Source organism: Tamandua tetradactyla, chromosome 1, assembly GCF_023851605.1.
Source record: "Tamandua tetradactyla isolate mTamTet1 chromosome 1, mTamTet1.pri, whole genome shotgun sequence".
Taxonomy (NCBI): Eukaryota; Metazoa; Chordata; class Mammalia; order Pilosa; family Myrmecophagidae; genus Tamandua; species Tamandua tetradactyla.
Genome location: NC_135327.1, coordinates 170913731 through 171056914, shown reverse-complemented (window position 1 = coordinate 171056914; position 143184 = coordinate 170913731). Strand labels below are relative to the sequence as shown.

At 40.6% G+C, this 143184-nt stretch overlaps 3 protein-coding genes and 1 long non-coding RNA gene across 12 annotated transcripts; 1 reads left to right on the top strand and 3 right to left on the bottom strand.

Annotated features, from left to right (window-relative positions):
• Positions 1 to 41963: 41963 nt before the first annotated feature.
• Positions 41964 to 48857, bottom strand: SMKR1 (small lysine rich protein 1). The gene is made up of 2 exons (XM_077129369.1): positions 48548 to 48857; positions 41964 to 42502 (listed from the first exon to the last, which is right to left on the bottom strand). Exons 1-2 carry the CDS (start codon positions 48548 to 48550, stop codon positions 42305 to 42307), a joined length of 201 nt encoding a protein of 66 aa, XP_076985484.1. The 5' UTR covers positions 48551 to 48857; the 3' UTR covers positions 41964 to 42304.
• A 145-nt stretch (positions 48858 to 49002) lies between these two features.
• On the top strand, positions 49003 to 122873 carry LOC143657073 (uncharacterized). 5 transcript variants are annotated; one of them, XR_013162766.1, is made up of 8 exons: positions 49003 to 49204; positions 63493 to 63688; positions 72463 to 72586; positions 78420 to 78706; positions 79769 to 79914; positions 86536 to 86647; positions 119256 to 119354; positions 122330 to 122873. XR_013162766.1 is itself a non-coding variant. In XM_077129121.1 (5 exons), the coding sequence occupies exons 1-5, from the start codon at positions 49029 to 49031 to the stop codon at positions 86560 to 86562; spliced, it is 669 nt and encodes a 222-aa protein (XP_076985236.1). In that variant the 5' UTR covers positions 49003 to 49028; the 3' UTR covers positions 86563 to 89572. The 5 variants fall into 5 exon arrangements, 1 of the variants encoding a protein (XP_076985236.1); XR_013162743.1 differs by lacking the exon at positions 78420 to 78706; XR_013162759.1 differs by lacking the exons at positions 78420 to 78706; positions 119256 to 119354.
• LOC143687269 (uncharacterized) lies at positions 66509 to 68591 on the bottom strand. Its single transcript, XR_013177475.1, has 3 exons — positions 68530 to 68591; positions 67504 to 67544; positions 66509 to 66697 (listed from the first exon to the last, which is right to left on the bottom strand). It is a non-coding gene; the product is annotated as an uncharacterized LOC143687269 (long non-coding RNA).
• On the bottom strand, positions 86803 to 141859 carry STRIP2 (striatin interacting protein 2). Of its 5 annotated transcripts, none has more exons than XM_077128700.1 (21): positions 141665 to 141858; positions 137617 to 137686; positions 134749 to 134823; positions 133659 to 133793; positions 132997 to 133117; positions 132162 to 132230; positions 131825 to 131931; positions 131070 to 131197; positions 129949 to 130152; positions 128511 to 128746; positions 128194 to 128259; positions 127280 to 127352; positions 126401 to 126472; positions 122664 to 122738; positions 121871 to 121968; positions 121282 to 121408; positions 118672 to 118772; positions 115423 to 115489; positions 102685 to 102789; positions 101587 to 101791; positions 86803 to 87116 (listed from the first exon to the last, which is right to left on the bottom strand). In XM_077128700.1, the coding sequence occupies exons 1-21, from the start codon at positions 141809 to 141811 to the stop codon at positions 86866 to 86868; spliced, it is 2532 nt and encodes an 843-aa protein (XP_076984815.1). In that variant the 5' UTR covers positions 141812 to 141858; the 3' UTR covers positions 86803 to 86865. The 5 variants fall into 5 exon arrangements, 4 of the variants coding, with proteins under 4 accessions (XP_076984815.1, XP_076984899.1, XP_076984956.1 ...); XM_077128784.1 differs by having other exon boundaries at positions 127289 to 127352; XM_077128841.1 differs by having other exon boundaries at positions 133659 to 133788; positions 141665 to 141857.
• Between the last annotated feature and the right edge of the window lie 1325 nt (positions 141860 to 143184).

The following is a 143184-nucleotide window of genomic DNA, read 5'->3' as shown; positions in this document are numbered from 1 at the left end:
AAAATGAGACAAAATAAAGTGTCAGTGGCTGAGAGATTCCAAACAGTCGAGAAGTTATCCTGGAGGTTTTTCTTACACATTATCTTACCCTTTTTAGTTTATGGTGTATTACAGAGGCTAGTGGGAAATGCCTGAAATTGTAGAGCTGTGTTCCAGTAGCCATGTTTCTTGAAGATGATTGTATAATGATATAGCTTTTGTAATGTGATTGTGTGATTGTGAAAACCTTGTATCTGATGCTCTTTTTATCTACGATATTGACAGATGAGTAAAAAATACAGATTAAAAATAAATAAATAATAGGGGGAACAAATGTTAAAATAAATTGAGTAGATTAAAATGCTAGTGAACAATGAGAGGGAGTGGTAAGGGGATATAGAAAAAAATAGGGGGAACAAATGTCAAAATCTAGTGAGTAGGGCGGGCCGCGGTGGCTCAGCGGGCAAGAGTGCTTGCCTGCCGTGCCGGAGGACCCCGGTTCGATTCCCGGCCCCAGCCCATGTAATAAACAAACAAACAAACAAAATATAATAAAACAAGAAAATGTTTAAAAATGTTTCCCTTCCATCCTTCCTTCCTTCTCTGTCTTTCCTTCCTTTCCTCCCTCTCTCTTTAAAAAAAAAAAAAAAAAAAAAAAAAAAAAAAAAAAAAAATCTAGTGAGTAGATGTAAATACTAGTGGTCAATGAAAAGGAGGGGTAAGGGGTATGGTATGTGTGAGTTTTTTCTTTTTTCTTTTTATTTCTTTTCCTAGAGTGATGCAAATGTTCTAAAAAATAATCATGGTGATGATACTACTAGGTGATGAAATTGTGAGCCATTACAATGATTGTACACCATACACCTAATATTTGTATGTGTTAAGAATGTTCATGTTTATATGTTGTTCTGGTTTGATAGCACAAAATAAATTAAATAAAAAAATCAGTAGACCAAAAATAACAATAATTTCTGCAATTTGAATGTCCAATAACAGTGGAATGATTAAGTGAATTAGAGTGACAATGAATTGACATTTACTGTACTAAGTACAAAGCAAAGAACTTAGAGATCTATTTCATTTTTTAATGCTCAAAATAGCCCAAGAGAATAGGACAATTATCACTACCATTTTCATTCTATAGATGAGAAGAGTAGGGCACAGGAACTGTGCTGGTTTGAAAGGAAGCGTGCCCCCTAAGAAAAGCCATGTTTTAATATAAATCCTATTTCATAAAGGTAGAATAATCTCTATTCAATACTGTATGTTTGAAACTGTAATGAGATCATCTCCCTGGATGATGTGATTTAGTCAAGAGTGGTTGTTAAACTGGATTAAGGGACGACATGTCTCCACCCATTTGGGTCAGTATTGATTGGTTTATTGGAGTCCTATAAAACAGGGAATATTTTGGAGAATGAGAGATTCAGAGAAAGCAGAGGATGCTGCAGCACCACAAAGCAGAGAGTCCACCAGCCAGTGACCTTTGGAGATGAAGAAGGAAAACACCTCCCGGGGAGCTTCATGAAACCGGAAGCCAGGAGAGAAAGCTAGCAGATGACGCCGTGTTTGCCATGTGCCCTTCCAGCCGAGAGAGAAGCCCTGACTGTGTTTGCCATGTGCCTTCTCACTTGAGAGAGAAACCCTGAACTTCATCAGCCTTCTTGAACCAAGGTATCTTTCCCTGGATGCCTTTGATTGGACATTTCTATAGACTTGTTTTAATTGGGACATTTTCTTGGCCTTAGAAGTGTAAACTAGCAACTCATTAAATTCCCCCCTATTAAAAGCCATTCCGTTTCTGGTATATTGCATTCCAGCAGCTAGCAAACTAGAACAGGGACATTAAATGAGTCACCAAAGACCACACAGATAGTGGCAGAGCTGGGATTTGAACTCAATACTGTCTGCTTCCTATATCCAAATGTCAACCACTAGGTTACAGGCAAAACACCAGCATACAACCATGATAAGTTTTTCATAGCCACACACACTATTAGTGGGTATGTGCTGGTTAGAATCTCCTAATAGGAAGGTACTTTAGCAGCATCCATCACAGTTTTCAGATACATGCACCATCTGACATTCGATTCTCTTTCTAGGACATTATCCAAGAGAAATTCTTTTGCATGAACCTAAAGAGATATATATATATATGTATGTATATAAATGATTAGAAACATCTTAAATATCCATTAACAGAGAAATGGCAAAATAAATTATGGTACATATACAGAAAGAATATTCGACAGTTTTCTTAAAGTGCAATGGATCCCTGTGTACTGATAAGGTATAACAATAGACTGTGCAATAAAAAAGCTACTTGAAGAAACATCTTTAAAAAAACCATTTTGTATGAGTACAGAAAAAAGGTCTCCAAGGATAAAAACTAAACTGTTAAAAGAGGTTTAATTCTCAGGTATGGGGGAGGATAGAGGAAAATTTTACTTTCTCCTTCATATATTTTGGTAATATTTTAATTCAATACAGAGAATATGCATTACTTTTGTAATTAAAAACCTAATATGGAAAAATTATTTTAATGCTTTCAACCAATTTTTAATGATACAGGCAAATGTTTTAACAAGTAAAAAAAATTTGAGCATGAAATTATATATGTAGTATGATCTAAGCTACAGAAAAATGCATTTAAATCCAGGAAGGAAATACACCAAAATGTTAATAGGTACTGCCTCTGGGTGGCAGGATTATAGGTGTTCTTTCTTTTCCTTCTGCTTTTACTTTTCTGCAGTTTGTAGATCCTCACAATGTGCCTGTTTTACTTTTATAATTAAGAAAAAAAAATCAAGCAGGTCTGCCAGAGGTGCATGGCAAGTTGTGAAACCCAAGCAGCTGAGGCTGGCAAAGGTTGACACTACATACATGCTGGGTGGCACGAATGGGCCATCTAAGGAAAAGCTCTTAACTGCAAAGGGACAGAGAAGGAGAAAAGATGGCCTTTCCTCAATTTTCCTTTTCTGATTAAATTGCGAGAGGCAAAAGAAGAGGGAGACACCAAGGCAGGGAAGATTTACCTGCAAAGAGGGTGAAACTTCGGAATGGGGCCAGCACCAGGCTGTGCAGAGGAGAGGACCCGGCCCACCGAAGGAAGATTTTTGATCCTGAAGGGCCAGGGAGGAGCTTTGAGGGGAATTTGGGCAATCGCTGGTGGTGGTTATATAGTGTGTGTCTTCGTCCGCCAACCCCCACCTCCCACCACCCCCACCCGCCCACCCACCGTCCTTCAGGAGTGAGTGGGCCTGGAGGGTTGCTGCTGGGCCTTGGCAGCATTTGAGAGGGGCGGGCAGGAAGGCAGGTCCCTCTGTGGGCAGGTCCCCAGAGCCTGGCTGAGAAGCTGCCAGGACCCAGGGCAGAAGGTGGGGTCTGGGGGTGGGGTGGGGAGAGGCACATCCTTGCTTTCTGTTGATGTAACAACCAAACAGCAGCGAAGAGCAGAGAGCAATTACCTCAAAGGAGAACGCTTACTTAAGAAAAGAATTCCATGATTTTGCTAATCTATATTGGCAAAGACTTGGAGAACGCATGGAAGAATGGATTCTGAGAGTGGAGAGAAGGAGTACAGTTTTAGAAGAGGCCAATTTTAGAAATATTGGCACACTCACCAGAGATCCTGTTTTCAGTATGCTAACACTAGCACCTGTGTATAGTGACCACTGCTTGCTCATTGGTGGAAGTAAAATCTAGGTTCAGGAAATAAAGTTAGGAAACCATTCCTTGGAGAAAGACTCTGAAGACTTAGGGAAATAGGAAAGTTGGAGTGGAATTGTCATGGGCAATGTACCCATTCATTCCCTGACTATGTCCCTCGAGGGAGCCCAGCAGAACTCCCCTTTTCTTCGTGGGGAGTGTGGTAGACACTGCAGCCCGGGAATGCCGGTGGGAAATGCTGCAGCCTGATTTAACTGGCATACCAGGGTCGTGGTGGCAGAGGTGGAGTGGTGGTTTTCATTCCCCGGCTAGGTAGCAGTACTTATTAAGTGCACAGTAGGAATTGTATCCACTTAATAATGTGCCTGGCCCAAGCTGTAGGGATATTTGCTGGTGCCTAGTTTTTATCTTGCAGTCCACTGAAGTCTTTCCTGACTGACGTTTATAATGAAAAAATTGATGGCGACAAAACATTAAGCTTGGAAACAGGTTGACCTAAGCCACCATGACAAAAAATCAAAGGCCCTCACCCAATCCACAGACCCGAGTTAATTCACAGACGTTTTAAGTGGACTAAAGGCTGGATGCACTCAGGAAATAACTCTATTAATGACTTAAAAACTATATTCTGTGAGTATTCCCCTTATCCCCTTGGGGACCACTGGCCATTTACCAAGATATCTGTGACCCTGGGAAAGGTAAATATCTAACTTTCTTAGGGATTATTGGACACCACCTCTGGCTGACAGTAATTCCTGGAGACCATGATGCTTCTTTGGTCCACAAGAGTGACGGCTCGTGGGGGTTTGATAAGCACAATTGGGAGCCACCCAAAGGCCATCAGCCTTCTCCTGCTTTCTTGAGAATAGAGGCCTAACTTTGTTTAGTTATTGGGGGTAACATGTATTCATGTTACCAATCTTACAGGCTGAATCTTTTTTTTTTTAATTTCTTTTAATTTTCATTTATTTTTAAAAAATTTTTTATTAATTAAAAAAAAATTACAAGAAAGAAACACAAACATTCCCAACACATACACTCAGTAATTCACAATATCATCACATAGTTGCATATTCATCATCATGATCATTTCTCAGAACATTTGCATCAATTCAGAAAAAGAAATAAAAAGACAACAGAAAAATAAAACAAAAACAGAAAAAAAAATTTTACATAACATACCCCTTACCCCTCTCTTTCATTGATCACTAGCATTTCAAACTAAATTTATTTTAACATTTGTTCCCCCATTATTTATTTTTATTCCATATGTTGTACTCATCTGTTGACAAGGTAGACAAAAGGAGCATCAGACACAAGGTTTTCACAATCACACAGCCACATTGTGAAAGCTATATCATTATACGATCATCAAGAAACATGGCTAATACAAACAGCTCTACATTTTCAGGCAGTTCCCTCCAGCCTCTCCATTACATCTTGGTTAACAAGGTGTTATCTCCTTAATGCGTAAGAATAACCTCCAGGATAACCTCTCGACTCTGTTTGGAATCTCTCAGCCATTGACACTTTGTCTCATTTCATTCTTCCCCCTTTTGGTGGAGAAGGTTTTCTCAATCCCTTGATGCTGGGTCTCAGCTCATTCTAGAGTTTTTCTCAATCCCTTGATGCTGAACCTCAGCTCATTCTGGGATTTCTGTCCCACGTTGCCAGGAAGATCCACACCCCTGGGAGTTATGTCCCACGTAGACAGGGGGAGGGTGGTGAGTTTGCTTGCTGTGTTGGCTGGAGAGAGAGGTCACAGGCTGAATTTTGATTAGTCTAAATCTGTTGTGACAATTTCATCCCCTTTTCCAAGGATTTCTTTAGGAGAGAGGATGAGACACAGCCTGGTCAAACAGATGAAAGGAGAGTCTAAGGAGGGGCTTTTGGAAAGCTTTCCTGGCTCTGTGTAGTTCAAGTAGCAAAACTAACCACAAGTGACCCTAGGAGCTCTCTCTGGGTTATCTAAGCCGTCAGCTAGCGGGTACTGGGGGTTCCCCCTTCTCCCAGCCGGAGGAATTTCTGCACCCAAGCTCAGTGTCTCTCAGGCCCAGTGGAGTCCTTCCTCTGATAGGAGGAGCTGTAAAATTTGTGGCCCTCAATGTCTAGGTGCATTCCCGAACACCATGGAGTCCCTTAGTGATTGGGTGGTTTTCTTACTTTCTAACTCTGAGATAAGCCCAGCACAGAGTAGTCCCTTCACTGAAACTTGGACCTACAATGTGGACCCAGCAGCACCCTGGCCCAAGCTTAGCATTCTGGGGGATGAGGGGAGGAACACAGGCCTCTTTTTTTGCTGACTCTTGGCCTTGTATGCATCCCCTGTCCCTAATATAGCCTATGCCTTAAGGCAGACAATGTGCCATTAAGGACTTGATTCTGAACTGACATGATCAGTGGAAACCTAGAATAGCCCATCTTGCAAAACTCTGTTAAGAAGGGATACCAGTTAGAGACTCAACTCTTTTTTGCTTCTGGATGTAGCTCGGTGAGTTTTCTAATTTGCTAGCTGCCAGAATGCAATATACCAGAAATGGAATGCCTTTAAAAAGGAATTTAACAAGTTGCTAGTTTAAAGTTCTAAGGCCAAGAAAATGTCCCAGTTAAAGCAGGTCTATAGAAATGTCCAATCTAAGGCATCCATGAAAAGAATCTTGGTTCAAGGAGGCCAATGACATTCAGAGTTTCTCTCTCAGCTGGAAGGGCATATGGTGAACATGGCAACATCTACTGGCTTTCTCTCCAGGCCTCTTGCTTCACGAAACTCCCTGGGAGGTATTTTCCTTCAGCTCCAAAAGTTGCTGGCTGGTGGGCTCTCTGCTTTATGGTTCTGAGGTGTTCTGAAGCTTTCTCTAAAATATTTCTTTTACAGGATTCCAGTAAACCAGTCAAGACCCACGTAGAATGGGTGGAGACACATCTTCATCTAATCAAATTTAATATCCAAAATTGATTGAGTCATCTCCATAGAGATAACCTAATCAAGTTTCCAAACTATAGTACTGAATAGGGATTAGAAGAAACTGTTGCTCCCACAAGATTTATTAGGATTAAAACATGACTATTCTAGGGTACATAAATCCTTTCAAACCAGCAAATTCCACCCTCTGAACCCTAAAAAAGACATGATTTCCCCATATACAAAATACATTCACTCCATCATAATATCACAAAACCCTAAACCATTTCAGTAACACTACAAATACAATACAAGGTTAAAATCAGTACAAAGTCTCATTAAAGTCTGTTACAGACATAGATTATCCTAAAGCAACACTCTTCCCTGGCTCTGGACCTGTAAAACTCAGAACAAGTTATTTGCTGCCAACATACAAAGGATGGACAGTCATAGGATGTATATACCCATTCCATAGGGAGAAAGGAACACAGGGGTCACTGGACCCAAGCAGTTTTGAAATCCTGCTGGACAAAGTCCATTAGATTTCAAAGTCTGAGAGTCATTTATCTTCAGGGCTTTAGAAAGTGGGAGTCCCACCCTTTCCAAGGGCCTCTACGCAGTGGCCCACCTCTCTCCGAATGCAACATTGGGGGACATTGGGGAGACCACCTTTTTCTTGGCTCCACCCTCTCCACGGATTGGGGCTGCACCCAGGCTTTCTGCCATCCCTGGAGCACATGCTCAACCCCACCATGTGGTGGCAGCCAGGCTCTCCCCAAACCCCAAGGAATGTGCTTCACTCTCCCCAAGGCCTGAAGCGGCATGACTCTTCCACTGCAACAAGGTAGAAGGTCCATCCTCTGACTTTGGAGCAGACTCAGCCTCTCCATGGGCGTGGGTGCTTCATGAAACTCTCCTGGCCTAAGGCTCCTTGACTTCAGACCCCAGCCTCCATGGTTTTGCCTCTGAAGTTATTTTTCCTCCATTGTGCCCCTTCTCTGTCCCTCTCAGTCCCAACTGGCAGTGGTTCTCTTTATACAGATCCTGCAACACCCTAGGCTTTCTTTGTAGTAGTCTTGGATCATGCCCATGAGACATAAGGAGTTCCCACAAATCCTTCCTGGATAACCCCATATCTAATCCTGGTTTTCTCTGAATGGCTGACTGTTTTCGTATTTGGTTAAATCCTCATATGGGGCACTATTTTCTTGAGTCTCCCTTCCTGGAAGCCCAGAATTTTCTAAAACATCAGTTTCTGGTTTCTTTGTACCCAAGAGTTCAGTTCTCAGCTTATCTCTTTCCTGTCACATCTCACTATAAGCTGCGAGGAGAAACCAGGCTGCACTTTCCACATTTAATTTGGAAGTCTCTTCCACTAGATATTCAAGCTAATGGCTTTTTTTTTTTTTCACTCTGGGATTCATTGGGGCATCACTCTGGACAAACCAACAAAATCTCATGTCCTACCTGAGATTCCAAGTACGTATGGTGTTCAATCAAACTATCTACATAAGTTATATTAGGAAATGCACTAGTCAAAATACAAATTTTGTACCACATAAACATTTTTTGCTTTAGTCTCACACATAAGGTGACATTTTAAAATATTAACTACCACCTAAAAAAAGCTAATGGCTTTTAAAATGTGTCTTCCAGCCAAAGTCACTAGTCAATTTTGCCAGATTATCTGCCATTTTAAAACAAGGATCGCCTTCCTTCCAGTTTACAGTATCATGTGCCTCATCTCTGTCCAAGGACCTATCAGAAGTATCTTTAGAGTTCACATTTCTACCAACAGTCCCTTCAAACTTCAAAGCATTCCAGGACTTATCTATCAAGCTTCTCACAACTCCACTGAAATCTTCTCCTTATCCATTTAAAAAGCCATTCTAACATGTTTGGTATTTGTAAACCACAGTGGCACCCCACTCCTGGTACCAAGCTGTATTAGCTAAGGTTCTCTAGAGAAAAGAATCAGCAGGAGATATCCAGAGATATAAAATTTATAAAAGTGTTTCATGTAACCATGGGGATGTAGAGTCCAAGGTCCGTAGGGCAGGCTGCAAACTGGTAACTCCGTTGAAGGTCCTCAATGAACCCTCAGGAGAGGCTTGCTGGGCAGCTGTGGGAATGGAAGAGTCCAAAACCAATAGGGCAGACAGCAAGCTGGTAACTCCAATGAAGGGTCTGGATGAACTCCACAGGAGAGACTCGCTGGCTGAAGCAGGAAAAGTGACTGTCTCTTCTGAATCCTCCTTAAAAGCCTTCCAGTGACCAGGTTAAGTGTCACTCATTGCAGAAGACACTCCCCTTAGCTGATTACAAAACACACTCAGCTGTGGATGCAGCCAGCATAATCATGATTTAAGTCCATGAAATGTCCTTAGAGCAACAGACAGACCAGCACTTGCTGGACCAGACGACTGGGCACCACCGCCTGGCCAAGTTGACACATGAACCTGACCATAATAGTGAGGAAGCAATTCCTTTAGCCAGTTCAACTATCTTTCAAAAGTTAGAAGTATTTTGAGATTGGCAGAGCAGAAAGATGGAGGAAACTATGCAGGTCCTTGGTGATATTATTGTTCTGGTTTGCTAAAGATGAGGAAATGCAATATACCAGAAATGGGCTGGCTTTTACAACAGGGATTTATTAGTTTACACATTTACAGTTCTAAGGCCTCAAAAATGTCCCAATTAAGGCATCCACAGGACGACACCTTCTCTGGAGACTGGTTACACCAAGCTTGGGCACCTTTGTCAGATAACAAGGCACATGGCAATGTCTGCTGTTCCTTCCCTCCCAAGTTTCATGGCTTCAGCTTCTGGCTTCTCCAGCTGTGGCTTTTTCTCTAAACCTCTCTGAGTTTTTCTCTGTGAGCCTCTCTTAATTTCATCTCTTATAGCTGGGTGTGGCTTTTATCCTCTTATAAAGGACAGTAAAAGGATTAAGACCCTCTTTGAATGAGGTGGGTCACATCTCAATTGAAATAACCTAATCAAAAAGCCCCACTTACAATAGGTCTGCACCCACAGGAATGGATTAAGAGAACATGGCCTTGTCGGGGATACATAACAGCCTTGAATTACCAGAATTATTGTACCCTGAATTAACCAATCTTGCAACTTTTCTAATTTGGGGTTTCTTGTAATGTGTTAAGATAAATTCCTCATTCCTTCAACTATTTTTTTTTTCTTCAACTATTTTTAATGGGATCTTCTATTGCTTAGTTAAAATCATCCTAAATTATACAAGGTGTATACAGGGAGTAGATGCTTTTTTTTTTTTTTTTTTTTAAGTTTATCTCATATTCCAGTTTGACCAGGGCAGAAGACAAAAAGATACATCTTGTGGAATAAAAATGGATTAACAGAAGCCTGAGAAAGTGGTGATTTCGTTTTCAGCTGCTGTTCAGGATCGAGTCTCTTTTCTGGACCAAATACACATTATTGCTGGCATCTTTAGTCAGCTATTTATTTAGTCTTTATTCCCTTTTTCCCTAGTTGAGAAAGCAATATATCCTCAGGATCTAGTTCAGGGTTATGTCGATTGTCTAACCCTGTGCCACAATTTTCTTCTCAAGGACCTTGCTTGTCTCATTATCTCTCAAGAAATACCTTATTTTCTTCATTCATGACACAATGCTGATCACACCTGAAGAGTAGGAAGTAACAGCTACTCTAGCTGTTTTGGGAAGACACACACATGCCAAATTCCGCAAAAATACAGGGACAACTTCCTCAGTCAGATTTTGAGACGGGGCATTCAGTAGTCTGAGACATATTGAGATAACTCCTTCAAAGGAAAAGACAAGTTCCTGTATTTTTGCATTTCCTATCAACTAAGAAAGGACAAAACTTAAGTCTCTCTGGATTTTTGAGGAAATATAGAGCATATTTGGGTGTGCTACTACAATCATTTATTGAGTGACTCGTTAGTTTGCCAGAGCAAAAGAAGCTCTTTAGCTGATCCAGGCTGCAATGCAAGCAGATTGTCCCATATAGCTCAGCAGATCCAACAATTCATGACACCAACTAAACATGAGATTGACTGTGATACTTTTTAGAGTCCGTATTGATCATAATGGCAAGCTCTAGAATTGTGGAGACAAGCAATTCTCCTTTTGAGCAACAGCTGTTGGCTTACATGCCAATTCTAGGCTTCTTTGTCTTCAGATGTCTTCCTTTCTCTTCTCCTGCTCTGTGTTTCCTGGTCTGCTATGTCTGCTGAATTCTGGCTGGAATTAGCCAATGGAAAACACTGTTGGGAAATTGGAAGACAGGAAGAAGGGAGAAGATATTTCTTCTTCTCCCTCTGACTCAGGTTGTGTCTTCGGCAGCACATGAGTTTCCTCTATGGTATCAGCTTCCTTTGGGTAATCTTGTGTTCAGTTAACCCCACTTCCTCTCTTTGTCCTTCTAGTTTAGGGGCAATAGTGGCTTCCTGTAATTGCTAATCTCTGAGTTGTTTCATCCGTCCCTCTAGTTTAGGGGCAATAGTGGCTTCCTGTAATTGCTAATCTCTGAGTTGTTTCATCATCCCTTGTTTGGCTTCTCGGCTCTTGCATTACAAGTGTAAACAATTCCCTGCATTAAATTATCTCTACTGAAAATACTGTAAATGGTTTGCTTTCCTGGTTATATCCTGAACTGATAACACCTTTTGGGTAACACAGTAGTCCCAATAAACAGAACCGCAATATTGAAGAATATTTATTATGTGCAACTTATTTTCCTTCTCTCCCTTACTATGTCATCCAGAAGGACCCAGTGTTTCTCAGTCTTTAATGTGCATAAAATTACCTGGGGAGTTTGTTAAATATAGGTTCCACTCCAGTAGGTCAGAGGTAAGGATAGAAATATGTATTTCTAACAAGCTCCCAGGTGATGCCAATACTGCTGGTGCAGACCTGACTGTGAGCAGTGAATATATTAATGAGAACGCCAGCATCCTTTTATAGCTCCATGGTAGTTGTAGATGTGTATGGTGCCCAAGATGGCAGCTTAGTGATGTGTGGAATTTAGTTCATCCTCCAGAGCAGTTAGTAAATAGACAGAAACAGTACAGTACAACTGCTGGGGCCACATCAGTGAACAGACACATGGTGTACACCAGTCTGGACAAGTTAGATCAATGGCGATTCTGCATAGAACTTCAACACAGCAAGTGAACTCACTGCCCTCCCCCTCTCTATGTGGGACGTGACTCCCAGGGGTGTAAACCTCCCTGGCAATGTGGGATAGAAATCCTAGAATAAGCTGACACTCAGCATCAAGGGATTGAGAAAACCTTCTCAACTGAAAGGGGGAAGAGAGAAATGAGACAAAATAAATGCTAGTGGTTGAGAGATTTCAGTCAGGAGGTTATCCTGGAGGTTATTCTTATGCATGATATAGATATCTCCTTTTTAGTTTATGGTGTATTAGAGTGGCTAGAGGGAAGTACCTGAAACTGTAGAGCTGTGTTCCAGGAGCCATATTTCTTGAAGATGATTGTATAATGATATAGCTTTCACAATGTGGCTGTGTGATTGTGAAAACCTTGTGTCTGATGCTCCTTTTATCTATGGTATGGATAGATGAGTAAAACGTATGGCTAAAAATAAATAAATAATATGTGGAACAAAGGTTAAAACAAATGGAGTAGATTGAAATGCTAGTGGTCAATGAAAGGGTCAGGAAATATCTGGAGATGAATGAAAATAAGAATACAACATATCAGAACTTATGGGATGTGGCAAAGGCAGTGCTGAGAGGGAAAATTATTGCTCTATATGCCTATATTAAAAAAGAAGAACGAGCAAAAACTGAAGCTTTAACCGCTCAACTGGAGGAACTAGAGAAAGAACAGCAAACTGTTTCCAAAGCAAACAGGAGAGAAATAACAAAGATTCAAAGAGAAATAAATGACTCGGAGAACAACAACAAAAACCCAATAAAACCAAAAGTTGGTTTTCGATAAAATCAATAAAATCTATGGGCCCTTGGCTAGGCTAATAAAGAGAAAAAGGGAAAGGATGCAAATAAACAAAATCATAAATGAGAGGGGACCATTACCATGGACCCTGAAGAAATAAAGAACAATTACAAAAGGATACTGTGAACATCTATATGCCAAAAAACTAGACAACTTAGATGAAATGGACAAACTCCTAGAAACACATGAACTACCTAAACTAACTCAAGAAGAAATAGAAGATCTCAACAAACCAATTACAAGCAAAAAAAATTCAATCAGACAACAAAAATCTTCCCACAACAGACATGCCGAAGAGTTACTTCTGGAGGACCTCTGTTGTTGCTCAAATGTGGACTCAGTCTCTCTAAGCCCAACTCTGCAAGTGAAATCATTGCCCTCCTCCTACATGGGACATGACATTCAGGAATGAAAGTCTCCCTGGCAACATGGGAGATGACTCCCAGAGATGAATCCAGACCTGGCACCATGGGATCAACAATTCCATCCTGACCAAAAGTGGGAAATATTAGTGGCAGAGAGAGTTCAAGAGAGTCGAGAGGTTACTCTGGAGGTTGCTCTTATGCAAGCTTCAGGTAGACCTCGCTACCGATCATAACCTGCCAACCCCCAGCCAGGACCCTTCCAGCCAATTCTAAAGAACACCTAGGGCAATATATAAGATTCCACAAGAGTTCCATGCACTAGAGTAACTTACCAGAAACTTACAACCTCCAAATGGGTCCATGGTCCAGATAAGTCCTGAAACCTAACCCAGCCTCTCCAGAACATCAGATAGTTCCATCTCCCTACACCATATTAGTGACAGATCCTTCTAATAGCAAAAAGTTAGATTTGCCATAGTCCAAACAACCCTAAAGAGAGGTATGGAAAGATCAAAGGTGATGGTGAAATTATATATAGAAGATAGGATTTAACAAATGAATATGAATGCTGAATCATTAAATTGATATCTCTTTTAGTCTCCAGTATTTTAGAGCAGCTAGAAGTAAAACCTAAAATTGTGAAATTGTAACCCATGTCAAAGTCTGAAATATGTTCTACAACTAATTGTGCTGTGCTTTGAAATTTATAGCTTTTTTTGTATATATGTTATTTTTCACAAAAAAAGAAGGCAAAAAGTTGATGATAAAAAGTATTGAAACCCTCTAGCCTCCTACATTCTGGAGCAGCTAGAAGGGAAAATATGAAAGGATCATGTGGTAACCCATGACAAACTCTGGAATCTGTTCTGTAACCACTTGTTGAAGAGTGCTTTGAAAACCATTCTTTGCTTTGTACATATGTTATATTATACAATTAAAAAAGTTAAAAAAAAAAAATAAGGCAGTAAAAAAAAAATCTTCCCACAAAGAAAAGTCCAGAGCCAGATGGCTTCACAGGGGAATTTTATCAAATATTCCAAAAAGAACTAACACCAGTTTTGTTCAAACTTTTCCAAAAAATTGAGGAGAAAGGAAGACTACCTAATTCACTTTATGAAGCTAACATCACTCTAATACCAAAACTGGATAAAGATGTTACAAGAAAGGAAAACTACAGACCAATTTCCCTAATGAACATAGATGCAAAAATTCTCAACAAAATACTAGCAAATTGAATCCAACAACACATTAAAAGAATTATACATCATGACCAAATAGGGTTTATATAGGAATGCAAGGGTGGTTCAACACAAGAAAATCAATCAATGTAATACAGCACATTAACAAATCAAAAGGAAAACATCGCCTGTTATATCAATTGATGCTGAAAAAGTAACAAAATTCAGCATCCTTTCCTGATTAAAAAATACTTCAAAAGTAGGAATTAAAGGAAACTTCCTCAATATCATAAAAGGTATATATGAAAAACCCACAGCCAGCATCACATTTAATGGTGAGAGATTGAAAGCATTCTCCCTAAATTTGGGAATGAGACAAGAATGACCATTGTCACCACCATTATTCAACATTGGCTGGAGCAACTGGGCAGGAGAAAGAAATAAAAGGCATCCAAATAGGAAAGTAAGAAGTAAAACTTCCATTATTCCCAGATGACATAATTCTGCATTTGGAAAACTCTGAGAAATCTATGACAAAGCTACTTGTGCTAATAAGTAAATTCGGCAAAGTGGCAGGATACAAGATTAGTATACAAAAATCAGTAATGGAAGGGGAGCAGCAGCCTTGGGGGATGCAAGATGGCCATGATGGAGCTTTGCTTACCTACTGCTTGTCTGGTTGTGAGTGAAAATCTAAAGGAAGACAGTTGTCAGCTGAGCTATTGACAATGCAACCACAGGATGTCAGGTATGCAAATCAGATGTGCTTTTCCAGTTGGCACAAGGAGAGAAGTGTGGAGAGAAGGAATGGGATTTCTCCAAAACCAGCATCCAGGCAGAAAAAGTGCCTGTAAAAAGAAAGAAATGATATTCATGCAACTTAGCTACAGGAAGGAAATTCTGACATTATATCATTGCTGCTATCTCACATTCCAAAGAATTCCTTTCAATGTAATAATTCATAAGAAGTTTCCACTCTCAGATCCACAGTGACACAACATGCATTAACTCCCATAAGAAAGAAACCATTTTGAAGCAAACCACTTTGAAAAGTCTTCCATGAGCAGTCATCTTTTAATCAACATAAGCAGATTCATACTAGAAGTAAAACATATGAATGCCATCAAAGTGCTAAAGTCTTTATTAAAAGCTCTAGTCACAGACAATACAATGGCACTCAAACTGGAGATAAACCATATGAATGCCTTCAATGTGGCAAAACTTTCATTAGGTTTTTTAACTTTGGATGACATGAGAGGTCTCACACTAGAGAGAAGCCCTGTGAATGTAATTTATGTGGAAAAGCCATTGGTCAATTTTCACATTTCAAAAATATGAGAGAATGCACATTAGAGAATGCACATGAATGCCATACATGTGGGAAAACCTTCAGAAAATATTCTCATCTTGGACAATATGAGATACACACCCTGGTGAGAAACTCTATGAATGCCATACATGTGGGAAAGTCTTTCATCTTTATTCTACCTTCATACAACACGATAGAAGTCACATAGGAGACCCTATGTGCTGGTTTAAAAGGATGTATGGACCCTAGAAAAGTCATGTTTTAATCAAAATCCCACTTCATAAAGGTAGAATAATCCCTATTCAACACTGTATGTTTGAAACTGTAATCAGATCATCTCTCTGGAGATGTGATGTAATCAAGAGTCGTTGTTAAGCTGGATTAGGTGATGACATGTCTCTACCCATTTAGGTGGGTCTTGATTAGTTTCTGAAATCCTATGTGGTAGTTAGATTCAACTGTCAGCTTGGCCAGGTGAAGGCACCTAGTTCTGTTGCTGTGGACGTAAGCCAATGGTACGTGAACCTCATCTGTTGCTGATTACGTCTTCAGTTGGCTAGGAGGCGTGCCTGCTGCAATGAATGATGTTTGATTTAATTGGCTGGTGCTTAAATGAGAGAGCTCAACGTAGCACAGCCCAAGCAGATCGGCATTCCTCATCTCAACATTTGCATCTCAGCCCAGACCTTTGGAGGTGCAGAAAGAAGTCACCCTGGGGAAAGTTGTCGGAACCCAGAGGCCTGCAGAGGAGGCCAGCAGAGACCATCCTGTGCCTTACCACATAAGAAAGAACCTCAGTGGAAAGTTAGCTGCCTTTCCTCTGAAGAACTAACAAAATAAATCCCCTTTTATTAAAAGCCAATCCGTCTCTGGTGTGTTGCATTCCGGCAGCTAGCAAACTAGAACATCCTATAAAAGAGGAAACATTTTGGAGAGTGAGAGATTCAGAGAGAGCAGAGCAGAATGACACAATCATGAGAAGCAGAGTCCATCAGCCAGCGACCTTTGGAGATGAAGAAGGAAAAATGCCTCCCGGGGAGCTTCATGAAACAGGAAGCCAGGAGAAGAAGCTAGCAGATGACGCTGTGTTTGCCATGTGCCCTTCCAGATGAGAGAGAAACCCCGACTATGTTCACCATGTGCCCTTCTACTTGAGAGAGAAACCCTGAAGTTCATCGGCCTTCTTGAACAAAGGTATATTTCCCTGGATGGATACCTGTGATTGGACATTTCTATAGACTTGTTTTAATTGGGACATTTTCTCGGCCTTAGAACTGTAAACTAGCAACTTATTAAATTCTCCTTTTTAAAAGCCACTCTGTTTCTGGTATATTGCAGTCTGGCAGCTAGCAAACTAGAACAACCTATAAATGCCATATATGTGGGAAAGTGTCATCTATGTAGAAAAGCCTTCAGTCAGTCTTCTAGTCTTCAAAGACATGAGACAACTCTTACTATGTGGGAAAGTTTTTGCTGATAGTTCTGCCCTCAGGCAACATGGGAGAATGCAGAGTGGACAGAAACCATAAGAATGTCATCTATCTGGGACCACTTTAATGTTTCTATCTTTAGACTACATCAAATTATTAAAAGACGAGGCAAAATCTATGAATATCATCAGTGTAGGAAAGCCTTCAGTCAATATTCTAATCTTAGATGGAATGAGAGAACTCACACTACACATTTTCAATATGTAAGAGATTTCAGCAATAGCTTTAAACTTTAAACACACCAGAGAACTCACACAATGAAGAAACACTATATTTGTTATCAATATGGTGGTATTTAGTCATCAGTACTATTTCAATTAATAAAAGGAAATTTATTCAGGAGAATAGTCATATGAATATCATTTCATAGCAAAGCCCTCAGTAGTTGGTCTGATGATATACCATATGAGAGAACTTACAATATAAATCTAATGGAAGTTGGATGTCCTCATAAACCACTCTTTTACACAAGCCAGAAAAATATGTGAGAAATTCTATGTCTGAATTCAATATTACCCTAATTTGTAATTTATCCTTTAAATAAGTGGATTCCATAGAAATGACTCACTAGGTCAGTAATTACTGTGTGCTATTATTCAGTGTAACACAAGCTTTGGTGTGCTAAAGAATACTCAATTTAGGAATAACAACAAAAACATGAAATGAGAGGGAAAAGTTTTTATTAGCAGGATGAACTTCAGGGAGATCCAGAAATTTCATAATGGAGAATGTTTTCAATGTAAAATTATGGGAAATAATTTATTCAGAAATTGGGGAGATTGAGGGCATGAGTTATTTGTCTCTGTGAGGAAAAATGTTTGAGGAGATTGGGTGAAGTATTGCATATGTGGTGTCTGAGTTATAGATAATAGTGGTGGAAATGGACTATAGGTTTGGGGATAGGAGAAAATGAGGTCTGTGATTTGGGAGTTTTCTAGGGTAAATGAATATGCTTCCATGGTTGCCTCTAATGGATCAATGATGGACATTTTTTGGGTCAGTGATTAAACATCTAAAGGCTAGGAACTGATACATTTTCTTTGTTTGTAATCTTAGAGGGAACAACACTGCATCTAAGTAACAACAATATTTATCACTGGGTAAGAAGGTCCTACACACAGTAGTTTCCTGAGTAAAGCAGAAGACCAGATAGTTCCCATTTCCTCCCACCAATGGCCCTTTAGGAAGTATACTGAAATAACTATCTTAATAATCAAGTGGTAATAGATTCCAAACTCTACAGGGCCCATAGAAAATGGCATTGTGATGGTTCAAGTGTGGAAATTCAGTCCTTGACATTAATTTGTGAAAGCATGCATATATGAAAAACATTTCCTCTGCCTTTGTAATTTTAAAAGACTAGTGAATGCTTTTGTACTAAAACGCGGGACACTAGAAGTATTTCTGTTCTCAATACTACACCTCATATTTTATGAAATACTGAAAGACTTATTAGCCTAAATAGAGAGTAAGAAAAGGTTCTTTTTGCTCATAACTTCCACTATTTATAGACATGAGAGGGGACTTGTGCAGTATAGTAAGTTAAAGAGTGGAAAGACAAAGCAGAAAAGTTGGGGAGAAAAAGAAAATTATTTTTGTTTGCAGATGACATGTTTGGGTATACAGAAACCAATATTAAATTTGAAAAATAAAATTGAGGTCATTATTAATTTTAGGAACGTCACAGGGTCTGAAGTAAAAATAAAATTCAATTTCTATATACTAGAAATTTATTGAGAGGTATTCTTTGTTCCTGGGCCCATAATTTCATGGTGTCAGACCTTGCATGACAAGCCAGAATCCACCCAGAAACAGAAGCAGTTGTGGGAAATTCAGCTATTGCATGGATGTCACTGAGGAACTGAATATCAATAGCCAAAAGAATGAAAGAGGACCCCTAGCTTACACCCTAAATAAAAATTAATTCAACATGGATCAAAGACCTAAATATAAGAGCCAATACCATAAAACTCCTAGAAGAAAATGTAGGTAAACATCTTCAAGACCTAGTAATAGGAAGTAATTTACTAAATTTTACACCCAAAGCACAAGCAGTGAAAGAAAAAATAGATAAATGGGAACTCCTCAAAATCAAATGCTTCTGTGCCTGCACTTGTTTGAAACTGTTGTGTACCCCAGAAGAGCCATGTTCTTTGATCCTCATTTTGTGTTGTTGGGTGGGATCTTTTTGGTTGGGTTGTTTCCATGGAGATGTGGCCTGGCCAGTTGTGGGTGGGACCTTTTGATTAGGTGGTTCCCATGGAGATGTTTCTATGCCCAATCAAAGTGGGGTCACTTACTAGAGTCCTTTAAGAGGGAACCATTTTGGAAGAAGAGACTGAGCTGACAGAGCCAACATGAGACCCAGACATTTGGAGATGCAGAAAATAAATGCCCCCAGGGAAGCTATTTGGAACAAGAAGCCAAAGATCCCAGCAGATGCCAGCCATGTGCCTTCCCAGCTGACAGTGGTGTTCTGGACACATTGGCCTTTTATGAGTCAAGGTATCGTTTCCTGGATGCCTTAGTTTTGACATTGTTATGGTCTTAGAACTTTAAACTTGTAACTTAATACATTCCCTTTTTCAAAACCATTCCATTTCTGGTATATTGCATTCCTGCAGCCTTAACAAACCAACACAGTACCTCAAAGGGCAAAGCTTAAGAGGCAGCCAACTCAATAGAAGAAATATTTGGAAAACACAAATCAGATAAGGGTTTGATATCCAGTATATAAAAAGAAATCATACAGTTCAACAACAAAAGAACTAATAACCCTATTATAAAATGGGCAGAAGATATGAATAAACCATTTTCTGAGGAGTAAATACAAATGACTAAAATAAAAAAAAAACATGAAGAGATGTTCATCTTCATCAGTTATAAGGGAAATGCAAATCAAAACTACAATGAAATATCATCTTACACCTGCAAGAACAGCTGCTATTAAACAAACAGGAAACTACAAATGTTGGAGAGAATGTGGAGAAACTGGAACATTTATTTACTGCTGGTGGGAATGTATAATGGTGCAGTTGCTGTGGAAGGCAGTTTGCTGGTTCCTCAGAAAATTAAATATTGAGGTGCCCTATGACCCAACAATAACACCACTCAGTATATACCCAGAAGAGCTGAAAGCAGTGACATGAACTGACATTTGCACACCAATGTTCATAGTGGCAATTATTCACAATTGCCAAAAGATGGAAACCACCCAAGTACCCCGCAACAGACGAGTGGATAAAAAAAATACTGTATATACATATGATGGAATATTATGCAGCTGTAATATGAAATGAGGTCATTGAAGCACATGACAACATGGATAAATCTTGAGGACATGATGCTGAGTGAAATAAGCCAGACACAAAAGAATAGATACTGGATGATTTTGCTATTATGACCTTGGTAAAGGTAAACTCAGAGGCTTATAATGTAGAATATAGGGTACCTACAGATACACAGAAGCTAAAGATAGGTGAACAGTTACTTAATGGTTGAACTTAAATGTATGGGAATGGATAGAAGTGATGGCAGTTCATTAGTGGGTTTATAAGTAATATTGCCATTTTGGGAAGGTGAATATAATTGAAAGGGGTTGTCAGAGCCATGTATCTTGCAGATTAACACTACAAATATAAATACATTCTTGCATGAACTACTTCAAAGGTATGCATCTTGTGCAAAGTGTTAATAATAGAGGGACATAGGGGGAAAACTACTATTGTAAGCTATGGCCTATATATGGTGATGAAGACATCACCAGTACCACGGTAATACTAGGGGTAAATAATTGTGGGGTGGGGGGAGGGACAAGAGTTAAGGGGAATTTTGGATTTTCACTTTAGGGAGGGCGTGTTTATCTGTTATTTTTCTCTTTGGACCAATGAAAATTGTCTAAATTTGAGAGTGATGATGACTGTACAACTAAGTGAGGATACAGTGAGACATGGATTGTTTGTTTTGGACATTATCCATGATGCCCAATGGATAGAGGTGGATGAAGGGTAAGATGACTGAGAAGCAGAAAGGCAAACTATGGCATATATATATATGTGATGAAATATTGTGTGGCTACAGAAAGGAACAAAGTTGTGAGTCATGAAACAAGGTGAATGAACCTTGAGAACATTATGTTGTGCAAAATAAGCCAGGAGCAAAAATTGTATGGTTTCTTTTAGAAAATATTTGTAAGAAAATTGGAACCTAGTTTGTATGCTCCTAAAGGAGTCACATTTATTCCTGAGCTTTAAGTGTTATATCTAGATTCTTAGATGCCACGCGGCATATGTATAATCTGGTGTTTCACTGGAACTTTTGGTATCTGTGTGACACCTAAGACTCAGAGTAGGAGTTCTGTAGCTCTGAAAGTCAGCATTGCTACATACAACAACTGTTAAAGAAATCAAAAAAGAGATCAATCTTCAATTAGAGATACGAACAAAGTCTATCTGGTTGGGACTGAGGTAAATCAGAATACAGGGTAAAGGATGACAGTGTCTATATTTTGGAACTTCACTTACTATATGAGACCAAAGGAAGAGAGCTTTATTTTGTCCAAAACCTAAATTTTCTGTAGTACACAATCTAATTCAACCTATCTGGGTAATTTGTTTAAACAACCCAAATACATGGAACCCAGAATGGGAACAAGGGCTTGTAATTCTGTATAGCTTAATGTAATACCTGGATACATCCCAGAGTATGTTGGACAGAGAATTAAAAAGTATTGGCAAAGTCCCCCGAGGGACTGGAGGAAAAAATATGGACCTGTTAAGACTTTCCCACCTGGAAGACTGCAGATATTCTCTCAAACACTGAAAGTCAATAGGTTAAGCCCTTGATCTTGGGGCTTGCTCTTATGAAACTTATTTCTTTGGTGGAGAAGCTAAACTTACCTATAATTATGCCTAAGAGTATGTTGGGCAGAGAATTAAAAAGTATTGGCAAAGTCCCTTGAGGGACTGGAGAAAAAAATATGGACCTGTTAAAACTTTCCCACCTGGAAGACCCCAGATATTCTCTCAAACACTAGAAGCTCTGAAGTCAATAGGCCAAGCCCTTTATCTTGAGGCTTGCTCTTACGAAACTTATTTCTACAGCAGAGAATCTAAACTTACCTATAATTACTTTCAGAGAACTCTTTTGTTGCTCACATGTGACTTCTCTCCCTCTAAGCCCAAATCTGCAAATAAAATCATTACCATCCCCCCAACATGGGACTTGACAGACAATGTAGGACATGACTCCCAGGGATGAACCTAGCCCTGGCACTATGGGATCAACAGTACCTTCCTGACCAAAGGAGGAAAAGAAATATAATAAAATAAGATATCAGTGGCTAAGAGAGTTCAAAGACAATTGAGAGGCTATTCTGGAGGTTACTCTTATACAAGCTTCAGCTAGATATTGCTAATTGTCATGCTTTGCCAAATCCCAACCAACATCATTTCTGTTAACCCCAAAGGACACCCGGGGCTCTATCTGAGATCCTACAAAAGTTACGTGCACTAAGTTTACTTTTCAGAAACCTAAAACCTTCAGATAGTTCCTAGGCCAGATAAGCCTAGGCCTCTAAAACCCAGAGGTGCCAGTTTCTCTAAGAACATCAACCAGTTCCATCCCCCATCCTGTATTGTCAACACCCCTTTTCAACATTAAAAAATGTTAGAGTGGGCATAACTCAAATATCCCTAAAGATCAGGAGGAGAATCACAGGAGAAAGAGGAGTTATAATACAGAAGTTAGGATTCAAATTAATAGGACTTCTGAATCATTATATTGATATTTCTTTTTAGCTTCCAGTGTCTTGGAATGGCTAGAAGGAAAAACCTGAAATTGTGGAACTGTAATCCATTACCAAACTCTGAACTCTGTGCTATAACTACTTGTAAAATATATTTTGAAATTTCTTTCTTTCTGTATACATGTTATATGTCACAATAAAAATGTTGATACATATATATTTTTTTTCCACAAATTCTGATACTTCTTCCTTCAAATGGTGAAACTTAATTCCCTCCTGCTTGAGGATGGTCTTCTAACAAATAGAATAAGTGGACTTCACAGTGTGTGACTTTGGAAACTAGGTCACAAAATGTACTGTGGTTTCCTCTCTGCTTTCTTAGATCAGTCACTCTGGGGGAAGTCAGCCGCCACGTTGTCAGGAGAGGCTCATGTGGCTCTCTAAGGAACTAAGGCCTCCTGACAATAGCCGTGTGTGGTGGTTTGGAGCTGTATGTACCCCAGAAAAACATGTTTTTAAATTTAATCCATTCCTGTGGGTGTGAACTCATTGTAAGGATGAACTTTTAATGAGGTTGTTCAGGTAAGTTGTGGCCTACCTCAATCCAGTAACCCTATTACTGGAGTCCTTTATGAGCAGAATAAGATTCAGACAGACATTAAAAAAAATAAAAAAAACAAAAACAAAAACAAACAAACCAAATTCAGACAGATGAAGAGGAAGCCATGGAAGCAAGGAGCTGAAGTTCAATGGGACTCAGAAGAAAAGGACTGAGACCCAGGAGAGGCTGCCAAGTGCCTTGCCATGTGACAAGCTATGGACCAATTGCTGGCAGCCAGCCCCAGAATGCCAATCTTCCAGAAGAAAGCATCACGTTGATTTGGACTTTTTCCCAGCCTCAATCCATGAGCAATTAAATTCCCATTGTTTAACCCAACCTATTTCATGCCGTTTGCTTCGGCAGCCTAGGAAACTAACAGACCATGTGAGTGAGCCATCTTGGAGGGGGCTCCTCCATTCCCAGGCAAGCCCGTGGCTGATGGCAACTCTTGCCAGCACCATGACTGCAACCACAGAAGAGACTCTGGGCTGGAATGTCTCAGCCAAGCTGTTTCCAAATTTATGACCTAGAGAAACTATGGGATAGTACATGCTTAGTGTTTTAAGTAACTAAGCTTTAGGGCAATGCGTTGCACAGCAATAGGTAACTAACAGAGCAGAGATGAAGGCTGTGGATCTCCCCCACCAAAGCCATTCTAGCTACTGTGACTGCTGCATGCTTAACCTGCCCACCATACAGGCCAAGGCTGAGCCCTTGGTACACCACATTCACCGGGTAGGGGGGAGGTGGAGGCCAGCTACGTGGTGGCATGTTGATTACTTTCAGATAGTTGCAAGCATTTGACTACTTTATCATGACTTCTAAAATCATTGTAGTGGGCAGTGCAATGGTGGCTCAGTGGCAGAATTCTCGCCTGCCATACCAGAGACCTGGGTTCGATTCCCAGTGCCTGCCCGCCAGTGCAAAAGAAAAAAAAAGTTATAAAATCATTGTACCTCAGCATTTACTTATTTAAATACACTTTATATTTTCTAAATTACTTTTTAATTGCTTTTTATTAAACAGGACATGATAGCTAGATGGCTAGCTAACCTGCTAGATAGATGATGGGTAGATAGATGGATAGATGAGAGATAGACTGTGAGTGAAGATATTTTAGCTAGTTAGGTAGTATGTAAATTAAGATATTTTTATCTCTGACTTTCATTTTCAGGGTAGCAAAGGGAATGTTACAAAATATTTATTTTACAAAAGGGTTTTGAGGTCTAAGAGGGTTGCAAACGACTGGGTTAGAGGGTCCAGGATGGGATTGCGAGGTCTAGAGATGGATGGGCACCACTCAGAAAGTGAGTGTAGGAACTGCTAAGACTCTGGGTTGTTTCCCTTTAGAGGCAGGGATGCACTCATTCTTGATCACACAGGGATAGTGTCATTGTGTGGACAATAGCATTTTTGTTTCTGAAGTGTAAGAATGACAATTATTCCTGTTGTAGAGATGTGAGCTGTGGGTGCATCTGCCATTCTTCTCAGCTACCCAGCTGCTGAACACCCTTTGTCTACCTCTCACGAGCCTCAGTGGTAGCCAGGGCCTGCCTCCCATGACAGATGCTAAAAATCCAGACACGAACTTTCCCAGCCTGCCCTACAGGTCGGGTAGAGACTCGTGTCCCAGGCACACATGAAGCAGATGGACGTGCCCTGGACTTTGAATGAGGACATGATTGTTTGTTCCTGGGTTAGGAGAAAAGCTATTACTCAGGAGGTGATATTTAAGCTGAGCTTTGAAACATAAGTGGAATTTCAACAGTGGGCAGGGGTGTTGGAGGGGTGAGAAGTAGGTGGCTGCGGGGTGGGTGGGTGGACAAGTATTCCAGGTGAGACAAAGGCATGAGTGTGAGGATACTTTAAAATAGAGGAATGTTAATTTTACTCATGGATGTTGGCATCAAAGGGCACCAAAAGGGGATCAGAAGACCTAGGCTCAATTATGGATACTGCCCCTTGTGTGACCTTGGCAAGTTCCTTTCTCTGTAAAAAGGAAATTTTACTACTGATTTGCCAACCACATGGTTTTTGTGGAATCAAAATGAAACTGAATGGACATATGTTTTTAGGTGGAAAATTAAAAGCAAAAATTAATAAGTATCAATAATTGGAGGAGTGAAAAAAAAAAGAGGAGAGTGCAAGGTCAGGGCTGAGAGAGGTGGGAAGAGAATCTAGTGTCTGAGGAGGAAAGACCAACACTTCCTGCAAGGTGAGGGTCTGGGAGGTCAGGTGAGGTTGGGGGATGGGTAGGCAGAAAATTGCCAGGAAGCTTTTCATGCCTAGACAGCTGGCAGGTGTCAGAACTAGCACAGATACACAGATGATAAAGGGGAGGGTGCTGCATTTCCCTGCTTCTGGAGCAGGACTCCTTTTCCCATCCTCCTTGAAGTTCCGGTCTCGCCACTTCAACTGTTTAGTGGGTATTCCCAACCTTTCAGTCACTCTTGTACAAATGTCTTGTGTTATTTGCTTCCCCTAGGTAGCCAATGTCTTCTATCACATTTTGATTCTTAACTGTTGTAGCAGAGCGATATTACAGAGCAAAAACCCAACAAGGTATATGAATGTATATAAAAAGATTTTATCTTAGGGAATTGGCTCATGCAATTGTGGAGGCTGGTAAGTCCAAGATCAAGCAGGCTGGAAATTCAGGGAGGAGAAGGTGCAATCCTCAAGCAGAATTTCTTCTTCTCTCTAGAACCCTCAATTCTTTGTTCTTAATGCCTCCAACTGACTGAATGATCTGACCCACATACTCTAAAGTAATCTCCTTCACTTAATAGGAGTGTATGAATGTAGATTCTAATCATATCTGGGCTCAAAATCAGCAATCCTATTTGACACCAACTTCCCGTTCACACCTAAACCATCACTACATTCTGCTAATAAAGGAGGCATTGGGCATTCACAAATCAAGGCTGTGACTACTTGCAAGCACTTCCAAAGTCTGTGATCTCCAGTCCAGCCATGTGCAAAGGGGCCACTATGCACCCTGTAGGATTGTTTATAGGACTAAATAAGATGGTGCTGCAAAGCCCCATTAGGAAGCTAAACTGTAGCTTTCCAGGTTGCTGAGTAGGAAATGAATCATTTAGCTTCTGGGACCAGACAGCATGCAGCACCCACAGCCCAATGAGTGGTACCCTTAAAACCAGGGATTCTGGAAAGTCTGCAAAAGCATTCCTCACGTATGACAAGGACCCATGCCGGCCCCTGGGAAATGTCTGCAGGACCCTCTCCTTCTCACTCCCTCAGCCCCAGCTCAAATATGCCTCCACTTGGGCTCTAGCAGCACCTCCTTCCACTTCCTTCTGTCACCTTGAAGGTCCTCAGACACACACATATCTGGCCACACTCTCTTACAACTTTGGGAGTGAGCCACATGTTGCAGAATCAGGTCTGAGCCCCTCAACCTGGCCTTTCAAATCTTTGCAGCGAGGCCCATAATTCTTTCTCCAGCCTTTTCTCCCACCTGCCTGCAGCTGCCTCTCCTGCTTGAGCCAAATTCATCCACATGCTACTCACAATTGAAAAACTAGCCCCTCATATGCTCTGACAATTTGGTTGTCCTGTGGCATCATATTCCTTCCTCTTATTAACATTCCACACTACAAAGGGTTGGTTAAGAAAAGCAAGCCCATAAAATGCTGAAAACCGAGTCAATGATTCAAGTTACAAAAATTAGTGGTACATAATTTCCAGAGGGTTTCTAGGCCAGATGAATCCTAAAACCCAGAGGGACCAACCTCTCCAAGATCAATTAGTTCCATCTCCCTATCCTTTAGTGCTGACACCACTTCACAACATGAAAAAGTCAGAATGGGCAATCCCTATAGATTGGGAGAAGGATCAAAGGAGGAGGAGAAAAAACAGAGAAAATAGGATTTAACAAATGAGTATGACTGCTGAATCACTATATTGATATTTCTTCTAGCCTCCAGTGTTTTGGAGCAGCTAGAAGGAAAAGTCTGAACTACTGGAATGGAACCCCCCAACAAAGTCTGAAATCTGTTCTGTAACTACTTGTTGAAGTATGCTTTGAAAATTATTGCCTTTTCTTTATACATATGTTATATTTCACAATTTAAAAAATGTTAAAAAAAAAAAAGTTAAAAGTGGGTGGTGTACAGTGGCTCATTTGCAAAATGCTTGTCTGCCATGTCAGAGACCTGGGTTCAATTCCTGGAGCCTGCCCATGCAAAAAAAAAAAAAAAATTAATGGTACAGTGGAGGGAAATGGGTGGTGCGGGTGTAGGGACCTGGTGGTGCCCGAGTGTCCCTGGGCTGCCAGCTTATCTCTTGGGGGCCTGGAGAGCTTAGAAGATGGCAGGCAACAGAAGTGCAGCAGGTTCCCTGTCCCTCTCTCAGCCTCTTCCCCAGCCTCGTCCACACCAAGCTGGCCAAATATACAATGGGAAGAGATTCAGCATCACCCAGAGGAGTTTTCACACCCTGTAGCTGTAGTTTCACAAGCAAAATGACTCATTTCCCACAAAATACGTCCTCCCTAGAGCTTTGGTGGATTCGAGCACGCACTGGGGTCAGAGGACAAGGGGCAATGATCTAGGCCACCTCTTTGGCCTGGTCCCGGCCTAGCCTTTCCCTGAACACAGACCCAGCCTTTGGGCTGTAAGGGAAAAAGTAGAGTAGGCAGGGACTAGAGAAGAATAGAGTAGTCCCAAGACAAAAGGAGGGCAAGTCAGAGCAGGGGGCCCAGGTGAGGGCTCAGGCCCAGGAGAACGTCTTCCTGCCCAAGGGAAACGGGAGGGTTTCAATGAGGGTGGCCGGCCCTGGCTCTCCTCTTTCCGCCTTCCTGTGGGAATGTGGTAGAGCATTAGCAAGTCTTTGTGGGGCTTTGCAGGCTCTCTGCAAACCTCCCTCAATGAGGGACGGTGCAGGAGGCAAAATGGCAAAGAGATACTAGGATGGGTGTTCCCAGGTGCCACCAACAGCCCCATCACCAATGACAGCTGAAGGACATGCTGTCACCCCCTCCCAGAGGAGGCTGTCGGGGTGGACTCAGGCTTTAATTCAGGGGACAGACAGACCTGGGCCTGGATTTCGCCTTGTGGGTGAGTGCCGTGTGACCTTGGGCAGCTCACTTCATCCCCCAACCAAGCCCCCAATCCTGACCCACAAGCCTCAGAGGACGGTTGGAAGAATTAAATGGTTCCATGTACAGAAGCTTCTCTCCTTACCTTTCTCCCTCTGTGTGCCGCACAACTGCTGCCTCAGTGACCCCTCCAGAGCCCTCTAAAAACATGGGCCACCCTGGCTCCACCACCTGAATCAACCTTTCTGAACCTAAAGAGTTTTTAGGTAGAGGAGCCTCTGGGTGACCAGCAGCCTGGACCACACTCAAGAACATGAAGAATGACTCCTTCAAGGAGGTATTTCGGGCAACATTAAGGACACACAGGTGACGGCAATCATGTCAGCCGTGTAGCATCCCACACGCTGAACCGAGGCTGTTCCAACCCAGCTCTTGGAGGGCTTGGGTCAGGGTAGCCCAAAGACCAAAGGACACATCAGGCCCAGAGTTAGGCATAAATTTTACTAGGACTTAGGGGCAGGGGGAGATCTTCCACAGTGGCGACTAGCCATGGAAAATGAAGGTTAGCACTCTGCAAAGGGCGGGGAGTGCCAGGGGGCAACTTATAAGGGTTCAGGACAAGGAAATTTCATACAGTGTGACAACAGAGTTTCAGCAGGGTCCTGTGACATGGGAGTTTGGAGGTTTGTTATCAGCAGTGATCAGGGAAGGGGAATTTCAATGCTTTGTTTGCAATACCATTTTAGTACATTCTTTCCCCTCTGAGAAGGTCTAATGACCTTTAATGTCTGTCCCGGTCACGTAGGTGGCTATGTGCAATGACCTGCTCTCGATATGGAGGGGAATCCCGGTCCCTAGATCCCCAGAACTCAACTACTGACAGTGGGTCACCAGGGCCCCAAACACGGAGCTCAGCCCCAGAGGGGGTGACATTCTCTTCTGCGGTGGCCCTAAACCTGAAGTGAGGAGTGTTCAGCAAATACATGACAAAATTTTCAACTCTGTTAGGCACAGGATGAGAAATGAATTGACAACCTCAGCGGGAAAAGGATGTGTCACATATTTGCAAGTTCCTATGCTGTGCTGGCTTGAAGCTGCCATGTACCTTGGAAAAGGCCATGTTCTTTTAACCCATTCCTATGCGTGGGACCTTTTGGCTAGGTTGTTTCAATTTTAGATGTAACCCATCCCATTCAAGGTGACTCCTAATCCTTTTACTGAAGTCCTTTATGAGAGGATAAAGGGAGCTCAGAGAGAAAAGTCTCAGAGAAGCTAAGAGGGGCTGCAGATGCTCAGGAGGCCACTGGAACCAGAAGCTGAAAGCAACAAACCTGGGAGCCGAGGACCAGCAGGTGCCACCATGTGCTTCGCTATCTGACAGAGGAACTCTAGATGCCAGCAACCTTTCTTCAGGAAAGGTATCTTCCTCTTGACACCTTTTTTGGACATTTTCACAGTTTTAGAACTATAAATTTGAAAGTTAATAAATCCCCATTGTGAAAGCCCACCCATTTCTGGCCTACTGCATTCCAAAAGCTTTAGCAAACCAAAATATACACATACCTGTACATTCTAAACTGTAGTGATTGGACTATTTATTTAAGAATAGAGAAAAAATCGTTAAACCAACTTGTTTTCCCTGGTCGTCATTTATCTACAAATTTCATGAAGGCTGAAAATTTAATGTTCATCTTAAATACTCACTCCTCAATCCTGCCTACACCCAAGATAAAGTTATTTCTGTATAAATTCTGATGGGAAAGCAGCATTTCACTGATGTGATTTCACAGAACTCAGTAGCCAACACTTTCTTCTCACTCTGTCTCCCAGCTGGCACTTTGGTGGGGTAAACCAGGGCCTTGAATGTCAGGGTACCAGTTTTCTAGAATGCCTGACTCATCCCACCCAGGCTTTCTTGAAGAAAGTGAAACGAAATTCTCCCACACTCCTTTAAAAATGTATACTCTAAATCCCAGTTGTCGTAGTAACATCCTCACCCTTCCTTGGTGCCTTTTGTATATTTTGGTGCTGATGGACCATCAGTTACCATGAGAACAGAAGTGGTTTTAAACAAAACCCCCATCCACAGGGACAACATCAGCAGTGTCCAGGTAGCATGATGAAATGATGTAAAATCCTGGGCTAATGAGACCTAGAAACCACTGGAGTCTCTATTTCTTCTTTGAATATTATTTTGAAAAAAAGGTGTGCAGTGATTGTTTTTTTCTTAAGATTCAGTTATTCTATTAATTGTCATGTTAAGTGAGTAGATAGATTTTAAATAAACATTCCTACCTTCAGCCTTGAGGATAAACATGCCATTCCTGCCACAAAACCTGATCACTCCCTGAGCTCTGTTTTGCTGAACTGAGCAATACTCCCCACCCTCACCAGGCAGCTTGTTTGTGTCAGGCAACACCAGCTGACCAGGGTGTTCCCTGCTATTTTAAACCCAAGGTCTGTGCATTTATTCTTCATTTCCAAGCTGAATGTTTGCAAAATGCAAGCTCTTTTGAGTTCAAGGACATAACACCTGCTTCTTTGGAACTCTCTGTACAGTCCTATTTTTGATTGATTTGACTTTAAGCTTTCTGTTCTGATATGCAGAGTTCAGTTTCAGTTGAGAATTTTAAATAGTTACCTCCGTGGGATTTGTGTGTGGGAACAACCTTGAGGGTAGGAAGAAACCAAACCCACAGTCTGAACGGCAGGCTGGGGTAATGACACATTCTTTAGTGAGTTTTATTGATATAACTAACATTTATCGTACACCTGTGTTAGGCACTCACTAGACATGTGACGTGTATTATGTCATTTAATTCTCATAATACCCTATAAGGCAAGGTCTGTTTTTATCTTCCATTTTACAAATGAGAAGACAAAGCCACAGACAAATCAGGCAACTTGTCACAAGGTCATCCCTGCTACCCAGTGGAGCCAGGATGTGACAAGCATCGTCTTAGTCCACAACCCATGCTGTTACCTCCATGACAATTAAATCTACATTTTGCAAAGACATCGTAAATCCAAGCCCAATTTGGTGGATGGCAGACAGGAGAGCTGTACTGTTTTAATTGGTCTTTCCCTGAGCTCTTTCTACCCTACAACTTTGCCATACTTTCCCAAAGTCTTATGCTCAACTACAGTGAGAGACTTGAATCATTGCCAGTGGCCTTATAAATCAGTTCCCGGTCCTTTGGAAAATAATGCATCCCATGAAAAACCAACAAGGCCCTAAAAGGTTTTTATTTTCATTCAACACAGTAATAGCAAAAATTGGAAGCAATATAAATGTCTCATGACAAGGGATCCGCAGGCAAGTTGCAGTATGGCAACTGAATAGGAATACCATGCTGTCATTAACAGCTTAAAAGATACCGAAACCACAAGCTAAAATGTTCATAATTCCATAAACACGGTCAGTTCATCATTGGAAAACTACCCTCCACCTGAGACCATGATGATGCTTTTTTAAAATATTTATAATGTTAAGTGAAAAACAGAATGAAATTTTTTGTGCTATGATCACAATAAATATGTAAATAATAAATCAACCTTGTTTACAAATGGCCTAGACAGACTGGGAAAAAAATACAGAAAACAAAAAACAAAAAAACAGGCACCAGGTCTGATTCAGAACTGAGGATTTCAGAAGCCAGAAAGAAGGATTCTGTCCTCTACTTCAGCCAGCCAGCTTCTCCTGGGGAATTCAGTATCACCTTTATTGGAGTTTCCAACTTGTGGCTTGAACTACAGAATTCAAAGACTTGCCAATCCCTACAGTCACATGAACCAATTCCTATCACATTTAAAATCTCTTAATATTTACATATATAGCGTGTCAGTTCTATTTCTCTGGAGAACCCTAATTTAGTCTATTTCATCACATCTGTCAACCTCCCACCCACTGCCCTGTTCAAGGGATGTCTGCTACTCTGATATCCTGTCCTTCCCACCCCCATCTCTTCTGGAGGTCTAAAACAAAGAGGGAAAAGCCTTGATTTATTTGAGATGAATTTATTCAGAAAGGCTCATGTCATCTTGGCCCAGAAAGATTGTCTGATGTCCAGATTTCAGGAGGTAAGACTTCACTGAGCTGTGAAGTTACGTGGCCAACTTTTGGGGCTCTTTCTTAGCTAAAAGGGCCATGGCATACTGCTGGCATTCAGAAGAGGGCGACTAAAGGGAGTCATCAACAGTTGAAGAACTGAAGTGTTTAGCCTGCAGAAGAACAGAAGTTCTTCTCCACACACACAAAAAAACTGTCTCCAGGGTTGTGAAAGGCCATCACGTGGCAGAGCAGACAGACCTTACTGCAGCCATAGAAGAAGAATGGGGAGAGCTGGGTGGAAGCTACAGGAAACCAACTTTGGCTAAACCCTACTCTAAGGGACTCCAGAGCTGCACCTACTCTGGGCACGTTGGAGCAGTGGCAGCAGAGTTGTAGAGGGGATTCCCATGACTCTAGGAGGCAAAGTGAAGAAGTCATGATAGGGTAACGGCTCATGCTTCAGTGGGTTTCTTGTGTAATTGCTGTTGTTCTGCCTTTGAACAAATGGGAAGGTTGAGTTCATAAGATTTTGTGCAATTGAAAACAAGTTACAATTTCTTTTTTACATGGGAAAATAGGAAGTACAGCTAGCTGTCTCAATATCAATAGTGTAATTGCTGAATATGGATTTCATTTTGATGAACTCAAATACTTTATCAAAATAAAAATATTTAAGAACACTCATCTTATTTGAAAGGTTTGGACACCTCTACAGGTGGCTCAATAAATAAAACATGAGGGCACTGATGTAGACTCTTGAGGAATATAAGCAGATAATTTAGCTGCTTTCTACTTTAATCCAACTCCCACTCTCATTTAATCCTTTTTTATTGTTTTTTGAGTCTTTTTTATTTATTACAAAAGCAACCCATGCCTAAGATAGGTAGTGTTGTCTAACAAATATGTCCAGTTCTCCTCCAGGGCATGTTGTGACATCATGCCTCCCCACTTCCTTAACCTTAGGTATGGCCAGGTGACTTGCACTGACCAATAAAATTGAGAGAAGCGGCCAGTGTCGCTTCCAAGGGGGAGCTTTAAGAGATTTTGTACAATTTATATTTTTCTTTCCTTCTGTCCCAACAATCTACAACATTCCAAATGCTGGCTGCTCCATAAACCTGGTCTCTGAGGGACAGTGACATGGGGCAGATCCCCAGTGGACAGGTAGCCTAAAAAGAAATAAATCTGAGTCAGCCCCTGATGAACCATAGCTTTAATAAGAAATAAACCTTTATTGTTTGAAGCCACTGAGATCTTGATTTTTTTTTTGTTATTGTAGCATAAGTAGCTTGTTAAAAATCCTTCAATAAATATTTACTTATGTGCCAAGGAGTTGGCAGTATAGCTGGAAACAAGAAAGCCACCAATAAGTTACAAGCCCTGCCACCAGAGAGTTATAGTCTAGCAGGGAAGAATACCCTTAAACAAGGGATAGAATTAACCATTTAATTGCAAAAGTATGACGAAATTCAGGCTAAGAGGTATCCAGCAAAGTAACCTAACCTGGCCTGAGCTCGAGGAGAACTTCTCTTGGAGGAAACAAAAGCTGTGATCTGAAGGAATAACAAAGGAAAAGAAAGCAGTGATGGAGGCAGAGGAAACATCTGCAAAATCCCTGAGGCAGAAGGGAATCCTTCTGGGCAGGAGTCAGACCGGGTAGGGCTTGTAGGCTGTGCTAGTAAGTTTGATCCTATCCCAAAAGCAATGGGATGCCCTGGGGGTAATATGATCATCTTGGTATTCGTAAGACCAATGGACAATGCAGGACTTCTATGTGGTAAGAAGTGTGAGATGAGGAGAAAATCAAACCTCAAGTCAGTTCTGATTATCAAGACATGACGGTGACACCATTCCACACATCCAGCCCATCTGCCCCATATCAAGGAGCACCCAGTCACACCAGGGACCCTGCAGCAAACTGGGAGCATCTCTGGATTCTTCAAGAAGTTCAGGGACACACTCAGCATCCTCCCATGACCAAGTGGCAATAAGGAGCCTGCTGACCACAGTCTGCTTGGGTGGGGCTCAGACTTTGATTCTAATACAGGGTGAGGTCCATGCTTTCTTTTTTATTTTTATTTTTATTTTTTTGCACCAGCTGAAGTCCTTTGTTCCTTCCTTCCACTTTACTCACATTGCCTATTTTATGGAGAAGTCTGAGACAAGGGAGACCCTTGTCCAAACAGATCTTCTCTGTTTCCATTCCCTCATCCTTTTCTTTCAGGAAGGCAAGTCCCAAGGTTTTCTTGCTCTTCTCATTCTCCTCCTCCATCTCTGAGAGCTCTTCTTCTTCCTGTGTCTCTAAATGGAGGGACATGTTCTCAAGACTCCTAACGCTGTGCTTCTTTCTTATCTCTGCACACTTGCCCATATCAGTTCGTGGTTGTCACTATGACCTATAGTTGAGGATACCTAAATTTTCACCCCAGCCAGCACCTCTCCTCTAAGCCCTAGTCCCAAATTTCCATGTGCCTACAGGACATCGCCCTGAATTGTCTTCCAGGGAGAGAGTATGATTTATCCAGCTCATGTTTACAGTCAGGTGCCCAAGCCCAGTCCAACCAACTGAGGCCAGAGGTAGGTGGGGCAGGAAGGAGGTGGTATAGAGCAAGGTAGGAGGAAGGTCATGAGGAGAACCTTGTGGACACCACGAATATATTGAGACCACAGGAAGAGGAGCAGAAAAAACAGACATTGAAGAAACAGTCAAAGATAAAGCAGTATAAGAAACAATTAAATCTAAGTGGTCTGGGAAAAAGAATTACCTGCTTTAAGAAGTAAAGCCTTAGAAAGTGTTACAACTATCTTTAAAGATAGAGCCTTAGAGGATTGAGAAAAACCCTAGAATGAGCTGAGACTAGGCATCAAGGGATTGAGAAAACCTTCTCGACCAAAACGGAGAAGAGTGAAAGGAGACAAAGTTATCAATGGCTGAGAGATTCCAAACAGAGTCGAGAGGCTATCCTGGAGGTTATTATTATGCATTAAGTAGATATCACCCTGTTATTCAAGATGTAATGGAGAGGCTGGAGGGAACTGCCTGAAAATGTAGAGCTGTGTGTAGTAGCCATGTTTCTTGATGATGATTAAATAATGATATAGCTTTCACAATGTGACTGTGTGATTGTGAAAACCTTGTGTCTGATGCTCCTCTTATCTACCTTGTCAACAGATGAGTAGAACATATGGAATTAAGTTAAATAATAAGGGGAACAAATGTTAAATTTAGTTTGAAATGCTAGTGATCAATGAAAGCTAGGGGTAAGGGGTATGGTATGTATAATTTTTTTCTGTTTTCGTTTTATTTCTTTTTCTGTTGTTTTTTATTTCTTTTTCTGAATTGATGCAAATGTTCTAAGAAATGATCATGATGAGAAATATGCAACTATGTAATGATATTGTGAATTACTGATTATATATGTAGAACAGAATTATTATATATTAAGAATTTGTTTCTTTGTTGTCATATTTTTTTATTTAAAATTTATTAAAAAATTAAAAAAAAAAAAGATAGAGCCTTAGAAAGGGCTGCCTTGCTGGGCAGGCCAGGAAAGCTCAGCTTTGGGGACCTATCGGAGAAGCTCTTGGCACCCTTCCTGATCCCCTCCAGAACTACTGGAGTTGAAGACCACAATAACTAAAATGAAGAACAGTCAGGAGGGTTTCAAGAGCAGAGTAGGGCTGGCAGAAGAAAGAAACAGTGAACACGAAGACAAGGCACTTGAAATGAGTCAGGCTGAAGAGTAGAAAGAAAAAATAATTTTTAAAAGTGAAAATAGCCTAAGACACCTCTGGGACACCATAAAATGCACCAATATATGCATTAAGGGAATGACAGAAGGTTTAATGAAAGACATAATGACAAAAAACTTACCAAACTTAGCAAAAGATATAAATATGCACATCCAAAGAAGCCCAGAGAACACCAAACAGGATAAGCATGAAGAAAAGTATCTCCTGCCATATACTGATCACACTATCAAATACAGAGCACAAGGAGAGAGTTCTAAAAGCTTCAAGAGGAAAGCAATGCATTATGTACAAGGGAATGCCAATTAGAATAAGTGTGATTTCTCATCAGAAGTCATGGAGGCAAGAAGGTAGTGGGTTGAAATATTTAACTTGCTGAAGGAAAACAACTGCCAGCCAAGAATTCTGTATCTAAAGAGACTTTCTTTCAAAATGAGGGAGAGATTAAGACATTCTCAGATAAAAACTGAGGGAGTTTATCAGACCTAGACTTGACCTAAAAGCAAGACTAAAGGGAGTTCTTCAGACCGAAAGGAGAGGATATTGGACAGTGGTTCAAAGCAGTATAAAGAATAAAATTTGGGTATTTATAAATGCCAGTATTAATGTAGTATAGTATTTGGTTTGTAACTCCACTTCTTACTTCCTACAAGTGCTAAAATGCAAATGCACAGAAAGTAATGACAAATCAATGTTTTGGGACATACATGTACAAATACATAAGTGGTAACAAACATACACAAAAAAAGATGTGGAGATAGAGGGGTACAGGAAAAGTATATGTGATTGTTTTTGAAGTTATTTTATTTGCCATCAAACCAAATATGATTGTTATATATTTAGAATGTTAATTTTTTTTTTTTACATGGGCAGGCACCGGGAATCGAACCCAGGTCTCCGACATGGCAGGTGAGAACTCTGCCACTGAGCCACTGTGGCCCACACAAGAATGCAAATATTAAATGCATGGTAACTGTAAGGAAAATAGAAGACACATATATCCAGATAGAAAAGGCACAAAACAGAAAATATGGTGCAACACAAAAAATCAAATAAATAAAAGTACGCATTACAGAATTGAGGGACAAAAAGGGTATAAGATTCACAACAGATAAATAGCAAAATGAGAGAAGAAAGTCCTTTATTATCAGAAGTGATTTTAAATGTAAATGGATTAAACTCTCCAGTCAAAGGGCAGAGACTGGCAAAATGGATAAAACACCATGACTCAACCATATGCTATCTGCAAGAGACTCACCTTAAATTCAAAGATGCAATAGGTTGAAAGTGAAAATGGAAAAAAATATATCTTGTACGTGGTAACTAAAAGAGAGCTGGGGTGGCTATACAGTTCAAAAGCAGTTATGAGGGACAAAGATAATCACTATATAGAGATAAAGGAGGCAATTCAACAAGAAGATGTAACAATTATAAATATATACACACCTAATAGCAGTGTCCCAAAATATATGACACAAATATTGACAGGTTTGAAAGAAGAAATTGGCAGTTCTACATTAGGGGTAGGAGACTTTAATATACCACTCTCAATAATAGATCTATTCATAATGATCTATTCAGAAGATCAATAAGGAAGTACAAGACTTGAATGATACACTAAACCAATTAGACCTAACGGACATATATAGAACACTGCATCGAACAAAAGAGAATTCACATTCTTCTTGAGTGTACACAGGTTATTCTCCAAGATAGACCATATGTTAAGTCACAAAGCTAGTCTCAATAAATTAAAAAATATTGAAATCATACAATGCATATTCTCCAACCCCAAAGGAATGAAGCTAGAAATCAGTAACAGAGGGAGAAATGAAAAACTCCCAAATACATGGAAATTAAACAAAGTACTCTTAAACAACTGATGGGTTAAAGTGGAAATCCAATGTCAAATTATGAAATAACTTGAGGGGAACGAAAATGAAAATATTCATTTTCACTGAAAATGCATCAAAGGCAGTGCTGAGATGGAAATTTATAGTACTAAGAATTTACATTAAAAAAGAAGAAATAGGGGGTATAAGGGTAATTCAGTGTTAAAATCCTCACCTGCTATGCAGGAGACCTGGGTTCAGGTCCCTGTCCATGTACTGCCCAAAAAACAAATAAACAAGTGAAACAAACAAACAAAAAAACAAAAAATACAAGAAATGGTGCTGTAATAATGGGATATTCACGTGGAAAAATAATGAAATGTGACTCTGCCATATAGCATACAGGAAAAGGAAAAAAAAAAGAAGAAGAAATATCAAATCAGAGACTTAACTGCACTACTGGAGGACCTAGAAAAAGGAAAGCAAACTAAACCTAAAATGAGCAGAAGAAGGAAATAATAAAGATAGAGGGATATAAAGAGAAGAGAAAAACAACAGAGAGAATGAACAAAACCAAAACTGGTTCTTTGAAAAGATAAAAAAAAAAATAGACAAACCATTAGCTAAACAATAAACCAGAAAAAGAGAAAGGACACAAATACCTAAATTCAGAAATGTAAGGAGGAACATTACTACCTATTCTCACAGAAATAAAAAGGATTAAAGGACAATTGTACACCACAAATTAGACAACCTAGATGAACTGGACAAATGTCTAGAAACACACAAATTACCTACACTGACACAAAAGAAATAACAATAATAAAGAGATTGAATCAGTAATCAAAAATCTCATTCACAAAATTTACCAAACATTCCAAGAAGAACTAACACCAATCCTGATCAAAAGCTTTCAGAATATTGAAGAAGAGATAACACTTCCTAACTCATTCTATGAAGCTAACATAACCTTAATACAAAAACCAGATAAAGATACCAAAAGAAAGTTACAGATCAATCTCTCTTATAAATACAGATGCAAAAAACCTCAACAGAATACTAGCAGACTGAACCCAACAGTACGTTAACAGAATGATACACCATGATTAAGTGGGACTTATCCCAGTAGGCAAGGGCAGGCCAATGTAAGAAAATCAGTTAATGTAAAATACCACATTAACAGAACAAATTAAAAACACACACGACCATCTCAATTGACACAGAAATGGCATTTGACAAAATCCAGCAGTCTTCCTTGATAAAAACACTTAGAAAACTAGGAATGGAAGGACTCTTCCTCAACATAAAAAATGGCATATATGAGAAACCCACATCTAACATCATACTCAATGGTAAAAGATCGAACACTTTCCTCTAAATCAGCATGAAGAAAAGGATGCCCACTGTTACCACTGTTATTCACCATTGTACTGCAACTTCTAGCCAGGGCAATTAGGTAAGAAAAAGAAATAAAAGGCATACATATTAGAAAAGAAGAAGAAAGACTTGCCCTATTTTCAGATGACATACTCCTATATTTAGAAAATCCTGAAAAATTCACAACAAAGCTAGTAGGGCTAATAAACAAATTTAGCAAAGTGGTGCGATACAAGATCAACACCCAAAATTCAACAGTGTTTCTATACACTAGTAATGAACATCTAAAGAGGACATCAAGAAAAAAAAATTCCATTTACAATACCAACTAGTATAGGAATAAATTTAGCCAAGGATTAAAGTATTTATACATGGAAAACTACTAAATATTGCTGAAACAAATCAAAGACAAAATAAATGCAAGGACATTTTGTCTTCATAGATTGGAAGACTAAATATTATTAAGAAGTCAATTCTACCTAAAGCTATTTACAGATTCAGCACAAAATCCCATCAGCCTTCTTTGCAGAAGTGGAAAAACCAATCATCAAGTTTATATGGAAGGGTAAGGGCTTTTTCACAAAGCTGTTTTGTAAAAGAAGAAAGAAGTTGGAGGACTTACACTTCCCAACCAAAACGGATTACAAAACTATAGTAATCAAAACAGCATGGGGTAGGTCACGATGGCTCAGTGGCAGAGTTCCTGCCTGCCATGCTGGAGACTCAGGTTCAATTTCTGGTGCCTGCCCATGAAAAAAAATAAAAACAACAACAACAACAACAACAAACAGCATGGTACTGGCACAAGAACAGACATATAGACCAACGGAATAGAACTGAGAGTTCATAAACAAACCCAAAGATGTGTGGACAAGGATGCCACGTCCATTCAATTGAGAAAGAATAACCTCTTCAACAAAGTGCTGGGGTGCTGGGGAAACTGGATATCCATATGTAAAAGGATGAAAGTAGACCCCTAACTCACATTTACAAAATGTATCAAAGACCTAAATAAAAGAACTAAAACTATAAAACTCCTAGAAGAAAATATATGGAAGCATCTTTAAGACCTTGTGTTAGACAATGGTTTCTTAGAGTTTACACCAAAAGCAGGAGCCACAAAGAAAAAAATAAAGGAATTTCACCAAAATGAAAAGTTTTCTGCATCAAAGGACTTCATAAAAGTAAAAGATAATCTATAGCATGGGAGAAAATATTTGGAAACCACATATCTGATAAGTGTTTAATAACCAGAATATACGAAGAAATTCTCCAAATCAACAACAAAAAGATAAACAACCCAATTAAAAAATGAGCAAAAGACTTGAATTGAAATTTCTCCAAAGAAACTATACAAGTGGCCAATAAGCATAAGATCCTCAGCATCATTTGTCATTAGGGGATTGCAAATCAAAAGCACAATGAGATACAACTTTACACCCATGAGAATGGTCACTATTAAAAAAATGGAAAATAACAAGCATTAGAGATGATGTGAAGGATGAATACTCATTCATTGTTGGTAGGAATGTAAAATGGTGCAGGCTGTGGAAAACAGTTTGGCAGTTTCTCTGAAAGATAATCTGAGGTACAATTATAAGTAAATTAGACAAATGACAATATCCCTGGAATGGTACTGCCCAGAGAGAATCAGTCTGAGCCCAGAACTGTGACTGGAGATGATGGTGTGGGTGTCAGGGTAGAGGGAAGTGGTGAGCTGTGCCAGAAAGAGCAGGAGGCAGCAATGGAATGTTAAGTGATTCAGATGTTTACACTTAAAAATGCCTTTCTTTCCAAGTTTCATATTTGGAGATTTCCTTTGGGCCAAGGAGAAAGAATTGTAATTCTTACTTACGTGCCTCCTCATAGGGTTAAAGAGACACTGGAATACTGGCTGAACAACCATGGCAAATTTCTAGCACCAATTCCATGGCTCAAGGTTAACCAAATTTAAAAGAAAGCCCGAGGAAGGTGGGAAGAAAATAAAGTATGGAGAAAGAGGGAGAAGAGTTGGATGCACTCTAAGGAAGAAAAGGATGTGCCCTGATATGTACCCATTTCCCTTCACCACAACCACTGAACACTGTCAGCTACTGTGGTTTGTTTTTTTGTATGCTGTATGGTGGGGTCACATTTCATTATTTTTCCATATGAGTATCCTGTCATTGCAGTACCATTTGTTGAATTTTTGTTTGTTTGTTTTTTTTGTTTTGGGGGAAGCACATGGACCAGGAATCTGGTCTCCTGCATGGCAGGCATGAACTTTACCACTGAACTCCCTTTGCACCTGTTGTTGTTTTTTTTTAAGATGTATTTAATTAAAAAATTTATATATTTTTAAAAAGTTGTGGGTTTACAGAAAATAGTGCAGAAAGTATTGAGTTCTCATATACCCTAGCCCTCATGCACACAGGCTGTCAGGTACTTTGCACGATTTGTTGATACACCCTGGCAAAGGTGTATTAATCATAGCATCTCCTGGAATCTTGAGGTTAATTCAGATCAGACAAAAAAGTCAAACTGCTGAGAAGAGAATTACAGAAACAAAATACTTTTCACTATTTTCCTGGAAAAGATGGGGAAAGGAAGCAGTGCCCAAGAGAGGGATATTCACAAATAAATCCTGCGCTTTTTGCCTAGTCTTCTCTAAAAAACAAAACACCCCCTTTGGCAAAAGAAAACAACTCATGCAAACCAGAACTGCCTTCTGAGAGCAAAGTTTAATTCTGACCCAGAATTATGATTATAATATATATATTTTAAAGTACTGTCATTTCATTCCATCATGCTGGGTAGGAATTACCAGCTGTGTAGGAAAAACCGAAGTGGCTAACCGTACCTGGACTCAGCTGATGAAGTACACGCATGCTTTATCATTAACTACCACAGAAAGGCACCCTTAGCTTGAGTTTCAAATTGTCTTTAGTAAAGTCTATTTTGCTTGCAATATCTGTGTTGTCCTGATTCTTCCCCCAAATTCTGTTCTCTGTAATAGAGGTGTGTTGTGAAATGCTATCGCTTAAGTCTTGTTTTTCCCTTTTTTTCCTTTGGGAGCACCTGGCCAACGGAAGCCACGCAGGTGCAGGCAGTCAGCGACGTTGTGCGCGATATAGTGGAGGTTCAGCATCGCAGCCGGGCTGAAAATGTCGACTTCTGGCTTCTTTTGCTTCTTCCCACGAGACTTGCCCCGGCCTTTTCCTCTTTTCCCTTTAGCTGGCTTTTAAAGACAAGTATAAATATAGAGGGGAAATTAGTTATTATAACCTCAATATAATTTTCAACAGTTCCTACTGAATTTAAGAAAAAAAAATCTTAAAAGGAAAAAAAAATCAAAACAGCAACAACAAAAAAAGCTTTTGCCAGGAGCGGGGTAGGTAGTCAAATGCAATTCAGCAACTGTTTACTGATGTCCCAGATTAAAAGAGACCCAGTGTGATGAAATGTGTGGACTATGTTTGCATTCTGATTTGAACAAAGAAGCTGCAAAAATACATTTTTGAGGCAATCAGGGAAAGATGATAATGTCAAGGAATTATCATTACTTCTGTTAGACCTGATAGTGGGAATTGAGTCCTGTTAGAAATTTCACACGTTTCAGAAACACAAACTGGGATCTGTAGGATGATATGACAGAAGACAGAAGATGTACTTTAAAATACTGCAGTTGCCTCCCACCTCTCAAAAAATGTAACAAACTTGCTAATTTCTGAAAGTGAGAAATATACACGTGGAGACTCATTTTACTATTCTATTTTTGTGTACGTTTGTAAATTTTCATGATAAAAATTTAAAAAACAGGTTAGATAATCAGAATGCAAAAAAAAATATATATATATGTATTTGGGCACTTATGCAGTAGCTTATACCTCGTTAAGCAGTCATGAGGATTAGACACGAACATAAGGCACTTAGCAGTGTCTGACATGGAGTAAGCACTCAATGAATGACTGTCATCATTATCTTGATCACCTCTAATCTTTAGAGTGACATTTCAAGGTAGGTACTATTATTCCTGTCCTACAAATGGCAAGATTCCAGTCAAATGATGTCCACCAGGCTCAATGCCTGTGTTCTTCCCATGACCATGCTGTGAGAAACATTCTCTGGGAAAAATGAATGGACACCATCTTCAACTGGAAAGCAGCTATTTTCTAAGCTAGAGCTACGCAAAGCTATCAGTTTAACCTCACTAAGCCCTCTGTCCCATCCATACAGAAAATAGCACTGGGCATACATTATTTAAAAAGAGTCGCTTTTCAGCAAGGAGAAGGAAAGGAATGTATAATTAACCAGGACTTCTGTAAAGGCTAAATATTTATACAAGATAGATATTCTGTCCAAGCATTTCACTTAAAAAATGTCCCAAGCTAAACAAAGGGAAACATAGTTACTGTGTTAAAAGACTAAAATACATTTTTGCCAAGTGAAACAGAGTACATGCCTATTGACAAAATCCAGGAATGAAGAGAAGTATCTCCCAATGCAGTGGCCTGGCTTCAGCGAGAAAATCCAAGTGAAACAAAACAATACGAAGCCCCATATGGCAACTGCATTCTCCTGAGAAAACAATCTACCGAATGAAAATGAAAACAAAAACAAAAACAAAAAAAACAGTGCCCAGGCAGAATGTAAACTTTGCTATAAGCTCTTAAGGATTCCAGGTCTTGGTTTCCCTTATGACTTTATACTTCCTGCATATAAACCATACTTGACTAATCTGGAAAATCAGCAACAAAATGTGGGTGGGTGCGTGCGTGCGTGTGTGTGTGTGTCTTAATCTCTAAAATGGCTTCTGAGAACCAAAATTCACATAAGATAAAAGTTTGATGCTTGCATTCAAAGTTGTCATCTCTTGTAGAAACAAACAAAACTGTTTGTAAAATCCAGGTAGAAATGTAAAGGACATAAGATAAAAGTTTGACATTTTTATTCAAAGTCCTCATCTTTTTTGTATATGTTTCTAAAGTTCATACAGAAATGCAAAGGAATTTGATAAAGAAGAACAAAGTTGGAAGATTAATGCTCCCCTATTTCAAGAATTATTATAAAACTGCAGTAATCAATACCATATGGTACTGCTGTCAAGATAGATAAATGGATCAATGGAACAGAATAAAGAGTCTAGAAACAGATTCACAGATAGATTAACAACTGATTTTCAACAAGGCTGCCAAACAATTCAGTGGAGAAAGGATAATCTTCTCAACATATAGAGCTGGAACAGTTAATACCTATATGCAAAAAAATGAACCTCAATCCATACCTTGCCAAACTGTTTACCTCAAATTGGATCATAACCTAAATATAAACCAGAAGCTATAAAACTTCTAGAGAGAAAATTTTTGTGATCTTGAGTTAGGCAAAGATTTCTGAGATATAACACCAAAAGTACAATCCACAAAAGAACAAATTGATAAATTCACCACCAAAATTAGAAACTTTTGCTCTTCAAAAGGTACTGTTTAAGAGCATGAAAAGGCAAGCCACAGATTGGGGGGAAATATTTGTGAATTATATTTAATATATCTTTATCTATTACTATATCTTTTATCTAATAAAGGTCTTGTATCCAGAATATATAAAGAACTCTCAAAACATAAGAAAACAAACAACCCAATTAAAAAATGGTCAAATGATTCAGAGGCTTCCCAAAGAAGATATACAGATGACAATTAAGCATATGAAAAGATATTCAACATCATTAGTAAGTAGGGAAGTGCAAATTAAAACTATAATGGGACGCTATAACACACCTCTTAGAATTGCTCAAGTTAGAAAGACTGACCTTACCAAGTATAGGTGAGGATGGCAAAGAACTGAAACTCTTGTACACTGCTGGTAGAAATGTAATGATACAACCACTTCGGAAAACAGTTTGGCATTTTTTAAAAAGTTAAACACGTGCCTATCATATAACCCAGTAATTCTACTAGTAGGTATTTTCCCAAGAGAAATGAAAGCATATGTCCATTTCAAAGTCTTGTCCATGAATATTCAAAACAGCTTTATTTGTAATAGCCAAAACTAGAAACAACCCAGAAGTCCATCAGCAGGTGAGTGGTTGACAAGCTGTGGTATATACATATAATGGAATACAACTGAGCACCACAAAGGAATAAACTACTGATACACGTCACAACATGGATGAATTTCAAAATAATTATGCTGAAGGAAAGAAGCCAGGACTCCAAAAATAAAACCATATGTGCTGTATAATATCATACATATAAACTCCTAGAAATTGGAAACTAATCTATAGAGACAGAAAGTAGATCAGTGGTTGCCTGGGGATGGTGAGGCCAGGGAGGCAAGAGGGAAAGACTGATTTCAAAGCAGCAGAAGGATATTTTTGGAGGTGATAGTCATGTTCATTATCTTGACTGCAGTGATGGTTTCATGTCTGTATACATATGTTAAACTTACCAAACTGTATACTTTATGTGCAATTTATATATTATATATTTATATATCAATTATGCCTCAATAAATCTGTTAATAAATTATTATAAGGGAACAACATTTTTCAGTTTCTTTGCCAGTCCATTCCTTGGGTTTAGTACAATGGTTCAGTCGGCTGCCTCTGGTCTCAGAACATATAGCTCCCAATTAAAAACCCTCCAAATTTCCCAATGAAGACCACTAGGCTCCAGCCACACTGGCCTTCCTTCTATTTCTCAAACTCACCAAGCTTCTTGCTGCTCAGCCTTGCTCTTCCAGCTGAACTTCATAGGTATATAACTCATCTCTTTGTGCTGGTCTCTGCTCAAATATCACCTCGTCAGAATAAACTCACTGATACTTTGTCTATATCTATAATGAGGGTGACCATATAACTCATTGCCCAAACCAGGACACTTCAATAAACATAAACTGTGATTGCCCCAAGCAAGGTGGGTAGTACAGATGGTCTCCCTAACTGTAACAGTCTCCCACTAACACCCCAGCAGCGTCTATATCTATCTCCTTACTCTAAGCACTCTGTGCTGTTCACTAGCATCCTTTGTGTTTACTTCCCTAACCAGGGTTTTTGTCTATGAGTTCACCACTAAACTCCTATGTTGTAGAACATCTGGCATATTATAGGGATGAATAAATATTTGCCGAATGAATGAATAAATAGATGCAACCCAGGAACAGGATTTAGATTTCTGAATTTCAAGATGCTTCCTTCCTTCACTCAATAAATATTTAACAATACTTACAGTGCCCTATATGAGAGGAGAGAAAAGCAGAACTGGGTTCCTGTCCTCAAGATGCTCACAGCCAAGTGAAGAAGAAAGAAACTAGCTAACTACTCTTCAAAACATTTAATCACCAACTACACTGTGAAGGAAGAGTCAAGGGGTACATGGTATTATGACAGCACGGGGTGAGTGATGCAGACCTAGTCTGAGGCATCAAGGAAGGGTTCCTAAAGAGTGGCCGGTAAGCTGAGAAATAAGAGGTCCCCGGGGAGAACAAACAACCTATGCAAAGGTTTTGAGGCTCAAGAGAACATGCATAGCTGGAGGAACCAAAAAAAGGGTCAGTGTGGCTGTTTCTTAGGTAACCAGAAGCGGGGGAGGGGGGGGATGCGAGAGGAGTCGAGACTGCAATCCTTGCAAGCTGGGTAAGGTGTTTGACTTTTATCCAAGAGGCAATGGGAAGCCATCTGCTTAAGTAGCTTTGTCAAACCATTCTGCTTCAATTCCCTGGGCTCTGAAAGGAAACAGCAATATAATCCACGCAGGGAAACAGAAGGATGACTCTCAATTCAAATTGAGAGGCATTTTTTTTAAGTACTTTTACATGAAATGAACTGAAAGGAAGACAGAGATTTACCTAACACATTTCTCTGCTCCAGTCTAATGGGGGTGAAGAGAAAGGCTTTCCAAGGTAAAATATGCAAACACAGTATGTGAGATATAAAGGGCTCCTGGTACTTCAGGAGCAATAGGGAGGCAAGAGACAGGTTCAGAATAAGCTTCAGGGAGATGGCTTCTGAGTGGGGTCTTGAAGAAAAGTTGTCAATAGCTGGAGACAGTGCAGGTGCAGGAGGCTTTCAGAAGAATGATCTAGTGCATGGTGTGGTGTTTTTTTGTTTGTTTGTTTTTTAAGGCAGAGAAGATGTCTTGGTGTTTGATGAAAGTTCAGAAGGTTGAGGCTCCTTAACGAAAGGCTCTGAGTGTCGAGCTCAAGCAGAGCAGTACTTAATTCAGCAGATAAGTGACTCCCTGAGGACCTGGGCAGGGGGCTACAAGGTCACAGCGGTTCTGGGAAGTTCAAACCAGCAGGGAACTGGTTTGCCAGCCAGTCCGGCAGTGAGCTGGGGCAGAATCCTGGCAGGCGGTAAGGAGGGCCTGTCTTGAACAGCAGGAGTGAGGATGGGAAGTAGGTGATAAATGACCAACGAGTGACTGCATGAAGGCTGAGGAAGTTTGAGGCCAAGAGAATGAAAGTGTTCTTGGAAAGTGAAGAGAAGGCAGTGGTTAAAGACTATTTGTATTTTGAACACAGTTTGAAATGACTCTCAGGTGGAAATATCCAACAGGAAGCTGGAAATGGAGGTCTGAAGGTTCCCAGAGACGTCTAGCTAAAGATGGAGCTCTGTAAGCCAACGACTTGGAGGTGAGATGAAAACAAGGGCACTGCAAACTTTCTGGGGCATAAAATGCAAGAATTCCCGGCATGAATGGTCTCCTCCGATAGCCTTTTCTCAAACTGGGGTTGGAAGGAACCATCACTCTACTCTCTACAGCCGGCTGTCCCTTTGCTAGCTCCAGGGCTCTTTTTCTACTTCGTTAAATCTGCGTTGAAGAATCCTACACACGGCCCGAGTGCGGCAGCCGCAGCAATGTATCGGGGCCAGTTGCTGCTGGCTTGCACTGATGCCCTGGTGTCCACACGACTCTCTTTTATTTTCCACACGTACATCATCACCCTCTGTGTGTGAAAGGTGCTCAACAGGATCAAAGATCTAAAACCAACGAACTGACAAAAAGGGGCTCAGCCTGATTCTGCCGCTTCCTAGCCCTTTCGGCCGGTGCAGCCCACCAACCAATCGCTGTCGGCTTCTTACTGAAAAAGCCCCTCCGGAAACCGGGGAAACCCCTCTCCCCACTCTTACACCAACTCAGCTCATCCGGGTGGTCACCACGCAAAAACAGAGACCAGGAACGAGCCGATCTCGCCGTGAAGAGAACTAATTTTAGTGAGAGCTAAAACGGTATTAAACTGAACGGGAGCCTGAGAATTTCTTATCTTTAAGCAAAACGTATATTACCATGGTAATTCCTTTCTTGGCTACCAGAGGAGTGTGGCATCAATTCCCAATCCTGAAATACTGAGCCTGGCCCGAGTTCTGCGCATCACCAGAGTTGCGCTTCCTCCGCACGCGCCCGCGAACGGACGCCAGGTAAGGACGACGCCAGGCTTCGCCCGAGCCCGGGCTCCGAGGCGCAGGAACCCGCTCCCCCGGCGCCCAACGACGGAGCAGGAGCCCAGAGGAACCTGCCTCTGCGGGCAGCCCAGCGGCCCCTGCGGTCCGCTGCGCCCGGCACCGGGCGGCCGCCCGACCCGAGGTTGCAGGCGGCTCAGCGCGCGAGCGCCGACGCCGCGGGGGCTGCTGGGCGCGGGGCTCGCGGGCGCCTGCCAGGTCGCGCGCACAAACGCCGCGGGCCGCGCGCCGCGCGCCGCGGGGGCGGGGCCGCGCAGTGTTTACCTGTTGCCAGGGCACCTGGGCCCGACGCGCAGCTGGTAGTAGGATGCCGACCGCCTCTGTAAGCTCGTCAGCGCCCTTCTCGGCCCTCCCTTTAGCGTCCGATGTCCGTCTGTGGCCGCGCCGCGCTGACTGGGCCATTGCACCTTGTGCTTGGCGGGGATGGCTGCGGGTGCCGGGATCCCTGGCTCGGCGCAGCGACGCCTGGTTTTGGGCGGAGAGGTGGGCGTGGGCGAGCTCAGGGACCGAGCGGGGCGGGGTAGCCGGTGAGGGGGTGGGACGAGGACCGAATAGGGCGGAAGGGGACCTTGGTCTGCTTTGGTGTGATGTACCTGCCCTAAAGTATACGACTGCAAGGTCGATCACTCAGAGGCTCATATAGGAGAAATAAACGGAGCCTCCGTGACCTCTTTTGGAAAATGGCAATAAGTACTTTGAAGGCCGAAGGGAGAGTGATATGGAAAAGTGCTGTAAAAGATCCTGCACCTGTAAGGCCCTGAGAAAAAAAGTTAATTTGTATACTCGGCGTGGGTGTTGGCAAGAAGGATATCGTAGGTGCAGTTAGATTTCAACCTTGCGAGTCCATCTGGACATCTCCCTCCCCGCAGGGGAAAGCTGCAATTTGAGGATGTGACCCCCCCCATCTTTATTTTCTGCCATTCTTTATATTCAACAGTTTTGTTTTTGTTTTTGTTTTTAAAACATGGGCAGGCACTGGGAATCAAAACCGGGTCCTCTTGGCATGGCAGGCGAGCATTCTTGCCTGCTGAGCCACCGTGGCCCACCCTATTCAGCAGTTATTGAGCGTCTGTCTTCTAGGCCCTGGGAATTCAGGTTTGAATGGGAAAAAATCCTTGTTCTTAAGCGGTTTTGAGGGGTCAGGGTGGGACTCAGATGGGAGTAGTAGCACTTTTAAAATGATAGGTCCTTCAGGGTGGGCCGTGGTGGCTCGGTGGCAGAGTTCTTGCTTGCCATGCCAGAGGACCCAGAGTTCTATTGTCGGTTGCCCGCCCATGTGAAAAAAAATAGGTGCTTCAAAGGTGATGGTGGCATTATACAAAGAAGGTAGGGCTTAACAAACCAGCGTGATTGCTGAATCACTGATTGATATTTCTCTTAGTCTCCAGTATCTTAGAGCAGCTAGAAGTAAAAACCTAAAATTGTGGAATTGTAACCCATACCAAACTCTGAAATCTGTTCTACAACTAATTGTTGCAATGTGCTTTAAAATTTATTGGGTTTTTTTTGTATATATGTTATTTTTCACAAAAATCAAAAAGTCAATTGTGATGATAAATGTACAGCTATATGGTGATATTGTGAACCATTGATTTGTACACTTGGATGATTAGATAGTATGTGAATATGTAATATATATCAATAAAAATTCTTAAAGTGATAGGTGCTGTATTACAGGTGATGTATACAGGTATCACAGTAGGTGTATTAAAATTGAACACATAGCAAAGTTACTACACTAATGCAAGGTGTTGATGATAGGGGGCATATGGGAACTGAATGGTCTGCTTGATTTTCCCATGAGCCTAAAACTTCCCTAATAAAATAAATTAATATTTGGAAAAAATTGAGCGATGTGACTGAGTGCTATTTTAGATTGGTGATTGGGAAAGTCCTCTCTGAGGTGACTTTTAAATTGACATGTGGATGACAAAGAGGAGTCAACTATCCAGACATCAGGGGGCAGGACAAAGAAGCAGCTGTGAAGGCCCTTAGGCAGGAACAGGCTGGGCATGCCTCAAGGCCAGTGGGGCTGCCGGATAGGAAGAGGAAGCTGGACCTGGAAGCAGGGCAGGGTCCTGAAAGGTTCTATGAGCAAGGAAAAGGTATTTGCCTCCTCTTGACTGATGAACTGGCTTCCAAAAGTGAGTTCATTTGTTTTTTCATATGATTCCCTTAATCCCTGATCAACAAACGTTCCAACTACTTTTGCTTTGTCTAGTATTTTTTATGAGGTCATATGCCCTTGATATGGCAGACTCATGCCCTTTGTCTGTGCCTTCCTTGCTGGCCATCTCTTAATCCTTAGATGGGATTTCTCTGGGTCATCTCAACTCTCCCAGGCTCACCCCTATCAGGATCAGTTGCAAATCTGTTCCAGATCTGCTCTTCCTGAATTCCAGATCTTTCCTGAATTCTAAATGGGAGGGCCAGTGCCCTGCTGAGAGTTGTAAAGTGCAGCTGTCTTGAAAGCAAATCAGTGGTCTGGTGATGTCATGGCTTAGGATGGAGAGGGGGTGATATTGACCAATTGCCTTTGCAAAGGATTAAGAGGAAAATTGGGGAGTGATAAAAATGTTCTATGTCTTGATTAGGGTAGTACTTATGTGGGTGTGGGGCTGGCTACATAATTTTGTGGGCTCTGCAAAATGAAAATATGGTGAAGCAGGAAAAAATGCCATTAAAGGTAGGTACTAAAATACAAAACTTTTCCCTTTTTACTGTGATCTCTCTCAACTTGTAATGATGTTTTTATTTGCTATTTAATGTTGTGTTTCCTATGGCACAGGTACACAACATTTCCAGATATCTCTCTGTATTAGCTAGAGAAACAGAATCAGCAGAAGATATCCGTAGATATAAAAGCATCTCACATTACCATGGGAATGTAGAGTCTAAAGTCTGTAGGGCAGGCTGCAAGATGGCAACTCCGATGAAGGTTCTCAACTAACTGTCAGGAGAGGCTGGCTGGACCACCGTGGGAATGTAAGGGTCCAAAATCCATAGGGCAGGCCGTGAAACTGATGAAGCCAATGAAGGGTCTGGATGAACTCCACAGGAGAGGCTTGCTGGCTGAAGCAGGAAGAGTGACAGTCTCTTCTGAATCTTCCATAAAAGCCTTCTGGTGATTAGATTAAGTGTCACTCATTGTAAAAGACACTCCTCTTAGCTAATTACAAATACAATCAACTGTGGATGCAGCCAGTGTAATCATGATTTAATTCCATGAAAAGTCCTCATAGCAACAGACAGGCCAGCACTTGCCTGACCAAACAACCGGGCACCACTACCTGGCCAAGTTGACACATGAACCTGACCATGACACTCTTCTTCCGATGGGCTGCTACCCCAACCCATGGCAGATGAGCCACACCTAAGCGATTGCAACCTCTGTGCTTGGATCTGCACCAAACCCACATTAGGGTGGGTAAGACACTCTCCAGTCATCTGCTGAATGTGCTGGAGTGGTGCCAACCACGACCATGCCTGCCTCCAGAAATCCAGGGAGTGCTTGACCCTAAGGCAGGAGAGTGGAGGGTGGGAGGGGAGTGGGAATGGAAGTGGCAGGAGTCATGAGACTCAGTGTGAGCTAAGGCTCCAAATGTCCCCCTCCCCCCAACATGCTTAATTGTCCTATCAGACTTCACTCACAAAATGTGAATTAAAAATAAAATTAAGAATTTCAAGACTGTGAACTCCAGGTACTAAACCCCAAGCACAGGTCCCTTCTGAGAGTGGGGCCCTGTGAGACTGCTTTAGTCACACATCCATGAAGCTGTCCCTGTTTGCTTCTCAAAACTCATTGAACTATACACTTTAAATGAGCACAGTTTTTTCTCTATAAATTATAATGCAATAAAGTTGATATTAAAATTTCAGCTCTTAGGAACCTCAGCTTTAGCACATCTGTGCTGGTTTGAAACCATTATGTACCCCAGAAAAGCCGTGTTTTAATCTGATCCAATCTTGTGGGGCTAGACCTATTGTTTAGGGTAGAAAACTTTGATTAGATTATTTCCACGGAGATCGACCCGCTCGATTATGGGTGTGACCTTCTGATTAGATTATTTCCATGGAAATGTGGCGTGCCAATTGTGGGTGTGGTGTTTTTGATTAGATAGAAGTGTGACCCCACCCATTTAAGGGGGTTCTTGATTAGTTTACTTGAGTCTTTTACAAAGGGAGACAATTTGGAAAAGCACATTTGCTTCACAGTTCACAGAGACGTAGATATTTAGAGATGCTTGGAGTGATGACAGAGAGCAGATGCCTAGACATGAAAGTTTAGAGATGCACAGACCAGCAGACATTGCCATGTGCCTTCCTATGAGATACTAAGCAAGCTAGAACCCAGAGTTGTGTCCCAAAGGAGCTAAGTGAAGGCCAGCAGACGCTTTAAAAGAGGGAACCATTGGCATCAGAAGCTGAAAGCAATTGTACTAATTAGGTTCTCTAGAGAAACAGAGTCAACAGGGAACACTCGCAAATATAAAATTTATAAAAGTGTCTCACGTGATCACGGGAACGCAGAGTCCAAAATCCACAGGGCGGGCTGTGAAGCCGACGACTTGGATGGAGGGTCTGGACGAACTCCATAGCAGAGGCTAGCCAGCCAAAGCAGGAATAGAACCTGTCTCTTCTGAATCCTCCTTAAAAGGCTTCCCGTGATTAGATTAAGCATCACTCATTGCAGAAGACACTCCCCTTTGGCTGATTACAAATGGAATCAGCAGTGGATGCAGCTGACATGATCATGATCTAATTCTATGAAATGTCCTCATTGCAACAGGCAGGCCAGCACTTGCCCAACCAGACAAACAGGTACCACAACTTGGCCAAGTTAACGCATGAACCTAGCAGTGGAACTAGGGACAAGGATCAGCAGACACCAGCTATGTGCCTTCCTATGTGACAGACGTAAGTTTTTCTTGCGATAAGGTATCTTTCTCTGAATGCCTTAGTCTGAACATTTTTATGGCCTTAGAACTGTAAACTTGTAACTTAAATTCCCCTTTCAAAAACTGTTCTATTTCTGGTATAGTGCATTCCAGCAGCATTTAGCAAACTAAAATGCCATCAAGACCTTGTAATAAGCAATGGGTTTTAGACTTTACACCCAAAACACAAGCAACAAAAGAAATTTGGTAAAATGGACCTCATCAAAAAAACTTTTGTGCATCTAAGGATATTCTCAAGAAAGTGAAAGGACAACCTAAAGAATGGGAGAAAATATCTGGAAACAATATATCTGTAATGATTTAGTATCTGGAATACATAAAGAACTCCTGCAACTAAAAAACAAAAAGGCACACACACCCACAAAAAAACAATTTTAAAATGTCCAAAGATTTTTAAAAAATATTTTATTGATAAATCTTCACATACATACATTCCATGCATGGTGTACAATCAGTGGTTCACAGTATCATAACATAGTTGTATTCATCACCATGATCATTTTTTAGAACATTTGGATCACTCCAGAAAAAAGAAAAAAGAAGGAAAAACCCCTCATATATACATCCCCCTTACTCTTCCCTCTCATTGACCACTAGTATTTCCATCTCCCCAATTTATTTTACACTTTGTCCCCACTATTATTTATTCATTATCATATGTTTTCTTTCATCTATCCATACCCTGTATAAAAGGAGCATCAGACACAAGATTTTCACAATCAGTCACATTGTAAAAGTTATATAGTTACACAATCATCTTCAAGAATCAAGGCTACTGGAATACAGTTTAGCAGTTACAGGTACTTCCCTCTAGCCATTCCAATATACCATAAACTAAAAAGGAATATCTATATAATGCATAAGAATAACCTCCAGGATAACCTCTCAACTTTGTCTGAAATCTTTCAGCCACTGAAATGTTATTTTGTCTCATTTCTCTCTTCCTCCTTTTGCTCAAGAAGGTTTTCTTAATTCCTTGATGCTGCATCCTGGCTCATCCCGGGAGTTCTGTCCCATGTTGCCAGGGAGATTTACACCCCTGGGAGTCATGTGCCACGTAGTGGGGAGGGCAGTGAGTTCACCTGCTGAGTTGGCTTAGAGAGAGAGAGAGGTGCTACATCTGAGAAACAAAAGAGGTTCTCTGGGGGTAACCCTTACACCTAATTTTAAGAAGGCTTAGCCTGTCCTTTGCAGGAATAAGTTTCATAGGGGTGAACCCCAAGGTTGAGGGCTCAGCCTATTGAACTGGTTGTCCCCACTGCTTGTGAAAATATCAGAAATTTTCCAAATGGAGAAGTTGCATATTTCCTCCTTTCTCCCCAGCCCCCCAAGGGAACCTTGCAAATACTTCTTTATTCACTGCCCAAATTACTTTGGGATGTATCAGGTCATCACACTAACCTGGACAAATAAAAAAGATCTCACGCCCTATTCAAGATTCCATGTACTTAAGGTGTTCAACTAAACTAACCATACAAGTTAAATTAGAAAATGCTACCACACAAAATATAAATTTTGCACCAAATAAATATATGTCTTTGGTTTCATGTAGAAGTTGAAGTTTTAAAATATAGGCCATATCATCCTTTACCCTGTATTCTGATTTACCTTAGTCCTATCCAGGTCAGCTTCATTCATATCTCTACTCAAAGTCAGATCACTTTTTCAACTTTTTAAACCATTCTTGTATGGGTACTGCTGATTTTCATAGCTTCAGAGCTCTAACTCTGAGTCTCAGGTGTCAGGTAAATACCCAAGGTTTCTGGGGAAAACCAGGTTAAAGACAATTAGTTTATAAATTCTGATATCCCAGAATTTAGAAATAACAAAACTCCTGAATATATGTGACTGCTATAAGAATTTACAATTTGGGCCCTTTACAATAGGCCCCAAATTGATAATCCATGCTCTTGACTTCAGTTTACTGAGTTTCTATATTATAGTTTGTCCATATGATTGAGGCATGATAATTATTTTTTTTATTAATAAAACCAATCAGCATACAAACATGAACATTCTTAATGTATGAACATTCCATGCTTGGTGTACAATCAGTGGCTCACAATATCATCACATAGTTGTATATTCATCATCAAGATCATTTCTCAGAACATTTACATCATTCCAGAAGAAGACATTAAAAAAAAAACCTCATATGTACCATACCTCTTACCCTCCCTTTCATTGACCATAAGTATTTCCCTCTACCCAATTTATTTTAACATTTGTTCCTCCTATTATTTATTTATTTTTAATCCATATGTTTTATTCATCTGTCCATACTGTAGATAAAAGGAGAATTTTCACTTTGCGAAAGCTATCTCATTATACAATCATCTTAAAGAAACACGGCTACTGGAACACAGCTCTAAAGTTTCAGGCACTTCCTTCTAGTCTCCTCTCTAATACACCTTAAACTATAAAGGGGATATCTATATAATGCATAAGAATAACCTCCAGAATAACCTCTTGACTCTATTTGAAGTCTCCCAGCCACTGACACTTTATTTTGTCTCATTTTTCTCTTCCCCCTTTCAGTCGAGAAGGTTTTTCAATCCCTTGATGCTGAGTCCCAGCTCATTCTAGGATTTCTGTTCCACATTGCCAGGAAGGTTTACACCCCAGGGAGTCATGTCCCGCATACAAAGGGGGATGGCAGTGAGTTTGCGTGCCTTTTTGGCTGAGAGATAGGCCATATCTGAGCAACAAAAGACATTCTCTGGGGGTGACTCTTAGGTCTAGTTTTTAGTAGGCTTAGCCTAGCCTTTAATATATATCTTTTTATAACATTTCATTCAACATACAGTCCTTACAATTCATTCAACTAGTTGCATTCCTCACAGCTTCATTCCTTCTTGCGACTCAGCAGTCCATTGTATATATACGCCATAGTTCCCCCTTCCATTCCTCAGTCCTTGTTCCCTTAGGGCACCTCCATCCACTGTGGATCACAAAGCCAGAAACACCAGTGTGCAAATGTCCATTCGTGTGCCCACACTCGGTTCCTCCAGGTATATACTGAGCAATGGGTTTCAGGATTATATGGCAACGCCACCTTTAGCCTCTAGTAGAACCAACACACTGACCTCTGAGGGTCTGGGGCCACGGATTTTAGTAGACATTTCTCCAAGAAAGATATTCAAATGGACAATAAGTGTATAAAAAGGTACTCAACAGCACTAGCTATTAGAGAAATGCAAAATAAAACTATAGTGAGATACCACTTCACATTCATGAAGATGACTATTATTTTAAAAACTGGAATTGTACAACAAAGTGAGGATACTGTAAGACATGGTTTGTTTATCTTGGACATTATCCATGATGCCCAATAGATGGAGGGAGCCAAAGGATACAATGAGTGAGAAGCACAGTGGCGATCTGTGATACATTTGTATAATGGAATATAGTGCTGCTACAAAAAGGAAGATCATTGAGAAGCACACAACGAACTGAATAAATCTTTGGGACAATACACTGTACAAAATAAGCCAGAAAAAAAAGAACAAATATGCTAAGGTCTTTTTCAGAAAATACTTATTAAAAGTCCCTTGAGGGATGGGAGAAAAAACATGAAACTATTCAACTTTACCATCAGGGAATTCCCTGATATGAGTCAAACTTCAGGGACACCCAAGTCAATAGGCCATGCCCTTGATCTTGAGGTTTAATCTTATGAAGTATATGCAGGTAGTGAAGAAGCTTAGCCTGCCCATAGGTATGCTTAAGAGTTACGTCTGGAGGACCTCTTTTGTTGCTCAGATGTGGCCTCATTCTGTCTAAGCCCAGCTCTGCAAGTGAAATCATTTTGCCCTCCCCTCTACATGGGACATGATATCCAGGGGTGAAAGTCTACCTGGTGGCCATGGGAGATGATTCCAAGGGATGAGTCCAGCCCTTGCATCGTGGGATCAACAGTTCTATCTTGGCCAAAAAGGGGAAAAGAAGTGTAACTAATAAAGTATCAGGCAGAAAGAGTTCAAATACAGTTGCGAGGCTACTCTGGAGGTTGTACTTATACAAGCTTCAATTAGACATTGCCACCTATTATAACCTGCCAACCCCCAACCAGGACCATTCCAGCCAATCCTAAAGAATACCTAGGACAATATATAAGATTCCACAAGGGTTCCAATCACTAGTGTAACTTTCCAGAAACCTACAACCTCCAAATGGGTCCCTAGTCCAGATAAGTCCTGAAACCTAGAGGGCCCAGCCTCTTCAGAACATCAGATAGCTCCATCTCCCTATCCCATATTACTGACAGCCCCTTCCAACATGAAAAAGTTAGAATTGCCATAGCCCAAACACCCCTAAAGAGAGGGATGGAAAGATCAATGGTGATGGTGGAGTTATACAGAGAAGAAAGGATTTAACAAATGAATATGATTGCTGAATCATTAAATTGCTATCTCTTTTAGTCAGCAGTATCTCCGAGCAGCTAAGAGTAAAAACCTAAAATCGTGAAATTGTAACCCATGTCAAACTCCGAAATATATTCTACAACTGATTGGGGTGCTGTGCTTTGAAATTTATTGCTTTTTTTATGTACATTAGTTTTTACAGAAAAGAAAAGTCAATTGTGATGGTAAAAAAAATATTTATGCCTTCTTGCCTCCTATATTCTGGAGCAGCTAGAAGGAAAAATCTGAGAGGATTGTATGGCAGCCTAGGACAGTCTGGGACTTCAATTAAAAGTTTAAATCAAAGCCAATCTGGCTGTGTCTAAGGTAAATTAGGATGCAGGATAAAAGATGATGGTGTGTGTACTCTAGACATTCACCTACAGTATGAGACCAAAGGCAGAGGGGTTTATTATGTCTAGGACTTAAATTTTCTATAATACATAATCTAAATCAATCTGTCTGCATAGCTCCTTTAAACAACCAAAATTCCTGAAGTTTGAAATGGTAATGAGGCCTTGTAATTCTGTATAACTTAGTATAATACCAGAATACATCTCAGACTATGGTGGACTGATAATTTGTCTTTTGGGTCTTTATTTAATCAAGGTGACAAAAGTTTGAAAGTAAATAGGGGAGTTAACATGATTTTTAAAAGGCATTTTTTTAAAGTGAGGAGGTCTTATCTAAAACAATGTGAAAGGAGGTGGGCAGCACACATATCAACAAGTATACTGGTTTGATAAGACATAGAATCTTTGTCATCTAGGCAGATTACTCAGACGGTTAAAACCTTTTATAGCTTCTCACTAAGAATAAATAATCCAAGAAAACATTGTCATTTTAACAGAGTGAAAACCAAATTCTTGTTTTGCATGAAGATAGATCTGATGAGAAAACTATTAAAAATCTTATAAAACTATACACTCTTAGCCACAATCAATAAAATTCACTTCCAACAAGACTTCTACAACTTTATATATCTTTCAATTTTGGACTGATAATTTAAAAGTACTGGTAAAGTCCATAAGAGTCTGAAGGTGGGGAGAATATATATATGGAACTATTAAAGTTTCCCATCTGGGAAAACTTGGGTGACCTCTCAACCTTTGGGAACTCACAAGAAAATAGACTAAGCCCTGGATTTTGAGATGTGCCTTTACGGAACTTATTTCTATAGGGAAGAAGTTAAGACTACCTATAATGAGGGCTAAGAGTTGCTTTCAGGAAGGCTCTTTGCTGCTCAGATGTAGCTTTCGCTCTCTCTCTCTCTCTCTCTCTCTCTCTCTCTTTCTCTAAGCCCAATTTGGCAAGGAAAATTTATTGCTCTCCCCCAGTACGTGATACAAGTTTTTCAGGGTAAAAATCTCCCTAACAACGTGGGACATGACTCGTGGGGATGAGTCTGGCCCTGGCACCATGGGATTGGCAATCCCTTCCAGACCAAAAGGGGTAAAAGTGTAATAAAAATGGGCATCAGTGGCCAAGAGAGATCAAGTGGACTCAAGAGGCTATTCTGGAGTGTATTCTCATGCAAGCTTCAGTTAGATAGTGCTAACTGACATAGTTTGCCAAACCCCAATCAACATCCCTCCTGTTGACTCTTAAGAATACCTAGGGCTCAAACTGAAACTCTATAAAGGTTTCATACACTAGGTTTCCCTTCCTGGAACATATAATTCCTGGAGGGTTCCTGTGTGAGTAAACCTGAAACTCAAAGGGTTGAGTCTCTCCAAAATTATCAATTAATTACAACGCCCCATCCTTTAGTGTTGACAACCTTTCTCAACATGAAAAAGTCAGAATGGGAATTGCCCAAAGGTTCTATAGATTAGGAGAAGGATTAAAGGAGAAGGAGGAGATATAACAGAGAAAATGGGATTTAAAAAGCCAGAATGACTGCTGAGTCACTATATTAATATTCCTTCCAGCCTCCAGTGTTTTGGGGCAACAAGAAGAAAAAGTCTGAGATGATGGAAAGGTAGTGCACGACAAACTCTGGGATCTGTTCTGTAACTATTTGTTGAAGTGTGCTTTGAAAATTATTGATTTTTTCTTTCATTGCTTTGTGTATATATATATATATATATTATAATAAAAAAACTGAAAAAAAACCCATGTATTGGCAAAGACTGGAGAAATAGGAACCTTGTACGTTGTTAGGGGGAATGTAAAATGGCGCAGCTACTGTGGAAACCATTTGGAAGTTCCTCTATAAGTTAAACATAGAATTACCACATGACCTGGCAATTCCAGTCCTAGGTGTATACCACAAAGAACTGAAAGCAGGGACGCACACAGGTGTTGGTACACCAGTGTTCATCACAGCATTATTCACAATAGCTAAAAGGTGGAAGCAACCCAAATGTACGTCAGCCGATGAATGGATAAACAAATATGGTGTATCTATGCAATGTAACGTGATTCAGTCATTAAAAAAAAATGAAATGCTGGTACTTGCTACAAAATGGATGAATCTTGAAGACAACAGGTTGAGTGAAATCAACCAGACACAAAAGAACAAATATCATAGGATTTCTCTTATAGGAAATACCTAGACAACATCAGTTTACAGTCAGAAAGCAGTATAGTGATTACTAGGGGTAGGGGGAGGGAGAAATGGGGAGTTATTACTAAATGTAAATGAGTTTTGGTCTGAGATGATGAAAATAGTCTGAAAACAGTGGTGAAACGTTACACAGTATTGTCAGTGTCCTGAATGTCAAAGAATTGTTCATTTAAAATTATTTAAATGATTTTTTAAAATAATTTTTTACTAGAGAACTATGTTTACAGAAAAATCATGCAGAGAATAAAGAGTTCCTATATACCCCTATATTATCAACACTTTTCATTTGTTACAATTGATAGGATATAATAGAATATTATTATAATTGTACTATTAATCATAGGCAGTAGTTTACATTAGGGATCCCTGTTTGTGTTATATTGTCCTGTGGCTTTTTAAAAAAATTTATTCTAGTAACATATAAACAACCAAAAATTTCCCCTTTTAACCACAGTCAAATATATAATTCAGTGGTGTTAATTACATTCACAGTGTGTGCTACCATCACTGGTTAAAATTATTTTTATGTTATGTATATTTTACCAAAAATTAAAAACAACAACAGCAATTATTCAACCTTCAAGGCCCAGCACAAGCTGTACCATCTCTGTGGCCTCATTTGTCACTACCAACGTGCTGTGCCCATTAAACTGAGTCTAGGCCTCCAGCAGTCTACTTATCTTTATTATAGTCAGATATTTGTTTTACCTGACCCCTCCACAGTGAGTTTCGTAAGAGTAGCAACATCTTTTGGCCTATCCTTATATGTCACAGCTGTAACTATAGACCTTAATGGAATAACTTCCCAGGATTCAGTAGTAAGTATTACCTCCCTTCATTCTGCCAAGCCCGGTGACTTCTTCATTTTCTTTGATGTTTTGTTTTTTTTTTCCGGGTGTGTGGGGGGGGAGTTGCATGGTCCAGGAATCAAACCTGGGTCTCCCACATGGAAGGCAAGCATTCTTTCACTGAACCACCTGGGCACCCTCTCTTTGACCACTGAGCCCAAGTTACTGTTGCTACCCTGCCTTCTTTCGTTTAAATCTCATTTGTTTCTGAGACATGCATTATGCTCCTGGCTCATCCTTGACCTCACTTAAGTCAACTTCATGTCTAACTTCCTTCTGCTGCACTCAAGTATGGGCTGATCTCAAACCCAGCTTCAGCCCTCTGCCCTTCTCTCGCAGTGTCTCCCTCTCTTGGGGTGTACAGTCTGTGAGTAAGAGCCTCCATCGGAGCTCCAGTCCTCCAGCCCCATTACTCCCTGGACTAGGGCATTTCACCCTTATGTTGGCCTCTGCTAGATTCCACTGTCAGTAGCACCACAGCTCTCCCAGGCTTGAGCCCTTGGTCATTGCTGACTCATCTTTCCCTGTCTCTAATCATGAGTGCATCACTGAGGCCTGTGTGTACCTTAAAACTCTCTTGTACTGATCCCCCTGGACATTCTCATTGTTCTAGTCCAGACTTTCCTTTATCATTTCAGTATTGCAAATAATAGTTACCTTCAGAGCCACACTGACACCAGGCTCTGCGCTGAGTGCTTTACACACACCACGTGGCATCATTGCTTCACTTCAACCACAGTGGGAGTTTCTAGTTTGCTTCATTTTGCTCAGAAAGACTAAGTAAATTGTCCAAATTAAAGCAGGGTCAAAGTCTGCTCTGTCTAGTCTGTCCAGCCTGTGCTGTTAATCACTAAATTATTCTAGAAGTTGTCCTGGACTTGAGACCAGAAGTTGTAGCTTCAATTCTGGGCCTCAGTACTTATTAGCTGTACAATTTTGGGCATATCTCAGCTTCAGTTTCTTCCTCGAGATTGAAAATATAGAATGGATGTGTGAGGACTGCGTAAATAGTTTTGTGATTCTAAATTATTTCCTGTAAGCCTTGCTTTAGAAGATGTCATGCTCAAGAAAGCATGCTTTGCCATGGAAGGGGGAAATATAATGAGAGGCCTATGGCAATCTGAACCCGTTTAATGGCAGCATCATTTCCATCGATCAAATGGATCTTCAGTGTTTGTACTGGAGGAAGCATTGACCTGCAGGGACATGAGGAGGGATACCAAGGTGTGGCCGAAAGGCAAACTTTGATTATACCCATGTTGTGAGTTACTATTAGGGCTAAAAGGAAAGATCATTTACAATAATGCAGCTTTCTTAAATGTCTGTCTACATAAGGACTCAGTGTTTGGGAATTAGGATAGATCTGTTTATTATATAAGAACAGAATAAATCTTCCCAGGTAAACTGGGAAAAGATGTTAAATTTAGATAACCATGCAACCTCACATCAGAATAGCCCCAGTTAATTTTCTCTGATTATGAATAAATTTCCCTATGTCTTCTTTGTAAATATTAATACTAATCATGCTGTTCTTCAAAACAAACAAACAAAAACACATTGCCAAAATGGTATTTTTAGAACATCCAAACTTGGAATATTCCACGCTATCATTCTTAGAAGTTACTTTAAAAATGTTTTTCTCCTCCTTTCTACCCTGATGGGTTCTGCCTTCCTCCCTCCTTCCCTTCCATTTCATTAAGTGCAATAGCACAGCACGGCATTCGCTTCACATATAGACCCCACCCCATTATATCTGTAATTCTGGAAAAAAAAGATGTTAAATTTAGATAACTTTTCAATCTCTCATTGGAATGAAAAATAAAATGTTCTTTCTAGGCAATTTCCTTCTGGACAGCTGCAAGGATAATAGCAATGAGAACAGTGGGGTGCAGTAAGACTAGTTAGAGTAGACACAGGAAAGGAATTATCTAGAGCAGGGGTTGGCAGATTCTTTCTCTGAAGGACCAGATACTAAACATTTCAATCTTTGCAGGCCATACCGTCTCTGCTCCAACTACTCAAATGTGCTGATGTATCAAGAAAGCAGCCGACAGCATTCACAATTTGCCATGGATGGAGGTGGCCTAAGGGCACATCAACTGAGAAACAGAAGGGCAGACGGTGGTATGTGTATGCAATGGAATATTGAACGGCTGCAAGAAGAATCAAGTTGTGTGGCATGCAAGCAGGTGAAGGAAACTTGAGCACGGTGCGCTGAGTGAAATAAGCCAGAAACGAAAAGACAAGTATTATAACACCTCACTGATACGAACTAACTATAATGTGCAAACTCTATCAGGGAAAGCCCCTGATAAAGTTTCCTAGACTGAAAGCTCTTATAGCAGTCACATCTAATCCAGAATTGTAACAGTTATTTCTAAATTCTGAGATGCTGAGCTTTTTATGTATAACCTGGTCATGCCCAGGAACTTCGGGATCCCTATGATACCTGAGACTTAGAACTAGCGATCTGCAGTTGTAGAAGCCAGCAGTACCCCATACAGCAACTGTTTAAAAAGCTGAAAAAGAGATCAGATTTCAATTAGAGATATGAATGAAGCTGATGGTCAGGATTAAGGTAAATCAGACGAATGAGTAAAGAATGATATTGACTGTATATTAAAACGTCAACTCTGTGTGAGACCAAAGGAAGAAGTGTCTATTTGGTGCAAAATTTATATTTTCTGTAGCACATGACCTAATTTAACCTGTATGGTCAGTTTATTCAAACACCATAATTACATGGAACCTTGAATAGGGAGTGATATCTTGTTGATTTGCACAGGTTAGTGTAATGCCCTGATACATCCCAGAGTAATATGGACAGAAGACAAAAAAGTATTAGCAAAGTTCCCTAGAGAGACTTGGGAAAAATGTGAAAATATTAAACTTCCCCACCTGGGGAGTTCCTGATATTAGGGACAACCAATTTAATAGGCCACGCCTTCAATCTTGGGGCTTGCTCTTATGAAATTTATTCCTGCAAAGGAGAAGCTAAGCCTACTTATAATTATGCCTAAGAGTCATCCCCAGGGAACCTCTTCTATTGCTCAGATGTGGCCTCTCTTTCTAAGCCAAATCTGCAGGTGAACTCACTGCCTGCCCTACTATATTGGAGCATGGTCCCTAGAGGTGTAAGTCTCCCTGGCTACGTGGGACATGGTTCCCAGGGATAAGCCTGGCCTTGGCATGGTGGGATTGAGAAAGACTTCTTGACAAAAAGGAGGAAGAGAAATGAAACAAAATAAAGTTTCAGTGCTTGAGAGATTTCAAATAGAGTCAAGAGGTCATTCTAGAGGTTATTCTTATATAGATATCCCTTTTTAGTTTTTAAGGTATTTAATAGCTAGAGGGAAATACCTGAAACTGTTGAAGTCCAATCCAATAGCCTTGGTTCTTGAAGGCTATAACTGTATAACTATATAGCTTTTACAGTGTGAACATGTGATTGTGAAAACCGGTGTCTGACACTGCCTTTATCCAGTGTATGGATAAGTAAGAAACTAAAGACAATAAATAAATAAATAATAAGGGAGTATAGAGGGTGTGGAATGTTTTGGGTGTTCTTTTTTTGTTTTTTTGGAGGAATGAAAGGTTCAAATATTGTGTGCTGGTTTGAAAGGAAGCATGCCCCCTAAAAAAAGCCATGTTTTAATATAAATCCCATTTCATAAAGGTAGAATAATCTCTACTCAATAATGTATGTTTGAAACTTCAATGAGATCATCTCCCTGGTTGATGTGATTTAGTCAAGAATGGTTGTTAAACAGGATTAGGGGATGCCATGTCTCCACCCATTTGAGTGGGTCTTGATTAGTTTCTGAAGCTCTATAAAAGAGGAAACATTTTGCAGAGAGAGATTCAGAGAGATTCAGAGAGAGCAACACTACAAAGCAGAATCCACCAGTCAGCGACCTTTGGAGATGAAGAAGGAAGACGCCTCCCGGGGAGCTTCATGAAACAGGAAGCCAGGAGAGAAAGCTAGCAGATGATGCCGTGTTCGCCATGTGCCCTTCCAGCTGAGAGAGAAGCCCTGACTGTGTTCGCCATGTGCCTTCTCACTTGAGAGAGAAACCCTGAACTTCATCTGCCTTCTTGAACCAAGGTATCTTTCCCTGGATGTCTTTGATTGGACATTTCTATAGACTTGTTATAATTGGGACATTTTCTCAGCCTTAGAACTGTAAACTAGCAACTCATTAAATTCCCCTTTTAAAAGCCATTCCGTTTCTGGTATATTGCATTCTGGCAGCTAGCAAACTAGAACATATTGATTGTGGTGATGAATGCCCAACGATATGATACTGTAAACCACTGCTTGTATACTTTGGATGATTATATGGTATGTGAATATATCTCAATAAAATTTCCTTAAAAAAAAGAAAGTAGCTATAGACAATACATAAATGAATGGGCATGGCTGTGTACCAATAAAACTTTACTTATGGAAACTGAAATAAGAATTTTGTAAAACTTTCATGTGCCATAAAATATTCTTCTTTGTTTTTATTCCCAACTATTTCAAAAAGTAAAAGTTATTCTTAACTCTTGGGCTGTATAACTACTGGTGATAACCTGGATTCAACCCAAGGGCTATACTTGCTGACCCCTGAGTTAGGGAATTGAAATGCCATTATTATTCTTGCTGGGGGATTTCGGGGGAGGGAGGAGAATGTGGCAGAAAATAATAATAATCAGCAATTACTGAACACTCATTTAGCAAGCATTATTCTAAGCACTATTACATGTTGACTCATTTAATCTTCATGACTCTGGAAAGTAAGTAGCATTATTATCCCTGTTTTAGAAATGGGAAATCTGAGGCATAAAGAGATTAAGTAACCTGTATCATATCACACAGAAAATATAGGCAGAGCCCAGATATAAACTCACAAAGTTGGGTCCCAATGCCATCAGTCTGAACTATTACACTGTTTGGCCTTTCTAGGTAAAATGATCTGGCATATCTTGTGGTGAAGACACATTTTCACAGGAGTCCATGTGGAAGATCTTTGTCCTGCCAGCTTTATTAAGCATTTGAACAAAAAGTTACAGAATGTTCAAAAGTGATTTTCCAGTTGGAGGCAAGGGGACAGATGGCACTGTCTTATTTGGCAAGGAAGTCACCTTCCCTGATGGTGTTTGAGCACAGGTGGGAAGACTTTTGTATTCTTGCAGCCCTAGAAAGATTTTCTTTTCTATAAAATTAAAGGAAAAGTTTTAAATCCTTGCTTTCTGAAATTTAAATTTGGGTGATTACTAAAGGAATAAACAGTTTGAAAGCATTCCCCACAGCCCCTGGGGGGAATTATATTCACATGGTCTGGGAATCTAATTAACCAAAAGACTTTCTAGTAGGAACTTATATTTCAGACTGCTTTGGCCTGTTGCTATGGGAACTGAGTGAATTTTCCTTAACCCCATCCCCACCACCTACATAACACGTACACACCATTTTTCCAACCCACACCCTTTCTTCTTAGTTGAAAAATATTTAAAGGTAGTGTCAAGGAAGAATTGATTTAAATATTAAATATATAAGGAGTATGTATTAATATGGGAAGAGATCCAAAAGAAATGATAAAAAGTATGGAATGGAGTGTATAGTGCTCCCAATTGTACATAAAAAAAAAAATGGTGTGGAAGGATGGGTAAGTACTTGCATGGAAATTTTCTGGAAATACAAAATAATAGAAAACTATTGATAATGATTACTTCTAGGAAGTGATAGAGGTCTACAGTGGAGGAGATTCATTTTTCATTGTATACAGTGTATTCTTTGAATTTTTTACATGCATTTTCTTAATATAGCAATAAATACATAAATCTATCCTTTAATTTAACACTTGCTTCCTTATGCATATGAACTACCCAAGTCTGAAAGTCTTCATTTGAATCTCCTTTGACTACATCTGTAGCCACAAGTATTTTCCACATAAAAGTAATTCCAGTAATTTATTGTGAAGTCTTATTCAGAGAAAGTGACCCTGTTTAAAACCAGTACCTTTTGCTTCTCCTGCTCTTCTTGAGACTTGCCTTGCTCCTCTAATGATGATAGAAAGGAAGAGGAAATGAATCAGTTTTGCTATTTAAGTGTCTGACAAGTATTAAGGAGTATAGTAGGTTGAATGGTGCCCCCTCCCAAACAGGTTGTAACCCCTGGAATCTGTGAATATTATATATGGCAAAAGAGTTAATATTACCTTACAAAGCAAAGGATGTGATGAAGTTAAGGATCTCTAGAGGAGGAACTTAACCTGGGTTAGCCAGGTGAGCCCTAAATGCAATCACATGTATCTTTAAAGATAGACACAGAGCAAAAGAAACAGAAATGAAACGAAGCAGTGTGAGGCAGAGATCATTGAGGTAGAGATTGGAGCCCTGTGGCCACAAGCCAAGGAACACCCGGAGCCACCAGATGCTGTAAGAGAGGCATGGAAGCATTCTCCCCTAGAGCCTGCAGAGGGAGTGTGACCCTTATAGCGTATTGATTTCAGAGTTCTGGCCTTCAGAATTGTGAGGGAATAAATTTCTGTTGTTTGAAGCCACCCAGTTTGTGGTAATTTGTTGTAACAGCCCTAGGAAATGAATACTGTGGGAAGGAAGGAAGATGTGCAACTAAGAGGTAAAGTCAAGTTTTGGATTCCATAAATTTATTCCTGATTCTTTTGACCCAAATAATACCAAAAGCTGATCGTTTTAAGGTACTTAATTCTGTCACAGACTTTTAAGCTCTTACTAATGAAACTATGAGATAATGAGATTTTTGTCAATGAAAACATTAGAGGCTGGATGGGCACCAGGGTGCTATTCCTTTATAGAATTTTCGCCTGCCATGTGGGAGACCCGGGTTCGGTTCCTGGGTCATGCACCCCTCCTTCCCCCAATAAAAAAGGCCTTTCAGATCCCTTTCATCTCAAGGACATATTTCCATGGAAGAATGTTTCTAAATAATGAGATTTAATGTTTTGAGAATATTAGACTGGGCAAAGATTTTTTAAAATGTTAAATCTAAGCTATAAATCCTTACCTTCTATAAACTTCCTGGACCCGGATTCTGTTGGAATACCAGGGGCCGCTTAAGTTCACTGGTAGAAAAATAAGTGAAAAACATGTGGGCTGTTAGGATAACTCATATATTTTCCCAAAATCACCAATTAGGACTTACCCATGCCTGCATTTCAAAAAATATTTGTATATTGTTGCAATGCTTTGCCAATATAAAGCTTTGATTTCTTCCATTGTTCTACCCTATTTTAGTGACTACACATTTCCTTATATTAAGCTGCCATCACATAAATAGCTCAGCACTGAGTGGTGAGATAATAAGAGAGGTAAATTATTCTCTCCACTAACCTTCTATTTCTTTTTTTGGTTGAAAGAAAATGAGAAAGCAGGAGGAGGCAGGCTCAGAGACAGAGAAAGATTATATTTGCTGTATGGATAATAAAATCATGCTGTAGCTATATTTACTTTGAAATGTATTTTTGATATATCTCCTGTTTTCACACGTATAAATATGTATTAAAATATGTATTAGTATTAATCTCATGTAAGAGACTAATAATCTCATGTTAGTTATAGGATCTTCTGGGAGGTCCACAAATGTTTATAGCTAAATTCTGTATTTTGTGAAATGTTCTCTTTTACAGAAAGGTCACAAAGGTCACAATATTTCAGAAAAGTCTGGCCTAGAACTATATTATAGATGGAGCAGATGTTAGACAGCTGTGCCCAGTATACCTGAGATCATGACAGGACTTTATTTCTTAGCCCCTACAGATCACTTTAAACACACTTAATTCCTAGATTCCCAGAGAGCCAGGAGAGTAGCAAAGCCCCTTCTGACGTGGCCTGGACATTAAGATGATAACTTATCTCATCGATCATAGCATCAATGAGATCAAGGTCATGAACTTGAATATTTTATAAACCAGCTTCATTTTTGTTCCAGAACCACATCTACATTCACAATCACAGCTAATTTAATTGTAAATATGGGCCATCTTAAAAGGTACTAGAGGAAAGAATTCAAACCCACCAAAACTGCTTGGGACAGAAACAAACCACCCCAAACAGTCATCTATAGGATTGCTTTAATATGACAATTATAAATGCGGATCTTCACAGATATATTCATAACCCATTCCAGAATTGCATCAGTCGAGGTTTGTTCAGGAAGAGAAGCCAGTATTTATTCTGGGTATGAAAGGTTACTTTAGGAATTAGATTAAATAGTTGGAGAAACTAAAAGAACAAGGAAGGTCAAGAAAGCGTCAGTTGAAGAACACAGCATAAAGCACGGAAATGGGTGATTCTCAAATGCTCACTGGGAAGCTGTTGAAATTCTCAAGAATCTCTAGGAAAGTCCCACCACAAATCTCATGAGCTCATTGGGAAGCCACTGTGACTGATGACTACCCACCTGGTAGCAATTGCCACCAAGAGGATAATGGCTTCATCTTCTCTTCCATCATCCCAACCTTGTGAGAATCCCTTCTATTGGTAAATTCTAACTTGGCACCGTCAGAGTAGGGGATTCTGGGAAATGTAATTCTAGTCTTCTCTTTTGCAATGCAGAGACCTCAGAAGGAGATGGTGGTGGATCAGAATTAACAGCAATCTAGCATCTCTATATAATCTTTTCACTCATTTAATTTCTAAATAAAGACAATATTGTGTCACTCTGGTAGCTGTTATGTTTGTCCCTAACTATATACTACTTTTCCTTTAAGAGTATAAAAACACTTGATTCCCTGTAGATCATATAAACTTCCCTGTCCAAAATCAGGCTTATCCATGTGAGTTGTTTGGCCAACCAAATTTGGACTATTGTGAATTACACCACCTCTGAGCAGAAGCTATAAATTCATTTGTATTATTTGGTCTCTTGCTTCTGCTCTTCACTGTTATATGGGCTACTACATCAGTCAGCCTAAAACCCTGGATGAAAAGGTATGTGGAGCAGAGCCACAGCTGGTGACATCCATGAGTTAGAAAGAAATGTTTGTTGTTATCAACCACTGAAATTTTAGGGTTTTTTTGTTGCGTAGAGCAAGAGTTTTTTGTCACTCAGCATTTCATGAAGATTTTATTTGGTTGTTTTATACAAAATCAATATTTAATATCTACCCAATTACTCTGCATTTTATTTTTTATCTTAATTATAAAATGAAATTTAAGTGTACTGGGTGGTTTCAGATGATGCACTGGAGGGGCATCATTTATCCCAGTTTATCCCAGTGTGTTCTATCTACATTGTCATTTTCTTTGAGTACCACGTGATGCATAAAAAGAACTACGCCCTTAGGGGCATAGTCCATAATATTATATGCATATATATATAAAACCATCAAATTCCTTTATTTTGCAGTCTTAGAATAAATGTATGTCCTCATTACCATTATATCACAGCAAGTTGATGACTGAGCCAGGGCAGTAAATTAAGTGCCCTGTTTCTCAATCCAATAAAGACTTTTCATAATCACACTGTGACTATGTGTGTCTCTTTTCCCTTCATCTATGAAATGGGTATAATATCCCTACTCTGACTGCCCTGAGGAGCTATATTATATGGATAATGATAAATACCCTTGTAAAATAAACAAATGCAATTTTTTTTTAATCCTTTATCTCCCCCTCTTATTTACTTATTTTTTATCCTTATTCTTATTTTACTCATCTGTCCATCCCTGGATAAAATGAGCATCAGACACAAGGTCTTCACAATCACACAGTCACATTGTAAAAGCTCTATAGTTATACAATCCACTTCAAGAATCAAGGCTACTGGAACAAGTTCAACAGTTTCAGGTACTTCCCTCTAGCCACTCCAATACACCATAAACTAAAAAGGGATATCTATACAATGCATTTTAAAAACCTCCAGAATAATCACTCAACTGTGTTTGAATTCGCAGCCACTGAACTTTATTTTGTCTCATTTTTCTCTTCTCCCTTTTGGTCAAGAAGTCTTTCTCGTTCCCATAATGCTGGGTCCCAGCTCATCCCTGGGAGTCAGGTCCCATGTTGCCAGCTCCCTGGGAGTCATGTTCTGCATAGAGGGGAGGGCAGTGAGTTCACCTGCCAAGTTGGCTTAAAGAGTGAGGCCATATCTGAGCAACAAAAGAGGTTCTCTCTGAAGGTGATTCTTAGGTACAATTATCAGTAGGCTTAGCTTCTCCTTCACGGGAATAAGATTCATAGGGGCAACCCCCCAAGATCAAGGGCTCAGCCCATTGAATTTTTTCCACTACTTGTGGGAACATCAGGAATTCCCCCAACAGGGAAGCCGTCAACATTTACACTGACTCAAGGTATGACTTCAATACAGCTCAGATGCACAGGGCCCTATACAAAGAAAGAGGACTAATCATATGGCAACCCCAGCTTTAGCCTCCTGTGGAACTGAGGCAGTTTATAAGTTTAACCCCAGTATTATTGTTGTATAACTTTATGAATTTATATATATTTGTGCGTATCACCTTATGAATTTATGTATGAAATCATGTACACCTAAAGTAGGTAAAAGCAGGGAGTAAAACAAAATGTCTGTGGCATCTGTCTGCCCTTTGATCACAACCATAGACCCTGCCTTGGGGTCATATTTGCAGAACCAGGGTTCTCTGTGCACATCCCAACTTAGACAAAAGAAATTCCGTACCTTTCCAGTGTTTACCGCCCGTTCCTATAGTGACCCCCACCTTGCTTATCAGCCTAATGTAATCTGGAAACCAAGACTATTTGGGGCTCAGACTTTGGACAAAGAGTCCTCTGGGTCTGCCAGCAATAAAGTTTTGTCCGCTTCTCAGAGGCTCAGGTGCTTTCTTGGGTAAACAGAGTTTCGACTACTTCATGTCTGGTGCATTGGCTGGAAGCTCCACACCCCAGGGAAGAGTCACCCTTGTGCCCCACCCCGCCTCTGGGGAGGCCCGAGCGGCAGACCGATCTTGATCATCCCCAGGGCACACCTGGAACTTTTTCTTCCGGTTCGGGATCATCTGACTGGAACAGGGCATCGGCTTCCCCGGACTCGAGAGGGACCTCGGCAGCCCTAAGAACTGACCCAGAGCTCCGCCGTCATACTGGTAAGAAGGGGCGTTCGCCGAGCACGCGCCGATCAGGTAGAGGGACTGTCAGGTCCTGCCTTTCAGGCAGAAGAGGAGGCTGAGCCCCTCCTAAACCCGGCCGAGTAACCTACAGAGAGGCTGGAGGAGAAATACCTGGAGGTTAGATATACTCTGATTTTGGGAGGGAGTCATACATAATTTGTTGTTGTCGAGTGCGTGCTGTATGAAAGTGCGTGAATGAGTCGTGGCTCTGTCCAAAGGCTTCAGCGCTGTGTCACCCACGCGGCGAAGAGTGTCCCGATCTGCGGGTCCGTGGGATCTCGTTACGGCTTGCACGGCGGTGCCCTCGATTGAACGAGACAGTTCGTGAGGGTCCGGGTTGGGGGTTTGTACAAACCTGCCTTATGCCAAGAGAACCCTAAATTCTTCCTCCCGGGAAGCGGCCAGAGACAGACGAAGCGGTTGTTGCCTTGTTTATTTGTTTAATTGTCATCTGGTGCCCCGGGAGGAGCATTGTGGGAGGTACAGAGAACAACCCCCCTAAGCATGCCTCTTTAAGAATTCAGGAAAGGTTTGTCTGGAGACTGTGGCGTGAAGCTCAAGCCCCACGCAGGAGCTGCACAAATTTTGCCAATTGGACTGGCCCACTTTTGGGGTTGGATGACTGTCCAAGGGGTCATTTGACCCCTAACTGATCCGAGCCGTCTGGCAAGTTGTCACAGGACAGCCTGGACACCCTGACCAATTTCCATATATTGACTCCTGGCTCCAAATTGTTCAAAATTCACCACCATGGCTAAAAGCTTGCATTGAAAGCCATGCCACGGTCTTAGTGGCCCGCGCCAACCTGGGCAGTCTGCCGCAAAGACGATAGCTCGCGCAGCTACATAATTCCCAACCGCAGAAGGCTCTCGCCGCGGACAGAAAAGTGGTTGGGACCACTTAGATTAAGAGACAGGGAAACCGCCCCCGCCGCCTCCGTTCTCGGCCCGGCTCCCGGCAACTGCGCGTGTCACGGCGCGGACCCCAAGCTCGGCTCCCTCCCCGCTGGCGACAGAAGCTCTCCGCGACTGTGCGCGTTAGGCCACGATCGTCCGAGCCTCGGCTCTCTCCCCACGGCCGACAGAGACTTTTACCCCCACCTTCTTAAGTCTTCAACCCGGGGAAAACCTCCAGACCTCCCAGCTGAAGAAGAAAACCCATTGCCTCCGCCTTACCCAGCTCCAGCCCCCCTACCCCCGCCGCCAGCGCCGGCTGTGGTTCCGGAGATACCATCAGCTTCCCTGGCGCCCTCTGCTGAGAACTTCATCTCCTTCCGGACCCCAGCCAGCTCTCCACAGCCGTTTTGCCGTCTCGCCGGGTCCCAGTCCGCCGGACCTCTCCCCAGAGATCCCGCAAACCCGGAACCTTTGCTCCCGAGCTGGGAAAGCCTGCGGTGCCCCAGGGGCTTTACAGCTGCCCCTGCGGGAAACCGAAGCACCGTTTTACTAGGATCCAGAAGGCCAGCCCATGTTTGTCTATCAGCCTTTTTCAACTTTTGACCTCATCTACTGGAAAAACCACACTCCCTCCTACACTGAGAAGTCCCAGGCTATGATCGACCTGCTCCAGTCGATTATATACACCCATTGACCAACATGGCAGGATTGCCATCAGCTCTGGATCACCCTCTTCAACACAGAAGAGCACAGACTAATTTCACAAGCCACTCTGAAGTGGTTATAAGAAAATGCTTTGGACGCGGTGATGAATGCATCCCAAGACACTCAAAACTGCTTCTCAGATGCTGACACACGGTGGGACCCAAACACCGAAGCTGGCAGGAATAGTTTGAATCTCTACCAAGATGCACTCATTCAAGGCATGATAAAGTGGGCCAGAAAAACAATAAATATGTCAAAAACCGCTGAAGTCCTGCAAAAGCTAGATGAAGCCCCCTAGCCAGTTCCTTGAGCTCAAAGCCAGAAACTTGTTAACTCTGTGTTTGTTGATATTCGGAGAAAGCTGCATAAATTAGAAGGGTTTTCTGGAATGAATGTATCCCAGCTCCTTGAAGTGGCTACAAAAGTCTACATGAACTGAGACCAAGAGGCGTGGAGAGGAGCAGACTTTCGACTAAAGGAAAAAGCAGACGTGCCTGCTGTGGCGCTCCTGCAGGGCACCAGAAAGCTCCATTCTCAAAACCCAGAACCTTCAAGTGTCCAGCGCAGAAAATAAAACACCCACTTATTGGGGGCCGCCCAGAGAACGGAGGAGAGCAGCTCCACTGGGAAGAAACCAGTATGCTTACTGTAAAGAGGAGGGACACTGGAAAGCAGAATGCTCCAACAAAAAATGGGAAAGGGGAAGCAAGCACCCCGCTAGCTATGAGGAGCCCATCGCTACTAATTTTGTAGTCTAGATAGGCTTGAAGACACTTCGGACTGAGGCAGACCGGGCCCCTTCATACTTGGCCCTGGGGAGCCCATGGTCACCTTGACAGTAGGGGGCCGAAAAATGGACTTTATGGTAGACACAGGCAGAACATTCTGTTGTCATGCAGCAAATTGGGCCTAAAACTAAAAGGCAAACCACCATTGTTGGGACCACTGGAGTCTCAGCTCAACATCCCTTCTTAACAGCCTGCAAGTGTCTGCTGGGATCTTGTGAAGTTCCTCATCAATTTCTTTACCTTCCTGATTGCCTGGTATTCCTGCCGGGCTGAGACCTCCTGACAAAGCTCCAGGCCCAGATAAGTTTCAGTGCAGAAGGAGAATGTTTCCTGACGCTAAAAAACCCAGAGAGAAAAATCATGGTGACCCTGGCAGCCCCCCAGACAGAAGAGTGGCGACTTTTTCTCACCAGAGAAAACCAAAACCAGCCTGACCTTCCACAAATGCCAGGAAAAAATGCCCCTCTGGTCCTCTTGGAACTCCTTCTAGGAATTGCCCCAGTGCGTTTTAAACAACATCCAGTCCCCCAGGAAGCCCAGGTGAGAATTCAGGCACACATTGCCCGCCTGCTTGTTCATGGTATATTACGGGAATGCCAGTCCCCATGGAACCCTCCTCTGCTACTGGTACAAAAACCTGGCACCAACGATTCCCGTCCTATACAAGATTTGTGCCATCAACAAAGTGACTGTTACACTACATCCCATAGTACCAAACCTGTATACTCTATTGAGCCTAATTCCTGCAATAGCCTCATTTTTCTCCTGCCTTGACCTGAAAGATGCCTTCTTCTGTGTTTGTCTGGCACCAGTCAGCCAACCCATTTTTGCCTCTGAATGGGAATATCCACTCACTGGAAGAAAACAACAATTATTCCAGAACCTGGACGTGCCTGCCCCAAGGGTTCAAGAATTCTCTCACTATACTTAGCCAGGAGCTAGGAAAGGACTTGCAGGAATTCCACGATAACAAGTATATTAGTGTTGTTCTCCAATATGTGGATGATCTGTTCTTAGCCAGCACAACCTCACAAGACTGTCTAAAAAGTACTAAAGCCCTCCTGACCCACTTAATCCAAAGAGGCTACAAAATCTCTAAGAAAAAGGCCCAGATTTGCGAGAAACAGGTGAAATTCCTTGGATTTCACATTGCTCAAGGCACCAGGCACCTGGGGGTTGAAAAAAAGCAAGCCGTCTGTCAGATTCCCACACCCACATCTCAGTGACAAGTCCATGAATTTCTAGGGGCCACAGGGTTTTGCTGCATCTGAGTTCCTAACTTTGCAGAAGTTGCTAGGCCCTTGTATGAGGCTATGTGAGGAACAGAAAGTTCACCTCTGCCCTGGGGAGCTGAACAACAAAAAGCCTTTGAAACTCTAAAAAAGGAATTCACCCAAGCCCCAGCTTTGGGTCTCCCAGACATTGACAAACCTTTCTCCTGTACATTTATGAAGGACAGGGAACAGCCACAGGGGTTCTCGTTCAGAAATTAGGCTCCTGGGACCACCTGGTAGCTTACTTACTTATCAAAGAAGGTAGACTCGGAGGCCAAGGGATGGCCTCCCAGTCTGCCAGCTGTAGAGGCTGCTTCACTCTAACCCAAGATGCTGAGAAGTTAACTTTCGGCCAGCAATTAACCCTTTGCACCCCGCACCAAATCAAGGCAGTTCTCCAGCAAAAGGGATGTCAATGACTTTCCACTTTCTGGCTACTAAACTATCAGGCCCTCTTATGTGACAACCCCAATATCCAAGTGGAAGCCATACACAGCCTAAACCCAGCTATTCTCCTGCCAACAGGAGAAGGCCTGCCTGAGCATAAATGTACAGAGACCTTAGAAGAAGTGTTCTCCAGCAGACCAGATTTAAAGGACCAGTCTTTCTTCAACCCTGATGCAGAATGCTATACAGATGGCAGCAGTTTTGTCTACAACGGGATGCAAAAAGCAGCGTATGCAGTGGTAACCCTGGATTCAACTGTGGAATCTGGGCCCCTCCCCATAGGCACCTTGGCTCAAAAAGCCGAACTCTTGGCAGTCACCAGAGTCCTGCTGTTAGGGGCAAATTCTATTGTCAACATTTACATTGACTCGAGGTATGCCTTCAATACCGCTCAGGTGCACAGGGCCCTATACAAAGAAAGAGGACTAATCAATGCTGGAAGAAAGGAAATAAAGCATGGCCTGGAAATCCTGGCCCTCCCAGAAGCAGTCTGGGCCCCAGAGAAAATTGCCATCATCCACTGCCCTGGGCATCAGTCAGAAAACACAACAGTAGCCTGAGGGAACTGTCTGGCCGATAAGGAAGCCAAGGCAGCAGCCTTAAGGGGAGCCCACTCCTCCTTAACAGCAGCACTCCTGCCTGAACCAATAAGTGGCACACAGCCAAAATATTCCGAGACTGAACATTCCTGGCTAAACCAAGAAGGTGGTACTCTCCTACCGAATGGATGGTGGAAATTCAAGGATGGTCGATTAGCAATTCCAGAAGCCCTAGGTCCAACCATGGTTTAGCAAGTTCATGAAAATAGCCATTATGGAACAACAGCCCTGGAGTAGTTTCTTCAGCAGTACTTTTACGTTCCTTGACTGCACCAGCTTGCCTGAGCAGGCTATGCTAAATGCATGACTTGTGCTCAAAAAAACCCTTACAAGGGCCAAACAACACCCCACCCCCCTGGCCTAGGAATTCAAGTCATAGGACAGATGCCATTAGAGGACATCCAAATAGACTTCACAGAACTCCCACGGGCAAGGGGGTATCACTATTTGCTAGTAGAAGTCTGTACCGTCTCAGGATGGGTGGAAGCCATCCCCACTTGCTCAGAAAAAGCCCAGGAAGTGGTCTATTTCTTATGCAAAGAAATTATTCTGAGGTATGGACTGCCAAACTCCCTGGGCTCTGACAGTGGACCAGTGTTGTGGCCTGTATCGTACAAAATCTCAGCAAAGCCTTCTGCATAAGGTGGGATCTCCACACAGCATATATCCTGCAGAGTTCAGGAAAAGTGGGAGTGAATGAACCACACCTTGAAATTGCCTCCAAAAAAAGTGTCAGGAAACCAATCTAGAATGGACTGATGTACTCCATATAGTCTTGCTAAGGATAAGATGCAGTCCCACGAAACAAATTGGATTTTCCCCAGTTGAAGCTCTGTTCAGATAGTCTCCACCACTAATAAAAGAACTCCAAGGAAATATTACACAATTTGGAGAATTAACTTTACAAATGCAGCTCAAGGGCCTAAGCTCCACTCTGTTTCAGTTGCACAGCTGGGTAAATGAAAGATTCCCACTACAATTAACACCTCCTGTGCACTCCTTTACCCTGGGGTTGCTAGTCTGGGAACAGGATTGGAAAAATCAGGCATTAACACCTACTTGGTTAGGGCCCTATACGGTCCTCCTTTCTACTCCTACAGCTGTTAAGGTTGCCAAGATCACCCCCTGGATCCCCGACTCTCGGCTGAAGCCTGAAACAGCTTAACTTCATCTTGGAAGTGCCCGAACTGACCCAGAGAACACACTGCGTCTGACTTTGCATAAGAAAACCACCTGCCCTGCTCCCACTGCTTCGGAAACTCTCTGGTCTACGTGTGGCCAGAGCCTGAGGAAATCTTCAAGTCCTGCTTCAGTCACCCAGGAAGCAGACTGATCTACGCCTGGCCAAGGATTGAGGAATCGACACATGGACGACTCGGCCTGTTGGGTCTGTGGACTATTGTCTTTTTCTTACTCTTTGTGTTTGTTTGTCACTTAGCACTATTAGCCCTCCTAGAATATGTTGCCTGCAATACTTTCCAAACACTAATTTTACCTTGATTTGGTGGGACCCTTCATATCTCAGTAACTCAAACTAAAAATACCTCTAAGATGATAATCCCCCTTTGCCTCCTGGGCACTCTCTGGCAAGTAACTGCTGCCCTAACTACCATCACTGTCACTGAAGGGAGTAACTCTCAGGTCATTCAGCTGGACTTCTGTGCACTTGAGGGAATTTCCTGTGGAAATCTGGGCAATCAGCGAGCATTAAGTTCATCAGAAAAATATCTGCGCCCTCAAGCTAGGAAAGAGGGATGGGAGAGAAGCCCATGCTGGTCATGGCAGGATGTTCAGTGGATTACACCGTTTAGGGGTTGGACTTCATCCCAACAACAGTGGTGTCCCAAGGGCACCTGGAATTTCAGTTATGGATCTATAGATCAAACCTCACTTGATATCTGCACATCACTTAAGCCATTAACATTTGCTAAGGGGCATGTAAAGGGTGAACGCCACATAAACAACTGTAATCCCCTCGTTATTGCCCTGCCAGGTCCAGTAGACATAAAGTATAACCGCAGTTTTGGAATCGGGGGCAGGCATTCCTGGTAAAGACCCAACCGGCCGTTTCCGGATCCTAGTGGGCCCACCGTTCCCCCTCCTAGACCCACCCAGTCCACATCACCAGCAAATGCCCGAAGCCCACCAACCCAGTCTGAGCCACAGACAAATGCCTCAAACCCACCACCCTACCTAATTCCAAATCTCCCAGTAGTAAAAGTCATGACAATCAAAGATGCAAAAGAAAGTGTGACAGCAATAACAGGATAAAATGAAACCAACGTCTGGTGGGAATGGGTGAGATTCACTGTGCACAGTTTGGGAAAAAGCGATTCTTAGGCCTGTAGCACTGGCCACCCTGGTACCCAGATAGCCCCTTTTCTCTCAGGACTTGATAAGCATGAGGCAGAATTTAAGTGTGTGGTTTCTCTCTTCCTAAACTCCACAGGGGACGACAGCTGCAGTGCCATGGCCATACTGTTTCCTCCAGCCAAAAATGGTGAAAGAAAAGGAATTCTCTTGGCCCAAGGAGTCTGCTGGAATTTCACAGTGTGTATCTTGCAACATGTAAACAAAACAAAAAGAGGACCTCAGGTAACTTGTGCCCAGACCGGGAATGTCACTCGGGATCGGAAATACTGTAACCTGACAGGGCCCAGGGCAGACCTTTGGTGGTCGCGTGGAGGAAACATTCTAAAACAAACTGCTGGACTGGGAGGGAACCTGCGCCTTAGTGCAGTTTGCCATCCAATTGCCGTCCCATGCCTAAACCAAACTCAGGAACAAGGGCCGGCACCTGGGTCTAGGAAAAAGCGAGAAGCCCTAGAGGGTTCCTTTGACCCTAATATATATGTAGATGCAATTGGAGTCCCGAGAGGAGTTCCTGACCAATATAAGGCTTGCAGCCAAATAACCACTGCGTTTGAGGCTTTCCTATTTTGGTGGGTAATAGTAAATAAAAATTTAGACTGGATTAATTACATTTATTACAACCAGCAAAGGTTCATAAATTATACTAAAGATGCTGTTAGAAGCCTGTCTGAGCAGTCAGCTACTACCAGCAAGGTAGGCTTGGGAAAACAGGCAGAAAAAGGAGGGGTCTGTGTAATACCAGGTGGAAGTTGCTTGTCCCTACATCCCCAACAATATGGCCCCAGATGGGCCAGTCATGAGGGTCCTGAAAGGACTCATGGTCCTCTCTGAAGATTTAGCTAGAAATTCAGGAGTGGACAACTCTTGGACCTCGTGGCTTGACTCATTATTTTCCAGACCATGGTCCAAGATTGTGACAATGATAATAGAAGTAGTAAGTGCTATACTTATTTTACCTTGCCCAGCCCTCTGCTTGTTAAAAAGTGTAACTAAAACAAGAGGACATAACAGGCAGAAAAACTGCCTCCCACAAACTTCATCTCAGGAACCTGAGCCCCACAAATTATCATCATGGATATGAGCTAGTCTCTACAAATGAAATTGGTGCTGGCTTATAAAATAAAATGTGATAAATATCATCAAAAGGGGGGAAGGAGGCAGTTTACAAGTTTAACCTCAGTATTTGCTTTATAACTTTATGAATTCATGTGTATCACCTCAGTATTATTGCTGTATAACTTTAAGAATTTATATGTATTTGTGCGCATCACCTTACGAATTTATGTATGAAATCATGTGCTCCTAAAGAATGTAAAAGCAGGGAGTAAAACAAAATGTCTGTGGCGTCTGCCCTTGGTCACGTCCGCAGACCCTGCCTCAGGTCACATCCTCAGACCCAGGGTCCTCTGTGCACATCCCATCTCAGACAAAAGAAATTCCGTACCTTTCCAGTGTTTACTGCCTGTTCCCATAGTGACTCCCACCTTGCTTACCAGCCTATATAACCTGGAAACCAAGAATATTTAAGGCTCAGACTTTGGACAAAGGGTCCTCTGGGTCTGCTGCAATAAAGTTTTGTCCACTTCTCAGAGGCTCAGGTGCTTTCCTGGGTAAACGGAGTTTCCACTACTTCAGAACCACCACACTGCCCTTCAAGGGGCTGCACCTCTCAGTGCCCCTACTAACAGTAATAGGTACATCTCTTTCCCCATACTCTCTCTAGCACTTGTTTTTCTCTATTCAGTTTTAAACAGTTTAAATCCAACCTAAGTAAATAGACATGGCTTCTCCACCACAATGATATGAAACCATTTCCTTTCTTCAGCAAAAAATCCATACCCTTCCCCCACACCCCCTGCCACCCCTGCTTGTAGACATTTAGTTTTGGTGTAATACCTTTGTCACATTCAGTGGAAGCATATTACAATGCTACTGTTGACTATAGACCCTAGTTTGCATTGATTGTACTTTTTCCTACATGCCATTTATTTTCACCACTTTGCAATGTTGACATTCATTTGTTCTCCCTCATGCAAAGATGTTTTTATATTTGTACACTTAATCACCATCATTGTCCACTGTAGGCATTCCTAAGTTATACTGTCTCAGTCTTTATCCTCTATCTTTCCTTCTGGTTTCATACGTGCCCCCAGCCCTTCTACCTCAACCATACTCACATTCAGCTGTATTCAGTGTACTTACATTATTGTGCTACCATTAGGTAATATTATGCTACCCATTTCTGAAGTTTTACAGTTAGTCATGTTGCACAGTCTGTATTCCTTCAGCACCAAATGCCCAATCTTGACCCTCTTTTTTATCTCCTGATTAACTGTGTTCTTAACTTTAACTCTCAAGTTTCACTCATTAATATTGGTTCATATTAGTGAGACCATACAGTATTTGTCCTTTTGTTTTTGGCTAATCTCACTCAGCATAATGTTTAAAAGTATTTAATAATGAACTTGGTGCCAACAGTAGAGTGTTAACATAACAAAACCTGAAAATAGATGATATTGACTAAGAGGCAATACATAGACAACTTATAGGAGGCTGGAAAATTGACAACCCTTGTTATTCAATGGCAAAAGATTCGGTGTTGTCTGTGATAATTTGGGAGAGAGAAAATGCACTTAATCAAAATGTGGTTTTGGGTGAAGAGGTTTTAAGACAGAAAGTTGGTGGTATGATCTGGTTGTGATTAGATATATTTGATTAGATACTATAAGAAAAAGATGACAGAAAAGAACTGGCCTGTTTTCAGGCAAGGATAGTAGGGAAAAGATATCCAGAAGTTTTAGGATTTACAAGGTTGAAAGATGCAACAGTTTTTATCCAACTTTTGAAAGATAAAATTTAAAAATGCTTTGAGCCAAAATATCTGTTTAAGATATTGCCTTGGGATAAAGACCAAATCAAGGGAAAGATATTTAGACCTTTTAACAAAGACCTCTGATTGGATTATGTGGTCCTCAGTGAACTCTTTCAGTTGGACAAAATGGCTCAAGGAAAAGAGACTAAAAGTATGGTCCCACAGAAGCTTGATAAAGTGAAAAGTACTGGTAACTAAGTCTAGGAAGCAATGTATCCAAAAAAGCTGGTGTTACAGTTATTGGCAATGGAGCTGACTGAAATTAAATAAACTTTTAAAAGTTTTTGAGAGTTGTACTGTCAAGTTACCAGTCCAATTAAAAAGGACTCTTCAAAATATAAAATGGGGTGGGCCACGGTGGCTCAGTAGGCAGGAATGCTTGCCTGCAATGCCAGAGGACCCAGGTTCGTTTCCTGGTGTCTGCCCATGTAAAAAAAAAAAAAATATATATATATATATATATATATACACACACACACACACACACATATAAAATGATTCTTGGACCCCCAACATTCCTTAAGCAGGAAACAGACCAAGAAAACTGCTCACTGGAGAATTTCAGCCACCAAGAACATTCTCCAATGCCCTCTTCAAATACTGCCAAGGAGGATATAGAAAAAAACCCTCCTCTACCCCAGAGAATAATGAAAGGGGTGGGAAGGTTGAGGAATGTGGGCAAGGTACTTCTAGGGAGAAGACTTAAGGAACATTCTTATCCCCAGAATTACAGGACTTCATGCAATATTTGCCCATTAGGATTGCAGAATTGCTATGGGCCAGTAGTCACTATGTGTCTTCCATTTCTTCCCTTTTGGAACAGGAATGTGTTCTAGTTTGAAAGCTGCCAGAATGTGATATACTGGAAATGTAATGGTTTTTAATAATTTAATAAGTTGCAAGTTTACAGTTCTGAGGCTATGAAAATGTCCACATTAAGGCATCAGGGAAAGATACTTTGGTCCAAGAAGGCCAATGATGTTCAGGGTTTCTCTCTTGGCTAGAAAGACAGGTTGGCAATGTCTGCTAACTTTTTCTCCTGGCCTCTTCTTTCATGAAGCTTCCCAGGTGTTTTCTTTCTTCATCTCCAAAGATTTCTGGCTTCCTGAGCTCTATAGTTTTTTTCCAAAATGGTTCCCTCTTAAAAGGCTCCAGTAAGCAACTCCACCTTGAATGGGTGGAGACACATCTCCATGGAAACCATCTAATCAAAAGTTACCACCCACAATTGGGTGGGTCACATCTCCGTGGAAACAATCAGAAAGCTCCTACCCAACAATACTGAATGAGGATTAAAAGACCTGGCTTTTCTGGGGCACATAATAGATTCAAAGCAGCACAGAATGTTTATTGAGGCTGTCTTCTCCCTGTTGCACCATTGTATTTTGGATGTGTGTGTTGGGGGCAGTTGGGGGGCACGTAGTTTGTTGTAGTTTTTAAGTTTACAAGTTTTTGGATCAAGAGATGCTGCATCTAGACCTGATGTAGATGATGAGATCCCTGGACTTTTTTTTAGATCTCATGCAATGACTAGATATGACTTTTGGAGTACCTTCCTTAAGGAGGGAACATGTGTATTTTGCATACAGTATAGAAGCAGTTATTCATGACCAGGAAGGTAGGGCTATACTAGATTGTATTACTGTTCCCAGTTCACTCTCTTTACTGTAAGTTTATACATCCCCACCACTTGCCACTCTGTAGGTAGGCTATACTTCTCTGGTCCAATGTTGGGCTTGTCCATGTGAGTTGCCTTTGGTCAAAGGAATATAAGAAGTTTTGACTTAACGACAACTAAGTAGAAGCTTTAAATGTGCATGCATGGTTTGGTCTGGTCTTTTGCTCCTCCCTTTACTATGAGAACAGTATGTCCCAGATAGGAGCTATTCCATCAGCCTACGGCCAGAATGAGAAGACTTGTGCAGCCAAGCCAAGCTAGCAAGCCAAGCTGAGTGAAGGAGAGCTACAGCTGACCCCAAGACCCATGAGCAAGAAATATGTTTGTTGTAAGTCACTGAGATTTTAGAGGTGTTCTATTAGTCTACCCCCAGGATATATTCTGGGGGTAGACTAATAGAATATTTTGTATACTCACATTCTTTAATGAAATACCTCCTTCCTATATCTAATATGCTTGAAGATTTTCATGTGTTGAAGAAGTTAAAGACCAAATGACTAACTCCAGTTCATTTCTCTTTTTATTAAAGTGCTTCAATAGATGAACAGCTTACAAACAATCAATGCAAACTTTACTGAAATATTCACAAATAAAAATTCTGAACTTTATAAATTACTCAAATAATATTCTTCCATGTAATAACAACAATCACCATTGGAAGTTCGTTTATCTGAATTTATTCCTAACCACACATACATAGGTTCTCAAACTGGGAGAGTCGACCTATTTACTTTAGCATATAGAGCTGGCTATTAATACCTGAATGCTAGTCCCAGCTAGTCAGTGGAAAAACTATGTGATCTGAAAGTAATCACTTATCCTTGAAGCCTCAGTTTCTCCATCTGTATTAGAAACTCAAACTTCCCTTAGAGAAGAGTGGTAAATAATATAACATGAAGTAGTAAAGCTTAGCATACTTGTGTGCCTCAGAAAGCATCCACGTGCATATCTTTAAAAGTGCTACTTATTTGTTCTTGACACAAATTAAATACTATATGGCTTTAAAAGAAAAATATTGATGATTGCTTCCTTGAAAATTGTCTTTTCATTCAAGTCACATTAAAATCATACCAACTTGACCCTAGATTAATACAATTTGTATAATTCATAGATGACCTGCTCAGAAATTATTTTCATTATAGTGAGGACTGTTCTACTCAGGTAAAATTTACAAATTTATCTATTACATACTTACATTCTTCATGATCTTTCCATAAAACCAGAAATCCTGCTACCCTAAAGTACAAAGAGGTGAAATCCAAGGATGACTTATTAAAGAACTGGTATATTTTCTTCAGGCATCATAAGAAACTCCATCATCAATTCCAAAGGAGACTGTGGTTGGCAAAAGACAGAATAAATTAGCCAATTTTGACTAGATCTCCTGGCAAATTTAGCGTGCTAGTGTAAAAAGTTTCAGTAGTATCTAAGTTGGATGGAGGTATTTATAGTAAAAAAAGCTTGAAAATATAAATGACATAATTGTAGGGGTAAAAGAGAAAATGATCCTGACTGAATCAGAAACTTTTCTAAAAAGCTTGTTTCTAGTTGAGAAGTATGTAATTCTGCTGTAAAAGAGAGAAGTGTAAAGAAGTTGGCATATCAACCTTAATATTTTAAAAGAAATGTGTAACATTAAAGTGTTACACATTTAGTAGAAACAGTACTGCTAAATCTCCACATGATAATTTGAAACCACCAGCAGTAAAAATGAAAAAAAAAATCATTGCTCAACGTTGAAGAAGAAAAATGTAAGCTGTGATGCTCTTGTTGTTCTACTCAACCAAAAAATAAATGAATCATGAGCACAAATGGACATACCATTGTGATAAAGAAAGCTTCCTGTGGCTAACTTGTCTTTTGAAAAATTATTTTGATGAAAAGGATAATTTTCTGCAGTGTACTCAGCCATTTTAAAATTTAAGTAGTTTCAGAAATATGAAACATCCTTAGAGAAGACCTGACTGTTTCATACTGGTCTTGGCTCTTAGAAAATAGCAGAGGACTCCATGCCCTAGTTGAGTACACAGGGAAATAATTTTCACAATGAACATAGACCTTTTAGGGAATAAAGAAAAAACACTCTACACAGAATACTATCCATAACATGCAATATTTAAGCAATAGTAAATCATCATCCTTCACATAGAAGGTGCAGGTGCTCTAAAATCATCTTAGAGTTGATGATTTAGAAAGAGGTGAATGGTGTTCAGGTCATCTTTGTCAAAACTTGCATACTTAATTTCAAAGTTGATTTTGCTAAATTCCATAATAAACTTCCTCTCACTCCTAGGTCCAACAAAGGCTACCCTGGTTCTAGACGGCTCTATACAGAAGGAAGTACCACCAAAGACCTGTCCAGAATGGATCCACCAAGATCAACTGGGGACCCAATCGACCCCAGGGTATGTTGATCAATTTTGTACAAGTTAGGATACCAGGTCTGTTCCACCTCCAGGTTCAACAGACTGGCCCTGAACAACACTGATGTCCTTGGGCTGGGCCAGATCTCCCCTTGGCAAGCATTCTTAGAGCTGGAATCAAAGGTTGAATGGGCAGGTTAAGCAGAGCACCATTTATTGGAGCCAACCCCTATGTATTGGACGTTTTGACAAGAGTACAGTCAATGATTCTGGAGCAGCTCTTCCCAACAGATCGGCTGTGAAAATACCTCTCTCTCCAGCCAGAGCTCATATGAGTAGTGGAAATCCTCAGGAAGATCTAACCTCTGCCCCAGCACACTCTGCAAGCAGTTATCCACAGGTGAAAATTCAGAATCCTGGGGTCTGTCATACCGACGGCTGTTAAAAGCCTCAATGTTGGCCCTCAGGGTACATTCTTCTGCTTGGAAGTCCCAAGGCCTGGCATCGATGTCTGTGTTGGGAAGAGAGGGAGAAAAAGATGTATATAACTCTGGACACCACTCCTGTTACCAGTGAGCATGGCCTATGGTATTCCAACAATGAAATGGTTCATAATTCCCTTTTTTGTAAAGAGCATTATACAAATAATTACACAGCATGCTACCACTCACGTTTAAAAAACACACAAAGGCCCACATACTTATGCTTGTAGATAGTCTTATTGGTAGGTAGTGTAGAAACTGTAACAGTGGTAGATTTCTTTTATTATATTTTCTTCTTACTATTTCACTTTCTTATTAGTTATATGTACTATGTTTTCTAAGGGTAACATGACTCCCTTTATTGAGCTTTCCCTGGAGCTAGTTTTCAAGTTATGGGAAGAAGCAGAAAGGGGTACAAGGAAAATCAGAATGGAACAATTATTGAAGCCTTTCCTGATTTCCTGGAATCTTTCTCAGCACAAGGTAAATCTGCCAGCCTGTGTTACTATTATGAGATGGAGGCTTCCATGGAGGCAGAAATAGAAAACAGATAATTTGCTTTGCTTCTATTCATCCCAGTTGGACACTTATTTCAGGACTAGAGATACCTATTTCTCAAACCTCTTATGCCCTACACTCAATTTATCATAAGGAAGTGTAGTTTGTAGTTATGGGAGTTATGAAAAACATGTCATTGTTGAATAAAACATTTTCAAGTTTTAAAAATTTACAAGAATTTAAATAGCTAGTTGCTCTTTCTGTCTTATAGAAGTTGCATGCTGGCTTGTTATATGCCAATCATATGCTTCCCTTAGTTCTCTGAACTCTGTTCTGCTCAAAAGAGTTCTCTTCTCTGCATCCTCTGAAATTCAAGCAGGTTACAAATTCCAGCAAAGACAAGTCATTAGTAATCCTGCGAAAAGTCTTAAATATAATTATGCAAATAACAGTCAAATCCCACTATAACAAATGTCAAAACAGTGAAAAACCTCTTCAAAATTAAGTTTTCCAAACTCTGGCTGATGGTTCATTTGTTTCAAGCTCTTGAGGACCATTACTCCATGATACAAATGTGTTACTGAATTAATTGTGTTCTGAATTAATCGTATTTAGAGTGTATTAGGTATAGAGTTCAAACTAAGCATAAATCCTGATATCAAATGGGTATCATATTTCCTGATGTGAGTTAATATGCAGTATCCAACATTACCTAGGGTGTAATATAACCAAAAAAGGTTTAAATGAATTCATCAAACCTTTAGACCTGAAGGGGTTCAGGCATGTGGGTGTGAGGTGAATTGCGGGTTGCAGGGCTGCGCTGGTGAGGGTAGTGCATTCAAGGAATGTGGCTTGGCTTACTTCCTTGTCCTTATAAAGGACATAAATATACAAGTCAAAGAAGCTCAATGAACTCCAAACAGGCCTTCCCCAAGATACATACTAAGCAGTCCGTCAAATGTTGAAGAGAAGCAGAAAATTCTGGAAGCAGCAAGAGAAAAACAGTCTATTACATACAAGGGAAACCACATCAGACTCAGTTTAGACTACTCAACTGGCACCATGGAGGTGAAAAGGCAGTGGCATGACATATTTAAGATACTGAAAGAGAAAGACTTCCAGCCAAGAATTCTGTACCCAGCCAAACTGTCCTTCAAAACTGAGGGAGAGATTAAAGTTTTCACAGACAAACAAATCCTGAAAGAATTTGTCAACAAGAGACAGGCCCTACAAGAAATACTAAAGATCGTTCTGCCAGTTGAAAAAAAAACACAGATGTTGAAGGTCTGGAGGGGGTAGAGAACTGAAGAGTACCAGTAAGGGTAACTTAGAGGATAAAAAGAGAAAGAGGGAAAAGAGTATATAGATCCCACAAATAAAATCCAAAAGAGAAGGTAGTGGATTCAAGAAACACCTTTTCAGTAAAAATTTTGAATGTTAACTGACTAAACTTACCAATCAAAAGATACAGATTGGCAGAATGGATTAAGAAGTATAATCCAGCTATATGCTGCTTACAAGAGACTCATCTTAGACACAAGGATACAAATAGATTGAAGGTGAAAGGATGGAAAAAGATTTTCCACGCAAGCTGTAACCAAAAGAAAGCAGGAGTAGCTATACTAATATCAGACAAAAGAGAATTTAAATGTAAAGACATCATAAGAGACAAAGAAGGTCACTATATACTAATAAGAGCTTCAATTCACCAGGAAGAAATAACAATCATAAATGTTTATGCTCCCAATCAAGGAGCTCCGAAGGACATGAGACAGACATTGGCAAAACTGAACGGAGTGATAGATGCTTCAACAGTAATAGTAGGAGACTTCAATACACCATTCTCTTCTACAGACGGAACAACCAGACAGAAGATCAAAAAGGAAATAGAGAAGTTAAATAACTTGATAAATGAATTAGACCTAACAGACACATATAAGTCATTGCACTCCAAAACACCAAGATATATATCCTTCTCTAGTGATCATGGAATATTCCCCAGGATAGAGCATATCCTGGTCTTCACAAATTTAAAAACATTGAAATTATTCAAAGAACTTTCTCTGATCATAATGGAATGAAGTTGGATCTCAATAACCATCAAAGAACGAAACATTCACAAATATACGGAGATTAAATAACATACTCTTAAACAACCAATGGGTCAAAGAAAATACTGCTAGAGAAATTAGTAACTATCTGGAGATGAATGAAAATGAGAATACAACATATCAGAACTTCTGGGATGTGGCAAAGGCTGTGCTAAGAGAGAAATTTATTGCCCTAAATGTCTATATTAAAAAACAAGAATGAGCAAAAATCAAGGACTTAACTGCTCACCTGGAGGAACTTGAGAAAGAAAAGCAAACTAACCCCAAAACAAATAGAATTAGAGAAATAACAAAGATTAAAACAGAGTTAAATGAATGGGAGAACAAAAGAACAATAGAAAGAATCAGTAAAACCAAAAATTGGTTCTTTGAGAAAATCAATAAAATTGATGGGCCACTAGCAAGACTGACCAAAAAAAAAAAAAAAGAGAGAGAGAGAGAGAGGATGCAAATAAACAAAATTGGAAATGAGAAGGGGTATGTTACCACAGACCCTGAAGAAATAAAGTAAATCATAAGAGGATACTATGAACAACTACATGCCAACAAACTAGACAACTTAGAGGAAATGGGAAAATTCCTGGAAACACTCTACACTGATTCAGGAAGGAACAGAAGATCTCAACAAACCAATCACAAGTAAGAGATTCAATCAGTCATCATAAATCTTCCTACAAAGAAAAGCCCAGGGTCAGATGGCTTCACAGAAGAATTTTATCAAACATTCCAAAAAGAACTAACACCAATCTTGCTCAAACTTTTCCAAAACCTGAGGAAAAAGGAACACTATCTAACTCATTATATGAAGCTAATATCATTTTAATATTAGAATCGGGTGAAGGTGCTATAAGAAAGGAAAACTACAGGCCAATCTCCCTAATGAACACAGATGCAAAAATTCTCAACAAAATATTAGCAAATCGAATCCAATAACACAGTACAAGAATTATACACTACGACCAAGTGGGGTTTATACCAGTAATGCAAGGATGGTTCAATACAAAGAGACTCAATTAATGTAATATAGCACATTAACAGACTGAAAGGGAAAAATCACATGATCATCTCAATTGATGCTGAGAAAGCATTTGACAAAATTCAACATCCTTTTCTGATAAAAACACTTCAAAATATAGGAATCTAAGGTAACTTCCTCAATAGGATAAAGAGCATTTATGAAAAACCAATAGCCAGCATTGTACTCAATGAAGAGAGACTGAAAGCTTCCCCCTAAGATCAGAAATGATACAAGGATGCCCACTGTCACCACTATTATTCAACATTGTGCTAGAAGTTCTAGCTAGAGCAATCAGGTAGGACAAAGAAATAAAAGGCATCCAAATTGGAAAGGAAGAAGTAAAACTTTCATTATTTGCAGATGACATGATACTATACTTGAAATATCTGGAGAAATCTACAGCAAAGTTATTTGAGCTAATAAATACATTCAGCAAGGTGGCAGGATATTAAATTAATGTGCAAAAATCAGTAGTGTTTCTATACACAAGCAATGACCTAACTGAGGAGTTAGTTAAGGTAAAAAATTCCATTCAAAATAGCAACTGAAAGAATCAAGTACTTAGGAATGAACTTAAGTAGGGATGTTAAGGACTTGTACACAGAAAATTACCTAACATTGCTAAAAGAAATCACAGAAGATCTAAGTAGGTGGAAAGACATTCCCTGTTCATGGGTAGGAAGGCTAAATATAGTTAAGATGTCAATTCTACCTAAATTGATCTATAGATTCAATGCAGTATCAATCAAAATTCCAAAAACCTACTTTAAAGACTTGCAAAAGCTAATTACCAAATTCATCTGGAAGGGAAAGAGCTAAAAGCATCCTAAAAAAGAAGAATGAAACACAAGGATTAACACTCCCTGACTTTAAAACTTATTATAAAGCCACAGTGGTCAAAACTGCATGGTACTGGCACAAAGATAGAAGTATTGACCAATGGAATCAAATCGAGAGTACAGAAATAGACCACCAAATCTATGGTGAACTGATAGTTGACAAGGCCCCCAAATCCACTGAACTGGGACAAAATAGTCTTTTCAATAAATGGACATAGGAGAACTGGATATCAATAGCTAAAAGAATGAAAGAGAACCCTTACCTTACACCCTATACAAAAATTTACTCAAAGTGGATCAAACACCTAAGTATAAAAACTAGTACCACAAATCTTCTAGAATAAACTGTAGGGAAACATCTTCAAGACATAGTAAAGCTTCCTGAACTTTACACCCAAAGCACAAGCAACAAAAGAAAAAATTGATAAATGGGAACTCCTCAAAATCTAATGCTTCTACACCTCAAAAGACTTTGTCAAAAAGGTGAAGAGGCAACCACTTCAATGGGAGAAAATATTTGGAAATCACATATTGGAAAAGGTTTGCTATCCTGTATACATAAAGAAATTATACAACTCAATAAAAGAACAAACAACCCAATTATAAAAGGGGCTAAAGATATGAATAGGCATTTTTCTGAAGAGCAAATACAGATGGCTCAAAAGCACATGAAGAGATGTTCATTCTCATTGGCTATAAGGGAAATGCAGATCAAGACTACAATGAGATACCACCTCACACCTATAAGAATGGCTGCTATTAAACAAACAGGAAATTATAAATGTTGGAGAGGATGTGGAGAAATTGGGATACTTACATTGCTGGTGGGAAAGTATAATGGTGCAGCCACTATGAAAGACAGTTTGGCCGTTCCTAGGAAACTAAATATCGAGTTGCCCTATGACCCAGCAATAGCACTACTTGGTATATACCCAGAAGAGTTGAAAGCAATGACACAGAGATTTGCACACTGATGTTCATAGCAGCATTATTTACAATCCCCAAAATATGGAAACAGACCAAATGCCCATCAAGAGGCAAGTGGATTAACAAAATGTGGTATATATATATATACAATGGAATATTTTGCAGCAGTAAGACCAAATGACGTCCTGAAGCACATGACACGATTGATGATCCTTGTGGACATAATGCTGAATGAAATAAGCCAGACACAAAAGGATAGATACTCTATGACTCCACTTTTATGAGCATGGTAAAGGTAAAATCAGAGGTTTATAGTACAGAGTATAGGGGACTTAGAGATACACAGAAGCTGGAGATGGGTGAACGGTTAGCTAATGAGGTTGAACTCAAATGTAAGGGAATAGACAGAAGTGAAGGCAGTTTTCTAGAGGGTATGTAATATTACCATATTGAAGGTGAATAAAATTGAAAGGAGTTGTAAAGACCTATGTGTCCCACTGATTAACACTAGAAATACGTTAGTTCTTGCGAGAACTACTTCAAAGGTATGATTCATGTACAAAAAGTGTGTTTAAGTCCAGGGAACGGGGGTAAACCGCTATTACATCTTATGGGCTATGTTTAACAGGAAAGCATTAACATTACCACAGCAACAACAAAGGTAAATAATGAGGGGAGGGACAACAGTTAAGAGGAGGTTTAGATTTTCTGTTTGGTGAGAGTATGCCTATTAGTTATTTTCCTCTTGGGAAGAATTAAATTATCTAAAATTGAGAGTGTTGATGGACTGTGGACTTTGGGCATTAATCATTTGCCTAATGAATGCAGGTGGCTGAAGAATGCACTGAGAAGTAAATTGGCAAACAATGGTGGATACATATGATTGAATACTGTGCTGCTACAAAAACAAACGAAGTCGTGAGGCACGCAATGATGTGAATGAACCTGTGGGACATTTGGTGAAGCAAAATAAGCCAGAAACAAAAGAGCAATTATTGTATGGTCTCCTTCAGAAAATACGTATAAGAAAACAGAAGCCTAGATTATAAACTCTTATAGCAGACACATTTAATCCAGAGTGGTAATTATTATTTCTGAATTTTGAGTAGTTGCTTTATATACATATATATAACCTGGTATTTAGAGATAAGAATGAAGCCAATCAGGTTGGGGTTAAAGTAATTCAGAACACAGGGGTAAGGAAGACATTGTCTGTATCTCAGAACCACACATATTCTTTGAGACCAAAGGAAGAAAGGTTTATTTTGTCTGGAACCTAAATTTTCGGTAGCACATAATCTAACTCAACCTATCTATATAGGTTATTTGAAGAATTGAAACACAGGGAGCCCAGAATAAGAAAGAAGGCCTTAAATCCACTATACCTTAATGTAATGCCTGGATACATCTTAAAATATATTAAGCAGATAATCAAAAAGTATTGGCAGGGTGGTGCAAAGGTGGTTCAGTGGCAAGAATTCTTGCCTGCTGAGCTGGAGACCTGGGTTCGATTCCAGAGCCTGCTTATTAAAAAAAAAAAAGCATTGGCAAAGTCCCTTGAGGGATGGGAGAAAAAAATACCTATTAAACTTTACCATCAGGGAATCCCTGATACTGTGTCAAACTTTAGGGACACCCAAATCAACAGGACAAGCCCTTGATCTTGAGGCTTACTCTTGTGAAGCTTATGTAGGTAGCAGAGAAGCTTAGCCTACCTATAGGTATGCCTAAGAGTTACTTCTGGAGGACTCTTTTGTTGCTCAGATGTGGCCTCTCTCTCTCTCTCTAAGCCCAACTCTTCAAGTGAAATCATTGCCTACCACCCTACATGGAACATGACACTCAGAGGTGACTGTCTCCTGGGTGGCTTGAGAAACGACTCTCAGGGATGAGTCTGGGCCTCGCACCATGGGATCAACAATTCCATCCTGGCCAAAAAGGGGAAAAGAAGTGTAACTATTAAGTATCAGCTGCAGAGAGAGTTCTAATAGAGTCGAGAGGCTATTCTGGAGGTTGATCTTATGCAAGCATCAGTTAGACATTGCTACCTATCATAATTTGCCAAACCCCAACCAAAATCATTCCAGCCAATCCTAAAGAACACCTAGAGCAATATATAGGATTCTACAAAGGTTCCATGCACTAGGGTAACTTTCTAGAAATCTACAACCTCCAGGTGGGCCCCTGGACCAGATAAGTTCTAAAACCTAGAAGGCCCAGCCTTTCCAGAACATCAGCTAGTTTCATCTCCCTACCCCATATTACTAACAGCCCCTTCCAACATGAAAAAGTTAGAATGGCCAGAACCTAAATACCCCTAAAGAGTAGGCTAGAAAGATCAAAGGTGATGGTGGAGTTATACAGAGAAGATAGGATTGAACATACGAACATGATTGCTGAATCATTAAATTGATATCTCTTCTAGCTGTAGTATCTTAGAGCAGCTAGAAGTTAAAATCTAAAATTATGGAATTGTAACCCATGTCAAACTCTGAAAGCTGTTCTACAACTAATTGTGGTGCTGTGCTTTGAAATTTATTGTTTTTTTTTGTATATATGTTATTTTTCACAAAAAAGAAAAAAAATGTTGATTGTGATGATAGAAATTATTCCTTCTAGCCTCCTATATTCTGGAGATGCTAGAAGGAAAAATCCGAGAGGATCATATGGTAGACCATGACAAATTCTGGGATATGTCCTGTAACTACTTGTTGAAGAGTGCTTTGAAAACTATTGCTTTTTTCTTTCTTTGCTTTATATATACATTATTTTATACAAACAAAACAAAAAACAACAGAAGAGCCCAGGACTTCCAGAGAAGGAATAAAGAAAAGGAAATCTCCTGGAGGTGAAACAATTGCACATAAAAGGGCAATCTAAAAAGTTGCACTATAAGTCCAGAGAAAGAAGCAGAAACAGAAGACCAGAGAAAATTTCAGCAGTTAAACATGGGATGCTCTACAGTTTCAGTATAAGCAAGAACAAGCATTGAAGAAGAGCCTTAACACACAGCCAAATTACCAGAAAAACCTAGACAGGAGGGAGAAACTAATTCTATTAGACCAACATTACTCTAATACCAAAGTCAGAAAAAAGATACTACCAGAAAAGGAAATTACAGACCAATATCACTTATGAATAGAAATGCAAAAATGTAATATTATTTTTATATAATATAATTATATTTTATATAATATAATTATATTTTTATATAATATAATTATATTTTATATAATATAATTATATAAACTGAGCATTATATATGCTCAATATAATACTAGCCAACTGAATTCAACAGCACATTAAAAAAATTACACACCATGACCAGTAGGATTTATCTCTGGTATGTATACAAGGGTAGTTCAACATAAGAAAATCAATTAACATAATATACCACAGTCACAGAAGAAAGCAAAAAATAAAAATAAAAACCCACATGATCACCTCAACTGACAGAGAAAAGGCATTTGGCAAAAATCCAGCACTCTTTTTGATAAAAACACTTACAAAACTGTTACTGGACGAAGGCCATGGATTTTTTTGCCTGACCCACTCAAGAACCAATTCCTGAGACACCGGGGTTTCAAAGAGAGAAAGAGTTTTTTACTAGGCACATAGTAGGAGAACAGATGGCCTATTGGCCCAAAATCTGTCTCCTTGAATTGCAATAATTCTGATAGTTTTATTGGAGAAAAGATGGGCAGGGTTTAGGATAATGAGCACAGTGGCTCCAGATGATGTAATTAGAGGTGATCTAATTATTTAGCATGTGCAGACTGATTACATGATTAGTTACAGAATATATAAAGGAAAATGATGGAATAAGGTATAGGTGACTTATAGGTTAAAGTCTAAACTACTGCGCATGTCAGTCAGGCCCATTTTGGTTAGATCCAGTCTTGGTTATCAAGATTACTTTAGACTTGGGGTGGGTTAGTTCTGAGCTGACCCAAGACCCATCATTAATAAACATTAGGGGCTGTCTTTAGTGATTACAAGACTCTAAAATTGAAAAACTGGATAACTGGGTACAAATGAAGGTTAGTCACAAGATTTTTACAATCTCAGGGACAGAAAGATAAGGGCTATACAAACATTACAAAAGATCAAGGCAGCTGGATTATAATTGAGAGATTTCAGGAATTTCCTTCTGTCTACTCCAATATACCAGAAAGCAAAAAGGAATATATCTATAATGATTCAGTAATCAAAATCATCACTTACATCCTGATTTCTCAGTAGCAAAGCTAGGAATGGAAGGAAAACTTCCTCAATATGATAAAACACACACTTGAGGAACCCTCCATTAACATAATACTCAACAGTAAAAGACTAAAAGGTTTCCCTCTAACATCTTGTACAAGACAAGGATGCCCACTGTCGTGACTGATATTCAATACTGTACTGGAAGCTCTAGCCACAGCAACTAGGCAAGAAAAAGAAATAAAAACATCCAAATTTGAAAGGAAGGAGTAAAACTTTCCTATTTGCAGATGACATGATCCTATATATAGAAAAATCCTGAAAATATATATCTATATAATTATATAGATATATATAGATATTATATATCTATATAATCCCACAACAAGGCTATAAGCTAATAAACAAATATGGCAAAGCAGTGGGGTACAAGTCAACACCCCAAAATCAGTAGTGTTTCTATAAACTAGTAATGAACAATCTGAAGAGGAAGAAAAAAATTCCATTTACACTAGAAACTAAAAGAATTAAATATCTAGGAAATAAATTTATTTAAATATATAGAAAATAAATATCTAGGAATACATTTAACTAAAGATGCAAAGGACTATACACAGAAAATTATAAAACCTTGCTAAAAGTAATCAAAGAAAAGTAGACCAAAATAAATGGAAGGGCATTGCATGCTTATAGATTGGAAGACTAAATATTGCTAAGATGAGGCCGCCTAAACCCATGATGAGGCCAATGGCCCCTCCTGGACCCAAACTAACAATGTTGAATTCTCTTTATCTAGTCAACCTAAGACGAGGATGGAAAAACAAGTCAAAAACAGCCATCAGCATCTGGGAGCCATGGTCATGATATCCTGGTCAAGAAATATGGCTGCAAGGCCAGTACAAACCAGACTTTGGAGTAAGCACAGAAAAAACTAACTTGTCCTAAGATAAACTTTGGCTCATAATAGTAAATTTCCTACCTCTAGGAGGAGTTTAGATGCCATTTTTTGAACATGCTTATGTATATTGTCCTAGTTTGCTAGCTGCCAGAATGAAATATACCAGAAACAAGATAGCTTTTAAAAAGGGGAATTTAATAAGTTACTAGTTTACGGTTCTAAGGCTGAGAAAATGTCCCAGTTAAAACAAGTCTATAGAAATGTCCAATTTAAGGCATCTGGGGAAAGATACCTTATTTCAAGAAGGCCAATGATGTTCATGTTTCTCTCTCAGCTGGAAGGGCACATGGTGAAGATGCTGCACCTGCTGGCTTTCTTGTGGCTCTACCAAAACAGGGACTCTCTCCAAAATGTTTCCTCTTTTAAAGGATTCCAGTAAGCAACTCCACCTTCAATGGGTGGAGACACACATCCATGGAAATCATCTAATCAAAAGTTACCACCCACAATTGGGTGGGTCACATCTGCATGGGAACATCAAATGCTCCCACCCAGCAACACTGAGTGAGGATTAAAGGATGTGGCTTTTCTGGGGGCCACCACAGATTCAAACTGGCACACGTATACATAAAAGAGTGATAAGCAAATGTGCAGGGAACTGGGGAGGATGGAAGGGAATGGGGAAGTAGAAGTTAACTTGGAGACTCAGTGGATTGCAACATTAGGCTCAACCCCTGCCCTCTTGCCTCTGCAGATGCAAATAATAAGGCTGCTTACTTCACCTCCATGGTTGACTCCCTATGTCAACAGTACTGACAAAGGCCCACTGATCTGGGTTTCCCCAGTACAAACATGTCAGTTCTTCCAAAAACTATTTACAGATTCAACACAATCCCAATCAAAATTCCAACAGCCTTTTTGAAGAAGTGGGAAAGCTAATCATCAGATTTATATGGAAGTGTAAGGGGCCCCAAATAGCCAAAACCATCTTTAAAAAGAACAAAGTTGGAGGAACATTTGCTGATTTTAAAACTTATCACAAAGCTACAGAGGTCAAAACACAAATATATATAGACTAACGGAATCAAATTGAGAGTTCAGAAATAGGCCCTCACATCTATTGCCAACTAACTTTTTACAAGGATGCTAAGTCTACTCAATTGGGAAAGAACAATCTCTTCAACAAATAGTTATGGGAGAGCTGGATATTCATATGTGAGAGAATAAAGGTGAACCCCCATGTTACACCATATGTAAAATTTAACTCAGGTCTGAAGTCTGTCTGAAGTAAACTCAAGCTTCAAACCCCCTGAGCCCGTCTGTGTCTTTCTTTCTTTCATTCATTCTTCCTTTCTTTACTTCTCATCATTCCTTAATATACTTTGAGCTCCATTTCAATAAGAAGCAACATTTGGTGCCCAACATGGGGCTCGAAGAAGAAGACTCCAAATCAATATTAAGGAACCAAGGAAAAGTCTCAGAGGCACGTGTGTCCAGCCGATAGAAGAGGACTCGAGTCATATTGGTAAATTTCTTGAGCTGGACTCGGCAATTGGTGCCCAAACAGGGATCTAATAAGGGAACTCTTAAAGCTTAAAGTGAGGAGATGCTCCAGGGACATCCACTACAAATACTACAGATGACGGAACCTCGGTTTGTATTCCTCGAAGAGAATAAAACCTAGACATGTCAACCCGGACGAAAATAACTAAATGGCATTTATATTGCAGAAAAATGAGACGATTGTAGCAGCAAGGAGAAGAAGAGGTATTTGGCTGATGGTGCAGATGTCAAGATCCTGGCAATCCTCTCCAGAAACACAAGTCCTGATCCATTTGGCAAAAGAATATCTAAAAAGGACTAAGAGACTAATTGGACTCATTATTGCAGCTGTCATTGGAATCATTGGATGCATCACAGTGGCTGCAGTCACTGGAACTGCATTGCATCAAACTATACAGATGCAACATTGTTAGAAAAACACCAGTGAACTGTGGCATAGACAATCTCATTGATGAGTAAATTAATAATAGACTAAATGATATAGAAATGACATTGGTTCATATTGTAGATCAAATGTATAATTTAAATTTTTTACAAAGTTTAAAGAGTAAATGGAATGAGAGCAAAAAAAAAAAATTTAACTCAAAATGGACTGAAGACCTAAACATAAAAACCAGGACTATAAAACTCCTAGAAGAAAGTGTAAAGAGGCATCTTGATTTAGGTAATGGTTTCTCAGACCTTACAGCAAAACCACAAACCAACAAAAGAAAAATATAGATGAATAAGACCTCATCAAAATTGATAAAATTTACTCAAAGGAATTCATCATGAAAGTAAAAAGGCAGCTACAGAACGTGGGAAAATATGTGGAAACCACATATCTAATAACTATTTAACATCTAGAATTTATAAAGAAATCCTACAACTTAACAAAAAGACAAACGACCTAATTGAAAAATGAGCAACAATTTGAATAAAGATTTCTCCAAAGAATACATACAAATGGTCAAAAAGCACTTGAAAAGATGCTGAACATTAGCCATTAGGGAAATGCAAATTAAAGCCACAATGGGATACCATTTCACATCAGAAAAACTGTTATTAAGAAAATGAAAACAGTAATAACAAGTAAGAATGTAGAGAAACAGGAACACTCATTCATTGCTGGTAAGAGTATAAAATGGCACAGCCGGAAAACAGTTTGGCAGTTCCTCAGAAAGTTAAATATAGAAATCCTATATGATCCAGCAATCCCACTTCTAAGTATATACTCAAGAGAACTGATAGCAGGGATTGGAACAAACATTTGCACACTGACACTCATAGTGGTATTATTCACAATGGTCAAAAGATGGAAGTAACTCAAGGGTTCATCAACAGATGAATGGATAAACAACATGTGGTTATACATACAATGCAATATTATGGAGCTGTGAAAAGGAACAGAGTTCATAACATGCAACCGCATGGATAAACCTTGGAGACCTCATACTGAGTGAAATAAGCCAGACACAAAAGGACAAATGTTGTATGATCTCACTGATTGGAAATACTTTAGAATATAGGAAATTCAGAGTCAGAAACTAGAATACAGGTTACCAGGGGTTGGGGAGGGGATAGGGGATAGGGAATTAAAGTTAATTAGTACAGAATTTCTGTTGGGGGTGATAGAAAAGTTTTGGTAATGGATGCTGGTGATGACAGTACAACAGTGTGAATGTAATTAATACCACTCAAATATATGTGGCTAAAAGGGGAAATTTTTAAGTTGTATAAATGTTACTAAAATAAAAATTAAAAAAAAATCTTTGAACCCAAATTTTTAAAAAAACAGGACATTTTTGGGACAACTGAAAAAACTGGAATATAGACTATATGCTTTATATTAATACTAAATTGAACTTGATAGCTGTACTTCAGTTAGTTACATAGCAAATGCCTTTGTTCTCAGGAAACGCACCATGAAGTATAAGTGTTCATGATAGACATTCATGGTATATGCAACCTACTCTCACAACTTTAAATAACAGAAAGACAGACAGATAGACAGAATGATATAATAATTGTTACAAAACACTAAAAGTTGTAATATTTGGGTATCTGGGAGAGGGATACATTAGAGTTTTATATAACATGTTGTTTTTGCGTTATTTTTGCAACTTTCCTGTAAGTTTGAAGTTACTTCAAAATAAGTGTTAAAGAAAAATCTTTAGGAGAATCCTGTTACTTAAAGGAACGTTTTAGAAAGCAGATAATTATCCATCAATTTACTCATTTTATAAAATGGATTTTCATATAATGAGTTTACATAAAAGAGAACACACTAGAATTTGGGGGCACTGCCTTACATTTCTTGTATTAGCACCTGATCTATAATCACTTGTTTTCTCATCCAAAGTATATAACAATTCATGCTAACAGAGTTGAGTAAAACATTCATTTAGTTGTTTAAACCCTGGGCAACTCCTGGAGGGAGGCAAGCACTCTGAGAACACTCACCGTTCCCGTAAGCCCAGTCGTCGTTCATGCGGTGCCGCACTTTCTGGTAAATCGCCGACATGGTCTTCATGTTGCTTTTCCTCCACTGGCGCCCCAGGTATTTGGTCTGTATCTTTAGTAGTTTCAGGACATAGAGTTGAAGCATGGCCTGCTTGACCTTGAGGGCCCGCTTTAAGATTGGAGCAGATTTAAACACCACCAGCATCTGCCCATTGACAGAAGGAATAGAGGGGAAGAAAGGCAGATAAAGCATATAATGTTTATTGGAATTTCAAACTCACAGACAAATTAAGCCAGGAGCTCCCAAACCTGGCTGGCCTCAGGATCCCCTGGGAGCTTTTGGTAAACTGTGGTAATCTAATTAGATTTAGTCTTCAAGAACATAGAGGAACCACCCCATTTATATTTCACAATTCAAAGTTTCTGATATTCAAAGTATATCAGGTAACATATATACTTGTTATCATATATATGACATATATCATCAGTCGCATGTCCCATTTCCACTGTTACCAGTTTCTTGTGTATCTTCCATATATATTCTATGCATATATTAACTTTAAAAACAAAAAACACAAATTATAGCCAAGCACATATCCTGTCACGTTGTTTTATATCTTGCTCTTTATTTAACAATATATCTTGAAAATTATTCCATGTAAGCATGGAAACTATCTCATTTTTTGATGGTTGCATCACATTCTACTGTAAGCATTTACCATATTTTGTTGAGCCAGTGGGTCCTGTATTAATGGGTATTTAGGTTGTTTCCAATTTTTCTTTATTACAAACAATGCCACAATGAACATTCTTAGTCTTGCATCATTTGGAATATGCGACTTTAATTCAAATAACAATGCTAACTTCTCTACCAAAGCTGCCCTGAAGGAAGATCCATTCTTAGCTCTATGAAAACAAGTGGATTGGTAAGCAGTCCTCTCGTAGAGGGTAAGTGCCCAGAATTAAGAGGTGCTAAATCTTATAAAGCATTCAGTATCTATTTATAGAGCTTGCAAAGCAGGCAGTCTACAAATATTCACTAATGATTAAAAAAAATTCAGTCAGGTAGACAACTCCATTACCCAAAGCTCCACTTACCATAGTCCTGGAATGCTTCCATTTGGTCAGTTTATTGAGTAGTCTTAGAAGGTTAATACAGGAAAATAGGTTCCTCCAGCAGAACTGGTTGTTGTCTCCAGCTTCCTATAATAAGGCAACACATCATTATCTCAGTACCCAAAGGCTTTCATTCCCATAGAAGCTTGGAAGTCACTGTTGATCAGTGGAGAGAGACCTTATGGCATGAAATGCTATCTCACCATCCTCCGCACACAATTCGAGGTCTTGAAGCATAGACTATCTTTCATCAGAAAACACACTCAGCTATCAATCCTGGAAGAGTCTGTACCTAGGGTAGTACTGGTTAGATGAGGCATGAACACAGGAACTTTAGTTCAAGCATGGTTTTTTTTTGGAGGTTTCTACCTTAGGATCTGAAAAAGATAATAGAATTTTACTCTTTGCACCTATATAAACTATGTTTGTAATTGTTAAGAGTTAGGTCTCATTCTGGTATACTTCATACCATGTTGGATAGATGATATTCATCATGGCTGAGATTTTTTATCAACCCCCACTCTCCTTCATTAAACCACCTGGCAGTAAAGTGCTTAATTCTCCAGCATAGAAGGAAAAATGGCAGATGGTTCATTCTAACCAGATATTTCTCTTGTATGTTTCTTGATAGCTTGTGATAGCTTGTGAACCAGAGATCTACTCATAGAAACATTTTCAGGGGCAAAAATAAGAGTACTTAAGTAATTTGGGGGCCTACAAATATATAATGGTGCCAGAGCTATATGGTTAGTAAGCAGGATGCCCAAACTAGCATCTTGGAAATTCCTTACGTCTACAGTGTGACAAAAGAATATGGGAGTAGGAGGCATGTGGAGATGTGAACCCTCTGTCTGGTCAATGGAGATACCCCCACCGCTCCAATAAATTTGATGTAAGCAAGATATATATTGTGGAATGAACATCCAAGATTTTTTAGTGTATTAGGCTCTCCTAAGAAATAAGTAAGACCAAGGGTCAAAAAGTTTCAGGGAAGCCGGAGAAGATGGCGGCTTAGTAAGACGCGCGGATCTTAGTTTCTCTCCAGGACAGCTACTAGGGGAGTAGAAATGATACAGAACAGCTCCCAAAGCCACGACAGAGATAAAAAAGACAGCGTACCCCATCCTGGAATGGCTGGCTGGCTGAGAGAACGTGCTCTGGTGAGATCGCCGAGGGGTGCGGGCTTCACCGGGCGGGGCGGCAAGCGGCCGGAGTTACTCCCTTCCCCCTTCCCGGGCCGGCTGGGAGAATTGGACAGGCGGTCCCCTCAAACCACGGCGGCTGGCGCCCACACCACGCGCGGCCCCCCGGACCAACTGAGAGAATTGGATCGGAAATCCCCAGGCCGCGGAGAATGGTGACGGGGGTGGGGACCCTTCCAAACCCGTGACTCCCCGGGAACGTGCACTCTCCCGGGCGGGCTGCTGCGGCTGGTGCCCTCCCGCCACCGGGCCGACTAGGAAATTTGGACGGGCGCTTTCCCGGGCTGTGGCGGCCAGCGACCCTCCCCGCATTCGGACCCCGGGCCGGCTGGCACTCTTCCAAGCCGCTTCGCCTAGCGAACCTCCCAGACGGCGAGAGTTTTCCAAAGTTAAAGGACCCACAGCACCTTTTACTGGTGGGACCCACAGACAAACGTGTGCCACGAGCGCCACCTACTGGGCAGGATAAGAAAAACAGAACCCAGAGATTTCACAGAAAAATCTTACAACCTTGTTGGGTCCGACACCCAGGGAAATCTGACTAAATGCCCAGACGCCAGCAGCAGAAGATAATTGTCCATGCTCAGAAGCTTGAGAATATGGCCCAGTCAAAGGAACAAACCAATAGTTCAAATGAGATACAAGAGCTGAGACAACTAATGCTGAATATACGAACAGAAATTGAAAACCTCTTCAAAAATGAAATTGATAAATTGAGGGAGGACATGAAGAGGACATGGGCTGAACATAAAGAAGAAATAGAAAAACTGAAAAAACAAATCACAGAACTTATGGAAGTGAAGGATAAAGTAGAAAAGATGGAAAAAACAATGGATACCTACAATGGTAGATCTAAAGAGACAGAAGCTACAATTAGTGATTTGGAGGATGGAACATCTGAATTCCAAAAAGAAACAGAAACTACCGGGAAAAGAATGGAAAAATTTGAACAGGGGATCAGGGAACTCAAGGACAATATGAACCGCACAAATATACGTGTTGTGGGTGTCCCAGAAGGAGAAGAGAAGGGAAAAGGAGGAGAAAAACTAATGGAAGAAATTATCACTGAAAATTTCCCAACTCTTATGAAAGACCTAAAATTACAGATCCAAGAAGTGCAGCGCACCCCAAAGAGAATAGACCCAAATAGGCGTTCTCCAAGACACTTACTAGTTAGAATGTCAGAGGTCAAAGAGAAAGAGAGGATCTTGAAAGCAGCAAGAGAAAAACAATCCATCACATACAAGGGAAACCCAATAAGACTATGTGTAGATTTCTCAGCAGAAACCATGGAAGCTAGGAGACAGTGGGATGATATATTTAAATTACTAAAAGAGAAAAACTGCCAACCAAGACTCCTATATCCAGGAAAATTATCCTTCAAAAATGAGGGAGAAATTAAAACATTCTCAGACAAAAAGTCACTGAGAGAATTTGTGACCAAGAGACCAGCTCTGCAAGAAATACTAAAGGGAGCACTAGAGTCAGATACAAAAAGACAGAAGAGAGAGGTATGGAGAAGAGTGTAGAAAGAAGGAAAGTCAGATAACAAAAGGCAAAATGTTAGAGGAAAATATTATCCAAACAGTAATAACACTAAATGTCAATGGACTGAATTCCCCAATCAAAAGACATAGATTGGCAGAATGGATTAAAAAACAGGATCCTTCTATATGCTGTCTACAGGAAACACATCTTAGACCCAAAGATAAACATAGGTTGAAAGTGAAAGGTTGGGAAAAGATATTTCATGAAAATAACAACCAGAAAAGAGCAGGAGTGGCTACACTAATATCCAACAAATTAGACTTCAAATGTAAAGCAGTTAAAAGAGACAAAGAAGGACACTATATACTAATAAAAGGAACAATTAAACAAGAAGACATAACAATCATAAATATCTAGGCACCGAACCAGAATGCCCCAAAATACGTGAGGAATACACTGCAAACACTGAAAAGGGAAATAGACTCATATACCATAATAGTTGGAGACTTCAATTCACCACTCTCATCAATGGACAGAACATCTAGACAGAGGATCAATAAAGAAATAGAGAATCTGAATATTACTATAAATGAGCTAGACTTAACAGACATTTATAGGACATTACATCCCACAACAGCAGGATACACCTTTTTCTCAAGTGTTCATGGATCATTCTCAAAGATAGACCATATGCTGGGTCACAAAGCAAGTCTTAACAAATTTAAAAACATTGAAATCATACACAACACTTTCTCGGATCATAAAGGAATGAAGTTGGAAATCAATAATAGGCACAGTGCCAGAAAATTCACAAATACGTGGAGGCTCAACAACACACTCCTAAACAACGAGTGGGTCAAAGAAGAAATTGCTAGAGAAATTAGCAAATACCTCGAGGCGAATGAAAATGAAAACACAACATATCAAAACTTATGGGACGCAGCAAAGGCAGTGCTAAGAGGGAAATTTATTGCCCTAAATGCCTATATCAGAAAAGAAGAAAAGGCAAAAATTCAGGAATTATCTATCCATTTGGAAGAACTGGAGAAAGAACAGCAAACTAATCCCAAAGCAAGCAAAAGGAAAGAAATAACAAAGATTAGAGCAGAAATAAATGAAATTGAAAACATGAAAACAATAGAGAAAATCAATAAGGCCAGAAGTTGGTTCTATGAGAAAATCAATAAGATTGATGGGCCCTTAGCAAGATTGACAAAAAGAAGAAGAGAGAGGATGCAAATAAATAGGATCAGAAATGGAAGAGGAGACATAACTACTGACCTCACAGAAATAAAGGAGGTAATAACAGGATACTATGAACAACTTTACTCTAATAAATACAACAATTTTGAGGAAATAGACGGGTTCCTGGAAAGACATGAACAACCAACTTTGACTCAAGAAGAAATAGATGACCTCAACAAACCAATCACAAGTAAAGAAATTGAATCAGTCATTCAAAAGCTTCCCAAAAAGAAAAGTCCAGGACCAGACGGCTTCACATGTGAATTCTATCAAACATTCCAGAAAGAATTAGTACCAACTCTCCTCAAACTCTTCAAAAAAACCGAAGCGGAGGGAAAACTACCTAATTCATTCTATGAAGCCAACATCACCCTCATACCAAAACCAGGCAAAGATATTACAAAAAAAGAAAACTACAGGCCAATCTCTCTAATGAATATAGATGCAAAAATCCTCAATAAAATTCTAGCAAATCGTATCCAACAACACATTAAAAGAATTATACATCATGACCAAGTAGGATTCATCCCAGGTATGCAAGGATGGTTCAACATAAGAAAATCAATTAATGTAATACACCATATCAACAAACCAAAGCAGAAAAATCACATGATCATCTCAATTGATGCAGAGAAGGCATTTGACAAGATTCAACATCCTTTCCTGTTGAAAACACTTCAAAGGATAGGAATACAAGGGAACTTCCTTAAAATGATAGAGGGAATATATGAAAAACCCACAGCTAATATCATCCTCAATGGGGAAAAATTGAAAACTTTCCCCCCTAAGATCAGGAACAAGACAAGGATGTCCACTATCACCACTGTTATTCAACATCATGGTGGAAGTTCTAGCCAGAGCAATTAGACAAGAAAAAGAAATACAAGGCATCAAAATAGGAAAGGAAGAAGTAAAACTATCACTGTTTGCAGACGATATGATACTATACGTCGAAAACCTGGAAAATTCCACAACAAAACTACTAGAGCTAATAAATGAGTACAGTAAAGTAGCAGGTTACAAGATCAACATTCAAAAATCTGTAGCATTTCTATACACTAGCAATGAACAAGCGGAGGGGGAAATCAAGAAACGAATCCCATTTACAATTGCAACTAAAAGAATAAAATACCTAGGAATAAATTTAACTAAAGAGACAAAAAACCTATATAAAGAAAACTACAAAAAACTGTTCAAAGAAATCACAGAAGACCTAAATAGATGGAAGGGCATACCGTGTTCATGGATTGGAAGACTAAATATAGTTAAGATGTCAATCCTACCTAAATTGATTTACAGATTCAATGCAATACCAATCAAAATCCCAACAACTTATTTTTCAGAAATAGAAAAACCAATAAGCAAATTTATCTGGAAGGGCAGGGTGCCCCGAATTGCTAAAAACATCTTGAGGAAAAAAACCGAAGCTGGAGGTCTTGCACTGCCTGACTTTAAAGCATATTATGAAGCCACAGTGGTCAAAACAGCATGGTATTGGCATAAAGATAGATATATCGACCAATGGAATCGAATAGAGTGCTCAGATATAGACCCTCTCATCTATGGACATTTAATCTTTGATAAGGCAGTCAAGCCAACTCACCTGGGACAGAACAGTCTCTTCAATAAATGATGCCTAGAGAACTGGATATCCAAATGCAAAAGAATGAAAGAAGACGCATATCTCACACCCTACACAAAAGTTAACTCAAAATGGATCAAAGATCTAAACATTAGGTCTAAGACCATAAAACAGTTAGAGGAAAATGTAGGGAGATATCTTATGAATCTTACAATTGGAGGCAGTTTTATGGACCTTAAACCTAAAGCAAGAGCACTGAAGAAGGAAATAAATAAATGGGAACTCCTCAAAATTAAACACTTTTGTGCATCAAAGAACTTCATCAAGAAAGTAGAAAGACAGTCTACACAATGGGAATCAATATTTGGAAACGACATATCAGATAAAGGTCTAGTATCCAGAATTTATAATGAGATTGTTCAACTCAACAACAAAAAGACAGCCAACCCAATTACAAAATGGGAAAAAGACTTGAACAGACACCTCTCAGAGGAGGAAATACAAATGGCCAAAAGGCACATGAAGAGATGCTCAATGTCCCTGGCCATTAGAGAAATGCAAATCAAAACCACAATGAGATATCATCTCACACCCACCAGAATGGCCATTATCAACAAAACAGAAAGTGACAAGTGCTGGAGAGGATGCGGAGAAAGAGGCACACTTATCCACTGTTGGTGGGAATGTCAAATGGTGCAACCACTGTGGAAGGCAGTTTGGCGGTTCCTCAAGAAACTGAATATAGAATTGCCATACGACCCAGCAATACCATTGCTGGGAATCTACTCAAAGGAATTAAGGGCAAAAACTCAAACGGATATTTGCACACCAATGTTTATAGCAGTGTTATTTACAATTGCAAAGAGATGGAAACAGCCAAAATGTCCATCAACAGACGAGTGGCTAAACAAACTGTGGTATATACATACGATGGAATATTATGCAGCTTTAAGGCAGGATAAACTTATGAAGCATGTAATAACATGGATGGACCTAGAGAACATTATGCTGAGTGAGTCTAGCCAAAAACTAAAAGACAAATACTGTATGGTCCCAATGATGTGAATCGACACTCGAGAATAAACTTGGAATATGTCATTGGTAACAGAGTTCAGCAGGAGTTAGAAACAGGGTAAGATAATGGGTAATTGGAGCTGATGGGATACAGACTGTGCAATAGGACTAGATACAAAAATTCAAAAATGGACAGCACAATAATACCTAATTGTAAAGTAATCATGTTAAAACACTGAATGAAGCTGCATCCGAGCTATAGGTTTTTGTTTTGTTTTGTTTTGTTCTTACTATTATTACTTTTATTTTTTTTCTCTATATTAACATTCTATATCTTTTTCGGTTATATTGCTAGTTCTTCTAAACCGATGCAAATGTACTAAGAAACGATGATCATGCATCTATGTGATGATGTTAAGAATTACTGATTGCATATGTAGAATGGTATGATTTCTAAAAAAAAAAAAAAAATGGACAGCACAATACTACCTAATCATAATGTAATTATGTTAAAACACTGAATGAAGCTGCATCTGAGCTATAGTTTTTTTTTCTTATATATTTTTGAATTTTTTATTTTTATTTTTTCTCTGTATTATCATTTTATTTCTTTTTCTGTTGTCTTGCTATTTTTTTCTAGATCGATGCATATGTACTAAGAAATGATGATCATACATCTATGTGATGATATTAAGAATTACTGATTGCATATGTAGAATGGAATGATTTCTAAATGTTGTGTTAGTTAATTTTTTTTAATTAATAAAAAAAAACTAAAAAAAAAGTTTCAAGGAAAAATTTTAGAAATAATATTTAGAAATTGTATTCTTTTTTCTGTAGTAAATGACCAGTACTGTATTTAGAACTAGTCCCAAGGGAATCATCTGTCTACTTCTGAGGGAAACTTCTATCCTAATGCTTCAACTAGTCTGGCTTGACCCAAACACATCAGGTTTCGTAGAGGTTCCATCTTGTGTGGTTAACAGAGGAGACAGACTTAAAAAAATTTTTTTTTCTTTTGTAAGGAGCAAGGGAGACACAGAACATGGGACAGGTAAGTATAATTTCACTGTGAGTTTCCTTTTTCCTGGTTTCTAACATGAGAGCAGCATAAAAAGCTGTGCATCCTTCAGCACCTCAAAGAATAACATGAGATTGGAGACATAAGCCTTCTAGAAGCGTTGGTCTAGGCACCAGGCCAACTGGATTATGGCTTTGGCCCTGACTCTGTGATCTTAGGCAAGTCATATCCCCTCTGCTTCCTATAAAAAGTTGAACTAGTAAATCTTCTAAATAGTTTAAAAGTGAAGTTTTCAGTGGGGGCAATCTGACTCTAGCTGCCCCCTTCCTCAGAACTCAGTCTCGAGCCCCAGGAAAGGCGGCCCATTTGCCTTTCCTGAATACAACCTCAGCTGCCCTGGGCTTTGCTCTCCTTCATTCTGATAATGCCTACTCAGACAACTGTAACTCTCCCTGCGTCTTATATCACCAGGTGCAGCCTGGAGCTGGCACTGAAAATGTACAGGCTGCTCTATAGTTCTCACTGAGTCAGTGCCCAGGAGAGTCAAGCCCAGACTTGTTTTGTCTTCTCTGCTTCCAGCAGCAGGCTCTACATGGGGCACTGCTACAACTTTCTGCCTTATTCCAACCCAAGAGATAATCATTTTCCCAGTAGGCTTTCTGCTCCACAGGCACCTTTTCAGATTTCCCAGACTTCAGGGTTTTTATTTTTCTTTTTGTCTTTATCAATTTATGTCAAGTCACTCCCTCTCTCTTTTTGGTAGGATTCAGACGGGAACCTCTGTGGGGAGATGCTTTGTGAACAGCAGCACGCAGCTGCTGGTTCCTTGTACTTCACACTAACCAAACTGAGACTTTCACTCCCACTTTCCATCTATAGTTAAAAAAAGAAAACATTCTCCTATGTTCCATTCTCACAAATATTTATTTGAAATGCAAATGTTAGATCTGAAAATTCAGTTCAGGGATCATATCCTTTCAGAACATCTCCAGGACACAGTGAGGGCTCTGTTCTCAAAGATCCCTGTGTAGCCCAGCTGAATGAAGCCAAGCCACATCTAAAACCCAGGCTTATGCCAATTATGTGGATAATTAACTCAGAAGACTGAAAAAGGAACAGGGTGTTTCTTCCATTTGAATTGAGGAATTCAGGTTGGCTAGAATCTGAGCACTAGAAGAGAGCCAGCTGTTCTATTCCAATTCTGTCATCCACAGGCATAAAAACACAGGCCTATAGAAGGGAAAGGGCCCAAGGTCACATGAGAAGTACCCAAGCAGGGCTTGAACCTAGATCTCTAGTGCTCACTGAATTTTAAGATTCTGTCTTTATTTAATATTTGCTAGCCAGTTGTATTTCTAAAATCCTGGACACAGAAGGTGTCCTGAGTGACTATTTCGTTTGACCCCCTGCTTTCTGAGCTTCTGGAAGGCTTACTGGTGGAGAAGTTCCCCCTTATGTCCTACTGTAATTCTTACTTTCAAACCAGGACAAGATAACAGTTGCCAGGGGGAAACAAAACAAAACAAACAAAACTGAGTTTTCCTGCTTTAAAGTGGAGCATCTGACTGAGGATTGTCATCCAATAGTCAGATTCTTTAAATTAGTACTGTTAAGTTTTAAGTCTAATAATTTCAAATCTTCTGAGTGGTTCATTAAAGTTCCAAATGAGTATTATTACTTTCAGATTACAAATCAGCTCTGCAATGAGAAAGTGAAACTATATTACCTTAGCTGTTCTAAATGTTCATAGCAGTCTTACGCACAAGAGGCAAAAGGCAGAAAGAATCCAAGTATCCACTGACGGATATATGGATAAATAAAATGTGGCATACCCATACAGTGGAATATTATCAGCCATAAAAAGAAATGAAGTTCTTTTATATCCTAAATATTGATGAATTTTTAAAATTTATTTATTAATTAAAAAATTAAGAAACCAAATAAAACATCAACATATATAATCAGTAATTCATAATATCAATATATTGATGAATCTTGAAAACATTATGCTGAGTGAAGTAAACCAGACACCAAAGGTTAAATAATGTATGATTCTAACCACATGAAACATGTAAAAGAAGCAAATTCACAGAGACAAAAAGTAATTTAGAGGTTACTAAGAGCTGGAGGGAGGGAGGATGGGGAGTTATTGCTTAATAGGTACAGAGTTTCTGTTATGGGTGATGAAAAAGTATTTTTTTGTTTTTAAGTTGTGTAATTATAAATGTAATTAATGCCACTGAACTGTAGACTTAAAAACAGTTAAAATGGCAAATTTTATGTTATATATGTATCACAATAAAAAATTAATTTTGAAAAAAGGAAAAAGGTATTCAAGCATCATAAAACAGACAAGACAGGAAAATATAAAACAATGACATCCCTTTATTCATTAGTAATTAACATAAAGGCAAAATAAAAATTATAAATTAAAAAAAAGAAAGATAACATATAGCCATAAGTGGCAAAAGCCAGGTCTCAAAGTCAGGTCTGCCTGCCTTTTCTGTACTACAAATTAGTCTATTTCCTTGCTTCTGGGCTTCAGGTTTGCCATACCATGTTAAGAACTTTATTGCCTGTGACTGTGTGATTGTGAAAACCTTGTGTCTGATGCTCCTTCTACCTACCACTGCTCTGAACAACTACCCAGATGCCTCCTCCAATAACCTCCTTACAGAGACGACACCTACTCCTACACAATCATATATTTACCGTCCATCATTTATGTTTGGGATTTAATTTTAATTTTTTTCTAGTTTAGTAAACCGGATTAGAATATAGAAATTTGGGGATCATGAAATTGTAATTCCTACATCAGACGGATTGGGGAACTGCTTAGTACATGTGTGAGGATAGCCTATTCTAAAGCCAAACATTTTGACAAAATGGGAAGACTTCAGAAATTAATGTGTCAATAACTTTGCCTTTCTCATGCTGCACAGCTGGAATTCCAAATGAAGTTATAGTGAACTCAGTTCAAATATACAAAACCGAGGCAATATGAATCAAGACTACACTGACCCAGTGATTGCACTTCAAGGAATATTATGTGTAGCCATTACAAATTAGGCTTTCAAGAAATGTTTACTAAAATAATACCATGAATATTGGAATATTTCTATGTTTATATCAATCTATATATATAATCCTTATGTTCAATAATGTATATGCATGTATAATGTACATATGTACACAATTACTTTATATACATGAACATATATATATGTACATGAATAGAGAGAGACACATACACAGTAATTGTACCAATTAACAGTGATTATATTTAGGTGATATAATTATGGGTATTTTAATTTTCTTCTCTATAGTTTTATGTCTCTCCAGTTTCTTGCAATAAGTATGTATTGATTTTATAATCAGGAAAAAGACCTAAAATGTTCTTTAAAGAAAAACCCTATACATACCCATGAAGTTTAGGAAGCATTTATGTTGTAAAATTCAAACAAAAAAATCTGTGGTTACCAAATGAAACCGCTAGGTGCCACTACTGCTTTACAGAAAGGAGACTAGATAGATATTTCACTTACTCTTGGGTAAATAATAAAGTCGCCTTAGAAGGCATAACATTTTCAATAATTAAATCTCATATTCCAAAAGATCAATTAGACGAGATGTGAAACTACAGCTCCTGCCAATTCTTACATAGGAATTGACGGGGTTGGGATTGGGAATGGAAAACACATTGTATCAAGGAACAGAATCTGAAACACTCTACTAATAATAGAATTTTTCCTTCTTTAAAAAAAATTATTGTGGTAGCATATATTAACATAAAATTTGCCACTTTACTTTTAAGTGTGCACTTCAGGGGCATTAATTACATCCACAATGTTGTGCAACCATCACCATCACCTATTATCAAATAATTTTAATGCTACCTATTTAACATTGTTTCTGGGAAAAACTTTATTCCTTATTCCAATTCTGAATGGTAGGGATGCATGCCTCTAGCCTAGCTCTACTATTTTTAACTGTTATGGTTCTTGAGTTTTTTAAGTTTATCTATAAAATAAAGATTGATAGGATCACTACATCAATAGTGTTAGACAACTTATTACTTCTCTCTGCAGGAATAAGAAGTTCCTAGCTTCCTTGGATGCTGAGATCACATCTAAATAAGAGGGAATCTCTGCCTGGGTGGTAAAAAGGATACTACACTTGGTATCTCAGGATGTGGGTCTAATTCAGGGTCTGCCACACTTACAAGGAGTGAACTATAACAAGTCATTTCATCCACTGGACCCTCAAATTTCTCATCTTTGAAGTAAGAGAACCCTTTGGTCCCCTCAAGCCAAGAATACTATGGCTCTATAAAGCCTGCACCACAGAAGGTAGCATCCTATTTTTGCATAATATAGTTTTCTGACTCAACATTTCACAGGTATTAAAGTTGACAAATCGTTGTAACACCCATGGGTACTATATCCAATCATTTAGCACTAATGATCTTCTATAATGTACCATGTGTTAAACTCTGAGGATATGAAAATGAAGATGATAATATTTTTTTCTTCAAAGAGTTTGCGTCAAAATACAGAAACAGGTATAGAAATTATAATGTTAAAGGGCAAGGGAATAGGCTGTGCTATATTGGAGCTGTTGCAACCCATGATGAAGTACACACCTGACCTTCAATATGATGTCGGTCAGTAAATTTCACAGAATTCAGAAAAACCCTGAGGAACTTTTTGGGTCATCCTTCTGTAACTATATTGATTTTTTTCTCAGGGAGACCTGAGCAAGGTGTTCTCTGAAGTACAAACTTCTGGGTTATATAACCTCCATGAAAATGAGAAGTAAAGCCTGTAACAAGCAGAAAGACAGATCATTGTTTGTACCAGACCAGAACAATGGCATTTAGCTGTGGCATTTAGCCTAGATAGCCACACCTGATTTCAGTCCCATCATCTTTCTAAATTCCCTTTCCTCCTAATGATTTTCCTTTCCTCTTGTCTGAAAAATGATATGCTCAGATTTTCTAAATCTTTCTCAACTGGGTCAGCAGCTTTAAATCCCCATTGCTTCTGAGCTCTTACCAATGAGACTCTCAAACCAGGGCATTTTGAGCTGGAGAAAAAAAAATGAAAGAAAAAATGTCAGCCTCTGCCACCCTGGCAGTTTCAAAGGCTACCAAATCCCCATCTGCTTACCAGACTCTCGGTAGTAAGCTCTGGCAAATCCTGGATGGTACAGCAAGGGTAATCCAGAACGGAGATGCTGCAAAATACAGAGATAAGGTATTTAGGTAAATGTCAACAGGAGGAAACAGTTGTGTCAGCTAATGGTGGGAGTTATTTCTCTCTAGCAGGCCCGATTACTTAAATTGCTTAGTGACCTCAGCAGAAAATGAGCATTCCGGTGTTGGGTGGCTCCAGCTCATCTCCTCTACTGACAATCATGAGAGAAATCAACGAAAGCTCATTCAGGCTGACCCCTATGGGACAGATGCAAAAGTCACAGCAGAAAGAACAGAGCTGTCTTACTATTTAGCTCTCCTTCTTTTTCCCCTCCTCCCTTCTTTAAAGGAATAGGTATACTGTGTGCATTTGTATTTCTGCATGGAAGTGCATACTTGTGTGTATGCAAATCTGATTGTGTTCTCAGAGATGCTGCCCAAACCCATTGCGCTACATATCATTCTGAGGACATGAGGATGAAGCAAAGTCCCCTCCTGTATCTCTCATACGCTCTTTCTGAAAGTCAGGAGCTCTGGGAATGATCCCAGAAGCCACTCATGAAGGGAAACCTGAGACAGAAGGGCAGCTCCCTGCAGCACGGTCAATCTAGCAGCCCACAAGAATGGTAAAAGAACCTGCCCCCAAAACAAACAGTGGGTAACTGCAAGGGAGCTGGAAGCTTTGTGGTGAACCCAGACAAACAGGCACGAGTCAGGAGTGGAAATAATGCATGACATGATGACAGGGATGTGACCATTCAACAAATGATAGTTCTCTTTCTTTCCTTTTCCCCCTTCTTCATTGGTACAACATTGAGTTTGGACTAGCTAATTTGTAATGCCTTTAACAACATTTCATGAGGTTTTAAACATTAAACTATTGGAACCAATACAATGGGAAATGAACGAAGGATGCTGGCCAAGCAAGGGCTATGGAGAGGAGTATGGGGAGGAAAGGGGGTTCTTAGACCTGTCTCTATATTTTGAGTCAAAACTATTTAAGCAAAAGGGAGTAAATTCTTTGGCTAGGAATGTTCACCTTTGTCCAAGAAACCTAGACAGGAATAACCTTGGAGGAACCAGGGTTGGAGAGAAGAGGGGTCATCTTGGCAGAGGGTAGTAGATCCACTTAGAATGTTGCTTGTCATCTTGATTCACTCTCCTGACCAGTTCTGTACTGCCCCTTTAGGATGAAAACTCTTGGTGGGCTCATACACTTATCTACCCACCTCCCACTGACAAGACCCCAAAGCCAAGTAGGTGTTGAGCATCAGGAAATGGGGATAGGAAATCAAAGATCGATTAGGTCCAATCCTTTAATGAATTAAATTCTAGTCTAAGAGGGCATAAAATAAATTTAAAAATATCCAGGATATCCAGGTTGTAAGAGCCATGATGAAACTGCAGTGGGTGCCCCAAGTTCTCAGGGATCATTTGAAAGTAAAAACAGATGGTGCTTAATAGGAACATCTAATCTAATCCAGACCAACCTTAGCAAAAAGTGTAGTCTGTCACTACCACTCTTCCAACTCTAAATGAAACCTCATGGGCACCCATTAAATAGTCTACCCATTCTTTTCAGGGTGCAGTGGGTACATTGTTCCTTTACTCCACCCCAGCTAATGATGATTTATCCAGGGGAGGACCTCTAACCCTGAGAGTCAATTCAATCTCTGAGGATGGCAGCATCATGACGTGTTCTGTGGAGCAGACAATATTATTTGTCATCAAGAGAGGAAACTGGAGCAGAAGTACAGAGGCTTGGTGTGCACAGATGGTGGCGGAGGGCTACAGACCAATTCTAAGACCCAGATTGCATCCTCTTCCTTGATTTCTCAAGATGACAAATCTGTTGCCTTTTAACAATCTTCTCATTTTTAAAAGCCAGGTCTAGGTGGTTTTCTTTACTTATAACTAAATGGGCCGACTGAAACACACAGGTGCCCACACGCAGCTGTGGCCCTCATCCTGTTCAACTTACACTGTGATTTTCCCTGATAATCCAACTAGCATGTCTTAAGTGCCATTTATAAGGGGTCTAGTGCACAGGTTTTTAAGTATTTAGGAGAAAATCCATACTCTGATGCTTCTTCCCCAAACAAGAAAAGTGTGTAAAGTATTGTCAACATGTTTTTATCTTAACAATGCTTATAAAAGTCCCATGAAATAGAGTAAATATCACAATTCCCACTTTAAAGATGAAAACACTGTGGTTCAGAGAAATGAAATGTCTTATTTAGATTACATAACTAGCAAATGGCAGATCCAGGTCAGGAATCCAGGTCTCATTACTTCAGGTTTAGTGTTGTGTGTTGATTTTTTTTTTTTTTTTAACTAAATAGGCTTCCTCTCCAAGGTAGAATTTCAGGCAGGTACTGACAGACAGGTAAGACAAAATTTTCTAGTCCCTCTGCAGTCATTTCAAGTATGAGACTAGGCCTTTTCTACTTTGGGAACTTTGCCTCTGGTAAAACAATTCTGGTAAACTCTACCAATTAAACATGCTTCCATTTCCCCTGGAAGTAGCAAACTGAAAAAACAGGGTTTACTCTGCTATACCCCAACTTCAACTACCTCTTTTCTGGAAGACTGGAAGCCAATTTGTATTCACTGAGAAGCCTGTGTTCTGATCCTATTTCTACTGCCTTCTTACCTTGAGCAATTCCATGAATCTATCTGAATTTGTTTCCTATTTAGTAAAATGAGAACAAAACTTGTTATAATACTTCTTTCTTAGCACTGCTGAGAAGATTAAATGAAATAATAGATGTGAAAATACTTTATTTTTTTAAACTACAAATTGATATACCTCAGTAAAGATCTATTATTTATCTTCAGTTACAAATTTTGTATAACATGCTATAATTTTGTAATTGCCTCAACTTATGATTTGTACTAAGATCAGGGCTGGTCAGACAGGCTGTTTCACAAGAAATATCTCCTGGCTTGTTCTGCCAAGGGCTGCAACATCATCATTGCAGCTTCATTTCTTTTAATCATGGCACTTCTCAGATTTCAAAACTCCTAAAATACAAGTATCTCTGAAAAGAGGCCAAACTATATACCCCGCCAGGTAATAGTTTGAGGAGATTAAATTTAATAGTAATAATTCTAAGATAGGAGGGGCTGAGGACATCAGGAAAACCCAAAAGCTCAGAGAAGATAAACTTTTCTCAACCACCTCAGAATAGCCTTTTAAACTGAACCCACCCAGAGTCCGTACCTGTTTTTGGCAGTGATGTAGGACAAGATATTTTGATTGAAGAACTTCAGGATCAGGGGAATGCAGTTGGCAAACACCAAATGTTGTGATACATATTCAAACTGAATTAAAAAAAAAAAGAGCTGAATGTTACTTAGGGAAGAGAGAAGATATATGTGAAAAAAGAAAGGCAAGTATGAGTCTGTGGTGTTTCCTAAGAATATCTACTGTCCATTTGTGTTTCCTGCCTGGGCAGTGGGGAGAATCATCTTTAGCCAGCTTATCCTACAGGGAAGGGGAATATCTGCAGTGTGTGTATGTTGCAAGTTCCTAAACAAAGGGATAAAATATAAGCAGAAAGAATTGCTATTAGAATTGTTCTTAAGCTCAAAGAGGATAGGAAGGCTCTCTGAGGGAGTTGTCTTCCATACTGAATCTCTGGTTTATAATGTTTCAACTGTGATTGATAAGCAGGGACACATGCAGCTGACTCCTAGCAACAGCTGGCATCACTCACGCAGGGTGGGACAGTGCACAGTAACCAAATGAACCACTGGAATGTGGGCTCCAACTCGAGTCCATCTCATTCTCCACATTATTTCCAGAAACTAGAATATCAGTAACTGCTTGGTGAATAAATGAATGAAGAGCCCTTCAGCCAACAGAGACTGCATTGAAAATAAGTCCAAGATGTCTTTGATAGGGTAAATACCAGAACATGGGGGCTCCACTTTACTCTCTTGAATCCAGATGGGCTTGTGCTCAGGAAAACTTAATAGGGCAGGTGGCAGTGTCAAGGGGCTGTCACCTTGGATTTTACCCATGATACTTAACCAAAATATCAGACACAGTTGTCTCGAGACATAGAAGCCAGAATGGTGGGACAGTATAGAAATTGGGTAGAATAAGCAGAGAATTGTGGTGATCATCAAGTAGTAGCTATAGCAGCAAACCACTGGGTGTATAGTTGAGGTGGGGAGTCAACTTTTGTCACAACTACTTCTCTCTTCTACTCAATATTTTCTTCCTGGAAGGTGACTCAAGTTATTTTCCAAAACCCCAGCTGAAGTAGCCAATACATACAAATCCACTACCAAGTGCTTCAAAACCTTCTTCACTTTCAGACGTGCCTGTGGCCTTGTTAGGATTTGTCAACATTGATACACACTCACGAAGCCTATCAAGCTACCCACCTGTCTGACTATCTATCCATAAACTATCCACAGGGAGAAGTAGACAAAAACACAATCCACAGTTCTCTGTTCTTTCCCAGCCCTGCTGCTGCTTAGCAAACACTGGCAGAAGTGTGAGCACTCAGGACATCCTAATACTCTCAAAGATGTCTTTGAATATACTAAAGTTGAAAAATACCCTGGTTGTATAATCAAACCTGCCACAGACACTGACCCTGCAAGGGCCTCCCAGCACGCTAAAGATATCCTCTTCCACCAGTAAGGTTGATTTTGACTTCTTAGGAGAAAAACAGGGCAGAACCTCTGTGTGGAAATGAGAAGCTTCCCTCTCCTTACCTTGCTTTCACCACAGACAGGAAGCGTCCATTCAACTGCCTCCATCTTTTCCCTATATCTTGGCAATGGACACAGGACCAAGTCCAAACTCTTTAGCATGGCAAACAATGCCTTCATGGGAAAGCAGTTACCTTAATCTTTTCTTAGCCTCAGTTTTCTCATCTATAAAATAGGGATAAAACAAGACCTACCTCATAGGGTTGTGAGAATTAAATGAGAGCCCCTACAAGTTTAATGGGGTACCTGGCACATGAGAGGTATTCAATTATTTGTGAGCTGTCATATGTTTTATGATCTATTCTCTGCTGTCCCCTTCTACTTCCTGTATCACTGAGCCATCCCCACCCCAGGCAAAACACGAACAACATTTAATTTAACTGTAATTGTTTCTCAAAGTACTATGCTCACTCCCCTCTTGACTTTTACACGCTAACATTTTTTTTTCTGCTTAAAGTGTCTCCCTTCCATGCCAATCCCCATATAACTGACTAATATTTTTCTTTAGGACCCAAGTTAGGTGTCACCTCTTCTCCCTCCCAGTTTTGAATTAGATGTTTCCATAGCACCTAATGCTTACCTGTCTCAGAGATCCTATCCCTCTGTAATCGGCTATTCACACAACTGTATCCTTTACAAAACTTGAAGGCCCTAAAGAGCCAGAACTGTGTCTTATTCAGATTTTTTTTCTCATTATTCAGATTTATATCTCAAATATATAGAAAAATGCTTCACACAGACAGAGCTCAAAATGCTTCCCTTACCCCCACCTCCCCCCCTTTTATGTCTGTGAAATGTTTAAATCCTATCTTCCATTGCTTCAAAGCTGGTTAGACATATTCTCAAGTAGCTAGAGATGCCTAGTGCTCCCCCTTATCCACAACCCTGGGAAAATGTAAAAAGGACACAGACATCTGCACCTTACTAGGACAGTTTCCCACATCTTACTCCGTACCTCCACCCCAAGCTCTTTTAACAGTAGCTGGATTCCCTAAGAAAGGACAAAGAAAAGATGTTTAGCTTGATTACAAGGACCCCTGCATTCTTTGATGACAGGCCCTGGAGGACACCTGCGACCTATGAAAAAGCACTTCTGGCTGCTTACCTGGTAGATATGGTTCAGTTTGAAGTGTTTGAGAAGCAGCAGGAGCAGGGCAGAAATACTCTTCACGATGATCTCTTTGTGCCTGTTCACATCGATGCCCAGCTTCATACTCTGGAGAACAGTGATGCTATAATGGGGAGAGAAGAGTGAGGTCAGAGGGGGGGCTCAGGGCACCTACAAGAGCCCAGGTTTTTGTGTCAGACCCCAATATACACAAGAGAGTCAGGAACTTGGGAAACCGAAACTTCCGTGGTAGGGAAACCTCTAGAGTTTTCACTTATGAACCAGTCTGGAGAAAGACTCCTCTTCTATCTTTGTTTCTCTCTCCTTTGGCAAGCTTATCCCTTGGTATTATCCACTTCACATATGTGAGCAGCCAGTCACTGGCTCTGATGTCACCTCTAGACCATTAGTTCCAAGTTAAACAGAGGGTATCAGAGAGCCCTGCGGTAGAAAGGGGCTATGGATGGGGAAGGGGATCTCTTTGGGGAAAACCCTTGTTAAGTGTTAACAAGATAGAATGGGTACTTGAAAGACCCTGAAGACAAGAGAGCTAGCATTCAGCAGCTGCCCCAGTTGAAGCACTCACGGCATCTCCTCAGGTAGGACATCTGCCAGGATATTGATAGAGTCTGTCTTAGCCTTGGAAGTAGGAGCTGCAGCCAGTAGAATCTTAAGCAGAGCAATCTGGAAAGTAGCAAATGAGAAAATTCATCCCTGTCCATCCCATTCAGCAAGGAGGTTATTCTTCCACATCTCAACAGTACTATGAAGAGCATTTTTAAGCCTTTTTCTAAGTCCTCCCCTTAATAACCAGAAAGACAGATAGGTGCCCAGGCCTGAGAGGCCTGCCTGTGAGGCTGAAGAGGAGCTGGAAGTAAGCCCACAGGTTGTTCTGCTTCAAAACTGCTTCTTCCAAGGGGGAGGATAGAAGGAGCAGGGTGGTGGTGGTGGTGGGGCAACATCTAGAAATAAGGTGGGAGGTATAAGCAAGCTCTCCACAGTCAACTTTTCTCACTTTTTTACTTGTTCTAATCCTGTCTATCAGCATCCTCACCACTCCAACCTGTGACTAAGACATGACAGAACATCGCAAGTCAGAGAGGGCCTAAGGAACTTACAACTTAACTAGGAAATGGGCCTCTAATGCATCTATTTGGATCCAACCTTATTCTCTACACATCCCAAAAAAGACTTGGGAGAACAGCCCTTTGGAGGAGCCCCAAGGAAAGCTCAGAAAAACTCGAATATATCAGCTTTGCCAAAGAGATGAAGGCTCTAAGGAGATGAGTTCAAATGACAGAGAGCTCAGCTTGAAATGACTCTCAGTTGTCTGTTTCTCACAGCAGAGAAGGGCAGCTCTGGTCCAGCCATCTCCTTACCATGTACTGGGGGAGGCTATACAGCATGCCCTGGTAGAGGATTTCACATGGTGTCTCTGGTACCACCTCTTCCCCCTATGGCAAGAAATACACTGTTTGCCCAGGCCATTTTCCAGTTGACCAAACCCTACAATGTTTTGTTTTTTTTCCCCTGCCCTCCTTCTTGATATGAAGGCTGAACCACCTAAGCTTCCATTAAAAGCCAATTTTCCAACAGGATCAAAGGGGTTGATCTGCATAGCTAGTTCTTCCAGTCCTGACAATCTATGATTCTGGTTTTCCCATTATCTGGAATCAATTCAGTATTCTTTCCATGTCATATGCTGCATGAGGAATCAGCACGCCCGCCCTTGAGTTGGCTCAACACACTGCTTTGTTGGACACACACAGAATGACCACCCTATATACATATTGGCTCAATTTAGGCTGTAGGTAAGCCTGCGACACTGGAACAGAAAACCCACAGAAGCACTTCCCATGGTGTCAAGCTGAGGCTGTCCAAGAATTCTGGAATGCTCTGTAAGCCATGAAAGAGAGATAGGCGGTTTAAAAGAGAAGGTTAATAAGGGAATTGGGTAGTCTATGACCTAGGAAAGCAGGAAGGAGTATTTGCAGGTAAGGCTTTAGGTGGAAACTATTTTCTCCCCTATTAGTCCCTACAATAGCCCTTCCTCCTTTCTGACAGCTCCCTCATTGTCCTCAAAGACTACTTTTGTCCTTTTGATGACCCTAATTTAGCCTTTTATCAGAGTGGGGAAGCAAGGGCCTCGGGTGTTCAGGAGGCTGCTAGGTCACGGTCATCCTTGGCTAATGCAGTTGCTCCTCTCCCAAGGCTCTTCCATTACAGGCAACAGTCACCGTCATGAGATTCTGAGAGAGGGAGGAATAAATAGGCCCCTTCTGTCCCATACAACTCAGCTGCTGCTAAATGGACACAAGTCACAAAAGGGCATCTGGCAGAGCCTAGTAATCTTGCCATTACACTTTTCTTCCCTCTCCTTAACCCTTTGACAATGTTGCTGATGTGTCTCATACTTCATGACAAAAACTGTTTTTCTTCTGCTTCTACTGGTCCTTTTCTTAGAATGATGATGTTTCCCTTCATCTCAGCATATTCCAAAATACTATCCATTCTTCAAGACACAGTTAAGTCCTATTGCCTCCCTGAATGTCTAGCCACCTGATTCATAAAAAAAAAAAAAAAAAAGGAAAAATACAGAAGCAATCAGAAAGGTACATCTTCTCAACACTAAATCTACCAAAGATTCTCTGCCCACCTTCTTTTTTGTTTTTGTTCCTCTGCCCTCCTTCTTGATATGAAGGCTGAACTGCCCAAGCTTCCATTAAAGGCCAATTTTCCACTTGTGCTCAGTATCCCATACTCTTTTGCTTGGTCAAGTGCATCAAACCTGTAATGATCTCCTCTCCTGGATCATCTTTTTTAGGACAGAAATATAACCTAATATCTCCTAATTTAAAAGTCTTTCTCTTGACCTCATATTCTCCTTCAGCCACCATCCCATTTCAATGCTTCTCTTCGCAAAAACTTCTGTGTTTGTCAATATTGACTCTTTCTACCTCCTTTTTTCTCAACACATTCCAGTGAGGCTTCTGACCCCACCACTTCCCTTCAGGTTGCCCTTATTAAGGTCACTAGTTATATCTTCCTGTAGCCAAATCCAGAGGCATTTGTTCTTATCATGCTCCACCTATCAGCAGCATTTGACACAGGTTATCACGCCCTTCTTGAAATGCTTTCTTTTCTTAGCTTTTATTGTATCACAATTTCCTGGGTTTCCTCCTACCTCACTGCTTTCTCTTACTGGTTTTTTTCTGGCTTTTTTCTTGACTCATCCCACCCTCAACTTATTGATGTATCCCAGGGATTTGTCCTGGGTTCTATCCTCTTCTCTATCTTTACTCTCTTTCTGGGTGATCTCAGCCAGTTCCATGGCTTTTAACACTTCCTGTACATTGATGACTCCCAACTTTCTTTCTCTATCTCAGTTCTCTACCTAGAACTCTAAACCATACATCTTTTTTTTTAAATTTAATTTATTTTGTATTATCAAACCGAAACAGCATACAAACATGAACATTCTTAACATACAAGCATTCCACGTATGGTGTACAATCAATGGCTCACAATATCATCACATAGTAGTATATTCACCACCATGATCATTTTTTAGAACATTTGCATCACTCCAGAAAAAGAAATAAAAAGAAAACTCACATACCATACCCCTTACCCCTCCCTCTCATTGACTACAAGTATTTCCATCTACTCAATAGATTTTAACCTTTGTTCCCCCTAATTTTTTCTCTATACGCCTTACCACTCCCTTTCATTGTTCACTAGTAGTTCAATCTACTCAATTTATTTTAACATTTGTTCCCTCTATTACTTATTTTTAATCCATATTTTTTACTCATCTGTCAATATTGTAGATAAAAGGAGCAGCAGACACAAGGTTTTCACAATCACATAGTCACATTGCAAAAGCTATATCATTATAGTTTTATCTTCAAGAAACATGGCTACTGGAAAACAGCTCTACAGTTTCAGGCAGTTCACTCTAGTCTCTCTAATATACCTTAAACTAAAAAGGGGATATCTATAAAATGTATAAGAATAACCTCCAGGTATATCCATATATCTTACTATTGGCATCTCCACATGGATGTCTAATGGGCACCTAAAGCTTAGCATGACCAAAGAGAACTCTTCACATTCTCCACTTTGGTAAATGGTATTTATTCTTGATCTCTCTTTGCCACTCTATCCACATCCAAACTGCAAGTCTTGTCAGTTTTACCTCCAAAATATATCTCAAATTCCTCTATTTTTCTCTATTTCCACAATTTTCACCCTGGCCCCAGTCACCATCATCTTCCCCCAGCACTTTTTAAATAGCTTCCTAACTCATCTCTCCATTTCTGCTATTTCCTGGTCCAATCCTTACACAGAAGCCAGCGGTTTTAAAAAACATAAAACAGATCATGAAACAAAACAAAACAAAAACAGATCATATTACTGCCCTGCTCAAAATCCTTCAAAGGCTTCCCCTTATACTGTGAATCAACTTCTCAAGCTACCTGTCTTTGCTTAGTAGGTCCTACAGCCCCAGGCCACCTCTCAAACTTCATCTGCTGATACAACTCAATCCCTTACCCCTGGCTCTGGCCACACTTGCCTTCTTTCACTACTTTTAGCACTCTGAATTTGCTCTTGCCTTTTTTGGGGGGGCGGAGGGGGGCGTGGATGGTCTGGGAATCCAACCTGGGTCTCCCTCATGGAAGGCAAGCATTCTACCATAGAACCACCTGTGTACCCACTCTTGCCTTTTTAAGGCTGTTCCTTCTGCTCAGAATGCTCTTTGTTCTGATGTTCCTATGGCTGGCTCCTTCTTGTACCTTGACTCTTAGCTTAAATGTCACCTTCTGAGAGGTCTATCCTAACAAACCAGTCCAAAGTAATCTATTAATGCCTCTATTATACCATCCTATCTAAATATTCTCATTATATTTACCATTCTCTGACAGTCTTCTTGTTTATTTAATTATTTATTTAGTATATGTCTTCCCCAACTTTAATGAATCATGACAGTAGGGACCCTATCTTGCCTGGCACACAGTAAGAGCCTAATAATTGAATACATGCACACATGCTCTGTGGAAGCACTGAAGATGGACTGCCTTCTGCCTTCCTCCTGTGTAGGATCCCCTTGGCTCACCAAAGACATAGGGCACTTCTCCAGCTCTTCCTCATTCTTGATTTGGACATCCGCTATGGAGATATACTTGTGCTGGGGAAGATAAGAGGACATCAATATACAGCTGAGGGCTTCAAGAGATTTGCCTCCATCACATGTATATAAGGCTCTTGGTTAACTTCTCCCAATTACAAGGAAATGTACTGCTTATAAGTCTGTCATTCCAAATAGACCATGAATTCTGTGAAGGCAGGAGTCTTACTCTCCTCTGTATCATTAGCACTAAGAAAAGTGCTTTATACAAAGTAAGTATTTATGTTTATTCTATGTTACCATATTTGTTGAAGAGTAGCAAGTACCTAAGCATTTACTTTCAGCCACAGTGCAGAGGGGAAGCAAGAACAAGCCCTTGCCCCAGGCTACTGCATGTTGAGTTTTGCTGTATGTGTGCACAGTGTGCTTATGTACATATGGAGTGATGATAACTGAGGGAAGAGGAGGGTTCAAGGTCTGTGCAAGAGAGCGCTACACTTATTCTTTGTGCTCACACATACACTGGATATAGAGCAGACCCCTTGTCAATTCTGGGCCTTTCGAGGTCCCTGGTCCTGTGGGAAGAGAGAAGTGAGATGAAAGGAAGTAAGGAATAGGAAGTGAGAGAGAAGCATAGAAGGAAAGAAAAGGAACAAGAGAAAGAAAAAAACTTTTAGTCTATCTGAATGTAGGAAAACGGGTAAATAGCGAGAGACTGAATTTTTCTCTTTAACCAAAGGCTTGCAGGGTTCATGCAAAGAAGTTTCAAAAGTTCTACTTCTGGTAGAAGAGTCCCCCCGAGTACCCAGGACCCTGATGATCCAACTTGCCTTGATGGCTCCTTATTTCTGAAAGTTGAGAACCCACCCTGGTCACCTGCTTTAGGGTCTTCACACTCTCATGGATAGGCCTGGGTAATCCAACCAAGGTGTCTGTGTCCCTGTGAAAGGCCAAATGAGGGAGGGTGACACAGCATTCATAAGTTTCAAAAGTACAGAGAACTACCAATATCCTCCCCTTCCTCCTGGAGTCACATAGACTGTACCACTTTCAGTATTTACCCTCTGGTACCCTGGGACCTTCCTCTGCAAGCTTCTGGGTCCTCCATCATTGCTTCAGGGCTCAAAAAGAACGACAGTACCCAGAAGTGTCCCTGAAAACTAGGACATCTCGATGGCCTCTTGGGGCCTTACCTGTTCTCAGAATGCTAGAATCCTATTAAAAAACGTATGTAGCCTAATGTATTTTTTTGTATGCTGTATGGTGGGGTTCACATCCCATTAATGTAGCACCATTTGTTGAAAAGATTGGGGGGAGGAGGGAAAGTGCATGGGCTGGGAATCAAACCCGGCATGGCAGGTGATAATTCTACCACTGAACTACCCTTGCAGCCCCTAATGATACTTTTGACAGGGAAACGCTAGTAACTAAGATGATTCTTAGGTTTGGTAGTGGCCATCGGGAAAGAGTCACAAGGGTGGGAAAATGGGGAAGTTTGCATCTGTTTTGACCATGTATCTTTTTTACAGAATTTTAGCCCATTAGAGTAGGAAGGGCCCCTAGGAAAAGATAAATGACTTGCACTTCAAGGACCTATCTGGCCAAGAACACAAAGACTCTTATTTCTATGGAAAGAATGAAATTAGGTCACTGGGAGTTGCCCATGGCCTGGAGACTACAGGTTGCATAATGACTACCTGGCAAAATTCCTCATTCCAAACTACCTGCTCTTCTGGCCCCCTAGGAACTACTTTGTAGCTGGTTATAATCTAGTCACTTACTGCCCCAGAGTGAATCCGATGAACTTGTTCCTGCTCATCTCCAGGAAGTGTTCAATATCCTTCTGTCTGAGAGGACAGTGGAGAGGCCAATCCCAAAGAGAAGAAAAGCAAACATTGAGAGAGAAAACCTTTCTGGGCTCCTACCTCTCTTATCAGAGGATTAGAGCAGTGGTGGAAGACAGCAAGCAACAGAAGGAATTTCAGACCCAGGAGTTCTGATTTCCAGCTCAGCTCACTGGAATACACAGACCACTCCACCCTGGGCTTTTGGTGATTGAAACCCTCACACTCAGACACCCTGGTACTTTCAAACCTACCTGACTTTTGGGGCCCAGGGTAAGCCCTTGGGAAAGGCAACCCGCTCAGCAGAAAGGGGTGCCTGGGAGGGTGGAGGTAGCATCAGAGGGTCCTGCTCTAACAGGTCTAACTCTCCATCCAAGTTTCGTTCTCCATCGCCAGATGACTCCTCTTCCTCCTCTGTGGCTGGTTCCTCAGTCTTGAAGAGATCTCTTTCATTGTAGATATCCAGGCTATCCTGCTTAGTGAGGAGTTGCTGGGGAAGGGGTAAAAGGCGATATGCAGCAATCTCACGTTAGGCATCCCAGCCTGAGGCTGTGCCCTACTATAGGCTTACAGACTTCAGGAACATGGAGCAAGAACCCAGTTCTTCTGAGAATATCTCATTCCCCACCTCAACACTATTTCCCCTACCAGGCTCAGGAAAAGCAGCTCCCAGGCAACCATGCCAATGGCCAGGGAACAGAACATAGATAACCCCAAAATCATACTTTATAGCTTTTAGAAGGCATGAATGCTTTTTTTTTAAACCAGTACTTTCCTTCCTAATTATGCTCTGCTTAGGTGAACATTCAATTAGTTTGCTTTCTATGAGACTACATGAGAATACACCAGCTGGCTGACTGAGGAAGAGGACAGAAGCTTGCTGCTAGGCAGAGGGAAGCAAGTTTGGAATTTTAAATCTTGTCACAGAAAGAAAAAAAGGTTGGACAGAAATAGGCCAAAAAGTTAACAGTGACTGCCTCCGGTTGTTAAGATTGTGGGTGATTTTTTTCCCTTCTTTGCATTTTTATATTTGTTCCAAAATTTCTACAATGAGTAAGCATTCCTTTATAAAACAAAAAATTAAGGTTAAAAAAAAATCACATTGCAGATCATGTAGGCTGGATTACTCAGAGTCACTAGCTGGTCCTGTCAGGTAGGTGAAGCATTTGGGTTTATGGAGCAGAGTTAGGTCAGTGTAATTTGTCATTCTGACCTTTCCATGGCTGCAAACTATATCTAGAGCCCTAACCAGTCATTACACAAATGTTAGTCTTTGGTTCTGGGGCTAGACAGGAGCATGGCTGGCTCAGAGTAAATCTTCTTGTTGCTGAGAAAATAAGTACTTTATTCCAGGCACATGGATTTGCTGGGAACCCTGGTTTAGGTATTCTGGGCCCATAATCCCAGGATTATATCCTAGCTGTTGTTCAAGATGCTAGGGAACTCCAGCTACTAAGGCCTAGGCAATGACTCTGCAGCAAAGATCTATGATGTGATATCACATCCCAGCCTAGAAGGCTTTCAGCCTTTCAGGACTGGGGGACAGAGGCCAAAGTATAGACTCCAAGGTCACAGGTTGGTCCTGTGAGTCTGATTATTTACTGCCCCTTTCCCCCCTGCACCCAGAGGAGTTTAGGATTTGATTTTTGCCCAGCCAATATCACAACACCTCTGTCTGCTTTAGTTCATTACCCTTCGAGAACCTCGGCGGCCTCGTAGCTTGGAGGGCGGTGGAGCAAGCTGAGACTCTCCCAGGTCGAGAGTGTAAGAGGGAGGAGAGGCAGCGCGCATGCTCTTCACCACCTGGATGCTGTCCTCAGCCAGCGGAGGCAGGCCCAATTCTGCTCGCTTCTGTACTTTCAGAGACTGCAGATGCTCAAACCCACCAAGGGTAAACTAACGGTTGACAGGAAAGGGACAGAAGAGAAAGGAAGAGATGGAAGTCAGAGAGAAAAAGGTCAGGGAGATATGGATGGGGAAAAAGAGCCATCACCTCTAGTCCCCTCAGGCCCCCTCTTTAATAAAGATGTGGTAAAACAGGAGCAGACCATATGGTTACCATCCACAGTTTGAGGAGCTCAGGAGTCAGGGTAAAAGGACTATTTACGGACTCAGGGCTGGAAACATCACCAGGAATTAAAAGAGGGACCTCTAGGACTTTCATTGAAAAAAAAAAAAAAACAGGTAACTGTATCTCTACTTTTAAGGAGCATTCTCAGGTGCTATAGACCACTATAGGGTTACTCAATTTCCACTGCAGTTAAGAGGCAGTTCCCCCTATGAGGTACAACCTGGAAGGTGTTGTTCAGCCAGCCCTGGGTCAGTAAATAGTCCTTTATCATGGGGAGTGGGAGCTGGAGATAAAGGATCAGTCTGAATGATTAGTAACAAAACTGCAACCATATACTTAAAGGGGCTTCAGTTTTTTAAAGCAAATCCTATATTTATCTGGATGGAGACTAGGCACTAACTCCCACATTTTACAGCTAGACAAACTGATGTGAGAGTTGCTGGAGGTTCCTCAATTCTCCCAACTCCCAGCCAGTCTTCCTTCCACAAAATGTCAGCTCCTTCAGGGGAAGGTACCATGATACCTTAACTCATAGAGTGACATCTCCATCAGTCAAACAGAAACAGCTCTGACACCCAACACCTGATTTTTCTAGGACAGCCTTGTTGTCCCTTCACTGGCCAAAAGCTGCCCTATTCTGCTGCCTAGCTCCCAGCCTCCTGGAATCAGACAAGAAGAAACTGAGGTGGCAAAGGGCAGACCTGATCTGAAGAGATGGAAGTAGGGAAGAGCAGCCACTCACCATGATCACCTTCCACAGGAGAAGCAGCACCTTCTTTATGGGGAAGTGGGGGGCCAGGCCACTGCAGAATTTGGTAACCATGGAGAAGAGCAGAAGGGCAAATGGCTCCTCATTACGCATGGAGAAGCCTTGGGGGTGTGGAAAAAAACAAAAGCGCTCACTTCCTCCAAAAAATCCCAGAGTACTGGCCATGAGAAGGCCTAAAGAGCCCCCAAAAGAAGCCTCAAGGGCAGAAAGGGAGGCCAGAGAGGTAAAATGGCTTAGCCCCAAAGCTCAGGGTGATACTTTGGGGACGGATGCCAAACTAGAAGTAACAGTAATGAAGACGTTGCTTCTGAGCTGAAGGACTGTGGCTCACACTCACTTTCCCACAACAATGATGCATTTTAAAAATTCCACAGACCTTCACATTCCATCCCTATCTGATAAAACACCAACTTACATTTGAACAAAGTTCTGTTTTCAAGGTGATTCAACTCATTTTTTCATGTGAGATTCATGTTGGAATGGAAGAAGGATGACTATTCCCATTTAAAACCAAAGGAAACTAAGGCACAAAGAAGTTATATGACTGGTCCTAGTTCACAGAAACAGAAGGCAATCAAGCTTGGCCCTTGTGCATGTCACACAGCATCCCTGTCTTAAAAAAAAGGATAATTCTAAAAAAAAAGACTGTCTGCCTCTCTTAGACAGATCCTACACTTATCAGCTCACTAGGCCCCCATCCCCATTCCTCCCCAAGTGCCACTTCTTACTTAATTCAGTGCGGAAGGTCTCCCGGGCTGTCCTCCACCCACAAGGATCCGTCTCTCGCTCCAGGCGGATATTTTCCACCATGAGATACATAACACTCAGCAGCACCCTGGGGTTACAGAAGGGTCACAAGAGGTTCCCAAGGCAAGCACCCAGCCTGCAGTCAGGGGTAGGGGAGAAGGACTTTCACATTTACCTCAGGGATGGTCTCTATGGGAACTCAACCCAGTTAGATCTGCTAGAGGGCAGCTTGCTGGTGGTATGGGTGAATCTGGAATTTGGGGACAGGATAACCCACTGCTAATCATCCCTCTTCAATCCCAAACCAGCCCCACTCACCGGAGCTCTGTGCTATCAGCAATGGAGATGGCTGGTTTCCGAAGAGCACTGCTACAGGCTTGACTGTTGCTGCCATGGGAGGAAGGAGAGAGTGGAACCCATAAGGCCCCTTCCCTCCCAGTGCTCCCACTTATCATGCACACACATGTGCCTACCTGCCATTCTCTGGCTATGCAACTACTAAAGAAACTGGTATAAAATAAAGAAGGCCATAGAATTCCTTCCACCATCTCAATAAATTCTTAACTGTGGTGAAGACAGGCAAAGAATGGGGCCTCTGTTATGCACTACTCTTGTAATCCCCACCATGCCTAGTATTGTACTGAACACAAAAGACATACCAACAACACCTGATGACTAATAAACAAATTTCATCATATCCCAAACCACTGGATGACAAGCGTCAGAGACAAAATAAGGGGATCACTTTAGTTGTAGCAGAGATAAGGCTACCGCTAGAGCTATAATCTATGAGGAAAAGAAGAGGGCACAACTACAGGACCTGGTCCTGATCCACTTGGGTCATGCTCTCAGGTTTCCTTTAGGGATTCCACAGTTAGTCTGAACTGAGAAGGTACTTGGGTAAGAAGGTGCCCCTAAAGCCCCAAATTGAAGCTAGAAATGGAGTAGAAGCTGCTGATGAGCACAAACTTAGAGAGGGAGTAGAGTATCAGGGACCATGGCTAATGGGAGGGGAAATGTCAGTGAGCTTTGGACTGAAGCATGAGTAGATCCAGTTCCCCACAGGGGTCTCTATAGTGAGGGAACCAGTATAGGAGTTGAGATCCTTTCAAGGAAGGGGGTTGTAGGCCAGCCCTCCCCTAAGGCTTCTCACTCGATTTCCATGTGAAGTAGCTCCAGGAAAGCTGAGAAGGTCCCCATCTGATAGAGCAGGAAGCAGTTGTACCTGGACCAGTGTAGCACATCGACCTCTGAATCACATTCTCCAAAAGTACCTAAAGAACCAGACAGCACCACAAAGGTTGAGGAGGGTAGCCCAGTTCTTTCCATCCTACCTATGATCTTAGACTGTCTTCTAATACCCTGCCCAACAATTAGGCTGCCAATGAGAAACAATGCAGAGGACCCATGTGAGAGCATGAGGTGACAGGTCTCCTCAACAGATCACACCCCTCTGCCCCCTCTCAGCGTCTGGTCCAGGCCATAGCTGATGAAAGAAGACCCCATGCTTAGTTGGTGGTACATCATCAGTTCTGGCCACAATGATCAAGCTGCTAGTCACCATAAATAATCACAGCCCAGGTTGGGGGAAAAAGAATCCTGTAAGAAAACCTGACATGGCTGGTAAGATAAAAGCAGATCCCAAGGGAACCAACAGTACCCATCACCATCTCTTCTCTTTCTCATAAGCAAAAGATTACTCCTAAAACATAACAAGATTTGTCCTTGAGAGGCAGGGGACCCAGTTTTCCCAGCAGGACCTGAAACTTCATTCCCCACCTCTATCCTCTCAAGATGGCAAGGTTGGCCACTCACCCTGGGCCAGATAGAGAACAGCCCGGGCCACCTTCAGGCGCTGTTCCCTACTGACCACCTCTAGCCGGTCCAGGAGTCCCATTATATAGGCCTTTTGGGCATCTTCTTCCAACTCCAACCACTCCTTGTCCTGCACTGGTACATAAAGTAATATCCATTCAACGTAAGCTACTACTGCCCTACCACCTCTGATCTCAGCCCCTAACAAATTCTTCTCTTCAAAAACTCTCCTTATCTAGTTGAGAAAGAAAAAGGGATGGGAGAAGGAAAGCACCCAAAATGCTCTGGCCTGAACCCACTTTTCTAGCCTCATCTTCTTCAACATCCCCTCCATCCTCCATGCATAGCCTATACTGTCCTGTCTCTCTGTCTATCTTCAAGTAGTTCCCTCGTCTCTGTACATATCTAAATCCTATTCATCCTTACAAAACTAATACAAAATTACTGCTTTCCTGCTAATGCGTCAGTCAGAAGTTCTGTCTCCCAAGAATTTTAACTTCTTTTATGGCATTTACCATTTTCCTCTCAACTTCAGCTAGTTTGTAATATATACATCTCCCTTCTCCTACCAGACTATAAGCTCTTTGAAGATGCTGTAACTTCACATTCACCCCTGCCACCTACATCTCAGGCACAGAACAGGTACTTGCCACACATTTGTTGAACTGAAAACTGAATTGCCACTGACCAAGTATAGAAACATAGGTCAGGGAAAGTACAGAGTAGGCACATGAGATTACTCTAGAATGCTGATGGGAGTGGGGAAGAGTTGCAGCAGGGGTTGAACATTAAGGCCTAGGCATAAGGCCTACTAGCAGCACCTGCCCAGCCCTACCTCACCATCCCTTTGCTCTCCTGGTCCTTTATACTAGGTAAAGGGACCCAGCTCAGGTTTCTCTTGCTTCTACCCTATTGCCTCTCCCCTTGAGATATGTATCGGGAAACTTGCATCCCATATGCAAGAAATAACGGGCATATGGTTATGGAAGGAATGAAGAAGGAGTATATTTTGTTACAGCCTTTTACTAGTTCAGATTGGGATATCGGTGAGGTAAAAAGCAGGACCCTATGAATAAGGGTCTGGGATCACCTTGAGTCTTGAAATCTTCTTCAAAGCACCTCCTGTTAGTAGCGAATTCCAGGTTTTCAGTGTAGCTATATAATTCTGTGGCAGGAAAGACAAAATAGTCACAAACACTCAGCAGACCTTATAGAAGAAGGCTGGGGTAGAGAGAGTGACATTGCAGAGCTAAGCTTCTAACACATTCCTGAGTCCAATTCAGTCCAGAGCCAGCTTCCTTCCTTTCAGAGCAGTTAAAAATAGCCCCTTGTGTCCCTGGGTGATTAAACTATCAAACCTGTCCTCCTCCTGCCAGCTGGCTGCTGCAGCAGAGAAGGCAGCCTTTAACATTTGGCAAGGACCAGGAGGAAGGTTGGAGCAGAGGTCTTAATGCCATCACTCCTGTTTCTCAGGGCTGCGACCCCTTTTGCTTTGCCAATCCAGACTGGGACCATCATTTTCTGGGGAAAAGGAGGGCAACACAACCCCTGAAATTCAGAAGTAAGATCCTTGTGCCATTCAGGGAGTCATGACAGAGTCTGATGGCTCTTCAGGATCGGAGCCAATTCATTCTTTTCCTGCTGAAGTTCCTCGAAGGGTATAGAAGTTTATGTTCCCGCCCACGGCCACCCAGGCAGAGGTAGCATCCAACCATTAGACAGCAGCTATGGTTGCCAAAGGGCTGCCTGGGCCTAGGAAAATTTAACTTCACTGGTAGCAGCCTCTCAAGACAAAATGCAGAAAGCTTTTGAGAAACAAAAATGCCCCTTCCTATGCAGGCACACACTTACACACACATTTCAGAACATTTTATCCTCATCTTACAAAGGATGAAGAATTGAAGTCAAGAAGTCAACAGATGACAGAATGGAAGTCCTCAAGATCTGTGCTCCCCAGTGAAAATTTAACTAGGTTCCAGATAATTCACAAAGCAAGAAAAATCCACCAGCCAGCTATCTAACGATTGAGACACAGCATATCTGGGAGCCAGGACTTTTGAGTCCTGAGTTCCAGGGTCCTAGAGTAATCAGGAGTAAATCCCATCTTGAATCTTAAATGCTTCAGTCAATAGTAGAGAGTGTGGATATGCATTATTTAAGAGTAGAGTATCACAAGCACAGTAAGAAAATTAAGTAAGCTCTTAAGTATTGAACTTGGTTTTTGTTCTCATTTATTTTTTAATTTTAAATGATAAACTTTTACACACAGGTAAGTATAGAATACATATAAGACACCTGCATATTCTCTACCAAGAATAAACAAATGTAAATCTTTATGCAGCTAAAGTCCCCCACTCCTCCACAGCCTGTCTTCCCTACTTCTCTAGAGGTAACCACTATTATGAAGTTGGCTCCTTCACATGTCTGTTTGTACACTTTTACTACATATGTATAAGCTGGCAAACAACATATGATATTGTTCTGTGTTTTAATAATTTTCTCCAAACAGTATTATTCTATAGAAATCTTTTGCCACTTGCTTCTTCCTCCAACCAAAATTGTGTTTCAATTTTATGTTGATATAGATCAACTATTTTAATGACTATTAAATAATAGTAGCCTATTTTATTGACATATTAGTTTATCCATTCTCCTACTGAAGGTCATGATAGTTTTTTTCAATTTTTCACAATCATAAACAAAATGTAATAAATATCCTTGTACATGTTTTCTCATGTGAAAGTGTAAGTTTCTTCAGGGTATATATCTAGGAGTAGAACTGCCTGGTCATAACATGTGTGCAACCAATTTTACATGGTTTCCTCATCCCTAGCAGTGTATAAAAGGACTCATTTCTCTGCAACCTCACCAACCCTAGACTTTTAAGTGTTGCAATATGATGACTGTGAAATATCTCATTGTTTTAATTTGCTTTTCCCAATTTGCAAGTAAATTTGAAAATCTGCTCATATATTTATTGACCAATATATTTATTGACTACTACGAATTTCTATTCCTATTATTTGCCAACTTTCTTATTGATTGCCTCCTTTCTCTTTCTCTTTATACATTTAGATTTCTAATCCTTTATCGGTTATTCACTTAGCTCTCTAATTCTCTGTCACACATCACAGAATTTATTCCCTGTGTCTTGCACAAAAACCTCTTAAGCATTTTGCCTCTTCTCTCTAAAAAAATATGTCACAAAGTATCACGTAATAGAATATTTAACTTCCACACCATCTCCACCCAAAACTTGTTTATTAATAACTGGTATTCTTAGCACATGTAGTATGGAGGGCTTTAATGTGAGATCACATTTACTCTAAAGCAGCCCAGCAGTGAAAGAATAAGATCAAGCAGACCTCCACTGTGCTGGATGTAGGTGATATGCCCAGCCTTGCTCAGTGGGCCAGTTATCTAGAGTTTTTTCTCAGACATTGCTGAGATTTTAATAAGGGACAAGCATTAGAGGAAGGGGGAAAGGTGGAGATCGAGGAGACAAAGGAAAGAGAGATGAAGCGGGATATATATAGAGAGAGAGGGTATAAGAAAGAAGAGGGCATGCAGAGATATGGGTGACAGACTGTGAAAAAGAACAGGGCATAGGGAGAAGGGAGAAGGAGGGGGAGGAGAAAACAGAGAAAAAACAGATTTAAGAATGTACCAAAAGAGAATAAAGAAGGGTGAGCAGGAATGGTTGATAGAAAAAGAAAAGACGACAGGGCAGAAAGAAAGAATGCATGCAGAATGCTATATCCAAAGGAAAATTCAGGAAAGAAATGTGACAGCAAAGGGATATTTATCACTGGAGGGCAGAAAGAAAAGGGAATGTGGAGAGCAGCCTTTGTTCAACAGCCACTTGCTGAGAACAGACAAGCTGCTAGGGGAGGTCACATACCCATTTCCTCTCTTTCTGGCCCTTCTTTCACTCCCTACAGTCCCATCTACCTCATACCTGACAACTCTGCTGCGTGTCCATCTGCATCTCCATACTCAAACTCCAGAGTGGGGCAGTCCACAGAGCCCTGTAATGGAGAAATATTCGTGGTAACTTGGGAAAAGAGTTGAAAAGGGAAGATTATGCCCTCATTTCATCTCCTCTTGGAGGCCAAGGTTTATTCAGAGAGGCAGCTAAGCATCCCAGCTGAGCCTTCCATAGTAGAGATACTCATCTCCAAGTCAAAATGTGAGCCTCCTTGCAATCAGGTTGAAAATACATCTACAGTGTGAATCAGAAACTTTGGGTAAAGGGCAGGATCATGAACAGATATAAAACTACGACCAATGCCCAAACTTATATAAATACAGACCAGAGAGAGCACCTCACTGTTATATCGAAAAATGAGATGGACAAAAACAAAAGAGGAGAACTGGATTCTAACTCAGCTGTGTCATTAATCCATCATGTGATCTTGAGCAAGTTTCATTCTGTAGATTCTGTACCCTAATGTTCCATGACTTGAGGATTCTCAGATAGGGGAGTTTTTCTACTCCCAGTTATAATAAAGACTAGATTTTCTATGATGTTGCATGTAAAAATTTATAATTCCATTTAAAACATTTTTAATATAATCCTACCCCCTACCTTTTTTTTTTTTTTTTTTTTTTTTTTTTTTTTGCATGGGCAGGCACCAGGAATCAAACCTGGGTCTCTGGCATGGCAGGTGAGAACTCTGCCTGCTGAGCCTCCATGGCCCACCCTACCCCATACCTTTCAAAGTATTTGGGAGTAATATTTATTATTAGGTATGAATTTTTTAAATTGTGAATCTTGGTTCTGTTACATACTAGCTATGTGATCTTAGGCAAGTTATTTAACCTCTCTGTGTTTCAGTTTCCTCATCTGTAAAACGGAATAACAACAGGACTTATTTTATCGAGTTATTGTATGGACTAAATGAGTTGAAACAGGAAAAGCACTTAAAATACCACCTAGCACTTAGTAACACTATTATAGGTGGTGAACTACTATCTTTTTACTCTATTTACAATTACAATCTTATGTTATAAGGACATTTTCTCATACAATTATGATCATCACTTTAATGCTTATAAAAGTTAATGGACATCTATTGGTTACTTAACCAGTTCCCTATTGTTGAATATTTAGACTTAGATTTTTTTTATTATTATATGCATGAAGTTGAACTAGTAAATGTTTCCATATGTAAGATCTTTTCTAATCATAGATTCTTATAAAAAGAATTAATGCATCTAATCCTATGAATATTTGTATGGCTTTTTGTACATGATAAGCTGTTTTTCAAAAACACTGTACCAATTTACACTGCCAAAAAGGCAAATCATGTTTAAATCCACTGTAGCAAAGATTTCCAAAAATTTCCAGTAGAAATTTTATAAAACAGAAAGTTTGATAGTGGGAATGACACTGAGTTATTGATATTTTGTTTGAATAAGTAGGGACTTACAAATCTTTTTTCAGAAAACACTTCAAAAAAGAAAGAACAGTTTAATATGCTAAAATTGGAAAGGACATAATCTCAGAACAGAAGAAAGCTATTAAAAGTACAAACACACTTACAAATGTCCCAACACACACACACACACATACACACACACACATATAAAACTGGACCAAAAGTTTAACAAAATAATCTTTACCCTTAATATTTGTGATGTACTCTGATATTTTTAATTCTGTTTCTTAAAAAAGAAAATGCTGGTCCCAACTCACAGGTTGCCCTCCAGTTTGAAAAACACTGCTTTTAAATGAAATATACTGTATACACCCTTTAAATTAGATATACTGAACTGCATTTTATGAGAAACTCGATTCCCTGCTCCGAATTCTCCTCATTTTGCCACAGACCAGTTAAAATTTTGTCAAGAACATTGGGAATAAAGAGACCAGGGGAATCTGGCTTAAAGAGGCAAGAGATGAACCCCTTTGCTATGTTAAGAATCTTTTCATTAGGCAAGCAATTATTCTCTAGCTTCCTTTTTAGGTTGGGATGTTCGTACATTAAGCTATTGAGAGAGGGGAAGTCAACGATGCCCACATAAACAAGGTGATATTCAAGGATGCTCCCTTGATTTGTTCCAACAGTAATTCTCTTCTAGTCATTCTCTAAGTCCAAGAGAGGAAGGAAAGCTATCTCCCCTGAGGACTGTGCTTCATGAAAGCAAAAGGAGAGAGGGTGGGGAAAGGAGCTAGCCATTTGAGTCTGGAACCTGGTGCTGGGGGGATAGGGAATGTACTGATGGGTAAAAGTGATCTCCTGCTGCAGAGGAAGGTGGAAGCAAGCTAATTTTCCAGCTAGTATTTTGGCAGGCAGTGAGCCCAGATAGAGATGATCACTGCAGTTGTTAGTTTCCAGGAAAGAAAAGTGCAGTTGCAGAGAGTTAGGAGGTAAACTGCGGTGAAGGATGGAAAGGTCTTAGTCTCCGAATGCAGAGACCATTTTGCTGAAGGAAGACTTGAGAGTGGGGAACAGACCTCCTCCTTCAGAAGGGAGTTTTGGACAGGGATTGTTTTAATTCCCTTCTTAGCACATATTACTCCGAAATTATTTTGATTATTTATTTACATGCAAAAATTATCTGACTTTCCCCATTAGAACATTAGCTCCACAAGGGCAAAGTCCTGTTCACTGATGTATACCTAGCACTTAAAACAATGCCTGACAGAAAGGATACAATAGCTAGTTGTTGAATTAATAAATGACTCATCCACCCAAAAAACACATCTGAATAAGAAAAATATCTCTGTGGTGTGAGGAAGGCACAGAGTGCCCTAAGAGGCCAGGTTCTTACTGAGGCAGGGAGACAGATGATGTGGTGGATGGAACATTGACCTAGCAAGGCAGAAGGATTAGGGTTCAACCTAGCTCTGCCTCTGAAAGGTGGTGTGACTTTGGGTCAGTCTCTTCACTTCTTCCACTTGTATCTTTAAAACAATTGGAAAGATTCCTACTCTGCCTTTATCACAATGAAAAGCATCCCTGAAATCACTCTATAAACTGAAAAATACAATTCATATGGCAAGCCATGGACTGAACATGGCTTCAAATCCTCATCTAACGACCCCAAAGCTGGTGCTCTTGGCCACTACGCCAGGTGTACGTATGATCTTTGGCAAGTTACTTCTGTCTCTTTCATGTGTGTAAAATGAGAGGGCTAGACTAGAGACCCTTCCACAGCTGGCATTTTGTGGTTTTATTATTCTGATCCATGCTCAGATCCAATTCTATTCTAGGCTATTTGATGGAAACTGGCAGGCTGGAGGTGTGGGGGGATTGAACAGAATGCACTCCTCTCATCCTCTTGGTTAGGATTTCTTTTTTAGGAGAAAAGGAAGAGACCCAAACATTCATACTCCTAGCTATGTTTGTATATTAGGACAGTTCTATCCAAACATCCACTTCTTTCACTGCTCCTATCAAAGTCCTTTCTAAGGTAGGGTTCCTCAAGGCTGTGGAAGGCACTCCCTAAAGGGCCAAATAACACACAAATGGAAGGGGAAGACCAGAGCACACACCGCAAATCTGGATCGGCTCAGGGACACGCGACAGGTAGCCTTGGGGCGGGAGGGCTGCCCCACCCCGCCGACCCTTCATTTCAGAGGCTTTTCTGAGGTTGAGCTCTGGCCTCCAACCCTCAGGCCAGTATCTTAACCTCCCCGCGCCTGTTTCCTCCTCTGCAGGATGGGGACCCGAACTCCTACTACAAGGGGCTGAAACGATTAAATGAGATAATATTTGAAAAGCATCGGGACCACACCACACCGCCCTACATTTTTGCGCCTCCACGGGAAAGGCCTGAGGGGTAAAAAGCCCCCAGTGCGCGGCGGGAGACCTGCGGTGAAGGGTTGGGGTGCAGCGCTAGGCGTGCAAACTCTAGTGGACTCTGGAGACACCGGCTCCAGGAGCGGCCCGGGACACGCCGTGGTCTCGGGCGGGGGAGGGGACGCTGAGGAACCACCTCAGCCTCGGCTTCCAGCCCGCGGGCGTCTCCCGGCCCCAGCCAAGGTTCTGGCTCCTCACCTCCGACTCCCGCCGCTGGTTTCTGAATGCTTCCCGGCCCTTAGGCGCCGCCGGTTTCCCTTTGCCGCCGCCGTTGCCGTTGCCGTTGCCGTTGCCGTTGCCATTGGCGGGCTGGCTCCCGGCCCCGGCGGCCGCTGGGTCCTCCATGAGGTTAGGATCCCAGTCGGTGTCTCCGCTGCCTCTGCCCTGGGCGACCCAGCAGCCGCGCGCCGGGAGCCCGGCCCCGCCCCCTCCGCAGCTATTGGCTACGGCTGCTCCTCGCAGCCCCGCCCTGCGGCCCGATTGGCCCTTCGGCCTTTCCGAGCAGGACTTGGAGCAGGTAGGGGGTACATATAAGGTTTTTAAAAATTTTATCTTATTTTTTAAGTCGTGCCGCGTTGCTGGTAGCCAAAGACTCCTGGGTTGGCTCACGGTACCCCCTCGCGAGTTCTGGGTCTTAACCTTAGTTATCTCTGCTTCTCTCTAGGTGTCCTTCAACCCTCATTCTGCCTCAAGCAGGTACATTTTGAGGGGAGCCGTAGTCTTCGCCTCTTGCTCCACTGCTGTCTCTGCTTCCCCATTTTCACAGACTTCTGCCCTCTCCACACCTCCTCCACACTTACCAAATCCCCTTTCAGTCGCAGTGGAGGGAGGGCACCAGGGGTGGCGAGGGACTCCCCAGAGAACAAGGGACTCGGACTTCGCCCTCTGGAGCTGAGATTTCTGAAGCGAACGCATCCCGTCCGGAGTGAAGGGTTGGCTGGCAGATAAGGGGTTGGAGGGTGGGGTGACGTTTTCAGGTCACCGAAATTGTTGGATGCCCTGGTCAGCTTTCTCTGTTCTTGTAGGGCGCCTTCTTCATGGTGTGAACTAGGCAGTAAATATTGGAGAGCAAGCTGTCACCCCCACTCTGCTCCCCAGTCCTTTCCTTTCTAAGATCCTTCCTAAAGTTTCGGTGTTACCTGAGGCAAATGAGGCTATGTGGTCTACCCTCCCAGGAATTTATGTAAAAACCAGCTTATAGTAAATAACTAGGGCAGTCTGTGTTGTTGGTAATAGAAGTCCCCAAACAAGCAACATGAGGATAGCTTTAGGAAGGGATTTGGGTGTGGTGTGGTGGTGGTGGTTGAGCTGACACTGGTCTGACATTGCAGTAATCACTTTCCTGAGACCAGGTTATCATACTCTCTGATGGGTTGATTTCACTAATCCACTGTATTTATGAGGAAACCAGGACTCAATAACCCTCACTGTTTCCAAGCTGTTGTGTTCTATCTCGTCTCAGTGTCTGCATATGCTGTTCTTTCTGTCTAAAGGAAACTTCCTGTTCTCTTGACTGATAAATTCTTCCTTAAAGATTCTATTTAGTTCTCACCACCTCCTCCTCCAGGAAGCCTTCCTCTTGACCCTCCTGGAAGCATTCGTGTGAAACTATGATCCCAAACCCTTACATTTTCCACAATATCCCCTAAACAAGTGGCCCAAAGGAATTACCCCCTATTCCCACATCTTAGGGACAACTTTGTCCCCTTCTTAAATGT

What these genes read in the sequence shown, in the direction of transcription:
- LOC143657073 (XM_077129121.1), top strand. Translation starts at nt 49,029, where the DNA reads ATGCCGACCGCCTCTGTAAGCTCGTCAGCGCCCTTCTCGGCCCTCCCT. An exon ending in GTTGTGTGGCATGCAAGCAG is followed by an intron (nt 63,689 to 72,462) that starts GTGAAGGAAACT and finishes GATCATCCCCAG; the next exon opens with GGCACACCTGGAACTTTTTC. An exon ending in AGAGCTCCGCCGTCATACTG is followed by an intron (nt 72,587 to 79,768) that starts GTAAGAAGGGGC and finishes TAAACTCCACAG; the next exon opens with GGGACGACAGCTGCAGTGCC.
- STRIP2 (XM_077128700.1), bottom strand. Translation starts at nt 141,811, where the DNA reads ATGGAGGACCCAGCGGCCGCCGGGGCCGGGAGCCAGCCCGCCAATGGC. An exon ending in ACCAGCGGCGGGAGTCGGAG is followed by an intron (nt 137,687 to 141,664) that starts GTGAGGAGCCAG and finishes TCTCCATTACAG; the next exon opens with GGCTCTGTGGACTGCCCCAC. An exon ending in AGCTTACTACCGAGAGTCTG is followed by an intron (nt 102,790 to 115,422) that starts GTAAGCAGATGG and finishes GCCTTATTATAG; the next exon opens with GAAGCTGGAGACAACAACCA.